The 144,179-nt window shown below is 34.9% G+C and overlaps 10 protein-coding genes, 1 long non-coding RNA gene and 1 pseudogene across 16 annotated transcripts in view; 7 read left to right on the plus strand and 5 right to left on the minus strand.

The window, feature by feature from the left end:
* The window catches only part of LOC105158840 (protein LURP-one-related 3-like), a 1,403-nt gene extending 1,114 nt beyond the window's left edge, over positions 1-289 (minus strand). Inside the window, exon 1 of the mRNA XM_011075733.2 lies at positions 7-289. Within this exon, the coding sequence (XP_011074035.1) occupies positions 7-246 (240 nt within the window). The 5' untranslated portion in view covers positions 247-289. The remainder of the gene's footprint in view (positions 1-6) is intronic.
* Positions 290-24,435: 24,146 nt separating this feature from the next.
* On the plus strand, positions 24,436-29,776 carry LOC105157683 (putative LRR receptor-like serine/threonine-protein kinase At1g63430). Its single transcript, XM_011074127.3, has 13 exons — positions 24,436-25,277; positions 25,585-25,723; positions 25,889-25,960; positions 26,060-26,203; positions 26,309-26,458; positions 27,043-27,159; positions 27,247-27,311; positions 27,605-27,862; positions 28,005-28,210; positions 28,329-28,461; positions 28,572-28,729; positions 28,964-29,179; positions 29,316-29,776. The coding sequence occupies exons 1-13, from the start codon at positions 25,193-25,195 to the stop codon at positions 29,559-29,561; spliced, it is 1,989 nt and encodes a 662-aa protein (XP_011072429.1). The 5' UTR covers positions 24,436-25,192; the 3' UTR covers positions 29,562-29,776.
* A 167-nt stretch (positions 29,777-29,943) lies between these two features.
* On the minus strand, positions 29,944-33,563 carry LOC105157699 (RNA-binding NOB1-like protein). Its single transcript, XM_011074146.3, has 5 exons — positions 33,130-33,563; positions 31,251-32,361; positions 30,921-31,089; positions 30,443-30,559; positions 29,944-30,317 (listed from the first exon to the last, which is right to left on the minus strand). Exons 1-5 carry the CDS (start codon positions 33,476-33,478, stop codon positions 30,171-30,173), a joined length of 1,893 nt encoding a protein of 630 aa, XP_011072448.1. The 5' UTR covers positions 33,479-33,563; the 3' UTR covers positions 29,944-30,170.
* A 21,947-nt stretch (positions 33,564-55,510) lies between these two features.
* On the plus strand, positions 55,511-58,628 carry LOC105157707 (tubulin beta-2 chain). The gene is made up of 3 exons (XM_011074158.3): positions 55,511-56,010; positions 56,790-57,059; positions 57,748-58,628. The coding sequence occupies exons 1-3, from the start codon at positions 55,617-55,619 to the stop codon at positions 58,419-58,421; spliced, it is 1,338 nt and encodes a 445-aa protein (XP_011072460.1). The 5' UTR covers positions 55,511-55,616; the 3' UTR covers positions 58,422-58,628.
* A 500-nt stretch (positions 58,629-59,128) lies between these two features.
* Positions 59,129-62,122, minus strand: GSTT1 (glutathione S-transferase THETA 1). 2 transcript variants are annotated; one of them, XM_088878314.1, is made up of 7 exons: positions 61,882-62,122; positions 61,671-61,744; positions 61,523-61,583; positions 61,065-61,118; positions 60,419-60,519; positions 59,831-60,036; positions 59,129-59,509 (listed from the first exon to the last, which is right to left on the minus strand). In XM_088878314.1, the coding sequence occupies exons 1-7, from the start codon at positions 61,944-61,946 to the stop codon at positions 59,297-59,299; spliced, it is 774 nt and encodes a 257-aa protein (XP_088734440.1). In that variant the 5' UTR covers positions 61,947-62,122; the 3' UTR covers positions 59,129-59,296. The 2 variants fall into 2 exon arrangements, with proteins under 2 accessions (XP_088734440.1, XP_011072471.1); XM_011074169.3 differs by having other exon boundaries at positions 60,419-60,498; positions 61,882-62,113.
* A 14,862-nt stretch (positions 62,123-76,984) lies between these two features.
* Positions 76,985-80,164, plus strand: LOC105157726 (tubulin beta-2 chain). Its single transcript, XM_011074181.3, has 3 exons — positions 76,985-77,490; positions 78,319-78,588; positions 79,264-80,164. Exons 1-3 carry the CDS (start codon positions 77,097-77,099, stop codon positions 79,935-79,937), a joined length of 1,338 nt encoding a protein of 445 aa, XP_011072483.1. The 5' UTR covers positions 76,985-77,096; the 3' UTR covers positions 79,938-80,164.
* Positions 80,165-81,394: 1,230 nt separating this feature from the next.
* On the minus strand, positions 81,395-85,822 carry LOC105157733 (glutathione S-transferase T1). Of its 2 annotated transcripts, none has more exons than XM_011074194.3 (7): positions 85,689-85,819; positions 84,892-84,965; positions 84,390-84,450; positions 83,475-83,528; positions 83,274-83,353; positions 82,304-82,509; positions 81,395-81,810 (listed from the first exon to the last, which is right to left on the minus strand). In XM_011074194.3, exons 2-7 carry the CDS (start codon positions 84,917-84,919, stop codon positions 81,631-81,633), a joined length of 609 nt encoding a protein of 202 aa, XP_011072496.2. In that variant the 5' UTR covers positions 84,920-84,965; positions 85,689-85,819; the 3' UTR covers positions 81,395-81,630. The 2 variants fall into 2 exon arrangements, with proteins under 2 accessions (XP_011072496.2, XP_088734519.1); XM_088878393.1 differs by having other exon boundaries at positions 81,668-81,810; positions 82,438-82,509; positions 85,689-85,822.
* Positions 85,823-96,382: 10,560 nt separating this feature from the next.
* Positions 96,383-100,131, minus strand: LOC105157740 (glutathione S-transferase T1). Of its 2 annotated transcripts, none has more exons than XM_020697224.2 (7): positions 99,951-100,131; positions 99,286-99,359; positions 99,117-99,177; positions 98,442-98,495; positions 98,241-98,320; positions 97,576-97,781; positions 96,383-96,769 (listed from the first exon to the last, which is right to left on the minus strand). In XM_020697224.2, the coding sequence occupies exons 1-7, from the start codon at positions 100,013-100,015 to the stop codon at positions 96,692-96,694; spliced, it is 618 nt and encodes a 205-aa protein (XP_020552883.1). In that variant the 5' UTR covers positions 100,016-100,131; the 3' UTR covers positions 96,383-96,691. The 2 variants fall into 2 exon arrangements, with proteins under 2 accessions (XP_020552883.1, XP_011072506.1); XM_011074204.3 differs by having other exon boundaries at positions 96,383-96,746; positions 99,951-100,120.
* Positions 100,132-104,054: 3,923 nt separating this feature from the next.
* LOC105158849 (uncharacterized) lies at positions 104,055-108,209 on the plus strand (annotated as a pseudogene).
* A 5,107-nt stretch (positions 108,210-113,316) lies between these two features.
* Positions 113,317-116,098, plus strand: LOC148789457 (uncharacterized). The gene is made up of 2 exons (XR_016065356.1): positions 113,317-115,182; positions 115,249-116,098. It is a non-coding gene; the product is annotated as an uncharacterized LOC148789457 (long non-coding RNA).
* Positions 116,099-118,039: 1,941 nt separating this feature from the next.
* LOC105157750 (putative phospholipid hydroperoxide glutathione peroxidase) lies at positions 118,040-121,091 on the plus strand. The gene is made up of 6 exons (XM_011074216.3): positions 118,040-118,358; positions 118,872-118,948; positions 119,648-119,709; positions 119,991-120,109; positions 120,594-120,761; positions 120,848-121,091. The coding sequence occupies exons 1-6, from the start codon at positions 118,098-118,100 to the stop codon at positions 120,878-120,880; spliced, it is 720 nt and encodes a 239-aa protein (XP_011072518.1). The 5' UTR covers positions 118,040-118,097; the 3' UTR covers positions 120,881-121,091.
* Positions 121,092-138,650: 17,559 nt separating this feature from the next.
* On the plus strand, positions 138,651-141,844 carry LOC105157765 (putative glutathione peroxidase 8). 3 transcript variants are annotated; one of them, XM_020691611.2, is made up of 7 exons: positions 138,651-138,812; positions 138,924-138,953; positions 139,747-139,823; positions 140,187-140,248; positions 140,777-140,895; positions 141,196-141,363; positions 141,445-141,844. In XM_020691611.2, the coding sequence occupies exons 1-7, from the start codon at positions 138,774-138,776 to the stop codon at positions 141,454-141,456; spliced, it is 507 nt and encodes a 168-aa protein (XP_020547270.1). In that variant the 5' UTR covers positions 138,651-138,773; the 3' UTR covers positions 141,457-141,844. The 3 variants fall into 3 exon arrangements, with proteins under 3 accessions (XP_020547270.1, XP_020547255.1, XP_011072538.1); XM_020691596.2 differs by having other exon boundaries at positions 138,655-138,812; positions 141,468-141,844; XM_011074236.3 differs by lacking the exon at positions 138,924-138,953 and having other exon boundaries at positions 138,655-138,812; positions 141,468-141,844.
* The last annotated feature ends 2,335 nt before the right edge of the window (positions 141,845-144,179 follow it).

Here is a 144,179-nt window from a genome sequence, read left to right on the forward strand (position 1 = left end):
AAGTACCTTTCGTTTGATGGAGAAAAGCACTTGACCATTATAGTCCATGAGCAAGACTTCAGTGCTGCGCTTTGTTTGGTAGTTATCAACCCGGAAAACAATATCACCTTTGGAGTTGAAGACGGTGCAGCCGTTGCTACTGATCACTAGGGATTTCATCCAAACGGTGAATACTTCTCGCTCCGATGATGAATATTCAGGACAAGAACTACAGATCATGGATGTTTTAGGATGTACCTTAGCCATCAAAACACCCAAAATTATAATTATGTTTTAGGATGTTTTATACAAAAAGACACAGACACACAAACACAAACACACACACATGTATATATATGTGTGTATAGAAGTAGGCTCAAATGAGAAAAGGTGGGGTGGGAAGAAAGTAAGTGATGTATTTGACTTATATTAATATATTTAAGAGCATTTATGCACGTTGGATTCCAAGTTCTTGTAACCTTAATTATTGCCGGACATTGTCACAACCCTAATTCTTTTAAATTTCACTTTCTTTCTTCTTTATCTTTAATTTCACTCTTATTATGTGTGACCACATGGTTGGGGGACACTACTCATGGCTGTGTACACATAGAGAAACAAAAAATGTCTTTCTTAACTTAATATATATGTATGAAAATGTAATTTTAGTCCCATAATGTATGAGGTAGTATTTTTTTTACTACATAAATTGATTTTTGTTATTTAGTCCTTAATTTTAAATTTTGGTAATTTTCATTCTTTTCTGTTAAATTGGTTGAAAATTTGAAAACGACTCGCATATGACCCAATTAAATTGTAATTTTAATCATTTAACTTAGGAGACTTGGCATTTTTGGTCCGACGTGAGTTGAATTACAGGACTAAAGTTGCAATTTAATCGGGGATAAAATTGCAAATTTATTCTTGTATGTGTGGAGGATGGCCAAATTGGTCCGATAACTATGAGACTGTCAATTTTAGCCTTTTTGTTTTAAATTTATAGCAATTTTGATCCTTCCAACCAAAAGTGGCTGAAAATTAACAAATCAAATTAGGACTTAAGGTTTCGATGACAAATAGACTTCACTTACATAATCAGCCTCGTATATAGATGCTGAAGTGGCAAACAAAGAAGAAACATAAGAAGTCAATTGATAAGGAGTCCCTGGTGTGGACGGGGTCGTTGAAGGAAATTGATGGGAGGTATGTGTGCTCCACGGGGAGGCAAACTCAAGGTTGGTGCTCTGCCAACGAAATGATCGATGATGGCGGAGATACGACAGAAAAACAGTGGCAGGGCGGCAAAAAAGTAAAAAAAAAAATAGAGCAAACCGATTGGATAGTGGACGAAAATGGATGGGTCTCAGTGTAATCGAGTCGTTGGAGGATGGGGAGTCGATTGGTGGTGATCTCAAACAGCGGATAGGTCGAACGGCGGCGAATCAAGAAGAGAGAGAAAATAGATCTAGGCTTTTGGGCAAGACTATAGTTCGTTGTTGTGCACGTCTGAACTCCGATTGGAGCATATGCTTTACGGCTGGAATCAATGTCAGACTGTGAGTTCAATGATGGTGCACGTGATTGGAGACTTGTCAGGCAAAAATTTCGGCAACCAGGTGGTGGTGGTGGTGGTGGTGGATGGTGGCTAACTGTCCTTTGCCACATCAACATCCACGTAGGATGTTGACTGTGTAAGTGATGTCTATTTGAAAGTTGAAACCCTAAGCCCCCCATTTAATTTTTTCGATCATTTTAGATTGGAAGAACCAAAATTGCTACAAATTTAATATATAAAGATCTAAAATTGTCAGTTCTTTAACTAAGGGATCAATTTTGCCGCCCTGCCCTCCCCCCATACATACAAAACTAATTTTGCAACTTTATCTTAACTAGGTCATGTGCAAGTAACATACAATTTTTCAATAAAATTAGAAAAAAATGGACTAAAATTATCAAAATTATACAGTTACAAGACTAAGTTGAAAAAATCAATTTATACAAGATAACAAAATATTATTTTCGTAAGTTACATGACTAAAATTATAATTTTTCATATAATATATATATATATATATATGTATATGTATCTTACACCAATAAAGTTTCATTTAGTTGATGAAATTAAAACCTAATCATGCTAGTATAAAAAAAAAATATTTTTATCCTACATTATAAATAAATACATCTTTACAATAATAGTAAAAAATAATATTTCCAATCACGGCCAAGTAAAACCAATAAAAAAACTAAAATTTTGACCACACCCAATTAACATTTTTCCATGGTTAACTATGGCGAGAACATTTGGCATAATTGTTTTTTAACTATTACTAATATTTCGACTCATTTACGAAAACAACAACTAGTAACCACTGATAGTCGTGACTAATTAGTAATCATATTTTTTTTTATTTTTAACCATAATTAGCACACATTAAAGTTATATTTCTTTTAGTGTGACTATAAGATAATGAGTTCAGACCCCACTCATAAATAATTGTTTTTATATTTAATAGTAGTTATTATCTACCGTAAATAGAAATTGTTGATTAATTATTAACATATATATGGATGTGGCACATTTTCGACATAATGATGTGGCAATAAGTTAATTATTGGAGGACACATATTAATTATTAAAAACAACGAATATTATCTAATTTTTTAATTGGCCAATATCCTCAATCCTTGCTTTTTTAGGGGAAAAAAGGTCAAAGTATGTGGATCACAACCGTTGATCGACTACCCTACATGTATAATAACAAGTTCATACTAAGCTGCAAACTATATATTCAGTCCAAATTTTAAGAAATATAAAAGTATTACTATAATTTTTGAAATGATATAATAATAAATACTAAGTTAGTTATTTCATTTATTACAGTAATTTATCGCGCGCAAAAAATCATATTTTCGGTTTCATATGTTAAACTTTTTTAATTTAATTTCATTTATTACGATTTTCTTATATTGTATTCTATCAGTTAAATAATTTACAAAAAATGTACGGAGATGCACATGAGACTCTTAACGGGAGTTTGAATTATTGGTCAAAAAGTACAGGTGAGAACTAAAAATAAGAAAAATTTTAACTTATGGGATGCAATGTAAATGATGTAATAAATGATGTGATCAAAATGTTATTTTTCTTTTCTCGCACTATAAAAAATTGAGTATTTGCTACACTATATACGACCACGGCCTAAAAATCATGGTAAATTAATACTATTAACTATATTAAATAAAATCAAAATAAAAACTTAAATTTTTACCACGATTAATCGATATTCGCCTTGGGTTTTAGCCATAGCCAAGATATTTGCTATGGTTTTGATCATGGCTAATGTTTTGGCTACACTTGCAGAAAAAACGGTCAATGGCCGTTTCGAAATTATGATTGATTTGTATTTACTACAATATTTTTCTTTTAACTATAGTGACTAACTGTAGCGAAAAATTATTTTTTTTTTCTAGTGTCGCTATTGTGGTCGTAAAACGTTAATTAATTAAGCACTGTCAATATAGTAAAATTTGATCAACTTAAATTCCATTACATTTCAACTATATATGAGGAATAATAGAGTTTATGTTGGTGGGGTATTATACGAAGCTTCTTCTCCATCCAATAAACTTTTAAATTATTTCAAAAAATTCAACATCTGATGCATTTTTCCACGATATTTTTTTTATATATATGCAATATAAAAAGTTATATCGAGAAACACATGCATGGTCGTGTCGAAGAATATCGGCCAAAACCTATGTGCCCATGTCTTCGAAATTAAGTCACTCATTTAAGTTTTTAAATTTCAAAATCATATATATATATATATATATATATTGCATAGTATTTTTCATATGCATATTAATGAATAGGGAGAAGTATTATTTGAGTCCGCTAAGTATGCCTAATTTTAAATTTACACCGATAACTATGTCTATTTTTGTTTAGGTCCAGTAACTTATGAAATTGTTTACTTTTAGTCCTCTGGCAGATTTTCGGATAATTTTACACCTATGCAACTTTTGAAAGGCAGTTTTAGTCCATATGCACTCATAGGGGTAAAATTGTCCGAAAATCTGCCAGAGGACTAAAAGTAAGCAATTTCGTAAGTTACTGGACCTAAACAAAAATGGACATAGTTATCGGATTAAAATTAAAATTAGGCATACTTAGCGGACTAAAATAGTACTTTTCTCTAATGAATAATTAGTTCATTTGCATTTAAATATTATTGATCCAGTGGTAAGCGAATTGATAAATTTACCTTTACGTGCAGGGTAGGGATTTCTTTGTCTTATCCGTCCTAATTATAGTTTAGTTTTATATCGACTATAATTTAATTTTATATCCATCGTGAAATATTTATTACAATTTTAATCATGATTAATTCATATTTGCTATGGTTTTAGCTGTATTAATATTTTGGCCTCACTTGCAAAAACAATGGTTGTTTGTGGTTAATTAGTATCCGCCATACTTTTTTACTTTTATTTATAGTAATCCATACTAATATATAAGAGAAGGCCTTTTTCTCTGTTGCTTTTTTTTTTTTTCTGTGTTGCTTTCTTTTTTTTCTTTCTTTCTTTTTTTTTTGAAAAATATGATATGTTGGTTTATATATATATATTTTTATTCATAATATATTGTAAAACATAAAATATTATTTATTAGTAGAATTATATCTTTGGTCCTATAGCTTTAAGTCATTAGTATTTTTATCCTACAACTTACTCTATTACACATTTAATCATATTTTTCACCAATTTAGTTCTGAAAATTTTACACCTTTTTGATGAATTTAGTCGTAAATTTACAATTTTGGTCATAGGATTAAAAATAAGATCTATTACAGTGTAAAGGGGATCAAAATTATCAACATATGACAAAAATGACCAAATGTGAAATGTTCATGACTAATTTCGTCAAAAGGACTAAATATGTACATAGAATACAGACAAAAACACCGACAACCTAAAATTACAGGACCAAAAATATAATTTTATTTTATCCATTGTATGCATGCAGGGATGACGTACTACGAAAACTAATTATTTATAATGAAAAGTTATATTTCTTCTAATAATTGAATAGACCAATCCATAAAAACAATATATATATATATATATATATGGGCTGCAATAATTTCTGCAATTGAATATAAGTGCACCTTTATCTTGTGACAATTTTCTAATATGTACATATCTTGAACCGTCAGCCCTAACGCCATACGTACTATAAGACATAAATATTTATATGATGAGAAAAATAATAATATTATTACTGATTGTTTTCTGATAATTATTGCTGCATGTCAACTCCTCCTCCAATATTTACTTCATTCAACGTACACGAGGATAATTGCATAATATATATATATATATATATACATTTATAAAAGATGCTTGACATGTCAGCAACAGTCTTAAATATCCTCTAAATTACGAAATGAATTCATTTAATGTATTAAATTACAAATATAAAAAAAGTACTAATTAATAATTAAAAAGCATTGACCAACTTATTATTCATTAATTAATTAATGGGCTCTTACGCACGAAGACAACCTCAACAAACTTGTTCATAAACAGGAATTAGTCTTAAAAGTAATTATTTACTACAGTCCTTATCTTTTATTTAGATATATTAAATATTGGTTCGGATCGAGGTCGTGGACTATAAGACAATCTCGAATAGGTGGGGTCCTCATTCTTAAGAGCTAGAGTTTAGGGGTCCACGCAAATTACGATTTTTGATCTGAAATATAAGCTTGCCTGTAATACATTCTTAATGAGATGTCTTTCAGCTAAACCCTACCAAATAATTAAGTCAGTTCATACGGAAGAAATATGAGATTTAAAAACTAAATCTCACAATCATAAATGCATACCTCGGTAATGGTGCCTCAACTATTTAATAGGAGTTCATACCACGTATACCACATGCTGACTTGAGAATTAATGATTTTTTCCTTTTTACCCACACTCTCTCAGCCAACACACATGCACACACTCAAGGTTTGAACACAATAGGGCTCTTGTACACTATAAAGAAGACGAAAGCAATATAGTGGGCATGTAACAAGAAACAGTTTCATTCCATTCTTGAAGAATTTGCAGCAGTTCACAGAGTGTAATGTTAAGCTAAAGCTTGGTCTTACCTTTACCAGAAGAGCTGCTGCCACTTACAGAAGAAGATGGAAATGGAGCTTCGGTGAAGAGGAAGAAGGAAGCCTGCGTCAGAGTTGCTATTTACAGTTGCTCGTGTTTTGTTTTTACATTTTATAGTATTAGTGGTTATGCGCTTTATAATACCCGTTAGTGCTTGTACCTTCACTTATAAAAGCGTTTCACATTTTCTTTCTAGTTAGCACTTTGTTAGTTGTTTAAATTCAAGAATTAGTTAGCCTCATTAAACTGACAGATTCTGCTGTATAAAAGAGCAAACTCTGCCTTCCATTGTGCAACTTTCTTATGAAATTTGAGCGATAACAAACTGAATTCTTCCTTCTTGAATCCCTGGCTTCCGTGCATTTTTATACTCAAACTTTTACATGGTATCAGAGCCATCATTGATGGTCTCTGATTACTTCATCCTACTTCAAAATCCTTCTTATTATCCCTATTGAATTCAAGAAAATCATGGCAGAAGAATCAGAAAACTTTAAACTTCATCCAAGCGAAAATCCAGGTTTATGCCTGGTAACAACCCCTCTAGATGGCTCCAATAGCCTTAGTGGCTAAAGTGAAATTAGGATTCATCAATGGAGAAACCACCAAACCAGTTGACAATGGAAAAGAACTCGAGCAATGGGTGAAGGCAGACTCCATGGTTACTTGTTGGATATTGAATTCAATACCCAAGGATATTGTTGAGAGTTTCATGTACACTAACACTGCAAGGAATTTATAGATTGACCTGGAAACAAGATTTGGACAAAGCAATGGTCCAATGATATATCGGTTGAAAAGAGAAGTGGCTTCAATCACACAAGGTACATTGTCTGTCCCTGCATATTTTCCAAGATTGAAGAAGATTTGGGATGAATTGGCATGTGTCACACCAAGCCCAAAATGCAGTTGTGGTGCAATAAAACAATGCAATTGTGGTATGTCGAAAGAAATTGCAGAAATAAAGGAATCTGACCAACTAATGCAGTTCCTAATGGGACTGAATGAAGTATATGATTCAAAATGAAATCAGATCTTGTTGGTGGATCCTCTTCCAAGCACTAGCAAGGCCTATTCTATGGTTATGAGAGTAGAAAGTCAGAAAGAAACTAGTCAAAGCAATACTTGTCAACCTAAGAACAAGGCAATGCAAGTTACAAAACCATATGAAAGATCAAAGGGATTTCAAAAGAAGAAGAACTACCCTGACAAGAAGTCACAAATCTGCAAAGAATGTGGCAAAAGTGAACATACAAAGGATGTGTTTTGAAATTTATGGCTTTCCTGAGTGGTACAAAACCCTCATTGAACAAAGAAAGAACAACAACAAAGCCTTAATGGCCACAGAATCTACAGAACTTGCACATAGTGCAGCAAGTTAAGGCTCTATGGCAGAAATTGTCAGAATTGAACTTTAAAAATATTTTGGAGGCTTAGAGACTGGAGCATCTAGCACTAGCTATGTAAGTGTTGAATATTTAAGTAAATGTTTCGTGCCTCCTGTTTTGAATAAATTCCGCTCCAATATATGGATTATTGACGGTGGTGCTACCACACACATGTCCAATAATCCTACATTGTTCAAGAAATTTACTGATTATAGAACTAATCATTCTATTCCTCTTGCAGATGGCACAAAACATTCTATTATCAATTCTGAAAATATGTTATTGTTTGACAAGATTGTCTTGCATGATGTTATTTGTGTTCCCAAACTAAAATTTAATCTATTATCTGTTAGCAAGTTATCAAACATTAGTTTTAAATTTTTCCCTACTCATTGTATCATGCAGGACCTGAAGACTAGAGAAGTTATTGCAGTAGGAAGCCTAATAGGGAAGTTGTACATTCTTGACCACCAATCTGTTCAACAGCATCACATAGATAGGATTCTAGCTTCCTATGCAGAATTTAGCTTAAATGTATCTAGCATTAATTCTGAAATTTGGCATAGAAGATTGGGACATATATCAAATACTGTAATGCTACACACTGGATTAATAAAACACAATAAAATTCCTACTCTTCACTGTGAAATTTGCCCACAGGCCAAGCAACAAAGGTCGCCATTCCCTGTAAGTAATTCCTGTTCTAAGGATGTTTTTGAATTAATGCATATAGACCTATGGGGACCATATAATCAACTTTTCATCTCTAGATGTTCTTATTTCCTTACTATTGTGGTTGATCTAAGTAGATGTACATGGACTTTTGTAATAAAATATAAATCCCAAACTACAAACATTCTCATTGATTTTCATAAAATAGTTTTAACTCAGTTCAATAAGAAGATAAGAACTATAAGAACTGACAATGACACTGAATTCCTAAACACATAATGTCAAGAATTCTTTAAAAAGGAAGGTATTATTCACCAAACTATATGTACTTACACACCACAACAAAACGGTATAGTAGAAAGGAAACATAAACACCTTTTACAAGTAGCTAGAGCACTTATGTTTCAATCTAATTTGCCTAAAATATTTTGGACTGATGCCATTTTAATTGCCACTTATATTATTAACAGGCTTCCTACACCTATTTTAAAAAGGAAAACACCTTATGAAGTGTTATATAAAAGGCCTGCCAACTATAGTCATCTTAGGACTTTTGGATGTTTATGCTTTGCTACAAACACTTTTCCTAATAAATCAAAGTTTGATCCTAGAGCATCCAAATGTGTTTTGTTAGGATATGTCAATAATCAAAGGGGCTACAAACTCTATGGCTTGAATAAAGGAGAAGTACTAATATCTAGAGATGTCACCTTTCAGGAGCATACCTTCCCATATATAGGGCAACAAACTGATCCCTTGACATGCTCAAGACCTGCCTTAGGATTTGAAATAGACCAAATAAATAGTGATGAGGAAATACCTGAGGATGAGCATAATGCAGATAGTCTACATTAAAACCAAAATCTTAACACTGAACCTGAACAAAACATCCAGGTTAGAAGATCTTCTAGAAGGCCTATCAGGTTTCAAGATTTCATTTGTTCACAATCTGCACAAACAGACATATTATCAGTTGTTTACATTCAAGAAATGCATAGTTGTTTTCTTACTGCTACCTCTCATGAGCAGGAACCTAGATCATATAGTCAAGCCATCAAAAGAAAGGAATGGAAGGATGCTATGAATACTGAATTAGATGCACTAGAAAGAAATGAGACCTGGGACATTGTAAAACTTTCAGAAAATAAAAGAACAATAGGTTGCAAGTGGGTTTATAAACTCAAACTTAACTCTGATGGTACTATTGAAAGATAAAAAGCAAAATTAGTAGCCAAAGGCTACAATCAAATACCAGGAATTGACTTCATTGATAGCTTTTCACTTGTAGCCAAAACAGTTACAGTTAAAATTCTATTAGTTGTAGCAACAAAGCTCAATTGGCATGTCCATCAAATAGATATTAATAATGCTTTCTTACATGGTTTTATAGATGAGGAATTATACATGCAGGCACCAGAAGGGTATAACATTCCAGAAAGACATGTGTGCAAACTTAAGAAGTCTGTGTATGGTATAAAACAAGCTTCAAGGCAATGGAACCATGAGTTCACTTCAGAGTTAGAAGCTTATGGTTTTGTTCAATCTAAGTATGATTATTGCTTGTTTACTAAAACCACTTCAGCTGGTCTTTTTTTGTCTACTTGTATATGTGGATGATGTATTAGTCACAGAGCCCTTAAAAGATGAAATTACAGAAATTAAAGGATATCTTCACAGGGCTTTTACAATTAGAGACTTGTGAACAGCCAGATACTTCCTACGTCTTGAAATCTCAAAATCTAAAACAGGTATGTCCATTACACAAACCAAATACATCACTGACGTCATAAACGATGCAGGAATGGAACATGCAAAGGCAGCAGCCACACTATTACCTTGTGGAATCAAACTCAGTCAATATGAGCAGGAACAACTTGAAAAATCCAGAAGATTACTGGGGAGGTTACTGTATTTGGGGTTTAGCAGACCTGATATATGTTTTGCTAAACCCAACAATTAAGTCAATTCATGCAACATCCAAGCAAACAACACTGGAATGTTGCAGTTCACCTTGTCAAATATTTAAAAGGGACAATGCACAGAGGATTATATTTCCCAGCAAATGAGAACTTTGAGCTAAAATTCTACTGTGATGCTGATTGGGCTGGATGTAAAGATACAAGAAGATCTTTGACTAGTTTCTACATATATTTGGGAGGACGATTGATTTCTTGGAAAACCAAGAAACAGACAACAGTGTCTAGATCAACTACAGAGGCTGAATACAGGAGTATGGCCTCTGCAACTTGTGAATTAATTTGGATATATAATATCCTTGGTGAATTTCAGGTCAAGATTCCAATTCCCACTCCCTTCCTATGTGACAATCAATATGCACCATATATCAGCAAATCCTGTTTTTCATGAAAGAACAAAACATTGGGAGATTGATTGTCATATAGTTCGAGACAAATACAAGGAAGGATTTCTAGCACCTACACATGTGACATCAAAAGGTCAATTTGTAGATATCTTCACAAAATCACTTCCAGGACCAAGCTTCACTACACTTGTTTCCAAGTTAGGACTCATCAATGTATTGACAAGTACAACTTGAGGAGGGGATGTAAAATTGAGCTAAAGCTTGGTCTTACCTTTACTAGAAGAGCTGCTGCCACTTACAGAAGAAGATGGAAATGGAGCTTCAGTGAAGAGGAAGAAGAAAGCCTGCGTCAGAGTTGCTATTTATAGTTGCTCGTGTTTTGTTTTACGTTTTATAGTATTAGTGGTTATGCGCTTTATAATACTCGTTAGTGCTTGTATCTTCACTTATAAAAGCGCTTTCACGTTTTTTTTCTAGTTAACACTTTGTTAGTTGTTTAAATTCAAGAATTGGTTAGCCTCATTAAACTGACGGATTCTGCTGTATAAAAAAGCAGACTCTGCCTTCCACTGTGTAACTTTCTTCTGAAATTTGAGCAATAACAAACTGAATTCTTCCTTCTTGAATCCATGGCTTCCGTGCATTTTCATACTCAAACTTTTACACAGGGACCCCTTTTTCGTTGGGGAAGAAACAGGCCTTCAGTATATCTATATATATATATATATAGCCTGTAACTAATTAACATGTCACCAATTACTAAAATTGCTATCACGACTACAATAAGAGACGCACGCTTAAAGACTCTAAGTTGCATTTCCTAACTCGCACTTTATACTAACAAAAACATATTTCTCTTTTGCTGCGATGATGAACGCGTGTAAGGAAAAACGCAACTTCTACTCTTTTTTCATGCGAGCTGGAAAATTTCTGCAATTCCTTCTTCACTGAAGCTGCTTATTTTGAGCTGACTTTGTTCCCTGATTTATGCGATTCTTTATATCCCCTCCTCAAGTTAAAGCTCTTACAACGTTGATGAGATTCAACTTGGAGAGAAGGTTCATAAATCTTGGACCTGGCAATACCTTAGTGAATATATCTGGCGGTTGCTCATGAGAGGCTATATGCTTGGGTGCAATGAATCCTGCTTTATATTTGTCTCTGACCAAGTGACAATCTATCTCCAAGTGCTTTGTTCTTTCATGAAAAATTGGGTGGATTGTAATTTATAAGGCCGTTTGGTTGTCACAATAAAAGGGATTGGAGTTGGTACCTTGATTTGAAGGTCATCAAGCAGATTTTACAGCCAAATGATTTCACAAGTAGTTGTTACCATGCTCCTTTACTCAGCCTCTACTGTAGACCGTGAAACTGTTGTCTGCTTCTTAGTTTTCCATGAGATCAAACTTTTTCCCAAAAATATACAGTAGCCTGTTATAGATCTTCTTATATCTTTGCATGTAGTCCAATCTGCCTCACAATATGCAGACATATTGAAATCTTCTTTAGCTGTGAAGTGCAGTCCTCTGTTTAGTGTTCCTTTAAGGTATCTAACCAACTGTAGTGCTGCCTCCCAATTTTTCTTCTAAGGATGTTGCATGAATTGGCTTAATTGTTGTGTTACGTGGCATATGTCAGGCCTTGTAAATCCAATATATAAAAGCATGCCCAATAATCTTCTATAAGATTTAGGTTTGTCAAAATGTTCCTTCTCTTGTGAAGTAAGCTTTATCCCAACAGGTAAAGGGGTAGTAGTGGCTTTGCCTTGTTCCAAACATGTGTCTGCAATTATGTCTTTGATATATTTGCTTTGGATTATAGTAAGACCTGCATCACATCTAGCAATTTCCAAGCCAAGAAAAATTCTTGTTGGATCAAGATCCTTATAGTGAAAAGGTTATGTACATAACTTTTAATTTCTATGATTGTATCTTCACATGGCCCTGCAAGTAGAACATCATCTACATACACAAGTAAATAATAAAAACCAGATGCATCAACTTTAGTAAACAAGCAGTGATCAAACTTTGACTGTATAAAGCCATATTTTTCCAATTGTGTTGTAAATTTTTTATTCCATTATCTAGATGCTTGTTTTAAACCATATAATGACCTCTTTAGCTTACATACATGACCTTTAGGCACATCATAACCTTGAGGGGCTTGCATATATATTTTCTTGATCTAGATATCCATGTAAGAATGCTTTATTTATATCTAATTGATGTAGAAACCAGTTTTATTTGGCTGATATAGCTAATAAAGTTCTAACAGTAACAGCTTTAGCCACAGGTGAAAAGCTATCTACATAGTCTATGTCTTCTATTTGGTTGTACTCCTTTGCAAGAAACCTAGCTTTATACCTATCTATGGTGTCATCTGATCTAAGCTTAAGTTTAAAAATCCAGTTACAACCTATTGCTTTCTTGTCTTATGGGAGTTATGTGATTTCCCATGTTTGATTAGTTTCTAAGGCCTGTAATTCATTTAACATTGCCTCTTTCCATTCCTTTGTTTTTATGGTTTGATCAAATGTCTTTGGTTCCTGAGGCAATGATCCAGCCGCCAACATATAAGAATGCATAGAAGGTGAATGTGTTACAACAAGTATATCTGAATTTTCTAAAGTGTTGGAGCATATGTAATCTTGGAATCTAATAGGTTTTGAAATGTTTCTAGTAGATCTTCTTAAGCTCTCATCTTGTCTTGCTTGAATTTCTTGATTTTCATTTTCATGTAAGTCTTCGATAGTTTCTATGTTAATCTGATTTGTTTCCATGATCTGTTCAGGGCTGTTAGGTCTGTCTAAGTCAATTTCAGACATCATTTGTGGCAAGGTACATGAGATAGTCACCCCCCCCCCCCAAATCCCATCTTCATGTGCACTTACTAACGGCCACGTGACTTTTCCCTTCAATTTGTAATGAAAAATTCACGTGGGACTAATATTGAGAATTTTTTTTAATATATTTAATGCAATATGATAAAAGTGTAACATATAGGACAAAATTGAAAATGAGCTTATTATACAAAAATAGGATTTTCCCCTTCTCCATTGTTTTTCTCAAAAGTTTTCATATTATAATAGATTCACAATTACAGTTTATTTTTTCTTTCTCACATCACTCCATATTTATTTTTTCTCATGATTTTTTGTCTTTTTCATCTCCTTACACTAAGATTTTATAATTTTTTTCTTCTCATCTCACACTACTATTTTTTTTGTGGGGACAACATACAGCGACGACCAATAAAAGTGAAACCCCAACATGTTAACTACTACTATTTAAATCACAATAATTACTATTTTCATTGAATTACATTGTCCACCTTACACAACAAAAAAAAAAAAAAAATGGTTGCCAGCTTTTTTCCTTTGTAAATTTATCTATACTATTATCAAAAAAAAATCTTATTGTCGTATTAATTTTGAAAAATCCAATTTTTATTTATTTCAATACATTCAATAAAATTTAATCATAACAGTAATTTTGATATTTTTTTAGAATTTTTTTCTCTCTCACCTCTTTCCACATTCCCCCCTCCCTTCTAATAGACTTTTGTCTTTTTATATTTCTTTTTTTCTCCTGCACTCATACCCCATGTTTATTTCTTTTCACGAATTTTTTTTTCTCTTTATTTCACACCATAATTCTTTTTTAATATGTTCGTGAGTATCGCGTGCGATAGTACTAAAAAAAACACTCAACAAAGATCTTTAGATCAAATGGTACAAAGAAACATCTTGTATTGATTTGTGGACATGTTTATACAGCTGAAACTGAAGTTGTGTGCATGGGCTGAGTAGGCCCAGAGCCCATTTGTTTAGCCCATAGAGTTGGGAGCAGAGAAACCAAGTTCTAGTTCTTGGACTTGGAGATGGGCTAAAGCTTTATAGTTGAACTCAAGAGCTTGTTGAATCATACTTCTTTTAAATTGTTGTAAAAAGTAAATTACATTAACACCCTTCAAAATTAATTCTAATTACATAAATATTTTCTATCCTTTGTAAAATTAAAATTATATTTATTGAGGTTGTAATTGTAATTATAAATATATTTTCTATTTAATGATAAAATTTTACATAAATACCCCTTATAAACGTACTTGTAATTTTACAAAGGATACGAAATGTTCAAATAATTTACCCTTAAAATTTATTGAAATACCGCTCCTCTTTATCTATAAATGAAATAGTGTAGTATGTTCATTTGATCATATGATTGGCAGAAATATGGCTCTTTATTTTGATTGATTATCATCGTTAAAAATAAAAAAAAATCATTAAGGATGTTAATTAAAACATACGGAAACCCTTTCTATAACAAACGTGTCTTGCCTCTCGGCCAATTGCTCTCTACCTTCTTCGCCGTCGTGGCTGTAGTCTCCGACGACCGTTGCCTAATTCTCTGTGGTCGCCTTTCCGCTTTCACCACCGGCACCATCGCTAAATGCACTATAATTTTTGACAATTCAGTGCGACAAAATTAAAATTCTTGTCACTTAAAACATAGGGAAAAATGCAAGCAATCCCCTTGTGATATCGCAAATGAGCAAATTATTTCTTATGAAAAAACAAATAGTGATTTACCTCCTTATATTTTTTAAAATACAACAATTTACATCCCTATATTTTTTAAAATGGAGCAATTTACCTCCCTGTATAAGGAGGTAAATTGCTTTATTTTAAAAAGTACAAGGGGCTAAATTGCTATATTTTTTTCATATGGGGATAACATGCTCATTTTCAATATCGCACGGGCTAAATTGTTATTCACCCCTTAAAGCATATAATTAGTGATATTATTAAAAATTTTATTTAATTCTCGTTCCAATACTATTTTTATTTTTGTTTTTATTTTGGGTAATATTCAATTACCCAAAAACAAGAAAAATTAACAGTAATATATATATGCTTTACTTAATTAATTCTTGGCAATAATTTGTAAATACTTTTCGAAAAGGGTGAAATGTCAATGCTCTATGATTATGGTCCGGTAGCTTAAATAGTTCTAAAATAGGTATTATTAAGCCCTCTTTTCCTGCCTTATAATGCACGTTTGCTTCTATTTCTAATAATGCTCTTCCCTTCTACTTTCTCCTTTCTTTCTTTTTCTTGGTTTTTTGCTAGTAACAATTAGAATATGGGAATAATTATGTTTACGCCACAGTAGTTTATATAATTACAAAAACTGCTCTTAACAGCCAAAGCACATGAGTAGTTTATGCAACATATTAACAATTTTGGAGTGTATACGTAATTTTTCAAAATAAAATGAATGATTTGTGTAGTTCATGTTGACGTTTCTGAAGGATATATGTATAAAGTTTTGAAATATAGTGGTGATTTGTATAAATAGAGCATAAATTAAGGGTGGGAATGTGATTATTCCTAAAGTTAATGATTCTCATGTATGTGGGCATTTATATTTTTATAGTATTGTTCGTGTACTCGTTGTCATATCTGGATTTCGATGTATTCTTTTAATTTATAATTTATTTTGTCAAATTGGATTATTTGGTGCATAATTGGATTTGTTATTGATTGGATATTTCAGCTTATATTTATGAATTTTAACTCCATAAATAATAACATTAAGTCTCAATCAGGTTCGATTTAAATAGTAAAATTGAGATTTCATAAATACGAGGATCATGAATTCAGATCTCATCAATGTGTCGGTCTTAATTTTACTTACTCTAGTGATAGTTATTTATGATTAATTATAAATTAATATTAAATAATGATAATTGACCTATTATTTTTATGAATGTTAGTAATTAAAATTAATAATGTAATTTAAAAATAATAAATTCGAACAAAAATTCCTATAAATTTATTGTGTACAACCATGCAATTAACCAAATCCAAAAAAAAAAACATGCAATTGCTTAAATTGTTCATGAATGTCAATAGTTGATCAAATCACAAAATGTCCACAACCTAATTAGTATATAGATGGAGAGGTGAAATGCATTTAAGACTCACAGGGTTAGGTCTCTATCTATAGGGAAGGAAAGGACGCAGCTCCGTCCTACGAGTTATCGTGCCTACGGTAAACATTAAGTAGTCAAGTGTCTAAGAAACGAGATTTCAATCGTCAATGAGACCTAGCTTAATTAGTGAAGTTGAGGTCCGTGATCTTAGAGATCGTGGGTTTAAATTTCACCAATGTATGGGATGTTGTTCTACTTCATAGTAAGTGTTGTCTTTATATTGCAATAGTAGGTATTGGTTAGATATAATTTATCTGATGTTGTTGACCAGAGTATATTGATGTAATTGTCTTTGTTAGATACAGATATTCGACACTAATGATTGTAATCGATTAATTTTAAATAATAATAATTCATGACTTTCACCTCAAAAATGAAAATGAGGTCCCGGTACCTTCTCCGTGAGCTACGACTTCATTTCTCTAATTTGAGTGGTTCGACTGAGTAGCCGAGCGCCTGCTGAAAATGTGAGACGTCAGAAAGCGCTCTTCCTTAATAATAAATTATAGATATATATTTATGTCAGTAGATAAAAGAAGAAAAGGATTCTGTGTCTTAAAAAAATACTAGTTGTGGAAGTACATTCGAGACTTGCATATTCTATTTTTATTATATTTATTTAATTTAACAAAAGGAAAGAAAAAACAAAATAAATAACTGTTCGGAAATGCGAAACTTCGAAATACATCAATAAAATTTTATTGATAGTTTTTGTGATAGAAATAAAAATATTTAAGGGCATTTTAGTCCATACATATTTTGCCAACCAAAGTAGTCACCCCTAAGGGTCTTTCCCTTAATGAGTCGCATACATAGATTACACCACATATAGTTAAATGGATTATTTATATTTTACCCCATGTAAAAATATTAATAGACGCAAAACCCTCTGAACAAGAAAAGGAAAAAGTGGACGTGGCTCCCAGAACTTCTGAACAAAAATAAGCTCATTATTTCCCTGCAGCAAAGGGTAGCATTGTCATTTCTTCGAAACTTCAGAGGTCGTTATGAGTATTTTCACAAGAGGGCTCACGGCTCGTTGCATTTGACCCCATACTTAAATGGTGATAAAAAATATATATAAATTGTTAATACTACATACTTACTGGTGAATATCTCGTCATGCACATATGCAATTCTATTTTCTTTTTCATGACTAAAAGTTAACTCGTTGATATATTATCCAATTTGACCATCCCAGCATCGCCAACATACTAACAAATCAAGTCTAATTTTTATTGAATCAAGTCTTATAGGCCGACCATCCACCCAACATTTACTAGAACAAAGCATTATGGACAGACCATCGTCATTCCATAATATCCTTACATAAAGAGACGAAGTCTACGGCTTCAATAAAATTCAAATTCATAATACTAAAACAAAAATTTGGACCTTGATACTGTCCGTCTGCAGTTCATATGTCCTATAAGATTGCAATAAAAGGACGAATAAGAAAGAGAGTAGAAGAACAACAACAAAATCTTAAACCATACTTAAAAAAATCAGTATAAATTATTACTACTAAAAAGCAGGCGAATGTGATATTTTTCATAATTTTTATTTTATTAATTAATTCTTGAGCCAATCAGTGTGTCGGACGCGGAGGATTAAGACAACTTGAATATATATATATATATATATATATATATATATATATATGTAATAAAAAATGATGAATCTTGTAATGTCTTGCTTGGAATTATGAAGCCCATGTTTGAACAATTTTCCTTGTCTTCTCCTGCTTTTGCTACTTGCCATATTTTATTCCCTTTTTTTCATTAAATTCAAAAAGGGACTATCCAAAGTTTGTATTATGTATAAATTATTAATCTTGTGAGGAGATATAATATACACATTACACACACCTATGATTTATTAAACTGCATGTTTTTTAAATAATTTCTTATAGATTGAAATCTCACCAGACGTGTGACTGTTTGTCTCACTTTATATTAATTTATTGTAACTAATTTCATTGTTCTTAGTATATTAATGTATTGCTCGAACAGACGACGTATTTTTTTAGTTTATTAAGATATTACACATTAATACTTGTGCAACATTAGGTGACGATTGGGGCTGATATAGTCGGTGTGCTGGAGGGAATTATAGCGATCAAATTAAATAATGTCGCGGTAAAAAAAATATTTGTAGCAATTAGATTCTTATAATTAGAGTAATCACAATGAATTTTAATTTGATCTAATTAACATTTAAATGATCAAAAAATAATTCTTACTACCAAATAAATAAATAAGGAGTCATATTTAAGTATATATGTTTGAGAATATGTGTTGATGGAGAACAACTGTGTTATGTGGAATTATGAGGGAATTTAGCACTTTTTCTAAAGTAAGACTTTTGCTCAAGAAACTAAAAACAACCCTACGCTCCCACATGACCCCACAATTCATTCAAACAATTATTCAAATTTTAGTTGTCCGAATTAAATAATTGATTTTTGTCCAATTGTGACTGTGTGCAAAAAGTGTATATATATATATATATATATATAATTGGGGTGAATAACAATTTACCCCTATGATATTGAAAATGAGCACATTACCTCTTTATGAAAAACATATAGCAATTTATCGCTCTGTATTTTTTAAAATGAAGCAATTTACATCCTTATACAGGGAGGTAAATTGCTCCGTTTTAAACAATATGTTGAGGTAAATTGATGTGTTTTAAAAAATACAAGCAGGTAAATCGCTATTTATTTTTTCATAAGGGGGTAATTTGCTCATTTATGATATTATAAGGGGGTTGCTTGTATTTTTCCCTATATAATTGTAAGATACAAAATTTATGTGATTCACAAAAATATGCTACATCCACAATCACTCGACGCTAATTTTTACTACGATTATTTTGAATAATTTATAATAAAAAGTCACATATTAGCCGTTTATAATACAGGATACTTATAAAGTATTGTAAAATTACAATTTACCTTAATAAAATTTCTTTTTTGGGATCAGTCCCTTGCAAACCCCGCCAATTCTGCGCTAACCTGGATTTGTGGTTGCTGAGATTGGATTAAATATCGGGTGAAATTTTACTTTTATTTAGTAAATAAGTCTTTTCATCATTTGAATTTTACCAAGTTTGCTGATATTAACAAAAAAAATTAAAAAAAAACCTGTACTTATACCTGATTGACTTATTATTGATTTATTCCAAAGCAAATAATTTTTTTTATGATCAAATTATTCGCATACATCTTCACATGTGAGTACATGTGAAGGTGTATATTTTCACCGTTATAAGAATAATTTAGTTCGAAAAAAATTATTTGACCTAATAATGAGTCAATCGAGGGTAAATACTAATTTTCATTCAGTTCTTTTGTTAATTTCAACAAATTCAGTAAATTTTGACTAATAGAAATTTATTTGTTAGACGGAAGCAAACCTCATGAATGTTAGATGTAATTTTGCAACCAGGACGTTTACATCTAATTACACAAAATCTTATAAGAGGATTTAGGACATGCTTGAAATGTCAAATTAAATATATATATATATATATTAATTATATATTATATATCCTAATATCTAATATATGATTTAAATTTCTATTGAGAAGTAGTCGTGCTTTATAAATTCAAACGTAAATAGCATTTTTCTTTTATTTTGAACTGAGATATCTCAATTTTGTCTATGCAACTTTAAACTATGTCATTTTTCTTTTCTTTTCTTTTTTAGGAATGGAATAAATATAAATTTCTATAATGAAAATAGAGAGATTCTGAAAAACAAAATTAAGAATCATTATCTTAATCATGTTACAAAAATGTTTAAATAGACCTAAAAAACAATCAAACTATTCAATAGTTAATTGAAAGTGATCGATAAAAGCTCGTCTGAACTCGATTTGTTAAATTTAACAAATTAAATTTAAATAAAATTTTTTGTTTGGTCAACTTTTGAGTTCGAAATATTAAATTACTCGAGTTCGACTTATGTTTGATCCCATTTGAGCTCGATCGATTATATCGATAATCAAACCAAATTCAAATACACCTCTTAAAACTCAATAATAATTTAATTAAATTTAAATAATAATATAATCGACTCGGCTCGATTAATAATATTCTTATGTATTAATTCTACATAGTTTATTTGGTTCAACCCATCTTCTTTTATAAGATTTTCTTAAATTATTTAAATCTAACATCGAACAGATAAAAATACTCTCATAATTTTGTTCGTATTATATTTTTATATTTCATATAATTGACGTCTCCCTCCTCCCAAAGCCAAAAATTTGTTTATATAATTTGATGGTTTTTCGATCGGTCATCATTACAAGACGAAGAGCTTATTATCATGACAAACACACTCTAACATTTTATAAACTCCGATATTTCGATTATTCAAAGACTTTAAGAGTTATTTTTTTAAAATAAGATTCAATATTTTTTAAAAAAAAATAATTTTTTTTTTGACGTTGTAATAGTTTATAAAATATTTTCAATAAATTTATCCAACCACCCTCTTAGCCTAAGCTTGAAAAAACCCTAATCTAGCTAGGGTTAGAGAGTCGCCTATTTCATTATTACTTGAATAATGACATTTTTTTCTTGCATATTTTAAATAATTATTCTTTATTTCTATAAACAACTCATAAATTCTTTATTAATTTTTTTTTTTTTATCATCCTCTACAATTTTGGGCTTAACTAATACTTAATTCTAGTGATGGCAACGATGCAGGTTTGGCGCGGATTAATTTGGATTCAAGACCCACCCTACTTCATAAACCCCGCCAAACCCGTCCCCTTTCGTCCGATTTAAATTTTTACTTATTTAATTAAATAATATCAATTTAAATTTAGTAATTTAACATAGTTTTTTTTTTTCTAAAATGAATTATATGATACAAAGAAATACATTCAACTAATGTTTTATTTTTTCTAATTTTTAGACTTAAATACTTTAATATAGTTTTCAATATCAAATTAATTGTATAAAACAGAGTATACATTCATCTAAGTTTTTATCTTTTTATTAAGTAATATTATTTTAAATTTAGTAATTTAACATAGATCTTAATCTAAAATGAATTATACAATACAAAAAATACAATCAAGTAATATTTTATTATTTCAATAACTAATTTAGATTTAGGTACTTTAACATAATTTTTCTTATACAATGAATTATATAATATAAACAAAACATTAATCTAATCTTTTAATTTCACAATAAGTAATATCCCATTTAAATGAACACGATTTTATCCAAAATAAATTATATAATACAAATAATACATCCAATTAATGTTTTCTATAAGTAATACTAAATATCATTGTAAAATTAGGTAATTTAATATAATTTTTTCTATCTAAAGTAAATTATATTATACAAATAACACATCCAACTATTTTATTTTTGTTATTTTATATATAGAGTTGGATACACGCAAATCTATTTAAAAGTTTACCAAAAACATCACAATTTTCTATTAATAATATATTACATATGAAAAATAATTAATAAAAAATATTAAAAAAAATAGATCGAGGCAGGTTCAAGTCGGGTCCCATACAAAATCCGTAACCTGACCAAAATTCTACCGAATCCAATATTTTATGACCCGAACCCGCCTCATTCGAAGCAGGGCCCCGAAAAATCAGGTCCAATTACCATCCCTGCTTAATTCATAGGGTTTGAATTTTAGATCATGTCTCGACCAACTTTTATGACATTACCATTTTGTAATGGGTACATTTCATAATTCAGATAGACCCAATTTGATCCCATTGTCGCATAATTCAACAAATATAATTAATTTTGAATAATTAATTTTTTAAAAAAATTAATAATTATCGTGTTTAAATTCACACTTTATATATTGATCATACAAATACAGTTTGTAGCTAAATTCTAAAACGAACCTTCTTCTTAAAGTGAATTAATAATTTAAAAAAATATATCTAATGCGCGTAGCGAGTAATTAGACGAAAAAAATATTGGGATCATAAAGAAAATATACCAAAATATGTTTTAATAAAATTTAATTTCAAAATGGTTAACGAAAAATGGGTCAAACAGTTCAAGAAAATATAAATGCAAGTCTGGTCTGCTCAATCCCAAAGTCAAACGGGCGCATAATCGCGACAAATTTAACTCGATCTAATTTTTTATATAGAAATTAAAAAAAAAAAATTTGGGGGGCTAAACTCTAAAGTAATGCAAAAAAAAAATATAAAATTAATTTATTTGCAATAGCAATAGAGAAAAAAATTACCAACCTAATTGATGGCTAAGTATGTGGTTAACAGCTGTGTCAAGACTTGAAGCCCTTTTCATACTTATGCTTAATCATCATTAATTAGGTCTTGCTGATCAAAAATTAATTAATAAATAATTAATTTTTTGTTAATGAAATTATCGCGGTATTTTGATGAGATGAGAGAAAGTGTTAAAATATCGTAATTACTCGATGTCAGTGACGCCGTCCAATTATTAACGGTGTGCTTCTAATGTGCGCTGAGAATGAGGCATCATGATTATGCTTACTGGGCGCAGGATTCAGAGGTCATTGAGCGGCGTTTTATCCCTCTTCCGAATTTGCCCCTGCCTAGAGGTCAATTTGAAGTCTAGAACCTAGGGGCATAATTGACAAACACAATATAAAGAATTTAGTGATTTGTGAAACACTGTATAATGTGTGCGAAACTTTTTGAAACTATTGGAAAATATTTATATTTTTTTAATATTTAATTATAGATAAAAATATTATATTAGATTTATAAGAAAATAAAAAAGAAAATCTTGTAAGAAAAAAAATATTAAAAGGTAGTTAATTCATCTAAACTTTTTTTTGTATCAACTTATCATTTTCAACTTTGCAAAATTTATAAATTACCATAAAAAACAACTTTGCAGTCGATTTTTTTATGTCGAAAAAAAACATAACATATAGTATACATCTCGAAGGACCAACTTGCCGTTAAATAATATGATTAGTATTATCAAAATGACATATGAATTTCTAAAAATGTTGTAACATATCTACGATTTTTTTCATAAATATTAAATGAATACATATGATCTCTATCTAAAATATTTTATAATAATAAAATTGACCTATTTAATTCTTAGTTTCATCATCGATTTTATCTTAACGTGATATATTCATATAAAGATAATTCTTCAATATTTACAAATATTTACATTTCTTATTATACGTCTTTACTATTACATACTTTTATATTATTATTGTTGTACAGTAGAGATTATGATAGTCTAATATTTCTCCAACGTACATTTTTTAAATAATAATTTAAAAGTATTATCTTGTATGTTTTTTTATTTTCAAACTCGTAGTAATTAAAATTATATGTCTTGTATGAAAGTTTGAGTTAGGCCAAACTTCTGCCCAAAAATCTAAATACTAATTTCTTCATATGGTATTCTCCATCGTCCATTCCTTGTTAATGATTCTTGCATGGTCGAACCTATGCAGCCTTAAAATTTAACACAGCTCGAGCTTTTTCTGTTAAAAAGAACAAAACAGTTTATAATAATTTAAACAATAGGAGGATGTAACTGTCGTCATTAAATTATTTCTCATGTTGTTCTATTATTAACAAATTAAAGTATCCCTTCGATAAGATTAGAACAGAATTTCGACCCGAATCAACTATATTTTTGCTATAACAAAATAATAGCAAAAATGATATCAAAAAACAAGAAAAGGAGTGCTGATCAATAAAAAAAAAAAAAAAGAAAATAAAGAATGGAGTAAGAGGGGAAGAAGCCAAGAAGAAAATACAAAGCTAAAAATAAACTATCATATCATCATATCACGATACGTCTCTCCATCTTCTCAAATGCTGTTCTTCTTCACTACCCATAATTACAATCATTAGCTTAAGCAGCAGCTCTTAATCCCACGAAACCATTACTTCCTAGTTCCTATTTTCCTGCTTCAACTTTCACAGAAGCTAAACTTATATACACAACCGCCAGATTTTACTGCATTTTTCCTCCCCACAAAAAAAAAAAAGAGGAAGAACAAATAAAAACATTCCAGAGGTGTTCTACCTCACACTTTCTGAAGTGCAGCTGTTGTAAAGAATTTATTAAAATTCTGTGTTTCTTTGTTTCTCATTCTATCCATTTCTCTTTCTCTTCTTCTTCTTCTTCTTCTTCTTCTTCTTTTACTCTCACTTTCTTGTCTGTCTCTTTCTCTTGGTTTCTTTCTGGCACCAAACCTCTCTTTGAATCCAAGTCTTCCTCATTTATGGGCTCATTTTGAACTTAAACTCTTTTGTTTGCCGGTGGATTTGCTTTCATGAGTTGTTGCTGATTTTGGTTCCAGATTTGCTGTTGAACTTGCTTTCTTTGGGTTGTTTCATGCTGTTTATTCCTTGTGCAAAGAAAGAGAGAATCTTTGGTTTCCTCTTATGGATTCTTTTTTAAGTCTTTAAATTCTGTGTTTGATGCAGAGTTTTTAACACCTCTAATTTGAGTTGGCTTTTATTCTTTTCTGTTTCTTGATAAACTCACCTCTTTAGCTCTTCCGGGTCCTTTTTCTCTTTACTTCTTTTTTTATTTAATTGTTGGTTCCTTTGAGAATGTGGCTGTGGATGGCTTCTTCAAGCTGTTGAGTGAGTGTTTGTGTGGAGAATTTTTGAAGAAAAGATGAGATCTTTTACTTCATTTCTAGTTCTTCTGCTCAGCTTAGAACTCTTGCTCGCGGACTGCGCCTCATTTCCAAAGAACGAAGGTGAGTTTTACCCTTACGGGCTTAGTCTTAGTGGATTTCACAGATCTTGATTCTTGATTGGGTTAGGCTTTGAGAATTATGTTTCGCACCCTTTACAGTAATTGATCGGTAGTTACTCAATTGATTGCAATGTGGGATATTGTTTGATTTTATCACCAAGATCTTCCATTGTAGTTGTTCATAGAAATTGTGAAGTAAATGTAAGAATGTGGGTTAGCAGAATTGTAGTTTTGAGATCTTGGTGCAGTCTTTCTTGCAGAATAACTCTTATTTCTTTATGGTTTTTTTTCCCCTCTTTTTTCTCTAGTTGAAGCTCTAACTTCCTTCAAAAGAGCTATTATTGAGGACCCGATGCTGGTTTTGTCAAATTGGAATACGGTGGACTCAGATCCTTGTGGTTGGTCTGGCATCTCTTGTTCCGTGGCTGGAGATCATGTCATAAAGCTGTAAGATCTTCTCTCATTGTTAGTTTAATAGGAAAGCAAAATCACAAACAAATTTACATGATTTTGATATACAGCATTCTTGGTGAGAATTTGGAAGTGGTAGCAAATAGAAATATGCTTTTGCCTAATCTAACTTCCCATTTATGATGCTGCTGTGGCTTGCAGTAATATTTCCGGGGTAGCTTTGAAGGGTTTTATTGCACCAGAATTACACCAACTCTCAACTTTGCGAGAACTGTAAGCTTTTGCTTTAGGCAATGTACAATAATTTTAATTTTGTATCTAGTTTTCTTTGTGAAGTAATATAGGCTGATTGTGGATATGGTTGATGGGCAGAATTTTACATGGGAATTTGTTGATTGGTGCAATACCCAAGGAAATTGGCATGCTGAAAAACCTCACGGTATTGGATTTGGGCTCAAACCGGCTAACAGGAACGATTCCTCCCGAGATTGGAAACTTAAGCAGCATTGTGAAAATGTTAGTGAAAATTGGTGTTAATGTCATAGTACATTGGTAGACTTTTGCTTGTCCACTGCTTTCCTTTTTTTTCCCCTCACTAGTTGTTAGCTTCTGATTCTACAGAAATCTTCAATCCAATGGGTTGACTGGGAAGTTGCCTCCTGAACTTGGTAACTTGAAATACCTTCAGGAACTTCGTGTAGATAGGAATAGGCTTCTGGGAACTTTACCTGGTAGTAATGGCACAGATTATCCTTCCAGTGCACATGGAATGTAAGTATGTAACTCTGGAATTATCTTGAGTAGTTTCCTTGCTAAACCTGAAATTTTCTCTCTCAGTTAGCTGGTAGTCTTCTTGTTGTTCTTTATTTCGGGGTGGGGTGATAGTGATATCTTGGCCTCGTCAATCCAAAATTATTTTTTTTTTTTTTGGGAGTACTCTTGCTACAGCACATACGAAATTTGAAAAATAACAACATTATTGGTCTCTATATTTTTCTCATGGGATTTGTTCTCTTATTTAATAAACTAATTCCAAGTGTAGGTCTTGTTTGCCTTAATTATTTGCTGGAAATCTTATGTACCTAGGGTAGGGAGTCTATGCATATTTATCTTATTCGAAAAAAAGAATCTTCAAATTGTAACTCTGAGGAATTTGTAGTTGTTCAGGTTCTTAGAACTGTGTGAGCGATGAATTTACTAGGTCAATAGACTGATACCAAACCGATAACTACTGTTCAAATTGTGGGCTTCAATTCTATATGATTGCTCCACTGAGTTTTACTTTCAAGAATACTTGGCAACTGTCTATATAAGAACTTGTTCCTAAATGTTATTTCTTCATACAATGACATTAGGTATGCTTCAAATGGCAGCCCTACGGGTTTTTGTCGATCCTCCCAACTAAAAGTAGCCGACTTTTCATACAACTTTTTGGTTGGAAGCATACCCAAGTGCTTAGGGTATCTTCCTAGGTACGTTTCATATTTTGTTCTTGCTCTCTTCTTGATGATTTCTTCTTGCCTTTACCTTTTATTTGAAACAATTCATTTTGGGTATAGGTCAAGTTTTCAGGGTAATTGCCTTCAAGACAAAGATCCCAAGCAGCGTTCTGCTGCACAATGTGGTACGTTACCCTCTTATGCCCATGGTAATTTGTCACTGGAAGCTGGAACACATAAATAATATTGCAATTTTCATCATTTCATGAAAACAATGATCAAATGCCTATACAACTGCATGTTCTTGTTCCCATTGATGTTCCCTAATATTGCATCTTAAGTATTGAACTGGAATTGATCCTCTCAGAATTTACTGTACAAATCCTTCCAAGACTGAAGCGATTTTGAATATTTGTTGGAACCATTGTAAAAATAATTCAATTTTTGCTACTGGTAAATGATGATACTTTTATATCAGGTGGTGGTGCTCCACCCGCAAAAGCCCATTCAGAAGGTAACACGAAGCACATGCCAGCTACAGACGAATCCAAGCATGAAGCTAATTCATCAAAACCAGCATGGCTCTTGGCTCTTGAGATAGCCACTGGAACTATGGTGGGTGTGTTCTTTGTCATTGCCATTTTGACTGCCACCCAGAAGTGGAAGAAAAAACCTTCCATCATTATCCCGTGGAAGAAATCGTCAAGTGCAAAGGACCACATGACAGTTTACATAGGTTAGCTGGCTTATAAAATTCTTTTAGCCTTTGTATCCAGTAACAATTACAACCTAGTCTTCCATTGCACATGTGTATATATATATATCTATATTCGATTTCTATGTTCTATAGTGCTCAACTAAGTGAAAGGCTTCTGCAGACTCTGAAGTGCTGAAGGATGTAATGAGATACAGCAGACAAGAACTTGAGGTAGCATGTGAAGATTTCAGCAACATTATAGGATCCTCTCCCGATAGCCTTGTGTACAAAGGCACCATGAAAGGTGGCCCTGAAATTGCTGTGATATCTCTTTGCATCAAGGAAGAGCAATGGAGTGGCTACCTTGAGCTTTATTTTCAGAAAGAGGTATCTTTTTCTTTCTTCATAAAATTTGCTTACTCCTTTTTAAGGATTATATGATGGTATGCATGAAATTTTTACTGCATATGGACATTCCTTAGGCATTATGTTATTCATGGTTCAGGTGGCAGATTTGGCGAGATTAAATCATGAAAATGTGGGAAAATTGCTAGGCTATTGCAGAGAAAACAGTCCATTTACAAGGATGCTGGTGTTTGAATATGCATCAAATGGAACACTCTACGAACATCTTCATTGTATGTTAAATTTCTGTTACTTTTCTCCTTCCTATCTTTCTTTAGGAACTTCATGGTGTAGTTGTAAAGCTTCAACAATCTGAAAGCAGAAGCTTTCCGGTTAACTGCAGATGGGGAAGCATGCCAATTCTCTTGGACACGGCGCATGAAAATTATCGTTGGGATTGCCCGGGGATTGACGTATCTTCACACAGAACTTGATCCACCATTTACTATATCTGAACTGAACTCCAGTTCCATTTATCTGACTGATGATTTTTCTCCCAAGGTGAGATGAAATCACCTGTCAATCATTTGAAACCAGCTCAACCGACGTTTTTTATGGTCTATGCTTTTTGGTCTTTTCTTGAGTGTAGCGAGGGAGAAATGTTGGTTGGCTTTCCTTTTCCTCACCCTTTACGTCATGTGGTTGTTTATACCTATATATATTCACATACAGAAGCATGAATTTCCAGCCCTTGAAATTGACGAAGTTCTTAGATACTTTTGATTTCTTCTACAGCTGGTTGATTTCGAGTGCTGGAAGACAGTTCTTGCCCGATCAGAGAAGAGCTCAGGCACCATAAGCAACGAAGGTGCAGTCTGCATCCTTCCAAATTCTTTGGAAGGACGTCATCTTCACATCCAGGGTAACATCTATGCGTTTGGGGTTATTTTACTTGAAATTGTTAGCGGCAGACCCCCATACTGCAAAGATAAAGGGTGCTTGGTGGACTGGGTAAGGCGTTATGAATTTTTCGAACTTTTTCCTCCAAATTTAACTGACTCTTTCCAAATATCAGTTCTAACAGAAGGGCTATTTTGAAACTTATACTTGGAAATCCGACCACCTTAGTTTATCAACTTTGTTGCAGGCCAAGGAATTCTTGGATTTGCCCGAAGTTATGTCTTATGTGGTGGATCCTGAATTGAAACATTTCAGATACGAGGATCTGAAGGTGATATGTGAGGTGGTAAGTCTATGCATCTATCCTAATACCAGCACAAGGATGTCCATGCGGGACTTGTGCTCCATGTTGGAAAGTGGTATCGACACTTCCGTATCTGCCGAGATTAAGGCGTCTTCTCTGGCTTGGGCTGAGCTCGCACTTTCGTCGTAGTGACTCGGCTGACACTGTAAATCAGAGATATACAGTAGCAATACTTTTTTTTACCTTTTCCATCGATCTGCTTGATGCCTGAGCTCTTGTAAATGTCGCGTGGCATGAAAATGTAGAATTTCTTGTTGGCAAATGTCTCAATCTTTTTTTTTTTTTTGTGTAAGCATTGCCTGACAATTTGAGGTCATGAAATAGTGATGAAGGTCTTGCTTCAATGTTGTCTCATGTTTATGTTCCTAGTTTAGCTGCATCTCTTTGGAATAGTAATATCTGACTTGTTAAAAGCAATTTCTATACTTTCATCGCTGGTTGTATTGAACTCTACTCGGGTAAGAACTACATTGACTAGTCGTCCACTAATGAAGAGTAACATCGATCACACTTTATAAGCAAAATTTCCAAATCACATTGATTTAAAGTGTTCGTAATACACAAACCCTCTGCTATAATGGAAAACAAATAAGGTAAAAAGCCTCTGCCGAGCTACACTTGAGAAAAAAAGGGATCACTCAGGATTTAGCACTCTATGCTATAAGAATTAAGCAATACGAATTCCTGGACAGAAACTTAGCAGAAGGTGAATAAACTAATTTAGTAGAATGGCATTGTTTAATGTTTAGTACGCGCAAAATGATTGTCGTTAGGATTCCGTTTTCCACTGAAAACAGCCAGTGCTTTCCTGACTGGAGGCTGGTGAGGAGCTTTCTTATCGGTGTGATGGCGGAAAATGTTATCTGGAACAAAGAAGTCATCTTCCTGGAAAACAAATCATTCAGATCATTAGGTCATGGACAGGAAAATATGGATGGTTTCCAAACGAAAAACAAAAGAATATCTCGGTGATGCAGGAAAATGAGACGATGGGGGAAATTGAAATCAACCTGCTTATTTTTTTTCTTTATTTTCGGGTACAGATACTTCTGGGGAAGCTGATCTTCACGTAAAATAGGGTTCTTGGTAACTGCATCCCTACCCCCTTGAGGTAAAGGCAGTGAGAACTGCAAAGAGAATCATGCACCATATTTAAGTCAATTTCTGGAAAAAGCAGATACTTGTATGTCAACTTCCACAATCTCACAGCAGAGACATCGACAAAGCGGCATAGGCCACATATATACAAGTATTAGGATAAAGCAAGTTACTTAAGCTAATTCAACATATTGTTAATCTAAAGGAGGCATGTGCAGTACTGGATATACATCTTTCGTCCGTGGTGTTTTCTAAGTTTAGACTGGTGCAGTTCTTTTTATAGATAAAGAATGTCAAAATGGAAGGACAGGAATTACAACATCAGCAAATCAGTTACAGAACAAAGAACCAAAAATCTTCCCGTAGTTGCTTCTCTAAATGGATTAATACCTTTGTTCCACGCACGGATATGCGAGGTCGACGCCCAGCCAACACAACACCATTTTCATTAACTGTAACAGCAACCTTACGTAGTGTGCCCCCATTCCCACATTTGGGACAGAAAATTCTGCTGGTCTCTGTAGTCACCTTAGAGCAAGCATGGCATTTCAGCACCCACCTGCACAGAGAAATGCTACCAAGTAATGAAACTACTACCCTGAGCTATGAATCATTTATAGGCTAAGAGATGTGCAAGAACATTCAGAAGCAACTGAACTATACTGCTGAAAGGTTCAAGAACAGCAAAATGAAGATGCTGCTACAAAGTTTACACCATACCTGTGAAGCTCACGAATCTGCATTCCTCCAGGAGCCAGAAGTCGTAAACCCATCTGAAGAAGCACATTTTGCATGGCAAAGTCACTAGTCACACAAGCCACACTAGATTCAGACAAGGATCTAAGTGTCCAGCTCTGTTCACTACTCATTTCATCCATATGTGATGCATCTATATCTTCATCAGTTTGGCCCATGATTTCCGTGTTCCCCAGTTCATGATCAGTGAATTCAACTTTATTTGGAGCATCATAAGCAGAATCTGTCACCTTGACACCATTGGATTCGTTTTCCTCGATAGGAACATTTAGCTCATCAATATCCTGAGAAGGCATCATAGGTCCTCCTTCCAGTTTCATCTTATCCAGAACTGCAGAGATATCTTCATTCCTATTCTTCTCGTTACTGATCTCACCACCCTCAAGTTTACCATTTGTCCCGTCTTCAAAGTTTTCATCTAACACCAGCTCCGGACATTGATCATCATCCAGGTTTTCATTTTCCACATTAGCAATTGTGCCCTCTTGATCACCTAATTCAGATGATGCCTCATTCATTTCACGTCTAGCTTTCCTCCTGAGATATCTTCTATGAGTACTTCGACTCACCGCAGGTCGCCAATCACCAGCATTATCATCAAATGCGCCTTGCGATGCATCAATACCATCAGCCACCATCTTTTTTCCCTCAATTTTTACTTCTGTCTTCTTTGGCAAGTATTTCCTGGGCTTCCTAAAAGCAAAATCACCATCCTCCTGATTCTGAATTTGCGTGCCATCTCGACTTGAACCATTATCTACACTTTGCTCATCTGTTGAATTAATACCGAAGCTCAAATCTTTGATGGGTAAAATTCTCGATTTAGGATTTGGTCTACTGTCAACTGCTTGATCCAGTGCTTCCCACTCCTCAAGATTAGGGACATTAGAACCCCAACCAGGCAAGTCCTTTTCAGGAAGCCTTTTAACATTAACTGTGTGAATAGGAGGTGGGCTCTCTCTGATATGCTGAGTCCCATGGATCTGAGCCTCCAATGTATAAGTCAAAGCAATAAGCTTGAGATCCACATCTGAAAGTGTTTGCAAGTCACCAGTAGCTTTTGCAAAGCTGATCACTGTAAAACCACATACCCGAAACTCAAATAAGACCATTTCCTTAGCTCAAAATATGTTCTTGTTCAACAACTCTAATATTACTAGTTGTACTGGATGACTTGAAAGTTGCATAAGTATAACAATATGAAAACCTAGCAGAATAGCCTACTCTTCTTTTAGACAAGCTGAAAGCTTACTCGATCCAGAATTTTTCAGCTAAGTAAAATAGCACCATGAACAAACATCAACAAATAGCTATTGCAAGTGCAAGAACACTGATATCATACCTGCACACCACAGCCTCTCAATAAGACTTAATCACTCTAAGGAGATTGTAGTTGCAAGCCCTTCAATGCCTCTATTTAATAAAACATTTAGGGAAGTAACGAGACAAGGGTACTCGGACAAAATCTTTTCTTCATGAAAAAAGAAAAGTTGCCAAGGGAAAGCACACACATAGTTTATCCTGCGGTTAACTAAGAACCTCAATTAAAATTGGGGAGAAAATAAAGACGTCCCTTATGTCTATCATCTTTGATTCCATACGGATAATAAGAATGAAACTTCAATTGATGCACACATAGTACTAGCTCATATAGTATATGAATACCGTACAAAGTCATACATGACGACATGCAATTAACATGGTATAAACCGGAAACAAGACTAACGGACATATTCTCGTAAAGCAAAATACGAAATAAGGTACAATCTACATATAGCTAATACCCAGACACAGCTCACAACACGAGATTGCGATAATTAAATCGAGAAATCAAGAAACATACCTTTGTTGAGGGCATCAGGAGAGGGCTCCAGAGTATCAACAGTGAAGGGCAGGAAGTTGAGGGAGTGTCGGGAAGCAGGATCACGAATTTCGCTGATGACCTCCGCGATAGAGACGAAGCGGTCAGCGGAATGGGCGAGCCTTTCCCCGCCCTGGATTATGGCGTTGGCGTCGACCACCGCCACCGCAATGCCCTTTGACGAGTTGCAGCTCCCGACCAGTACCCCAACATATTGGGCGTTGTTTGCGACGGCGGCAGGGAGGTCCTGGTGGGGCGGCTTGTGTTCCCTTTGCTGTTTCAGTAAGCTGCTCCAACACGGCGGAGCAGGGGGCGGGGGTTGTACCTCCATGGCGGAAGGAAGGAAGGAAGAAAGGCGAGAGTACAAAACCCTACTAGAGGTAGAACGAGTTATGTGGGAGAAATCAAACGACCGAGTTTTATTTGGCAAAGCACTTTTCTGGACTGTGTTTGGTTTTATGTTTTCGTAATTCCCAAAACAAATAAAACACGTGTTGTTTTTGTGTTTTTACACTTTATTTGTGTATATTTTTTTTTAATTTTTTATATATAATATATATAAAAATAAATTTATATATATAATATAAAAAAGACATGATTTGACAATAAACAGTGATTTTTATCTTAAAAAAATACAACATTAAACATACAATATTTATATATATACACATTTATATATAAAAAGATATGATTTGACAATGAATATTGATTTTTTTCTCCCAAATTTCAAAATCGAACGTACACCACTTATTTTAAAATATTTTAAATTACCTCAAAACACAAATCCAAACATATCATCTATTTTCAACACACACTTATTTATCTCTATTTTTCTCTCTCAATCTCTAAAATATAAAACAAAGCACTCAAACCACAAATCCAAACACTATGCCTATTTCTCTTTCCCTTTTTTCCTCTTCTTCTTTTTGTGTCAAGGTTGAGAACATATTTAATTAAAGCGTAAATCACAACGAACTCCTTTTATATTTAGTATAATCATAAATATTTTTTATTATTTAAAAAATTATTGATACTTTTGATATTTAATAAAATTATGTATTTTTTAGATAAAATTTAAAATTATTAACTTTACCTTTATTATATTTTTTAAAAAACAAAAAATAAATGTAAAAAAAGAACAAAATGGATGGAAACTTTTGAAACATTGTAAAAAAACTGTCTACTTAGTCTATAAAAATTCTTCCAAAAATTAAAATATAAGTAATATTATAAATCGTAGTACACAAGGATATTTTGATCAATTTATTATAAAAATAGATATAAATCTAATAAAGCCTAACGAATTAAATTAATTATTGGACGACTGTTAAAATTAGGGATATTAGTAATTTCTCAAACAACAAAAATTTTTTATAATTAAATCTAATTTTATAGAGGCTCATTGTAATGTATCCTTAATTAAAATCTCAACAAAATAAAAGTACCTCTAATATTTTTATTTGGTTTCTCTTTTCGTTTAAATTATAAAACGCCTAGTACTTTTATAAAAATTATCCCTAAATGTTAGAAAAAGCCTCCCCAAGTATCAAGGGTTGCTCGTGCACTCGGCACCCTTGACGCATATTCAGCCATGCAACCGCTCAACCCGACTAACCAACAGCCTTCGCCAACAGAGCAAATATCTTTTCAGATCGGTCTACTCTAACGTGCAGTGAGTAATGACCCTGTTGTTGCTCATAATCCTGGTGTTAGGCTTCGAATTCTTGAACCGAAGACTTGTGATGGTGCTCGTGACGCGAAGGAGGTCGAGAACTTTCTTTTCGACATAGAGCAATACTTCCTTGCTGCAAATGTGGAAGACGAAGCGAGGAAGGTGTCGACTACTACAATATATCTGATGGGTGATGCTAAGCTATGGAGGCGCACCAAATATGCTGAAATCCAGGCCAACCAGGTGCGAATGGATAGCTGGGTCCTTCTTTGGGAAGCAATTCGAGAGCACTTCTTCCAGGAGAACGTCGAGTATAATGCTAGGCCGACATTGTGGAAGTTGGAGCATATAGGTTCCATGCAAGATTATGTGAAAACCTTCTTGGCGCTAATGCTGGATATCCGAGACATATTGGAGAAGGTTGAGCTCTTCACTTTCATGGAGGGCCTAAAACTGTGGGTACGTCTTGAGCTACAGCGTCAACCGGTGACTGATTTGGGGTCGGCAATGGCAGAGGTCGAATGCTTGACAGATTTTAACTCGGAGAACTAGAGGGATAGGCACACGACGTCTAGCCCCATACAAAATAAGCCGGGCAGAGCAAACTCGTTCAGAAGTACCTCCAACAGAGGTGGGGGAGATCGAAAGCCCCACGCTCAGAGTAGTTTGTAAGGCAGTTCGAGCAGGAACAAGCCCTAGAAAAATAAGCAGGAAGCGCCCCAAAAAGCAATGGATGCTTCCTATGCGACGGCCTGCATAGATATCGAGACTGCTCGAAGAAATAATTGTTGAATGCGCTGGCCACCTTTAACGACAAGGCGTCGCCTATAAAGCCTGTGGAGCCACAAACATCTGCGAGCGGAGGGAATGATTCGGAAGATGACGAGGACAACTTGGGTGCCTTCTCTCAATGGTGCAACACGTTGTCCTAGGTGGTGGCAAAGAAGACTGTGCCACCCCAAGCGGGGAAAACTCCCCCTACTCTAACTGGGAGCCATCCTGGAGAAGAAGCACAACCCAAAATCTAGGAAGAAAGGGTTGATGTTCATTGATGTGAAGATTCATGTCAAGCCCATCCATGCCATGATTGATATTGGAGCTACTCACAACTACCTTACAAGCGCTGAAGTAGAGAGACTTGGGATCATGCTGGAAAAGGGAGTTGGGCGAGTCAAAGTGATTAACTTGGCCGCACAACCTATTGCTGGTGTGGCCAAATCTGTGCTGATTAAGGTTGGTCCTTTTGAGGGCAAGACCAACCTTTCTATCGTAGTGATGGACGACTTCAAACTCATCATCGGGCTTGAATTTTTGTGAGACACACGTACTGCAGTTTTGCCGCATGTTGATTCACTGATGATGCTGGGGGCCAAACCCTGTATCATCCCTACACTGACTAGGCAGACTGGAGAGAAAAACCTATCAGCCATGCAGTTTGGAAGGGGCGCAAGCAAAATGAGTCATCCTACTTGTTCACTCTTCATTTTGAGGAGATTGAGGAGGCGTTAAGGCCCATCCCTAGCGTAGTAAAGAAGTTGCTGAAAGAGTTTGAGGACGTGATGCCTCGGAAGCTACTGCCAAAGAGGCCAGTGGATCACGAAATCAAGTTGGTGCCTGGCACAAAACCTCCCGCTAGGACACCGTATAGAATGTCGCAACTTGAGCTTGTGGAGCTTAGAAAGCAATTGAAGGACATGTTGGAGAGCGGCATCATTAAGCCTGCTAAGTTGCCGAATGGGGTGCTGGTCCTATTCCAAAAGAAGGCCGACGACTCCCTACATATGTGCTGTGACTATTGGGTGTTGAACAAAATCACTGTGAAGAACAAGTATCCCATACCATTGGGGGCGGACTGCTTCAACCGTCTAAGTCAGGCAAAATACTTTACGAAGATAGACTTGAGATCGGGTTACTGGCAGGTCTGAATCAAGGAGGGCGATGAGGCGAATACGATAGTGGTCACGAGGTATGGAACTTTCGAGTTTCTTGTCATGCCTTTCAGCCTGATGAATGCTCCCACAACCTTCAGTACTCTGATGAACCAGGTACTCCACGATTTTCTTGATGAATTTGTGGTGGTATACTTGGATTTACAATGGAACCTTGGCCAAGCAAGTAGAACATCTGCCACAGGTTCTAACGAGACTCCGCGAGCACAAGCTATATATGAAGGTGTCGAAATGCTCGTTTGCTCAGGAGACTATCAGTTTCTTGGGACACATTATGGAGACAGGACGTTTCGGAAGGGTCCCAAGAAAGTTCAGGCTATCGAGGAGTCATAGCCACCAAATTCATAACTTACATTTGTTTCTCGATTTGGCGAATTGTTATCGGTATTTTGTGAAGGGCTACTCCGAGATAGCACGACCTATGACGGACTTATTGAAAAGACGAAGACTTGTAATTGGACACCCCAATGCCAAGTCGCCTTCGACAACTTGAAGAGAGCAATGGTGACAGATATTATGTTAGCCTATAGATATATCGAAACCATTCATAGAGGAGACCGATGCTTGAGATTTCACGTTAGGAGGGGTCCTAATGCAAGATAGCCACCTAGTAGCCTTTGAGAGCAAGAAGCTTAAATATGTGGAGCGGCGCTATTCAGTGCACGATAAGGAATTGCTAGCTGTAGTTCATTGCCTTAGGCTATGGCAACATTATTTGTTGGGCTCTCCTTTCGTGGTGAAGGCAAACAACACTGCAATGGGCCATTTCATGATGCAGTCGAAGTTCACTAGTAGGCTGGCACGCTGGCAGGAATTGCTGTCGGAGTTTCATTTTGTGCTGGAATACTATGCCGATTCCAACAATCATGCGACAAACGCCTTGAGCCACAGAGCTGATTTAGCAACGTTGGGGTGGGTAGCAGCGCTTTCCTCTAGTGTAATGGCCACCTCCATAAGGATCGAGCGCCCTAGTTACTACCAAAAGATCTACCAGTGCAGGGCCTGGTCCACCTCGTCGAACAGGGTAAAGCTCGAAAATTTTGGCTTGAAGATGGACTACTAATGACCAAGGAGAACCGCTTATATATGTCAAAAGGCGGGAACCTAAGGATATGACTCATTTTGGAATGCCATGACACTTCTTGGGCGAGACATCCAGGAGAAGAGTACACCTATGCGTTGGTGCAGAGGGCCTACTATTGACCACATATGTGGGATGATGTAGAGACATATGTCCACACCTGCTTAATTTGCTAGTGGGATAAGGCATACTATCAAAAGAAGGCTGTTTTGCTGCAACCACTTCCCATCCCAAAGAGACTCTAGGAGAGCGTCTCCATGTATATTTCGGGATTTCCTAAGGTGGGAGACTTAGGCTCCATCATTGTCGTGGTAGACCGATTATCAAAATGTGCCACTTTTATCGCAGCACCAAAACACATTATGGCGGAAGGGACGACTCATCTTTTCTTCAAGAATATTGTCAAATATTGGGGCATGCAAAAGGACATCGTTAGTGATCGGGATTCCCATTTCACTAGCATTTTCTAGATCGAGTTATTCAAACTCCTTGAATCCAAACTTTCTATGAATTTTAGCTATCACCCACAATTTGACGGCCAGATTGAACGCTTCAATTCCATGTTGGAGGAATACCTTCGGCACTTTGTGCACGGTACTCTGAAGGATTAGGTGATGCTCCTGGATGTCGCTTAGTTGTGTTTCAATGTCAAAAAGAACTCTTCCACCATCAAGAGCGCTTTTAAAATTGTTATTGGTCAACAACTGCTCCTCCCTCACACCCTCGACTCCCCACAAGATGTGAGATTCCCTCTCTCTCGAAGTTTTTCTCAGGAATGGTAGCAAAACGTTGACATCGTCAGAAGTTGCCTGGAGAAAGCTCAGAAGTGGATGAAAAAGTATGTAGATAAAAACCACCATTTCATCGAGTTCAATGCTGAAGACCTAGTGATGGTGAAGGTCCCAGACCCGAGATTATCGAAGTCATCAAGGGAGAGAGATCCTTGTTTTATGCAAAAGTATGTCGGCTCTTTTACCTATCATCAAGCATATTAGAATGGCAGCCTACAAAGTAGAGTTGTCTTCTTGGTGGAGGACGTCGCCCGCAATCAGCCTAGTCGCTTACAACTTGAACTAACAAAGACGAAGGAAAAGATGGCTGAAGCGATCCTGAATCATCGAGTTATAAGTACCGCAAAGCACAATCATATGGAGTACTTGGTGAAATGGAAGGGATGCAACAACTAGGAGAATACTTGGGAGCATATGACGAACCTTAAAGCGTTTCTACCTCTTGTTGAAGCTTACCATGCTTCCCATGCACCGAGGACGTCGCCATCTCAGGTGGGGGAGAATGTCAAAGGTCGCCCGTGCACTCGGCAGCCTTGGCGTACATTTGGCCATGCAACTGATCAACCCAGCCGACCAACAACCTTTGCCGATAGATGCTGGACTTTCATAATCTTAGAGTTTTAGGCATAGGTCTTTTGTCTTGTATATGTTGTACGCTTGTAATTACTTTTGTTTGCTCAACGGGACGTTATGCCTCCTGAGGTACAATGTTCAACCTTTTTTGTATCTACTGCTGTCAATAGAAAAATCTTTTTAAAACTATTATAGGGGGAATGAGTTCTTGAAGCTTGGTGTAGTGTTTTGTGCTAATGTCCCCCTCAAGGCGATCCCCTTGCGCTATCATCGTTTGTACAATGTATATTCAATTTGCTATTTAGTAAAATCCACATTCTGAATCCTGCGTTTAATTTACTGCCTTCCTACTGTTGTTGTTTTTGCAATTTGTGTTGCTATTCCTGTTTGCACATTGTCCTAGTGTCGGCGGGAGTGCTATTGTTGTGTTGTTTTTTGCAGAAGTGGTTGTTTACTGCGAACTGCTAGCCACACAATGCCCCTTTTCTCGCATTGCGGAAGGCGCCTCGTGAGACCCAGAAAGAGAAGTTGGGTTATTTATTTTATTAATTCACAATTAAAAAATAACGTAATTAATTTTTTTTCTTTTACCTAACAAAACTAAAGCAAGTCGTGGACCTAATACACGACTTGCCAATTTATTTTTTAAATTTTATATTGGAGTCGTAGATGTCATCCATGACTCCTAGCACTTTTTTTAATTGTATTTTATTATTATTTTTTATAATTATTAATAATTATAAATTTAAGTATTTTGTTAATTATAATTTATAATAAATTTAAAATTTTATTAATTAAAAAATTACAATTAATTTTTACAAATATTATTTATGGTCAATGACCCCGAACTACATTATATATGTTGTTGTTTAACATTATATTACTTATTGTCATCCTCTCACAAAATAATAAACAGAATAGGTAAACGTTATTTTCACTGTTGCAGTCACAAGCAAACGGCGAGCCCCTTCTAAAACTCCATTGATGCATTCTGACATGTTGGTTGGCAAAGTACCGCATCGCTATCCGCCATCATGAGAAGCTATCTATTTTTTCTTTTCAACCTGGTCTAAGTATGCAAATGCAGCCATTTATCTCCTCCATAGTTAAATTAAACTTCCTGATTTGATATTCAGCCAACTCTCTACGAAGATCTTTCAACTACATATTCTTGTAATGATTGTTGAAATTAGAACACACGTGATGCAAGTAATATCGATGCACCTCACAGGATGGTACAAAGTCTAACATTTCGGCTACTACTCTAACAAGATAAGAATGACGGTCAGATCTAAAGCACATCCCAAACTGCCCCCTGGTAATATGTTTGCTTAACATTTGAAGAAACCATTTTCAAGATAAATAGGATTTTTCATCAACAATTGTAAAAGCAAGAGGGAGTACATGTTGATTCCCATCCATGGCAGCTACAATGAGCATTTTATGCTTGTACTTTGTGTATAAATAAATTACACTTGTATTGATGAATTTGAGACCGAATTAGAACCCTTCAATACATAATTTGAGCACCTAGAAAACATATTTGATCACATATGCATCACTTAACTGCTGGAAGGTTTTGTGCTCTCATTCAACAATCATTCCCTCATTCCATTTTTTGAGATCTCACATGTAACTTGGCAGCTTTGAACTGAGCTCTCCCATGTGTCATAATAATTTCACGAGTCATCATTAAATTGTACCGTACCTTTTGGTATGGTATCTTGAACCCTATCTAATCCTTCACAATTTATATGACATGCTTTATTTCATGTGGGATTATATTTTACATGTCCTAATAACAAGGGAAACAATAAAACTTCTGTCTAAATTGCAATGTTCAAAAAACATATCATTAATAACACATGTGTGGTCTTTCCTGTATTTTGTTATCATCCAACACCCTATTTTTGGTTTTATTATATCTTGAAGCTCCCATCTACACACATATCTAGATAGAAAAAAAAATTTAAACAATCAATTTATGGGGTTTGCTTATACAATAACTTATATCTATGTATATATGTATGTATACATACCTGGGGTCCTATGCTTCTAAAGGATCTTCCATTTGCCTTTGGTGCTCTCAACTGCAACATACTCGCGACATACATGTTGTATGAAGTGAACTTTCACACTCCAATTAAATGAGCTTTATTTTTTAAAATCATCCCCATATCAAGCCTTCCTTCATTAGCATCATCAAATTTCACATACAGTACCTTGAAGTTGGAACATCAATAGAGTCAGCAGGTATCTCAAGGGATTGTTTGATCAAAGAATGATATAGAATGATAAAATGTTTGCTCAGTAGTTGTATCAGGCATAGCCTGGTCCATTGACGATGACATACCTTGTGCATTGGTTGCCAATGTTTCAGCTATGACATTTTGTCAACATCATTTTCGGCATCCTCGGGTGGTATTGGAACTTCAGTTAAGGCAGTCTTATCGTTGCTTTTCTATACTATGAATTATGCAATGTCAGCACCAAGGAAATGAAGCAATTGGTGGCACATTGCAGTTGGATAATATCAACTTATTATATTTGCAAACAGATCTTTTTTAAAAAAATATTTAAGTAGTAGCACAAGTTTACATCATTTTGAAAATTGGGCTTGGCCACATATCATTCCACTTTGCATAGTCTTGGTGCAAAAACGTCTGCATATGGACCAAGTCCAAACAAATAATAATTATTTGCTCTAAGTAGCACCATATGATGCAACGTTGAACTATGAGCACAGCTTCACCCAAACAGTACGAACAACTGTTTGGATCATAAGAGATATGTTGGATGGATGCAGGCTTATCAGGTATTTGTGCTAAGAACATTACGTACATTTATAAAATATTAAATGCATAATAATTTATGTGGATTAAATTAATCTGATCTCTCTTATGTGGCAATGGAGATATATTGAAATAAAATATATCACCACTGCCACTTTACCATGCCTGCCAAATCACCATTTTATTTTTATTTTATTTTATTTCTATTTCCTCCCCCTGATCGCCTCCCCCCCTTCCCACTCCCACCACTAGATCTCACCATCCCCCACCACCAACCCCTCTTCATCTCTCCAATTTGGGCGACGCAATCCAGAAACTGGGGACGACGGCATCAGTGGTGTCACCGCCGCCTTTCTCTCTTTTAATTTATTTTTTAATTAATTTAATTTAAATAATTAAAATAATGTAAAAAAGTTAATTTTTAAAAGTTTAAGAAAAAATTACAAGAAAATTAAGAAATTTGGTTTAAGTTTTTTAAATAAAAAAGTATTAAAAATTTTTATTTTAAATACATATATTGAAACTTTAGTTAAATTTTTTTTATTGTAAATAATATTATTTATTAAAAATATATTCAGACTAAACTAAATTAATCTTTATATTGTCATTTTAATTTAATATCAATTTACAAAAAATATTTTTTTTTTATATATAGATATTTAAATGATTTTATTTTTTATTATATAAATCAAGTATTTGGGAGGTGGCAGGGGTGGCGTGATTTTTTTTACCATGTCATCCTTTCCACGTAAGATGTTTTTTTAAAAAAAATCAATAACCACATCAGTAAAGTTAGTTGGACAAGTGTGAAACACCCCATTGCCGCACGTGAGGAATTCCAGCCAAATTAGGCAAATTGGACTAACATTGATAGTTTTGAAAATTATTGTCTTTAGTCTCTATTTTGGAATGATTTTGGACCAAGTCATCACCCCTAAGAAACTGGACCAAAATTATATTTTTCATTTAATCATATGAAGAATTCTAGTATATTATTGTTCTTCTTATTATTATCATCATCATCCTCATCATCAAGGTTGAATGCAGTTTATGCTATCTACGTAAACAAAAAATCAAACTCAATTACTAAAATGAGATCTTTTTTTACTAGGTTAAGACCAACCTAGCTCACTCTTAATTCGCTAATTACAGTATAATTTGGGTTGGACCGATCGATCAGGATGGGCCGACAATTTTGTTGGACATCCCTAGTTGGACCTAGTATAACAAATTATCATCAACACACTGCGACAAGATCTTAAAGAAATTCAAGATACATGGGATGCATTTACTACAGCAAAAAGGGCCGGCTTAGTGGCTCAATCCATCCTATTCCTATGTTCACTATCATTTGGGGCAGTTCAGGATTGAATTTGCAGCCCGATACCTATGAGAATTAAATTGGTTTAATTAACACATCTTTAGGGGTGGAATTTTTAGTCCTGACACAAACTAAGCAAGACCACTGATTATAAGAAAACATGAATGTCCCTGAAATGCTGATGCCAATTATATTTTATAAGGTCATTTTAGGTAATTTGATCTCTGTCCCAGATTCAATACAAGATAGTAAACGCTGTATATAGAGTGTTTATTTTGTGGGATTAATTATGCAAATGGGTAAATAACGATCTTTCAAACTCAAATCCACCTCAAGAGATGGATGGAGTAATCTAGATTCTATAGTAAAGTAGCGGCAGTCCTGATTCGGAACTTGGGTCCCATATCGCAATGTAAACAGTCTATTATCTTGTATAAAAATCTTATCCAACCTTATAAATCCAAGCAATTCTAACTCATACTTAATTCCGAATTATCCTACTCTACATCTATTCTATCCCATACACCACAAAAACAAGGAATGGGCATGGCAATGACCAACAAAATTTGAGAGCGTTTTGTTGCAAATAAGTTTGAAAATTTTCTACATTGTCAAATTATTTCCAACACTTTATTTGATCTTAATGTGCCAGTTTAATTTGATATTCAGTTGAGGTTTACCGTCCCATTATAATTGTGAATTTATAAGGTTTGATAAGTATTTGACCGTTATATTTTATATATTTATGTGACCTCTTTATAATTAGATTTATTATAATATTATGAGTTTTAATTAGGCCACTTAATATTTTATAACGGTCAAATTTTTACAACTATTTAAAGGGCCATTAGCCTTTTTCATTTGGCACATTGAGAGAGATATAGATTTTGTATAGCTTATGAGTTGAGAAATATTTTATACTCCCACAAGTATTTGTAAAGTTTTTGCAACGTGACTGTGGACTGGTTCCTAATCTCCTCGTGGTCGTGCACATGGGATGAGAGACTGCAGAGAACTAATGGGTTTTATCCTGGAGTCATGGTCAACCGTTAAAACCTGCACGTAGGGAGGCAGTTATGGCTTTAGGTCAGCGACAAGTGTCGTGACTCTGCATCGATGCAGCTTTTCTAAATCCTAAGTTTATTTCATTCATTTTCGTACTACATGTAATTGTGATACTTTATATATAATAATATATATAAAGTTATTTTGAGATATGATTATAAACACAATTCACACATTTTTTCACAACAATCTAAAGCCATGAATATGATTGTGATTTGTGTTGATTAAGTGCATGATTGTACTAACTCTTGATTTTATATTTATGCGAGGAATGTTTTGAGAAAATGTACATCAGATTTTCGGGGCAAAGAAGCAACCGAGTTACGAGAAAACTGTAAGAATTTCAATTCTTCTATTCTTGAATTCGAGGTACATTTCAAATAACAGTTTGATAAAATTAAAAGTGAAAGAATTACATGTTAAATCTATTGCATTCTTTATGTGTTTTTTATTGTTGATTGGAGAATTTAGAAGAAATGGTGATTCAAACATTGGATAATAGCATATGAAGGGATATTATATGAATTTAGCATGTGATATTGCTATTAGTTACATTACTATTGTTTTCTAATTGTAACACACTATAAATAGTTGGGGTGAATAGCAATTTATCCCCCTGTGATATTAAAAATGAGCACATTACCCCCTTATGAAAAAAATATAGCAATTTACCTCCCTATACTTTTTAAAATGAAGCAATTTACCTCCTTATATAGGGAGGTAGATTGCTTCATTTTAAAAATCATAGGGGGGTAAATTGTTGTATTTTAAAAAATATAGGGAGGTAAATCGCTATTTATTTTTTCACAAGGGGGTAATTTGCTCATTTGCGATATCACAAGGGGGTTGCTTGCATTTTTCCCTAAATAGTTGTTAATAGAGTAATTACTATATAATACAGTTCCATGTCGATCATAAGTGGTTTTATTTGAGTAATCACCAAATTAAGATTTCAATACAATTAACTATAATAATAAGAGGAAAAAAGGTGGGACATATAATAACTTTCAATATGCAAATAGTAGGAAAAAGTATTATTTAGTCCGTTAAGTATGCCTAATTTTAATTTTAATCCGATAACTATATTCATTTTTGTATAGGTCCAGTAACTTACGAAATTGCTTACTTTTAGTCCTCTGTCAGATTTTCGGACAATTTTATCCCTATGAATGCATATGGACTAAAACTACCTTTCAAAAGTTGCATAGGGGTAAAATTATCCGAAAATCTGCCAGAGGACTAAAAATAAGCAATTTCGTAAGGTACTGGATCTAAACAACAATGGACATAGTTATCATACTAAAATTAAAATTAGGCATACTTAGCGGACTAAAATAATACTTTTCCCTGCAAAGTATAATTATACAAATTGGCCAACCTTCATATTCTGTTAAAGTTTTGAAGTGATGGAAATTTTCTTGATATAAATTTTATCAATTAATTCCAGCATATATTTGCCTTGCAATACATGTTATTTAGCAAATTTAGATATTCATTATCCTGAATTTATCATCAGTGGGAGTTACATGCCAATGGCTATATTGTATATGAAATGAGATTAAAATATTTATTAATGATAATATATGAATACAATTTTGTACGGTTAATTCATACCTTATAATTGTAACAACGTGATGCTAAAATTATTTTACAAGTATGATATTTAACCTTGTGGTTTCATGTGATAAGCCATTATATGATATTTAATATTTTAATTTGTCCTTACTAGTGTTTATGTTTCCAACGGCTAATTGATTTTAAGGATCACTAGAAAATGAGATCATCATGCTAAATACATGTTAATTAAAATGAGCATAATATGTTTGAAAGTTTTAGGAAAAAGTATTATTTTAGTCCGCTAAGTATGCCTAATTTTAATTTTAGTATGATAACTATGTCCATTGTTGTTTAGGTCCAGTAACTTACGAAATTGCTTACTTTTAGTCCTCTGGCAAATTTTCGAACAATTTTACCCCTATAGTGCATATGGACTAAAACTGCCTTTCAAGAGTTGCATAGGGGAAAAATTGTCTGAAAATCAGTCAGAGGACTAAAAGTAAGCAATTTTGTAAGTTACTGGACCTAAACAAAAAATGGACATAGTTATCGAACTAAAATTAAAATTAGGCATACTTAGAGTACTAAAATAATACTTTTCCCAAAGTTTTATTTGCTTCTAGCACTAATTTTAAGACATGAATGTGCATTTATCTTTTGCAACGGTATTATTCATATTGAATTCATAAATTGGTATTCAATGCATCATTTATAATTAAAAATTTTAATTGATACCACATAAGTTACATGTGTTCTCATGCATGACATATAATTGTGATATTATTGTCACAACGTATTGTGTAACTACCATACATATAGGATATGCATTTCTTGTCCACCCACAAGGAATTTATAAAATGAGATTAGCATTTGATAAGCTTGTGTAATTTTTTATAAAATTGAATGGCTAGAAAATGCATGAGATACCCAAAGGTATTGAGCCCGTACACAATCTTATATATTATTTTTATATGAGTTCACGTATTAAATAGTAGAGTCCAAATCTCTATGCTCCACAAGTATTTACATATACAATAATTTTGGAGGTTACATTTTAATAACATTCTAATAATGCAATTATTATTGTGTTTATTTTGGGTGATTAATGATACCCATATTGTACAATTAAATTCTTGAAAATCTTATGAAGTGTGGGGGTTGAAATATGATAGAATGTGATATTGTGATAATCCTTGTGTGGCATTTATATTGTGTTTAATTAGAATTGATGGACCTAGTAAAATATGGGGATTTTAATTGATATAATCATAAATTTTGATAATAATTATTTTGAAATGTGAATGTGCAAGAGTTACATATTAAAATATTATTTTATGGAGTTCTTATTTTAATATGCAGGCCATGCGCTTGACGTGATAATGAGAAAATAGACAAAAAAAAAATGATAGAAAAAAAAAAAAAAGAGCATGTGATATAATATTTCATGTGATGGAAAAGTGCTTCGAGGGACTAGCGCAGAGGCAAGATCCTTTATTATTGAGGGGGATAGGCTAAGCCCGTAAGGAAGTCACCTTCGGGAGTAACCCAACCTTTGTGATTGGAGACCCCATGGAGAAGGTTCAATTGGTAGAAATAACCCCGCACTGCGTGACTTATATATAGCACATTATTTTAAGGAGAGAGTATTAAAAAAAAAAAAAATACAATAATCTTCTTCCCATCCCTAAGGTGAAGTGCTATAAAAAAGTGTGATGTTTGGTTGGGCTTTGACTCTTAATGAGACCAAATGCGGGATTTTCACGAGATATGGGTCACACATACCTTTGGAGGGTACACCTAAGTGAGAGTTGCCATGGGCCGTGGCTATGGGTTTGGGCTAACCCTAAAGACCTCACGAGAATCAGGATCAGAGCGTAGGGCTATTAACGCGCTCACCGCTATAACCATATCCTAAAGTCAATATCGTGTGTGTGGTAATTAAAGTTTGGGTTAAGAGGCATAATCCAAGGCAAAGTCCATTATTGCTCCTTCAAATGAATTTCCCAACACTAAGTGTATGTTCAGGCCAAAAGGCACATGCACCGATTGCACGGTATAAGTTGCCAACTATTTTATTTCATATTTAATTTCGAAAATTTTAAACCTTGTGGGGGATTGTTGGAAATAAGGTTTAAAATTTTCTATATTGTCAAATTATTTCCAACACTTTATTTGATCTTAATGTGCCAGTTTAATTTGATATTCAGTTGAGGTTTATCGTCCCATTATTATGATGATTTAATTGTGAATTTATAAGGTTTAATAAGTATTTGACCATTATATTTTATATATTTATGTGACCTATTTATAATTAGATTTATTATAATATTATGAGTTTTAATTAGGCCACTTAATATTTTATAACGGTCAAATTTTTACAACTATTTAAAGGGCCATTAGCCTTTTTCATTTGGCACATTGAGAGAGATATAGATTTTGTATAGCTTATGAGTTGAGAAACGTTTTATACTCCCACAAGTAATTGTAGAGTTTTTGCAACGTGACTGTGGGCTGGTTCCTAATCTCCTCGTGGTCATGCACATGGGATGAAAGACTGCTGAGAGCTAATGGGGTTTTATCCTGGAGTCATAGTCAACCATTAAAACCTGCACGTAGGGAGGCAATTATGGCTTTAGGTTAGCGACAAGTGTCTTGACTCTCCATCGGTGCAGTTTTTCTAATTTCTAAGGTTATTTCATTTATTTCCGTACTACATGTAATTGTGATACTTTATATATAATAATATATATAAAGTTATTTTGAGATATGATTATAAACACAATTCACACCATTTTCCACAACACGTTTGAAAATAAAAAATACTTGAAATTGTAATTTTGCAAAAAAAACATAGTATTTGCAATTTAACTAATAAGTTGTGAAAACTTGTAGGAAGAAGTTTGTAATTTTTTATTTAAAATTCAAGCAGCTCAAATGTATAAATTATAAATCAAAGACACTTTTTATTTATTTATTTTCAACACTCTTGTTGTGACAAACTATTGCAAACGCCCCTGTTGTGGCAAACCATGTGATGCTGCTACCCGGAACCCACTATGGATCATGGAAATATCAAAATAAGATCAGGTATATCACTCTAATTTTTATTTTTTTAAGTGATAATTATATATATATATATATATGAATCAAAATTTAATAAATTGAATAATATATCAATTCAATCAATATATCCATATATTTATAAACAATAAACAAATTACAAAGACTCACGTAAAGTATGGAATTCAAATTAATGACTTCGAATTCATAATACCGCGGTCTTAATTAGGGGTGTAAACGAGTTAAGCTCACCAAAAGTGATCGAGCTCGAGCTTGATGAGCTCGAATCACGTTAGCTCAATCAGTTTTCATTGAGCTCGAGCTCCAAAGCTCGAATTTTCAACTAATTATATTATTATAAATAAATAATGCTTAATATTGTCATATTAATTATAAAAAAAATATTAAACATATGGTACAATATTTTTAATTTATTATTATAAATATAAACTATATTAATTAGTTAAATGTAATACAATAAGTAAAAATATAGAAAATATATATACATCAAATTATTAAAATATTGACACATAATTTTGTATAGTTATTAATATTAATAAAAAAAATAAACATAAGTTATTTTTTAAAAATGGTTGATCTCATTCATTTAAAAAAAAAAGAAAATCAATGACGAATTTTTTAAACCAAAATACAAAAATTGTGATTGATCTAATTATATATATAAATAATAAAATAACAATAAAGATAATTAAAATTGTTCAGCCATCATCATTATTGTTATTATTGTTGTTGTTGTTGTTATTATTATTATAATCTTTAGATTAATTCATGAGGATAACCAAATTTTGACGAGTTTATAAGTAATAAAATAAGTTGCATGTTTCTTGATATAAATATATACTCATAAAATAGATATAAAAAATTATAAATTAATTATTAGGACTTGTTAATTTAAAAAAAGTATAAGAGAGTACAAATGAATATTGAAATCTAACATAAAATTTTGTATGCTCATATTAATTTTAATAAAAAATAATAAAACTTACTAAATTATTGATTAAACTTGTTTTGAATAGAGATAAAATATATAAATAAAAATACCATAATGTATTATTATCTAAAAAATTAAAACTATATGATATTGGCTAATAATAATAACATATGATTAAATAAAGTTGATATGTATTAAATATGGAGTTAAATATATAAAAAAACAATGAAAAAGCTCACGAGCTTATGAATAGTACATTTTGAGCTCAAGCTTGAGCTCATTAGAAGCACGAGCTCGGGTCGAGTATTAAATCGAGCTGGTTCACGAAGCTCGTGAGGGGGGAGATGAGTCATGAGCTGGCTCGACTCATCTACCACCTCTAGTCTAACCATTAAGCTAAGATATCATTGGTCACTCTAATCAATACTGGTTGCATTTACACCCATTGGTCTATTAAGACAAGCTATCGTTACTTTTTGCATAATTACAGAAATCACTAATGACAATAAAATGTATAGATAGTTTGTGTAATATTTTTTATATTTCTGAAGAATGTATGTGTAATTTTTCAAAAGACATTGATGGTTTATATAAATAGACCATATTTCAGGGGTGTAGGAGTAATTATCCCTATAAAATATTTTATATGTGTTTGAACTAAGAAGCAATTTTGGCCAATGAGAAAAGGAACAGCTATGAATGGATGAAAGTTAGCTCCAACCACATGGAAACTATGGATTAGGAGTATTAATTTCCAGGGAAAAATGCAAGTAATCCCTTTTGATATCGCAAATGAGCAAATTATTCCTTTATAAAAAAAAATAAATAGCGATTTATCTCTCTATATTTTTTAAAATACAAAAATTTATCCCCCTATGATTTTTAAAATGAAGCAATTTACCTCCATGTATAAGGAGGTAAATTGCTTCATTTTAAAAAGTACAGGGGGTAAATTGCTATATTTTTTTTTCATAAGGGGGTAATGTGTTTATTTTCAATATCACAAGTGGATAAATTGCTATTCACCCTTATCCATAATATTATTATTATTCAAAACATAATCAAGATCAGTGCAGATAGGCAAGACCGTAAGAGCTCTTTAAGCTTGTAAGTTGAAACAACTCCGCTCATTAATGGTCCGTTGGATTTTGTTTTCATTTTTATTTACAGTTTTCAGCATTTTCGATTAAATGAAAATATTTTAGGGATAATTATGCTCTCTTCTTTAAAAATTTGATATAATTATATACAAACTTATGTAGTTTAAGAAATTACATTAATAGTACCCCTGAGATTTGCTATCGTCTAACAAATAGGTCACTCCATTAACTGAAATTCATTTTGAATTTGTTTATATTAACAAAAAAAAAAAACAACAACCAAATAAAAATTAATATTTACCTTCGATTGATTTATTACTGACTTATTGATGGTCAAACAAATCTTTTGTGACTAAACTACCTTTACAACAATAAAAATATACCTTTTCACACACATTAACATGTGAAGATATATAAGGGTAATTTGGTCATAAAAAGATTTATTCGATCCACAATAAATCAATAATAACAAATATGAATGTTTATCCAATTTTTTGTTAATATCATCAAATTCGATGAATTCTGACTAACATAGTGACTTATTTGTTAGACAGAAGCAAATTTCAAGAGCATTAGATATAATTTTTCAAGCCACATGGGGTCTATATGTAATTACACCAAACCTCATGGAGGAGAGTGTTATTATCCCAATATTTTTATTGATTTTTGTGTCAGATATGAAAATATATTTGGATTGTATGCTTCCAAATCTAAGTTTACAGGTGTGATAAATGAGAATATATTTAAATTTTATTTGTTATATAGGTATTTTGTAAATGTTGATTTTGAATATATACTAAATATTATTTTTGTTTTTTAAAAAGCTAACATGACATAACAACATAATGTAATGTCCTATTAGTAACGAAAGATGTGGAAAATGACGAGGTTTAGAAGAGTGGTTTGAGAAGTGTATTTTTAACCGACATAGGCTGCAAACCTTCAGTAGAAACAAGACTCTTCAATGAAATTAGATTAGACAAACAAACTTTAAAAATACTGAAATAGCGTAAAACTGAAAACTGACTTTTAAAAATAAAGTCAAATAACCCACATACGAGTTGTGTGGATAATATTCGTGTGAAAAGCTGAGCAATTCCCATCATCACATTGAGAAGAAATAAAATGAAAAAGAAAATAAGCAAGCAACCCATGTGATATTGTAAATAAACAAATTAATTTCTTATGAGGAAAAAAATAGCAATTTACCTCTCTACATTTTTTTTTTAAAATAAACTCTTCCAAAGTGGTATCTCACTGATGGCTCGGGCCCCACATAAAGAGGCCTTCTTCGCCTTCCACCTAAGCTGCGTAGGAAAGGCCCAAACCCAATCCCATTCCCAATATCAGGGAACAGTCAAGCTTCATAGGGTCTTTCTGTCTAGGTGCAGGTAATCCGCATCTTTACAGACATATCTATTTCACCGAGCCTCTCTCCAAGACAGTGCCCAGATCGTTACGTCTTTGATATGGGTCGGAACTTACCCGACAAGGAATTTCGCTACCTTAGGAGCAATTTTCCTTCTTATATCTTTTAAAAAATAAAATAATATGCCTCTTTAAATAAAAAAGATAAATTATTATTTTTTTTATAAAAAAATAATTTACTCGTTTATAATATCACATGAACTAAAATACTATTCATCCAAATGAAAAAAAAGGGTGGCATTGCGAGTGAAGGTGAAGTTTGAGCTGAGTTGATAAACACTCTCTCTCTCTCTCTCCATCTCTTAGCTTGGAACATCAGAAAATTCAGGTGTCATATCACGTGACATGTCAGAGTTTTTGTCAGTCATCAAAGTGACGTGCTAATCCCTCCTCCTCATTTCCTTTTCCTTTTCTTGTTCCTCCACTTAATAATGTGGTGCACGTTAGGCCCTTTGTTATTACAAGTTTATTTCAATGTGTAATTTGATGATTTCACATCATCACCAACACTACGATGGTCTAGTGATTACCTCATTAATTGTGTCCCAATTTTAGAATTAAAATTACGTTTGGATGAAATTATTTGAATTTATGAATTTTAAATTTTTATTAACAATTTTTTTTAAAATATATTTGGATAATTTCAAATCATTTTATTCTAATTTCGAACTATATTTTGATGAATATGAATGAATTTCAAATTCTTTTCAAATGAAAACGTTTAAATTCCTTTCTTCAGATTCAAATCCAAATGAAATTCATACTTAACCCTTGCCCTTGGCTCGATTTTTATTTGCATACTATTTTTGGGCTCGTACTATTCATTTAAGGTCTTTATGATTTAGTATTGGCCAACGGGGCAAACTTACATTAGTGACTATATTTGAGAACAAAAAAATGTATTTATCCTACAATATTGATATATAATTAATTAATAATGTTTTTTAAAAATAAAATTCGAAAGCTTGACATCTTATGCGATGATGATGCGATGGAAACACATATACACCTATTTTTCCATTGTAGATATTCTCGGAGGTGCTTAAGAGTGATCCGACAGACTCTTAGATTTGACTGGCCTAACTGGGATTGGGCAACGAATGTTTTGTAGACAACAACAAAAGGTGAGGATTCCATCTCTACGTCCTACTGCACCCTTGTGGCTACAGTTGTCTACCACATTTGGCACAAACTACCTTCGCCGGTTTGACAGAGAGGAGCGTGATGCATCAAGCCTTGCTGCTATCATTATAGGAGACGTACGATAGAGGATTCTTAGTGCTGACTTACGCTATTCTTGGGGCGGCTCTTCACGAGCCGGCTCGATTTTGAGCTTGAATTTAGTCGAGCCAGCTCGAGCTCCTATAGTATGACATATTATGGTACTTTTATTTATACATTTAATCTTTCTACAAAAATAAATTTAATCAACAACTTAGTAAATTATAATATTTTTTGTAATTAAAATTATTATTTAATATGACATATATAAATTTTATATTATATTTTACTATATATTTGTATTAGGTTATACATTTTTAAATTGACAAGTAATTCACTTATGATTTTTTTTTTATCTATTTTTGAGTTTTATATTTATATCATGATATATACTATGCATTATGTAATCTATTTTATTATTTATAAATTTATGTCAAAATTTAGTGATTCCTATGAATTAATCTAAAAATAATGATAATGATAATAATAGTGATGGTTGAATATTTTTTTAATTATTTTAATTATTATTTATTATATATACAATGAGATCAAAAAGGTTAATCAACAATTACGATATCTTAAAATTTGGGCACCCGATTCACACCAAATTTAAATATATATAAGACCGTGTCCATTAGATCATATCATACAGTCTGATTTAAAAATCACATGGCCTGTTCTACGATACACTGACTTGAATTATTATTTTTATGTTCCGAGTACGATATCATGACATCCGTATATTCAATAAGTCTAAAACTTTACCATATATATTTTTCTGCAAGTTTGATCATATCTAACAGTCTGATTTGAATTTTAATGGTCCGATTAACCCATGTTGTTCTACAATGTAAGATGATAGTTATATCAATGTAATACTAACATTTATAAAATATATAAATTTACTACAGATTGTGAATATATATTAATCTGAACTATAAAATATTTTTATGTATTTCAATTGCATTATTTCAGATAATTGATATTTTTTTATAATTTTAAACTGTTCAGTATGATTTTTTTTGTACATTTTACTAATTATATTATATCTAAACTAATCAGTAGTTTATATTTATAATAATAAATTAAAATTTGATACTATATTTTGGTATATTTATAATATAGTTTACATTATACAATCTATTTTATTACTTATAACTTTATATAAAAAATTGGTGATTCTCATTATTTAATCTAATAATAATAATAATAATAATAATAATAATAATATAGTATGCATTATACAATCTATTTTTTACTTATAAATTTATGTAAAAATTTGGTAATTCTCATTATTTAATAAAAAAAATAAAATAGTATGCATTATACAATCTATTTTATTACTTATAGATTTATGTAAAAAAAATGATGATTTGTATAATTTAATATAATAATAATAAAAAAAAAATAATAAACAAAAAATAAAAAAAAAATAAGCTTGAGCTCGAGCTCGAGACAAAAATAGTCGAGCTCGACTCACTGCCACCCCTACTCTATTCTATTAGCTCATGTAAGTTTATCGTTTACGGCGTATCTCTGACTTGTTGAGGGGGATGCCTAGCTTTGAAATATATTGTATAGTACCTCTATACTTCGTTTGCTTAATGAAATTTATATTTAGCGGAAAAAAAAAAAAAAGAGAAAGTTCCAACTTCATAAACTTTTGTAATGTCTCTTCCATACATCATTGGTCACATATCCAGTCGCAAACGTAGAAGCCAGTGACTGTTGCAGGTAATTACAACCCAAATTCAAAATTTTCCCTTTTTCCCTCCCCCATATATCTCTCCCTCTTACCCTTTCCCTTCTCCATTCTCACTCTTCACTTCCCCCAAACACAAAACCAAAAACCTTACCCCCCCCCCCTCTCTCATACAAACACCACACACACACACACATCTGGGACAATGCGTGAAATCCTCCATATTCAGGGAGGCCAGTGCGGCAACCAGATCGGAGCCAAGTTCTGGGAAGTAGTCTGCACCGAGCACGGCATCGACTCCACCGGCCGCTACCAAGGCGACTCCGATCTCCAGCTCGAGCGCGTCAACGTCTACTATAATGAAGCCAGCTGTGGCCGATTTGTTCCCCGAGCAGTCCTCATGGACCTCGAGCCGGGGACCATGGACAGCGTACGGTCCGGGCCCTTCGGTCAGATCTTTCGCCCCGACAACTTCGTCTTCGGGCAGTCCGGGGCTGGAAATAACTGGGCTAAGGGTCATTATACGGAGGGAGCTGAGCTCATTGACTCTGTGCTTGATGTAGTTAGGAAGGAAGCTGAGAACTGCGACTGTCTCCAGGGTGAATATTACCATTTTGCCCTTCGCCTGTTCTGTGTTACTACACTTTGGCGTGCTTTCTTGGATTGATCCGTTCATGTCTATGTGGTGTTTTGCAATAATACGTGTAATTAAACTGCCAGCTTTGTTAATTTAACCTTTTATCTTAATTGTGTTTGTGCTTTCTGTCTGCTGCATTTGCTGTGACCTTTTTGGTGCTTGGGGGTCCCTGTATATAATCTCTTATGGCAGACTTAGACGCCCCTCTTTTCGAATCAGGGTTGTGTTTTTTGGGTGGTCTGGAGCATCTAGGAGAAGCTCCACTTAAAATGAATTTACATTATTTGATTTTATGAACCAAATGCTACAATAATGAATTTGCGTTAGATTGGAATTACGATGTATGTTTTAAGTTATTTGACATTTTAAAGGTTTCATGGACTCTTCTTTTACTGTATATATAATTGGTGGTATACTATCTTCCTTGTTATGTTCGTTAAGCATGCTACTTATCCCATTTTTCTTATCTCCTATGGAGTGTCATATGTATGCTTGTTTTCTGTTGATCTGTTGCCTGTGCAAGGTTTGCTTTGCTAAGCATAGTGATATATGACTAGTTACTTGAAGCTTTGTGAATTGTGATGGTTCTTTTTTCTGAATTTATTCATACCAGCTGTGATTAGCCTATAACTAATTTTGTTAAAATTACTTTGCATCTTTTATATGGATCATTGACATAATTCTTGAACTTTAGATCTCTTTGTTGGTTTCACTGATGAGATTATCTCTTGTGTTCTCCAGGATTTCAAGTATGTCACTCTTTGGGAGGTGGCACAGGATCTGGGATGGGAACCCTGCTGATATCGAAGATAAGGGAGGAATACCCTGATCGAATGATGTTGACATTCTCTGTTTTCCCATCTCCAAAGGTGTCTGACACCGTGGTGGAGCCCTACAATGCGACACTTTCAGTACACCAGCTTGTTGAGAATGCTGATGAGTGTATGGTCCTTGACAATGAGGCTCTTTATGACATCTGTTTCAGAACACTCAAGCTCACAACTCCCAGTTGTAAGTCTCAGGTTTTCTCTTTATTATATTGCTCTATGAAGTTTATGACAATCTATACTGTCACTTGAATAGTGTGCTTTTGGCATTGTTCTCTCATCTTCATAGAAATTAATAATTAAAAGGGGGGTGGGGAATGGGGGGGAGACAAAAAAGTTTATATGATTATCCTGAATAAAATGACTATTTACATATCCTGAATAAAATGACTACTTACATATTTAAAATTGTCCCAGCACTGTGACACTGTCACTTACTAATTGCAGTTGTCACTGGCATGCTTGAAATTGTATTCCTCATACGTTCTGTGGTACTGAGTTTGTGGTTTAATCTTTGCTATAATGGATTTAGTGTCCAGGACTGTTCTAAGCCGACTTTTATTTAATAAAAGACTTTTCTAATTGACAATGAGAAACTTTGATTGTTGAAGAAATTATGTGTGCTTCATTTCTATGGACATGCCATAGTTTTTCAAACTTTTGCTTCTAGGAGTGTATGTAAAACATATCCAGCACCTACTATCTGTTGCTTTACGGAGTGTTTTCTCTTTTTGCCAGTGCAGCATTTACCATTCTGTTCTCTGTCACATCCTACCAATTCTTGTGTAGATGTTAATGCTGTTCCTTTGAGAATGATGTTTTACTTGTTACTTCTAATAATTTTATTTATTTATCCTTCTTTTGCGCTTTAGTTGGAGACCTGAATCATTTGATATCGGCCACCATGAGTGGTGTCACTTGCTGCCTTCGCTTCCCTGGGCAACTCAACTCCGACCTTCGAAAGTTGGCAGTCAATCTTATACCATTTCCACGACTTCATTTCTTCATGGTTGGCTTTGCCCCACTTACTTCTCGTGGATCACAACAATATCGTGCTCTCACTGTCCCTGAACTCACCCAGCAAATGTGGGATGCTAAGAACATGATGTGCGCTGCTGATCCTCGTCATGGACGGTACCTCACCGCATCAGCTGTTTTCCGTGGAAAGATGAGCACCAAGGAGGTGGACGAGCAGATGATCAACGTCCAGAATAAGAACTCATCATACTTTGTTGAGTGGATCCCAAACAATGTGAAATCTACAGTCTGTGATATCCCACCCACTGGCCTGAAAATGGCTTCGACCTTTATTGGTAACTCGACATCAATCCAAGAGATGTTTAGAAGGGTCAGTGAGCAATTCACTGCCATGTTCCGGAGGAAGGCTTTCTTGCATTGGTACACTGGAGAGGGTATGGATGAAATGGAGTTCACAGAAGCTGAAAGCAACATGAACGATTTAGTTGCAGAGTACCAGCAGTATCAAGATGCCACTGCTGATGAGGAATATGAAGACGATGAAGAGTATCAAGAAGAGGAGGCGTGAGCGAACACTAGATCAATCTCTGCGCGACATTCAATACTTCTACATGGTGCTTGTGTGTATGTTTGGATAGTCTTTATTTTGGGATTCTTTACTTGGCCTTGATGAATCGTTAACCATCAATTCTCTTGTAGTAGTATCTACTGTAATATTTGTGAAATTTCTGGTTTTCCAACTTATTAGTCATTGTTTTGTGTTAGCACTTCCTCAGTTATGTTTTCTTTGTGACCGTGCCCAAGCTGCTAAATTGAAATTAGGGATCCTGGTGAACTCAGGCTGGAGCAAGTTCTGCTTGCTAATTGTCAATTAGAGCCTGATACTAGCATGGACCAGTTATTTGTGGAGCTGTTAATGCTGATTAATCATTTCCAGTTTCTTTCCTGGAGGTGGTTGCTTGTTAATTTAGTCGATCCAATCAGTGATTTTCCTAACATGGGCTTCACGAAGCTCCTGAGGTTAACAATAAAAGGAAGCTTGAGGCTGTACGCCTAAAGATATAGATTTCCAGTGGGAAACTGAGACTGTCGGGGCCTTGAGCAAGAACAGCATGCCTGAATGTGTACAATCCTTAAGCCGGAACACTAATCTAATTGTTAACGGACAGAAATGATAGACTCTGAAATTTCTCATCATAAATGCATAACTAATCAACAAAATCATTCAGGACAAGAACGGTAGAATTTCCTCATGAGTGTAATAGTTATGAAAAATTTGCAGAAAGGATCTTTTATTGAATTCATATACGACAACAAAACTATCAGCAGGGTATTTATACACGCAAGATGATCCGTCTTTACTCTTGGATTCAGCTAACAGACAACATAAAGAGCAGCTACTTAACCACTTTGATATTACAGCCATTTTTTGCCAGGGTGCATTCACATTTTAGAGTGCAAAGTAGTTCTTCCTATAGACTCATTTGCACTTACTCCTCGTTCAGCTTGCAGCTTCTTCAGTTTCTCTTTAACTTTGGAAAGGATTGAATGCACTTCATCAAAATATGGTTGTGTTGCATTCTTTGTATCATCAATCCATTTCAAAACTCTTTGGTGGGGACCTAATATTCTTTCACGATCCTTCTCATCTACAACCTGTATTAAAGTATAAGAAACAGAACAGGATAAAACAAAGTATTCTTCAAGAAAGTAAGAGTAGCAATTCTATCATCAGTTAACAATATAAGAGGACGTAAGGGTTTTCTTGATCAGGGATGTCGACATTAAGCACCCCATTCCGAGAAAGTAGATAGTCGGGAGTTGGATATGGTAAGAGCACCTCATAGAGATTATTGAACAGCAAGAACACCTTGTGAAGCCAACTTATCAAGGACAATGAATACCCTGCTCGACTGTCATTCCGCAATAACTTATTTCCTTGATCATATAGAAAGAATAAGCAACATATATCTTTACCTCAAGCTGCATGATCTCACACACCAAACTAAGATCCGCAATAGAAGGTTGTAAGCTTCCCAGCAAAAAGCGTCCCTTTCCCTTGAGCCAGACAGATTCAATCTTTGCAAGAGAGGCTGAAAGGAGTTTCTCGCCTTCAGCTGCCACTTCTGGGTTCAAAGGCATCCCAAGTGCAGGTGCAAGAGCGGAATTGAATACATATGTAGCTGGAAGTGGAAACAAAGGAATATGTAAAAAGCCAAAGCCCCATCAGATATACACAAGGAACATGAACCAAAATGTCATCTTTTTCTTGTGTAAAAGATTATTCAGATTTCTAGGAGTACAGAGCCTTGGGACACCAAAAAAGTTTTATCTCTGAATGATAACAACCAGAAATGCCATGTAAACAGTTAATTAACAATCTATATTAATTTTTGTTCCCTGAATGGGATAATATTATATGATTTAATATGAGTTTCATCCCGATATTTCTGCGAGCCACTTAACTAAAAGGTCTTACACCATTATTATGCATGGAAAATAACGAAAATACAGATCAACTTAGATATTACCCAATCCAAAAAAAAGTACTGATCAAATGAACACCTGCACCACGACGTAAGTTTGAGTGATGCCAATCCAACACCGAGTGAATTTTTGCTCTTTTGAAAAGGTCAGCTGGATACCTAGAAGCAAAAACAATTAGGCTGCAGAATATGAACTGTGATATAGAATTTCTGAGAGATAATAAGAATTTTTCGAGTATCTTGAATTAAAAAACATTTTATACAGAGGAGACCATTTTATTGATCCATTCACAGAAAAACAAGGACACTTTGAGTAATCGGGGTTCAGTAATTGTCTAATATCCATATCAAGAATAAAGCAGTCAGTTCAGTTAGACTAATGTATTCCATAAAACAGCACACATGTATAATCATTTCCAAACATTACTCACGGGTAGCTAACGTATTTATCGTGAATAAGGCCAAACAATACTAGCAAATTACCAGCTACGAATATTTCTATAAAATTAGCAATTGATAACACACATGAATATATATGGTCCGTTTATCACAATGACTGTATTTTATCGAGAGACATAAGAACAGAGCCTTCAAAACTGAGCCACGGAAAATATAAGTCTAAATAAACTCATATTTCAAATTTCAACTCTAGAGCTCTAGATGCCATATTATTCAGGCAGGAAACCTTCTATTGGAGACTTATAGAATAATCCAACGGAACTCACCAATGATCAGCAACTCCAGGAAAAACACAAGCCAAGTAGATCAGAATCGCATGACTGCAAAACATTCCATAAAAAAGGTGAAATAGGTTGAATACTGATATCTGGTCATGACCTCTTAAAAAGGTCGCGTGAAGAAAGCATACGTAGATGAGTTCCAAGCCATAACTACACTGTAAGGCAATGTTGCACACTTTATATACACACAATCCAGTTCAAATGATTCTAATCTAACACACACAAAGAAAACTCTGCACTCCTTATGGCAGCATAGGATCAAAATGTTTCAAATACTCTCTACTCGAGCATATTTTCAGACAAATGTCCCTAGCATGAAATTAGACAGTTAGAACTCCAATAAAATTTCATTTTCTCATGCAACATACAAATATTTATTAACCTCCCAAACAATCAAATAACCCCAGAACAAATTAAAATTGGGGTCTAGAATATGAGGATACCTCTCAAAAAGCTTAAACCTTCCATCCACTATAGCAGGCAGTTTCTTCATGGGATTGATTTCTGCACGAAATTGAAAAACCAAAAAAGGAGAAGGATTTATAAGTTGAAATTACTGCAGGTAACTGAGTAGTACAAGATAATATATACCTCGAAATTCAGGAGTTAAATGCTGGCGTTTGGAAAGATCGACTCTCACTTCTTCAAAGTCTATCCCATTCAATCTTAAAAATAACCCACATCAAATTATAATTCTTTTCCATCTGCAGATGTACTTGCAACTTGCCCAGCAACATAATTTGAAGGAAATCAAGATTTCATTTGTTAAAGAAGATGAAAAGTGAGTAGTAAGAGAAATTACTTGCAGAAAATGATAACTGCGCGCGACGGTTGGGACATTCGATCTGCATACACTTTCAGAGTCATTTTCTTCGCTCTCTCTCTATCTCTCTCTGTCTTGTTTCTACACCACGAGCATCAATGACGGGCAGAGTAAGGGCGCTAGATGGCCTTTCGCTGAGCTTGTACTTTTGGTTGTTGTCCGGCTGGAGCAGAGTGGGTAAGGTAGGGGTAATATAGTAAATGTACGCAAGTCTTCCCAGATTGGATTTCTTTGGATCAAGCCCACCTCTAATTTGAACGATTAGTCATGATTCATGGTACAAAGTGGATTAGGTGAGCTCAAATCTGCATGATTCAGTCTGAAAAGACTCAGTCCAATACCAGTCTATTATTATTTATGGCTGATCTTGGAGCAGTCCTGAGCCTCTAAGTGGGTCCCAATTGAATTCATTTTTAAACTTATGTTCAGTCCATGGATTGGCCCGAGTTGAGGCCTGGACCAGGCGAACATCAGATACGAATGTACTTGTTTTATTATTATTTTTTAAATTATATTGAGGTCTTCTTATAAATAATTATTTAAATTTATAATTTTTTTATAAAATAAATGAATAATAAATTAAATCACACAAAAATTTATGTATGGAAAAATAATACTTAAGAATATTGGGGTAGAACCAATATTTAAAAAGAAAAAAGAACCAACAGGCCCAGCCCCTGTCTAGGACCAAGTGGTCCTAGGCTATTGGGGTTGGCTGGGCTGGTCCCAAATATTGATTTCTAGGATCGATCGAAGACTAGTCTGATCCCAAGCAGACCTGGATCAAACCAGCTCAACTTTTTATTGGTTTTGGTCTTGGGTTGATTAGCCCAGCCCTGCCCACTGTGCATCTTGAGCCATGAAATGATACAATGTCAGAAACTTTATGAAAAGTTAAACTTTCTTCTATGTGATTTCAGCATCTTCACTCCCTCTTGACCCTTGAGCAACGCCCCTTCTTCCTAGCGGTTTTCCTCTTCTCCCATGGCTCATATTTTTTTTAGTTCGAATATTGTTCATGTAGTTTATTTATCTATAAAAATATAGTTTGATTTTTTGCTTCTTTCTTTCTTACATTTTGTAATACATCAACCATTTTCTCCACATTTTCAGGAGAGTTGCGAGAGTACTAGATTTCTAAGAATTATGAAGGATACCTAGGTTGCTTGATTGTCTACGATCTGCCTCAAGAAACCTCAAGTTCAATTAATTGCTTTATCTACTTTGAGGTATAGATTATTATTTATCATTGATTTGTTTAGTTGTTGAAGATGCAACCCCATACTAATTTTTAGAGTTGTAAAATTAGGCATGAATTTTTAAAATACTTATTTTACATTGCCTGTTGGGTTTGTTTGTTGTCTAGTGGGTAATTTTACGCATTAGCTTAGTTCCCGTAATTTAGATTAAAAATCTTGTATTGTATTTTCAGACTTGAAAAAAGTTTTTATTTTAATTGTTAGGTAATTAGCAATTACGCAATTTGTTACTGCTAAATTGGAAAGGTAAAAGTTGTGACTTTAATCGTTTCGTATTGCTATATTTTATACTCTTTTACATCCATATATGTATGCCCTTTATGTTAATTAAAAATATTAAAAATGTGCTGAATCCAGGATAAATGCTAGTTATGTATGAAATTTTCGACATAATTGCTTGTGTAGACAACTCAGTGGTGAATTGCTCTTGATGTTGTTCTTCTCTATAGATGAATATAGCTCAACGTGTAAAGATATTCGTGACTATCCAACTGATTATAATTGAAATAATATTTGGTTTGTACTTATTTTGCAATATTCAAGGTCGTCGCAAAAATAAATGTCTGGGGGCCAATTCCATTGGTCCATGTCGTTACAAAATGCATTATAGGATACCCGATCAGGTGAAATATCTAAGCCAAATAATTGATATTAATTATGTGAAACGTGTTATAATCTACTCATGTCTTGAAATGCATTTGGGCATCTATGTCAACTGTTAGAATGCTTTTGGTGGTCTACAAACAACCAAACACATTTCAGTAATTGAACAAGTTGCAATATTCTTGAGTTTAATTGCCCACCATAAGAAAAATTGCGTCATGAATCATGACTTTACACGTAGCGACTGCATGATAAGTAAGCATGTTAACTAAGTTTTGAAGGCTGTTCTACGCTTAAATTCGATATTGTTGGCACGACCAATTCTAGTTGGCAACGATTGCCAAGATTCACGATGGTGATGGTTTAAGGTATTATTTTTTTTTTTTACATAAAACCTATTTTAGAATTGTATTCAATTACAATCAGCACTATGTCGAGTTAACCATTAGTCATTGAATCTTAATTTATTGATTTGAATAACAGGGATGTTTGGGTGCTCTAGACGGAACATATACTGAGGTTTGTGTTCTCGACTAGGATAAGGGACGTTGTAGAAATTAAAAGTGGCAAGTTTCTGTTAATGTGCTTGATGTATATAATATGAAAGACAAATTTATATACATTTTGAGTGAGTGGGAAGGTAGTGCTGCCGATAGTCGTGTTTTGCATGAGTTATACACCGACCTATTGGTTTAAAAGTGCCAGCAGATATATCACCATCATTCACATAATTTTTGTACATTTCATATCAAATTAAATAAAATAATTTTTTATGATTTTTATTTTATTTGCTTCTTATGTTGTTTTTTAGGTAATTACTATCTTTACGATAATGGATACTGTAACGTGAAATGTTTTCTTACACTATATCAGGGCGTTAGGTATCATTTGAAGGAATGAGAATGAGGTATTGGTGGATTCCAATCTCCAGGTGAGCTGTTTAATTTGAAACACAATCTGGCCCGGAACATGATGGAGCAAACATTTGGATGGACTCGAATTCAGCGATCCATCGGGTGGCGACATTGGGGTCGTGGGTGACGATTGTGAGGATGGAGTCGCCGAAGAAGAAGAAGTCATAAGTGTTGTGGGTACCGTTGTTCAACATGTGGTCTACAACGCGGTCGTCCTTGGCGTTTGATTGTTCGCCATCCCTGCTGTTGTCTAACTCTTGGGGGTGGGGGTGAGGGTGTTATATACTGAAAAGAAGCGCAGATGATTGAAAAGAATTCCATAGGATGGAGGGAACTAGGAATGTAAGTGGGGTTGGGCCAGTTTAATTAATTCTTTTGGCCAAATTTAATTGTTGTTCGTGTTTAAAAAGTATTGTCTAAGCTTAACTCAATAACTGAGACCTAATTAGGTTGGGGTGATTTTTGCAATATTTAGTATAAAGCTAATCATCTGTATGATCATATTAATATTTTATAACAAATTATGCTATTATTACAATTATTTTATCATAATAAATGCATTTACCTATAATGCTAATTAAAAAAAAGCCCATTGTACTACCCTATCAAAGCGGAAAATCGTATTATTATTGCATACTATCTGTTCCATGATTTTGTTTGAATGGAGATGGTCAATGATCCACTAAAACTTGAACTATCCAGAACGCACTTGATAACACACTAGATCCTGGAGTGGAGTTTGTGTTACAATAGATACGACTCTTGCATGGACTTTTTGACGTGATGAATTGTCTACTAATATGTACACTGAGTGGTTACAACATTGATGAATCTTTTTATTGGATTATAATGTTGTTATGTCGTGGTAATATCATAGCCTTCAAACACTCTATTATAGTGTATTATGCTATTTTATTATGTTTCTAACAATGATTTATCCGCACAGTCACTTTGGACAATTTATTTATAAACGTATTTGAGTTTACCCTATTTTTATAAACCCAATTTATATTCTACCTGTCTTGCATGACTGAAAAACAATGTAACTAGATGTCTAAAATAATAAAGTTCTTACATTATTCTTTTCTTGCACAAATGCATCTGTACAATGTGGAACAGACTAACAATCGCCCGGATGCAGGGGCAAGTTAAAAGAGGATAACACTAGGCGAACGTGGACCCAATGTGAAGAAGAAGTCCTCGTGAATGCATCGCATACCATTATCACTATCGGTTGGAAGTCTGAAAATGAGTTCCGCTCTGGGTATTTGGCGCAGTTGGAGCCCCTAATGTGCAAGCATTTTCCAAACATAGATTTTTTGACCAAACCACACATCAACTCAAAGATACATATTTAGAAGAAATATTATGGAATCTTGTCTGACATGATCAAGAAGAGTGGTTTGGGATGGTATGATAATAGATGCATGGTAACAATTGACTCTCAAGATATTTGGGATGATTATTGCAAGGCATTTTTTTGTGGTATTGTTAGCAATGATATTATCAATTAATGTAAGGGCATATTAAAACCTAACATTCTATATTAATCTTTATAACAGATTGATCCAATTGTAAGGACAATACAGTACAAGTCATGGCCCTTTTATTTAACATGGCATGAGATTTTTGATTAAGATCGAGCTACTGACATGGTAACCATTGATGTGAATGAAACATCCAATCTTTTCGATACTATCGTAGAGAATGAAGGGTAGGACTGCTATGTCCCTACGGCTGAATGGTGCCCTGATGTTGGCTATGTTGGAAATAATAATGGTGTTGCAGGGGATGATTAGGTAAACTTTGATTCAAACATTAATACAACCATGATAAATAAAAAGAGTACTAGCTCCATGAAAAAACGTAGGCATATGCTATTGTGCAAGATGATGGTTTGGCTAATGCCATGACCACATTCTGCGAGTCTGTGAATGAACAACTTGGTGAGTTAAATAAGAAATCTCTTGTGGATTTCGATGAAGTGGAGAAACGATCAGCCGTGTATGAGGCAGTTGGAAAAGTTTTTAGAATCGACTTGGATTAGTTCACTTGTATAAATAAAAAATTATCCATTCATTTTATTTACTTATTTAGCCGCTTTATTATTTGAAATTGATGATTTATGTAAGAGATGAGATATGAACGTGTTATAGTTAAAAAATATATTCTAGTATATAATTGATCGAAGATAATTAGTTAAAATTATATTTAGCAACAATTGTTATCATGTAATAATTCATCTAGAAATTCTTATAAGATATTGAAAATAAGCAAGAATCAAATTCATTGTTGCAAGTAAATATAAATCGACCATAGAGGACATGAATGGATGGTAATAGACACTACATTATATAAGCAAACATTTACATCATTTCATAGTATTTCTAGTAAATTGGAATAAACATACTTAACATATCTTGGTTTACAGGTCCTGATGGACCTGACAAAACACAACAAACACTACTATTAACAAATTTTAAGTTTGATATTAACTCAAATAGTGGCCTAAATGATACAATACCTAATACTTGGTCCAAATATACCCGGCTAAGATAAAATACACAAACGACATGTTCAAATAACAAGTTTTTCCGTAAACCTGAATGGAATGCAAAATATTATAATATCATAAGATAATTTTCATGACAAAATATCCAAGACAGGAAACAAACACATCACATCTTGCAATAAGCCTCAAACATCCATAATGCTACCAGTCAATCCCTCATCATCACTGAGAACTGTGACGTAATTTGCCACTCGTTCCTCTAGTTGGTTCGAATATTGCTGTTAGCTCTATCCAGACTGGTTCTCCTTCAAACTAATAAGCATAAGCGAAATCAATCTCCTAAAGAATGAGAATAAAGTTAGTTATAATGTCATGCATTATATTTGCTAAGAAAAATACGACTGGAAATTAAAATGACAAATCATTATTGAAGCGGATGAAGAGCTTAACGTTGCAAATGTGTTCATAATCCTCGTCGGAGGCATGAACGACCTTCGCCTCGGAGTCCCACCAGAAGCCCGGAGTTCGGACAATGAGCTGGAAGGTAGTATATCGCAAGCGAAAACATTCTAGCCCATTCTTGATACGTTGTAGTGAAACTTTCAACCAAATCTATTATTGACAATGTCTCGAGCATACATAAGTGAGTGCATGTTTGGGGTACGGGAGACTTTCTTGTGATTACGACGAGCTTGGTAATACAAAGTTTGCATAAAAGCATAATCATGCTTTCTCGACCAACAATATGTATAGAAATACCGCCGTTGAAGACGGGGTAAGGCAGGAGGTGGTGGTGGATTTCGATTTTGCTCTTTTTTTTGGGAGGTAAGATGTAGGATTCTTTATTAGTACGGGCTTTAGAGAGAAGGTGAAAAGGAAGTTGTATAAACAAGGTAAAATGGCAGACGCATAAAGTCGTATTAATATAAGCAATTGAATTTGAGAACGCTTCGTTTCACAAAACCCTTTCAAATCTCCAATCATGTCTTATCAAGGCAGATGTGTTTGTTTAATGCTAGGATTCTGAAGGATTATTTATGCAACCACTTCCCCTGCACATGAAAACCCCTATTGATGGGCATCTACACCACAATGGCATTTTTTTTTTGCAGCATTTTTGAAAAGTGATTGGATAGAAAATATTATATTTTTGCAGCTTATCATGTTTAATTCTTGTTGATTGAATTTTTCTTCATTGGCATGATTGTTCTTGAGTAGATTTTTTGGACAAGTTGTATATACAATTACCAAGAAAGTGCATTTCTTTTTCTAAAAAAAAGAAAGAGTAAAGTTGTGTACCCAATTACTTTATAAAAATAGTAAAAATGCGACACCCCCACCATAGGCACATTCAATTCATACAAACCCGTATTTATCCCGCTAAGATAACTGATATAATTAATATTTTATATACACCTAAAGCAATTAAATACTTCATCAAAATCTTGGTTTAATATTCTTCACTATAACATGTGAAAAGGAAAAAAGTGGAGTTTCTAGCCATTACAAAATTTAAGATACCAATTTAGTCACAATTAAATATTCTTGTAAATAAGTAGTTAGAGGTTCCTATTCAAGACGATGCTGCTGACCCACCTAATAAAACTGACAATGGCTTACGTTTTAGTTAGATGAGTCATTGCAATTTATCTCTTGAAAAAGTACGTGACAAAGGATGAGTTGCCAACTCAATAAGCATAGTTAATTAACCTATATATTTATGTACACACATATGTGCATGTACAACAAAAGTTCAATTTCGTTCAACACCAATCAATCGATATTTGTTACACAGTTTCTATGGAATCATGAAGTAATAATACCAATCATGCAAAATCGATACCAAAGTTAAGCACCATCTACAACATAATACACATGTCATTATAGTTAAATTTTCTCAAGTATAGTGGAATTTTCTTAAGGCCCCCCTTAGCCTAGCTGCAGTATATTCAATGGTTTTGCTGGCTCTCCTCATTTCAATCAATATCATATAATCGTCGGCACTGAGTACCCATCGTATGTGATATCCTCAAACTGGCCAAGTGTGTAGCAATCTTAGTATAGGATATCACACCGAACCTGGCACCTTTACACCACCCAGTGTGTAGCCGTTAGTATAAGATATTTCCCGCTATCCGAAATATTTCGGTACCCTTTGCGCCATGGTACCCAGCAGTATGTTATTACATATCACATCATCATGATAGCTCACAACTCGTCCTCAATCACATCAACTTATTATCTGCACATTGGCAACTTCATAATTTAAACCTAGTCAATCATCGAATAGAAACGTGTCACAATCATTCACAACAAACCATCATTCATCTTTATTCAACAACCAAATCGAAGTATATCACAATTATTCACCATGTATTACACTTAACCATAAACATAACATATAACAACCATTTAACAAGACAACCATATAAACGAATTAAACAAATGTCAATTCTTGATCAAATTTACAGATAAACAAGTACATACATATATATAGATCTAATTAACTATCTTACATCACTTTCCCAACTATTTAAATCGTGGAATGATTTGTTCAGTCTTGAACGTTGTTCTCGTGTTCAAATTAGTTGTAGAAATTTCTTTAGTGTTGATGGTAATTGAGGAACTTTCAAGCTCTCCCTATTCTCTTCTCTTCTCGTCTCCCTCTCTCTCTCTCCCTCTCTCTCCAAACCGCCTCTCTATTTCTCTTTTTTTTTTGTGTGTTTCTACACTATTTTAGTATACCTATTATATATGTATATATATGCGTAATGTATAAGTTAGTAGGTGTATATATGTATATATATAATATTAGATATATGTTGATAAGGATGTAAGGAGGTGATTACTCCTTTTTTGTCTTTATTCCACCACCTCATTCCCCTTTTTCATCCTTATTTTTATTTTGTTTTACTAACTTTAGTGTATAGGATGTATATATATATATATATATATTAAAAGAAGATTGTATTTGTCTCCCTTATCTTTACAATTTTCATTCACTACAAGAAAACAGGATTTTAGAGACGGATTTTCCGTCTCTGAAACCTATATTTTCGTTGCTAATAGCATTAGAGATGGAAAGTTTCCATTAAAAAAACTGCTGAAGGTCGCATGACTAATTCCGTTGCTGAATCTGTCACTGAACTTTAAGACAGAAAGTAATCCATCTTAAAGTCTGTCTCAATTATCAAACAATTTTAGCCAAATCCGTCTTTAAGTCCATCTTACATGTGTCTCAAAATCCGTCTTTAATATTATCCAAGGTTGTTTTGCATTATTCTTTATTTCATCTCTGTTCCGACTTTGAATCCATCTCTAATTTTGTTGTTGAAGACAAAACTCATTTTGAATAAATTCCTAATTTACAACAAATTAAAGCTAGAATAAAATAAGATACCACACCTAATAACAAAAGCAACACGCATCAGATGTTCCTATAGAATCTTAAAAAAATAAGAAAACCAATTAATATACTTAAAATGAAAGTGAAGAAATACTATCATCGTCTACCAAAAAGAAATACAACTCTTCGTGTTCACAAGTACTATACCAAATTCAAGCATAGAAATGTTTGATAAACCATAGTCCAAGAACTTGCACTCTTTACTTAAATCCTAGGATAATCACTATTAAGTTTCACTCCTCCTTAAAATTGATCGAGACTCAAGAGTGTAATGACTTGGTCACAGTAGGCTGAAAATGCAATAAACAGAATACTAGTCAATCCAAATATATTTTTGATGTAATAGAAATCAATACTACAAATAGAAAAACAAAAGTGATAGTACAATATATTAATACTAACCATTACATGTAATATCCCAAAAAAAGAAGGTACAAGCTCTATCTAATGTCACATACGCAATAAAAATCCAGTAGAGAATATGAAAATATACATGATAAGTAAACAAATTCTTCAAAATAAATAAAAAAATTTCTAAATTAGTGAAATTCAAATGGCTAATGCAGTAAAAACAAATTAACAATATGCACTAGTTTAAAATAAGATTTCTAAACTTTATCGAAGAACACCTTAACTCACATCAAATGAGTATTACGAGGAAATCAAGTAAGAATTTATGAATAAGAATGGTATCGAATTACTATCCACATTTAATTTTCAATCTTAGCCTAGAGCAGGGCTTATGTCTTAGAGGATCTAACCATAATTTTCTAATCACTAAAGCATGCACAAAAAACTAGATGAAACTAAACTACTATGTGAACTTTTTAGAATCTTTTCACTAGCCTGTTACTAAGTTCACAACTTAGGCACAATGCAAATGTATTTTCTCCCAAATCCAAATAATTCCCAACTAATAGTAAAAAAGATTAAACGAATAGCTGCATAGCAATCCCTTTTTGGTACATGCTAACGCTGTGTGATTTGCCTTCAAGCTAAGCACCAAGATCCTTCAATATTCCTAACAGAAATAGATTATAAGGAAAAATATTCCTAACAGAAATAGATTATAAGGAAAAGATTAAAACACACTTCAATCAGGAACAATTAAAGCAATAACTATTCCCTTTTACCATTTAAGTACAATTAGCTAGAAATTATAAGTATGAGGTGTGTTCTTGTTTAGTTGTTGCAACGCCGTCATGTTTGAAGACTGACCACTGGTTTCTTAAGATTTAGAATGAAGTTTACTTCCCTTAAATCTCAATGCAACACTACAATAGTAAAGCAGTAATGCTAATGCAGCACATTCATAACCATCTACAATCGTAAACTGCTAGCTGCTGCCCTAACATAGTCGGTAGCAAAATGCTACTGCAGATTTGCTGCAGTGTAGCTTCTTCATATTGCAATGCTAAACCCCTTGCTGCACCACCCTCCTAATTCAGACTCCGGCCATCAGTCATCAAGCCCTTCGCTTCCCCATGCTCTCTTGCACAATTGAATACCAATGCAATTTGTTCAATTCAAAATTGATTAACCAAGTCCCAATTTGAAATCCAAACGCAACTAATGCCTCAGTTAGTAGATCTATATATTATTATGTATATTTATATGCAACATTAAACAGCTAAAGAGCACAATTAACAAAGAATACTAAAAAATACTCCCTGATGTTGTGTAAAAGTTGTCATTGGTCCTCTCCTCCAATCCCTCTATGGTTCTACATCCTTAACTCAATCCACAATTGCTTAGAGTACAAGCAGTAGCATACTCCCCTTTGCAAGTTGTCTTAAGAACAACACTAATTAATGTTGTAGGTTGCTCAACATTTATATAATAAAAGCAACACAATTAGAGATACTAAAAATACTCCCTGTTGTTGCATGACGTCATTGCGTATCATCTGCTTTCGTGGTCAACATCTCTGCACTCACCCAAACCCACAACCTGCACGCTGCAGTGCTTATTGAGAGAACACTGATTAGTGTTGTATCACTTCCTCCTATGTGCTGCTTCTCCAGACTCCTAATTGACTCTCTATTTACTTTTGTGATTCAAAATTCTAATCTAGACTTCTAATTGACTCCTAATTGAGAGATCACGCTGCTAGCATCAAGTTATGATCTTTCCATTTTTCTAGTGTCATCAAAGCTAGCAGCCGAAACATTTTCTCAAGATCAATTAAATAAAATAGGATGTAGGTGAATTTATAGATTTCCTTAAGTAACAACCTTTATTAATTATCAAGAACTGCTATCCAGCAAAAAAGAGAGATGATTTGCAGGAGCCTCGACATAAACATAAAGACAGAAAATTAATTGAAATTTAAGCTTTGGGAATTTTATTGCTACATTGTAGAGATGCTGTAAAGATGGTCATGGAGAAAACTAAATGTAGAATAGAAGTCAATTGAACATCCCATCGACTAATTAGGTGTATGAACAAAATCATCTTCCTCACCCAAAATAACAAAGCAGCAGGAATTGGAATTGGGAATAAGCAAATACCAACCTCTGAAGGAGTTCGAGGATTGTTGCAGTCGGCGTGAGAGTCCAAGCAAGATAGGGTGATGGCCTACTCGATCTGCTTTCACGGCTACGACCTTTGGCACTCCAAGGAGAGAAATGCAGTTGCCGGAGCAAGAAACGACCTGAGAGACGAAGCGACAACCTTTGTCCCTGGAGCAAGCAATGGCGTGAGAGTCAAAGCGATGACCTATGTCGCCAGAGTAAGCAACGACATAATCATCTTCTTTGAATTAAAATGAGAGATATTAGACATTGGAGGAAAATAACATAAATACGATCTTCTTTCGGGAAGAACAATTTTTTATTTATCTATAAATATTTTATTAGCATCTCTAATATATATTTTAAAAAAATTAATAAAAAATTTATTAAATCTGTCTTTGGTTCTGTCAGAATTTTTAAATTCTGAAACAAAAATAAAGATAGAAATTTAAAAAATATATATTTCAAAATCGATCTCTAATTTCATCTTAGAATTTGGAATTGAAGACGGAATTTTTTATTTAATTAATTTCATATAAAAAATGGAATCAAAGACAAACTAAAATATCTTTTTTGAAATGCCCAATACGTCAAAATATTTGTGAATATATTATAATCTTAAGATAGAATCATTTTCCGTCTTTGAATCCATCTCTGAAGAGCAAAAAATATTAACGGATTTTTTTCCATCTCTGATTTCTGTCAATGAAAGCCTGTTCTATTGTAGTGATTTTTATCCCCATAAATTTCTATTGTTCAAATTTTCACTCACCTTGAAGGAAACATTGGAGGAAATGATAAGAGATATATATGTATACGTATGCTTGGTACTTGCTTGTGCTTAACATGAAATTTTCACTCACCTCCAAGAATTTATCATGTCCAATAATGCTTAAATGCTTACACTCTACAGAGACTGGACCATCAAATGTTTACGCTCTACAGCTCCATCAGATGCTTACACTCCGGTAGGTCCATCAAATGCTTACACTCTGGCAATTCCATCAAATGTTTACACTTCGGTAGGTCTATCTGGTAACACTTCATCAAATGCTAACACTCCGGCTGGTAATATTCTTGTTTTGCAAGTCGAACAGAAAAATCTTGTACACTTGCTTTCAAGTGGTTCCTACTCTTGAAAATCCATTCCGATGGAGAGCACTCTAGTGTTTGAGTCATAAAAATTACCTCAATAACCAGTAGGGATATCGATCAAGTTGGCAGGTACCTCTGGATGTATTGTGCAGAAAAATGGAACAACCCGATATAGGTTAGTTGGTTCGAAAACGGCGGGCATGTTCAAATCAAAATGATCTTGTACTTGGCTTGGTCGACCCATTTGCATTATTATCGAGCACATCCATCATAATTAGAATGCTGACCTCGTCATCATCATTATTTTCAGGATTATTATAAATTTGGCTCTCTACTTCACCTAATCTAGTTTTAAGTCCATTGCTCATTGTTTAAGAAACTGTCGGCTTCAGGCTCGTCGTTTTGTTGCTTGTATGTAGATGGCCCTGCATATAAAGATGGACTTGCATATGGAGATGGACCTGCATAATCTTGATTAATTCCAAACTTGCCCATTGCTTGAGTTACTACTGGCAAACTCGGCAAATCTTGCGTTAATATAGACATATATGTTCCCTACTCACAACAGCCGGGGTATCTAATACAATATTTTCACGAATTTTCTCTGCTTCGACAAAAAATATCAATAGACATATATTCATTAACTAAATTAAAAAAAAATTACATATCATGATCCTTCTTAATCGGCAACACCATATCCCTCCTTTGTTTAAAATTAAATGTTATTTATTTAAAATATATATATAACTTAAAATCATTCCTACAGAATTCAAGTTCTTCATATAAAATTAATTCTAGCTCAGCAAATGGAGTAGTACGAGATATTTTCATAAATTCTATCAGATGATGATCATAACTTACAAAACCATTTGAATTAATTCGTTGACCTCCAAAATTTATAACTATATCACAATATTATGCTCTGCCATATCTTCACAACAAAATAAAATACATATCAACATTTCAGTTTTTAACAATATTATAATAAGAATATTCAAATGCATATATAACAGAAAACTTTAATAAAAAAACTTACTATAAGCATTTTTAACAATAATCTTCAACTTGTTCCAACAATAATAGAAAGAAGATTTTTTTTTTACTGGAGAAGAAAACGTAATTGTGAGACAAGCTTAATGAGAATGGAGCTCGGACATTTTATACACAAAGAATTGCGATAAAATATAGCGGTTTTATTCAAATGGGACAAATGCATGCATCCCATCCGAAATGACCCATGCATGCAAAATTGCATGCATGGGTTAGTGTGTGATCAAAGCTGAGTTTAGTCAACACGAGATTCATACTAGACCACCACCAATGTAAGATTACTAGGTCTTATGCCTGACGAGCTCTTTATAGGGATCCAGGATAGTATCGATTGAGGCATTTAGATAGGGTAGGTTGGCTAAAAGCTTTTTCTTGAATCCAAGTGAGTGCGAATATCCTTGCTTGAAAGCATGACGGCTTCACATAACACATTGATGGCACATAAATATATATATATATATATATTAATTTCTCATCTGGCCTGCAAGGGTCAGGCACCAAAGTTCCATTACTAGTATGAATAACTAGCTAAGTAACCCGTACTGGACATCTGGAAAGAAAAAAGATTTCTCTTGCTATGGGAAAGAATAAAAAAAGGAAGGGCAAGCAAAAGAATAGGATCTGCAAGAAAGCTAGTCTTGTATTAGTTTACTACCTCAGCTTTGTGAAATTTACACTTTTGCCATATATAACATTCTTTTAAAAAAGAATGGTGTAATTCATTAACTTTTCCTAGTAATGCCCTTGGAGAAATTTATTTATCAAATTTGATTTAGCTGAATTAAATCAATCAAATAATAAAAATTATTTTTTAAAAAATTATACATTACTTATGCAATAAATATATTATGTTAGTCATTGTACCATGTTGTTCTTACATGTATATAACAAAAAACTTTTTATATTTTAAAATATAATATAAATAAGAGCAAAATATATAAATCAATACATTCCATTAAAAAAAAGAAAAAAAAATAATAAGTTACTTAGTTATTTTATATGAAAGGCATTTTTACTTTCTAAAAAATTGGTGCAACGACGTCGTTAACTGCCATTTGTGAGTTTGTTGGCTTTCCTTTTTATATTAGTACTAGCCGTTGTGGCATGCTTTTTCTGCGTACATATAATAAATAATTATTTATGTTTTAAGTATATTATAAATAAGAATAAAATATATAAACCAACACAACATATTTAAAAAAAAATAGATAAATGTAAACTAATTTAGCGATATTATCAGCACAAAAAATTGGTTATCGATGTTTTACAAACTGTAGTTTGTGAGTGAATTTTTCATATTAGTATTAATATAGAGATAGTATAAATATATAGATGAAGGAAGAATTTGAATAGGAGTGGTTGAAAATACATAAAGATATTTTTGATAATTTAAAAAATTGATGTTGCGGTATAAGTAACTGATATTTATGAGTGAAAATATATTTTTTTTATATAATATAAATATTGATAAATTTACTTTATAATTGATTCAAATTTAAATAAATTTAAAATTTAGTTTAAAATTTTCCGGCTGATCAGGTGTAGTATTTATTGGACAGCTAGTATTGTTACTACTATGATGTCTGTTCCACTCATCATCCTCCACGTACCCAATTGCAAACATACAGCCCATTTTCTGGGGCAGGGAATCAGAACCCAAATTTGAAATTTCACCTTTTCCCTCCCCCCCATGCCGTATATCTTCCCTTTTCCCTTTCCCTTTCCCTCTCCATTTCCACACACAGAAACAAAACCCTCTCTCTCTCTCTCTCTCTCTCTCTCTCTCACACACACACACACACACAAAACCCTCGTTCCCTTTCTCTCTCTCCGTCAGGAAAAATGCGTGAAATCCTACATATTCAGGGAGGCCAATGCGGCAACCAGATCGGAGCCAAGTTCTGGGAAGTAGTCTGCACCGAGCACGGCATCGATTCCACCGGCCGCTACCAAGGCGACTCCGATCTCCAGCTCGAGCGTGTCAACGTCTACTATAATGAAGCCAGCTGTGGCCGATTTGTTCCCCGAGCCGTTCTCATGGACCTCGAGCCGGGAACCATGGACAGTGTCCGTTCCGGGCCCTTCGGTCAGATCTTCCGACCCGACAACTTCGTCTTCGGCCAATCTGGGGCTGGAAATAACTGGGCTAAGGGTCATTATACGGAGGGAGCTGAGCTCATTGACTCTGTACTTGATGTGGTTAGGAAGGAGGCTGAGAACTGCGACTGCCTCCAGGGTGAATATTCACTTTTAACCTTTCGCCTGCTCAATGTTACTAAAGTTTTTATATTTGCCTGGTTTCTCTACTCTCGATCTATGTGGTTTCTGCAACATTTAGTAGGTTTTTTTCTTTTAAATAATTTAACTGATTTTGTTCAATATTTTTGTGCTTTCATCTGTCTGATGCATTTTTGCTATCTTTTCCGTATTTCTGCATATAATTTCTTAAAACAAACTTACACTGTTATTTCCAAAAACAAATTTCGTGGGGGTTGTTTCGTATTATGAGAAGCTTCGCAAAAATGATTCTCTAAAGTTTTTGAGTTTATGAGCTAAACAGTTAAAAACCCCAGTGCTTACCAATTTTATGCTACACTACCAAATGCGTCTTTTACGTTAGTTGGACGTTTTAAAGATTTTACTGGCACGTCTTTTACCCTATTTATAATTTCTGGGATCCTATCTTCCTTATTGTGTACATTTGTTAGCAGTGTTTGCTATCTTGTTGTCTACAAATGTATGTTTGGCATACTCAGAACTATTTAACTTGCTTGGAATACTCTCAAGTTTCCCTTATTTCCTGGATTTTCATGTGTAGGCTTGTTCTGTTGATTGGTTATCTGTATAAGGCCTATTTTGATAAGCATAGTAGTATTGCCCTAGTTACTTGCAGCTCTCTGAATCTGGTGGTTCTTGTCTGTATTTATTTCATAAAAGCTGTGCATAGCCTATAATTGAGTTTGACTGAGTTGAATTCCTTTGCACTGTTTGTATGGAAGACTGATATAATTCCAGAACGATAATGCTGTCCTCGTTTCACTGATGAACCTCTTGTGTTCTCCAGGATTTCAAGTATGTCACTCTTTGGGAGGTGGCACAGGATCTGGGATGGGAACCCTGCTGATATCCAAGATAAGGGAGGAATATCCCGACCGGATGATGTTGACATTCTCTGTTTTCCCATCTCCAAAGGTATCTGACACTGTGGTGGAGCCATACAATGCGACACTTTCAGTACACCAGCTTGTTGAGAATGCTGATGAGTGTATGGTCCTGGACAACGAGGCTCTTTATGACATCTGTTTCAGAACTCTCAAGCTCACAACTCCCAGTTGTAAGTCTCAGGTTTCTTTTTTATTATATTTGCTCTATTAAGTTATAACAATCTTGAACTATCAGTTGAGCAGTATGCTTTTGGAACTGTTTTCTCATCTTCATTGAAAATTTAGAATTAAAGGAAACAAAAGCAGACACTCTGAGAAGATAATCCCAAATAAAATGACTTAGTATATACATAAATTGTACCAGCAGTATGAAATTGTCACTGTGATAATTACAGTCATAACTGGCATGCTTGGAATTGTATAATTTAGGCATCCAGTAGTATTTTATGTTTGTGGTTGATGTTTTTTTCTTCTGAATTTGATATTCATAACTTTCTAAGTGATGTTTGTTGATATAGGCCGTCTTTAATTGACAAAAACAAATTTGACCATCAGAAAAATTATTTTGTGCTCCATTCAAGGATAATGCCATACATTTCAAGATTTTGCTTCTAGCAATATATTTAAACCAGATCCTGCTAGCATATATCAGCTCATGTTTTGTTGAGTAGCTATTTTGTATGCTAAAAGAAATAATTATTACCAGTGGAGCCATATGCCATTCTGTTCTGTGTCACATCCTGCGTATTCTGAGAGTAAATTTTAATTCTATTCCATTGAGAATGATGGTTTACCTTGTTACTTCTAATAATTTTATTTATTTATCCTTTCTTTTTCACCTTCAGTTGGAGACCTGAACCATTTGATATCTGCCACCATGAGTGGTGTAACTTGCTGTCTTCGGTTCCCTGGTCAACTCAACTCCGATCTCCGAAAGTTGGCAGTCAATCTTATACCATTTCCACGACTCCACTTCTTCATGGTTGGCTTTGCCCCACTTACCTCTCGTGGATCCCAGCAATATCGTGCTCTCTCTGTTCCTGAACTCACCCAGCAAATGTGGGATGCTAAGAACATGATGTGCGCTGCTGATCCTCGTCATGGACGGTACCTCACCGCATCAGCTGTTTTCCGTGGCAAGATGAGCACCAAGGAGGTGGACGAGCAGATGATAAATGTCCAGAACAAGAACTCATCATACTTTGTTGAGTGGATCCCGAACAATGTGAAGTCCACAGTTTGTGACATTCCCCCCACTGGCCTTAAAATGGCATCCACATTTATTGGTAACTCGACATCAATCCAAGAGATGTTTAGAAGGGTCAGTGAGCAATTCACTGCCATGTTCCGGAGGAAGGCTTTCTTGCATTGGTACACTGGAGAGGGTATGGATGAAATGGAGTTCACAGAAGCTGAGAGCAACATGAACGATTTAGTTGCAGAGTACCAACAATACCAAGATGCCACTGCTGATGAGGAATATGAAGACGATGAGGAGTATCAAGAAGAGGAGGCCTGAGAAAATACTAGATCCGTCTCTGCACGCATACAATACTTTTGTATGGCGCTTATGTGTATGTTTGGGTAGTCTTTATTTTGAGGATTTGGCTTACAGAACCTTTAAGCATTGAGCAACTCTTGAAGTAGCATCTGCCGTAGTATTTGTTGAAATTTCTGGTTTTCATCCATTTGTGTAGCACTTTCTTATGTTTTTGCTGAAACAGAATGGTTACTTTGTGACTTCAACCAGCTAAAGTTAAATGTAGGAATCCCAATGAGCAAGTTCTGTTTGCGAATTTTCAAATCGTGCTTTTCTTTAGATTGAGTTCATACATTACGTTGAAATTAGTGCACATTGACAATTTTCCAATGAAAAATACACACAACTCGTATGTAATTTCATCGAGGATAATCATTTATGTACAGCAAAAGGAATATAATTTATTGCAGTTATACTGGTTAAAAAGTAGTACTATAAATCAATAATTTGATAACTTGAAGTCCATAATGCATCATAAATTCCAACATACTACTAGATCAAAATGGTAGAATGCTCTTAAGAATATCATAAAGAAAAAAAAAAGGGTAAATTATACTAGACTCTTCTTAAATTTATCAGAATTGCAAATATTCTCTTTGTGAATTTAATGGCCATCTAACAAATATCTTTTTATGATAGTCTATTGTAGGGGTACTTGTTAGTCGACCGTTAATTTTAAAGGTATTTATAATTTTTAAATAACAATGAATATTTGTATTTATCGTAAATTTTTAAAAAGGTATTTATTTTATTTTATTTTTTATAAGAGACATTTATAATTTACCCAAGACGAAAACTTAGAAGCTTATATAATTCATGTATTAACATGTGCGCATGGGGTTTTACCGACTGCAAGAGTTACTGCAGACTAATTATGAGTCTAAAGTTGTTTAATTGACATACTCATTTCCATAGCAGTTGATGAATATTAATTGTTACTAGTAAGGTTTATATATAACTAATACATAAATTATTATATTTGTTGATGTACATTTATGATATAATAATTTGATCGAGAATGATTTGATTGAAATTCACATACAATAATATAATAAATTTCTTAATCAAAATAAGAATTAATTATATTTATACTCCCTCTAAAAATATTAAGTTACATTTTTTTCTTAAATAAGTTTTAAAACTACATTTAAATCCAGTTCAACAAAATATGCCAATATTAACAAAAAAAGTTACATAAATTTTTAATTTTACCCCTTATTCAATATTTTCATGTAATAATTTTATACTTATAATGATGTTTCTCTCATTTCATAATATATATATATATATATATATATATGATATTTATCCCCATATAAGTATAAATATATATATGAAAATATTAAATAAATAGTAAAATTAAAAATTTATGTAGTTTTTTTGGTTGATGTCAGCATTTTCTATCCAACCCCTAACGAAAGAGACTTAGATGTAAATGGAGAATTTTCAAAAGGGACACAAGTGTAATTTTGAATTGTTTTTTAGAAAACTGTATTTCAACATTTTTAAAAGAGGTCTAAGTGTGATTAATATTAAAAATAAATAAAAAAAAGCACACTGAAAATACATCTTTTAGCAAACCAAAGATGAACAAACACAAACTACAACAAATTTGTAGTAAGCAAGTAAATCCAGAGCATGCACGCTTCGACAATTTCCCCATCTATGTGAGCTACTTGCCCTCATTGTTTGCTTGCTTGGCCTTAAGTTCTGCGAGGTTCTCTTTGATAAGCGGCATGACGGAATGAATTTCATCAAAATAAGGTGCCGTTACATTCTTTGTGTCTTCAATCCACTTCAAAATTCTCGTGTGTCCGACTAAAATACGATCACGGTCCTTCTCATCTGCAACCTAAACCAATGGGGGAAGGGGAAATTGAACAACATATCATATATTATTTCATTTGATAACAGTGTTAAATTCACTAGAACAAAAAACCATTGTTGTGAATTATGAAATAAAAACGAGAATTACAATTAGGCCATTTACAGATTTGTTCAGGAAGGTTGTGTTATTAGTGTTTTCACTGAGGTTATAAACTCTTATAACTATTTTCGTAAAAGGTTTACATAATATTTTGTAACATCTTATAAAATATTTTAAAAAGCTTATAAGCTCATCCAAATACTGTCCAAGCAGAATGGGTAAACACAAAATACAGCACAAGATTCGAACAACATTTGTTATTGCTAAATAGTCAGAAACACATATAGGATAAAAAATATGATTCTCCCTTTAAGTAGAATGCAGACAAAACGCAAAATTAGAGCGAAAGATTTGAACTGCATTTATCCATTCCCAATAGTCAGAAACACATATATATAAGTTGGTGGGTGTTTGTAACCTCAAGTTGCATGATTTCACAAACTAAAGCAAGATCTGCAATGGAAGGTTGAGAATTCCCCAGCAAAAATGGCCCATCTCCCTCAAGCCAATACGATTCAATCATTGCAAGAGATGCCGACAGAAGTTTCTCACCTACGTCTGCGGCTTTTTGGTCCAACGGCAGACCAAACTCCGGTGCGACAAGGGTGTTGAAGAGATATTCAACTGAGACAGACAAAGCAATTTAAAAGAGATAGGCCTCTTAATTAGACAAAAAGGTGCAACATCGGATAGCATTATCTACAAAATTTCTAACATCATAATTTCAAATAATTGTGTAGTTAAACAACAGATATACTATAGGCAATATACTCAAATTCTAGAGCAGCCATGATCAAAGTACACCGGCGGATATGTATAAAGGAGAACACATTCGCTCATACTTACTAATCTCCGGTTATATATATAACCAAAAATATCTGATAATATCATATTTTATCACTGATATCATGATATTATCAACCACACCAAGATAATCGGTGATAATATCTAATAACATCGTGTAGTTGCAAATATTGTATACCTTAATGAATTTGCATATATGTTTTTTTCAAGATATTGCGATCTAATTTAGTTACAATATTATTATCTATACAATATATTTTTTTTATTGCCGCTGCTATTCAAGTTCAACATATGTTTATTTGATTTTATTTTAAAACTTCTTGACATATATATTACTGCGTTTTTTTTTTTTTTTGAAAGGATATATTAATGAGTGTAATTTATGTTATCTGCATTTTATTTTATAATTCTGCTATAGTTTTTTTCAAAAATTAACATCTCATAATACATTTATTTGATATCGCCTTATAGATCTCAATACACAACATATTCAGTGTGAAATAACACCTCATCAATAGTATCATGACACTGCAAGTTTAAACTATATCATAATCCACTAAGAAGCAATGGCATTTGTATGTAACCTGAACCGCGCCGAAGATTAGAGTGATGCCAGTCCAGCACTGAATGGATCTTTGCTCTTTTGTGTACATCAGCCGGATACCTAAACCCATCAAAAACATATAGTTGATGCATAACATCACGAGTATTAGATATATACTGCAAAAGGCATTTCGTCGAACACGTAGGGTGCGGCTTTTTCCGCAACAACCAACACGACGTACCAGTGATCGGCGACTCCAGGAAATGCAGAAGCCAGATAAACAAGAATGGCATGACTGCCAAAACACACCAAATCAGTCAGAATGTGAATTGTCTTTTGTAATCAACAGCTTGGAATTTTGGGAAAGGTTTTATATGGAAGAAGTGAAGTTGGATATGCATTATGGCTTAATTACAATAACTTCCCAAATATTAGTACAATCTACCCCTATAAAAATTAAAATAGGCACAAAATACCCCTAAAGTTTTAAAAATATCAAAAAGCCCCCTAACATATTTTCATATTTTGATCTATATATTGCTCTCATTTAGCAATTAATTTTGTTTTTATCTCAAATCAATGAGTACTAAATCATTAGAATATACCATTAATTACACTTATATCTCCTCTAAAATATAAATATTATACTTTCTCTCAAAGAATTTTAAAATTATATTTACATCCCTTTTGAAAATCCACTGTTTACGCCTTACCTACTATTTCGTCATGATTTAGATAAAGCTGATTACGGTAACATTAAAATTATATAATTTCCATTTCACACCCCATTTAATATTTTTGTAATAATTTTGCACTTACAAGGAAAAAAATGATGTGATGTTAACTTCACTACGTATATATATAAATATTATTACATTTATCCCTTTATAAGTACAGAAGTGTATATAAGAATATTAAACGAGGGACATAATTAAAAAAATTATATAATTTTTTTTAACTAATATTAGTATTTTTCGTTTAAACTCAAATAAAAAAAGGTGAAGTGTAACCAGAGAATTTTTAAAAGGGGCGTAAATTAACCCTAGAATTTAACTTCAATTACTGGGCTATACCTAATTTTATTTCTTTTAAATTTTCTTAGAATTTACAGTTGCTGGCTATCAAACCAAAAAAGTAAAACTTTAAGCAAAAGTACCTCTCAAAAAGCTTGAAATCAGCATGCATAATTGCTGGAACTTTTCTCATGGGGTTTATTTCTGAAGTGTTTAAAGCAAAAGGGTAAAAGATAGGGAAAAATATTATTTTAGTCCGTTAAGTATGCCTAATTTTAATTTTAGTCCGATAATCATGTCCATTTTTGTTTAGGTCCAGTAACTTACGAAATTGCTTACTTTTAGTCCTCTAGCAACTTTTTGGACAATTTTACCCCTATGCAACTTTTGAAAGGCAGTTTTAGACCATATGCACTTATAGGGTAAAATTATCCGAAAATTTGCTAGAGGACTAAAAGTAAGCAATTTCGTAAGTTACTGAACCTAAACAAAAATGGACATAGTTATCGGACTAAAATTAAAATTAGGCGTACTTAATGGACGAAAATAATACTTTTCCCAAAAAAATATTCTTCAGTAAAAAAGCACCTTTTTATCTAAAATTTACAGCAGAAGAATGTGGAAAGAAAAATTCATTACTGTTACCTGCAAATTCAGGGGATCGGTGTTGCATCTTCCCCAGCTGAATATTCACTTCCTCGAATTCTATCCCATTTGCCCTTTAACCAATAAAAGATCAGAATCAAACACAATTTTTTAGTTTTATTTTACCCTTCTATTAAAAATATTAATAGAAGCTGGTTGCCTCCGTCGTCGTCGTCGTTTGGAAGTTTTGCGTTGTCGTTTTGTTTTAAGAGTTCAAGGAATGACATCGCTATTTTCTCTAAAAGAAAATGAATGATGTGGCTATTGATGTGGTATTTTTAATTTTTTTTTTTTAAGTATAAGAACGTGCATTTGAGATGGGAACAACAGTTGAAAACGATTGCTAATACCCAAAGGATGAGGAACAAAAGGAGGAATCCATCCGAGGAGGAGTTTGCGTCTGATTAATTAGTTGGTGAGGCAATAGTTTATCAAGACGATGATCAATAGCTGTTCTGAGAGGATAGTCGGTCACACATGGGCTGGGACACGGCCTAGACTCCTAAGGGAAGCAGTAGTCGGGAATTTTCCTTAGTGGGCGAAAGTCTGACGGAGCAATGCCGTGTGGATGCGAAGTGAAAACATCTTGTATATTTTATTTGTATTTTGAAAAACAATATTTAATTTATCTTTATTTATTTTATACCAATATTAATACAAAATCAAAACGTACTAAAATTCCGAATAATACCCATATATATATATTTATCTACTCATTTTGTCTCCCAAAATAAAAAAGAAAATAGAAATGAAACTGAATAAATTAAGGGTGTAATGGAAGAAGAGAAATTTCTTACTTGCAGAAGATAAGAACAGCACGTGAAGGTTGGGACAGCCGATCGACATACAATTTCTTTTCACACACACTACACACAGTAGCTTTTTTAGTTGAATGACTTTGAGAATCTTCACATTACTGTACATATATACTGCTAAATTCAATTATTCATTAAATGTTGAACAGTCAGATATGAGATAGGGTGGACCACTGGACCTTGAATATAATGAATGGTATTCTGACAAGCAATGTGAATGCTCTGAAGAAAGATGAACTCCAAAACAAGTATTGATGTTGATATTTCTTTCATTTATATGAGTTTTATCATAATATTATTTTTATGGTTTTCTTTGTTGATGTGTATTGGGGATCAACTGCACCACAATGGTTGAAGAACTTCCATAAAAATTTTAAAATTATTGGGTTACTAACATGCAAAATAGAGATTAACACATCGATGCTTAAGTCGATAATGTATTGATTGAATAAATGAAAGGAAAACTTGAATCAAAGTGAGAATAATAGTTTGAAATAGTGTGAAAGTGATATAACTCATGAGTGCAAAAAGTATGCTGAATATAGTCTAACAATCGAGAGAGAATGAAAGTATGAGTCTGATAGTTCGTGTTACCAAAATGAATGCATAAAGGGCCCCATTTATAGGCGACGTGAATCATATACCATTAGAAAGCTGTATGTGTTAGATACTCAACAAAAAAATCTGTTCGTGATTTGGACTTATCTAGACTAAGATATGATCATTTTACCCAGTCTTGCCAGTCTGCCAAATAATCTGAAAAACTAGTACATGCTGGTTAAAGAGTTAATACCACCCAAATTACTTGGAGTACCTTGGAGATGTCACTGACCCGTGTGACGTGTCATCCCTACTGTATGCTGATTCATCTTGATGAATTGGATCAATTTCTTGGGCTTGCCCAGGTTAGTGAGGATAACATAAGTTATAGGCTTAATATCTTACTCATGGGCCAGCCAAGCCCAACCTGCTGGGTTGTTTGGTGGGGACCTACCTCCTTGTCTTTGGTCTTTAAGAAAAATATTTGAAGGGGAATCATAACTCACAGTCCTCACCCACTCCAAAAGTGTGAGACTTGGTATCAGACTATTGTAGTAGGACGAAATCGACTTGCCAAAAAGATGAAGATTTTTTCTGTCGTGCTTATTTAGTAGAGAAATTCTGCATGATTGTTCAAGCTTTGCCTTGCTTTGCTGATAAAAGAAGAGTCCCGTTGGTTAAGAACAACTCGTACATGCATGTAGATTTGGGGGGGTTTTGTGCATATTTGGTGGCGCAAGGTATTACCTGTTTATGGCGCAAGGCTAGAGCCCGTCAACAAGAGCATAGGCCATAAGCCTGTTAGCAGTGTTAGAGCTAGGAGCACAAGCTAGAGCTCCTTAGCGAGAGCAAATTTACAGGCGGTAGCCGTTAATAGCTAAACAATTCATCTTTAGTTTTTGGAGAACATAACTATGAAGTTCATCATAAAAGAAATACAATAACATTCATCATAAGCATAGTTCTAGAACATAGGATAACAATATTATCATAGCATGGGAGGTCTTTCGAGTGTTCTTCTAGCATCAACCTTTCTATTTCATACCCCAATATTAGCCTGAAGAGGCATAAATCGTCTTTCAATATTTCTTGATTGATGCATAAATAAATCTTACAAAAGAGTGTATGTAAATCAGACGAATGTTGGTCGAACCAACGATGGACAAAAATTGGATTACTGTAAAAGATACAACATTTCACACCATCAGTATAGTTGTGCAATAGTGCGGGATTTTCAAATTCATGAATGTGTTCAATAGGATGAGTAGTAATGTTATAAGGTGATAGGAGTGATGGTGCTAACAAAGAGTTATTTAATTTTTTATTATTAAAAAAATTATATTAACATAATTTTATTTAATAGTATAATAAAAACATGACGAATCACGACTTGTCAACAAATAAACCAAGAAAAATTAAAAAACTGGCCAAGTCGCGATCCAGAATCACGACTTGGCATTTTTCCTTTTTTCTTTTCGTTTAAATAATTTTGTATAATTTCATTATATATAATTAACTTTTAACAACATATTAAAATCTAAAAAATTATAAAATTGATATTGCATTAATTTAAAAAATTACAATTAAGGGTACAAATGTAATAGTGTATTTATTTTGTACAATTGTAAAAAATTACAATGAACTATATAATTACAAATGTAAAAAATGTCCACCCGTTCCACAATTCCGTCTGTGGCGTTGACGCCTAGGTTTTCTTAATTCCTCGCCCACATATTGAACTGGCTTATTTTGTGCCTCATTTTCATCACCACCGAACCGACTTGATGTTGTTGCGGAACTTGACTCCACATTGTCACGATATGCACCAAATGATGAAAATAGAATTGGTGAAATATTATATCCTTGTGTATATGGTTGATTAATACCAAGACCAAGGTCAAGAGAATAATTTTGTATTTGGTTTGGCATATATTGAGTCGATTGAAACCATTCGTCTTGAGACGGTTGAAGCATGTAATAATCTTGAGGTGGTTGATGCACGTAATAATCTTGAGGTGGATATACTATAGAAGGACCAGCTATATCCATCCCAATATCATGACGTTCAACTGAACCAGTTGACATTCTACCAGAACTTCTTCTTTGCCTGTGGGATATTGTGGGAGCATCATCGAATGGAGAAGCAATTTGTTGTGGCTGTTGGGTTGTAGCTTCCTTGATAATATGTACCCATGGTCAAATTTATCCATCAATTGATTATACCCTTCAATATTTGGTGGTCTAGATTGACATAAAGTTTCAAGGGCATTCACCTCATTTGCCTGAAAAGTGTAGAAAAATAATGAGCCTTGTGGGTTAAAAAAAATCTAAAATAAAATATGTAATATTATATAACAACGTACCACAACTTGCAACATAGATGCTTCTCCAGGTTGGTACCCGCTTTCCACACGTCTATCAGTAGATGACAACACGAAATTTCTTGTTATGTTGTAGTACCATTCCTAATAACCTCGTTCTGTTTCCCTTCTATTGAAAATGGGTGGCCGAAAATTTTGCACAAGGTACGTCAACATCCTCTCAACCAGCTATGCCACATCGAATTACTCAGCAAATATTTTACCACTCTATACCATTTTTCGAACAAACATTCCTGGAGGTACCAGTGGATTCCATTTATGTACCGAACTTGAAATATGCAAAATTTTATGACAAAAACGAAGGCAGACTTGATTGGGGAATGCTTTTCAAAAATAAAGAAGCTTTAATCGAGGCAGTGAAAGATCACTCGATACGATATGCCCGACGCGAGTATTGGGAAGCTGAGAGTTCGAAGGCCAAGTAGAAAGTATTATGTAAGAACAACAGCGAAGGTATATATATATATTTTCCGTATATGTATAAGAATGGGCAAAAAATATTCGACTGATTCGTGTTTATTTTTTTCTGATATGTGGTGTAGATGGGAGCTGCGAGGCATTTTCAAATAAAAAATTGGAAGGTGGACAATAACAAAATATGGAGGGGACCATACATGTATATTGAATCAAATGTCCCTCGAACATGGTAATTCAGATAGAGTCTATGTTGCATCTTTACTGTTAGGACAGGTAAAATGCAACTCATCGTATGGAATAAAGCATGTCATCCAAACTGTGAAAGACCATACCGGATACGATATACCATACCAAAAGGCATGGTACAGTTTGAATATGGCACGTGAGATGGTTTATGGAACATGGAAGAGCTCCGTTCAAAAGCTACCCAAATACTTGAGAGCTCTCCAAAAATATAATCCAGGAACGATTGTTGACTGGCAACACAAAGTCCGCGACACATCAACCGGTGCATATATGATATGATACGTATTCTGGGCGTTCAAGCCGTGTATTGAAGGGGTCCAACATTTTCGCAAATTTATCAGTGTAGATGGGATCCATCTATACACAAAGTACAAGCACAAGATGCTGATTGTTGCTGCCATGGATGAAAATCAACAGGTACTCCCTCTTGCTTTTGTAGGTGTTAAAGAGCCAGAAACTAGAGGCGTTTCAGTGGTTAGATAGGATCGACAAGAAAAAATGGACAACATCTCATGATGGTGGATGACGATGCCGAATTCTGACGATAAATATGTCGGAATGCATAAATGGAGTATTGGAAGGCGCTCGCCGCCTACCGTTAACAGCAATTGCTGAGATGACGTTTCAGCGAAGCGTCCATTATTTTCGTGAGAGGTTAGCGAGAAGTTCTGTAATGTTGGCCAACAACCAATTGTGGACGGATTTTGCACATAAAATGTTCCAAGATTGGCATCAAAATTTTGTTGAACATACCGTCACCAAATACCATCAGTTCCAACAGTCTGCCTCGGTTGTTACAAGACGTCACAGTGGACATGGAGTCAACACCCATATTGTCAAAATTGCAAACCGAGAATGTTCTTGTGGCAAATGGACTCAATTTGGTAATCCTTGCAGTCACGCTCAAAAGGTATGCGCTGCATACATGATTAATGCTGCATCAATGGTGAAGGATTATTACGATATAATGGCTTATAAGAATATATATTCTAAGTCATTTGAACCTATGCATTTCGAAGATTATTGGGATGTACTGAAATTTGAGTTGGTCCACGATCCTACTATTCGCATTTCTTCCGCACTGGTCGAAGTCAAACAACACGTATTCACAACGAGATGGATTGGGCGCAAACGCGTGCACGACAACAAGCCCAACAAAGAAATTCTTCAACACAATCAGATGTGCCAGTACAGGGTTGTCGGACTAATTGTATACTTTTTGTATTTTTTACAATTATACAAAAATATACACTTTTACATTTGATACATTTAATTATAATTTTTTAAATTAATACAATGTTAATTTTTAAATATTTAGATTTTAATATATTGTTAATTATATAACATTAACAAATTATATGTAATTAAATTAAATATATTGTTCACATTGTAAATTAAAAATTAAAAATATATTATTAAATTAAATATATTGTTTATCGGTCATCATCTCCTTGTTGGAGGGGATTCCTTGCTTTAGGTGAAGGGCTTCTCCACTCACTTGTTAGCGAAGCTCCAACACTCGCGGCAAAGGGCTTGCCATGCACTCATGCACTGGTGTGACCAGCAGGGATAAGCTTGTCTTCCTGGTAGGATCAGCGGATTAAGGTCATCCTGTTCGGGCATAGCAAATACTAGTTGTTTTTGTCCTCGTCGGAGAGAGAGATATATAAAGACAAAGTCTTTGAACTAAATATATATATATATATATGTTATATATATATAATATAAGGACAATATTATCCAAAAATTTAATTGTAGGGGATAAGTGTTATATTTATTAGTTTAAACGGGTAAATGTTACATCAAGAATAGCTCAGGGGCAACATGTCCTTTATCCTAATTTTTAAGCTAATGCAGATTAAGATAATTATTGTCAATGAGTTTATTTGCGAGGATGATTATAATAAGGTCATGGGTTTGAATTCGCTAGCATGTCAATTTTTACGATAAATTACAACGAGTTCTTCTAAAATTTGGCATAATTATAAATACCTCCTCATTATTTAAAAATTACCTATACCCTACGAGGTTTGATGAAATTATGTGAACCTTGGATGGAGGCTTGGAATTGTCAATTTGAAATTGTGGGTACTTTTAAAAAAAAATTAAAAATTTGTATTAAAATAAAAGACCAGGTGAATCAAATTTTTTGAAAAACTATAAAAAATTTGTTCACTTAGTCAATTGAAAAAATGGAGAGATTTTTTAGAAAAAAATAAAATTATGATTTATAATTTACAATGCCATTTTGATCAGTTCACCATAAAAAATGATCAAAACCTACCCGTCCCGTTCCTGCCCTAATAAGAACATGTCCAAGACGAATTTTGTTGGATCCGAGTCCGACTACCACCCCTATTGATGCTATTATATTCCAATAATGCACCAAAAATACTTGATAGGTGGTTTTGGTAGGTGCCCATAGAAAGTAGACAGACAGGTAGCCTTGGTGGGGTACCCCTTAAAAATTAGATAGACGAGCGACCTTGGCAAGCACCCCATTAAAAAATAGACAAGCAAGTATTTTTTTGTAGGTGTCCCTAAAAACTAGATAGATCAGCGCCTTTATGCATTCAAACAGTGGAATCAATCACCAAATGTATTCCAATGTTCACGACGCGTTAAAGGCGGAGTTGGTACACAAATAAAATCTTGTTTAATATTTTAGTCAATATATATATATATATATCTTTTTTACTTTAGACTTGTTTGGTTGGTGTGATTAATTTATATCATTTATATTTGATTTATTAATTTAATTGGCATTAGGTATAAATTGTGGGTTTGGCCATGTAATTTTAATAATACGACGTGGAGGATAAATTTCACTCGACACGCTTGATGTGCCCCAATTTTTTTCGATCAAATAATAATTTTTGATAATTTTGAATTTTTTAATTATTAAGAAAAAATCTCACTGGTCAGAAATCTCATCCATTTTAAATTAAAAATTAAATTTGTATCTATTTAAATCCAGTTTGTTTTTATTTTAAACATATTCAAATTTTTTGATTATCATAAAAAATATTTATCTTATTACTAGCTATTTATTTCATTTGACTCATGTACTTTTTAGACACTGATCTAATATCAATTATTGGTATATCTCATACAATATTTTTTTAATTTTAATTCATTAGGTAGAGTTATTTTTTTAAAAATTTATATCTTTTATTAACAATTGTTACATTAATATTGTTAAAGTAAGCTTTTAATTTCATCCCAATTAATATTTTCTTTTATTTTTTCTCAGCCTTTTCTGATTGGATTTGATTCTTAATTCTGTTGTTATTCAAGTTTGAAAAATCATATGCTTAGTGAAATAATTTTTGACATCTTATATCCCATATATATATATATATATATATATTTTATCCTTAGTGAAATAATTTTGTGAATATATGAATTGTTCAATTTCAATATTTTTTATAATTATTTTTAGAAAATTAAAAGGCTTCTCAATGTATAACATGATAATATATTTTTTTATTTGTACTATTATAAAAAAAAAAACTTTTATCGTACCAATTTTTGAATGCTCAAATTTACTCTTTATTTCTTTAAATTTTTTTTGGTCAAATTAGTCATTTCAATGTTTTTTAATAATCTCATAATTATATATTTTTTCTTCTTACTTCTCCATATTTATTACAAATTTATAATTATAATTTATTTATTTTCACATTTTTTTTTTCATTATCCAAGATTATGAGTTTTTTTATTACAAGGTCATTTTTTTTTCATTATCACAATTTAGATATTTACCTTTAGCTACAATAATCTATTCATATTATTTTATTTTTAATTTCGTAATTTGCTTAAATTATTTTATATATTTTTATTTGTATTAAAGTTCTCCAATTATTTATTTATTTATTTAAAACTCCTATTGAATTATATGTATAGACTAAAAATATTAGTAATATTTTCTCCACCAAATTTCTTTGGTCCATTTTAGTATTTAGTTATGTTTACGTGTCGTTTCATATTAATTTTTCAATCTTAGGTTATGTTATTTTCTTTTTCATATTTGTCACTGTCTACTTAATATCTAATTTGGAAGTGATATCTAATTATGATTCAATAAATAATAATTTGCAGCATGAACATTAATTTCAAATTCTAGAATTGCCCTTCACGAGGGTAATTTTCAAAAGACCAAATTGTCCTTATTTTTTAAAGGAATTTGCAGTAAAGGACAGGATTCGAGCATGAAGGCAACCCCACCCACCTGACCCGGACCAATGGACCCGCCCGCTTTGATAGTCGTTGATCACCTGACACTAGGACGCTCAGATGATGCCACGTGGTCTCCCAATCAATGGTGAGCACATTGCAATTAAATATTGAAAAGGGAAAAAAAAAAATTCAAGTGCAAAAATCCCTTAATGAAAGAAAAAGAAATTAAGTCAAATCTACACTGTTGATGGACTAGTAATACCAATAAATACTAGTATTTATGGAAATTTTTTAGCCAAATTAAGATTGGTGGAATCAAATAAATCACAAAGTAAGTGTGATACATTTGTCATGTGATTGGTCACTTTTCCTGAATTATTTATCAATCACACTGCAAGTGTATCACTTATTATATTATCGATTCAAATCCAACCAAACTCGATTCGTATTGGTGTTTTGAGTTTGGTAAAAGGAAAAGAAATTATCAAACTAATTTCTCTCTCTCTCTCTCTCTCTATATATATATATATAGAGAGAGAGAGAGAGAGAGAATTTGAAAAAAAATTTTGCTTTTAGAAAAGTGATATTTTTATTAAAAAAAAAAGTTAAAGTTGTAGCAGAATAAAAAATGGGTAGTGTTTGGACAAAAAATAAAAAAACAGAGAAGACTAAATTGGGTAGTGTTTGGAAAAAAAAAAAAAAAATCACTTCTAAAATAAACTTAATTGATTAAAGACCATTTTGTCACTATTTGTTAAAATTGATACTATTTTTGCTTATATTTGCATTTGTTGTTTGTCAATAATAATTATTTTTTTATAGAAAATAATAAATTTTATTTTGATTAGATTATTTCATATTTAATGGTTTTGAAATATCAACAAACAAAGTGAATATTTAATTTAATAATACTCCTACTAATTAAGTAATATAATTGTTGATGTATACACAATAATTAAACTTGTACAGATGCAAAAGAAAATATATTTTTATTAATTAATTATAGCCAATTAATTTATATTTTTTAATGATAAAGGAATACCATAATTAAATAATATAGTAAATAAAATTATAAAATATTTAAATGTGAAAGTGTAAATTTGATTATTGTTAAATTATTCAATTATTTAAAAAATTCAATATCAACTTTAAATATGAAACTTTAAAAACAAATAAAAAATGATAAAGTTAAATTAAAATTATTATAATGCGGGTAAAGTAGTAAAAGATAAAGTTGAATTTATTTACAAAGAAGCCAAAACAGCTAGACCTATCTTTTAGCCTAAAAACGCTTCTTTTAGCAGTTTTAGAAGTACAAGTCGGCATCCCAAGCGCCTCAAAAGTACTTCTTTAAAGACTGAAGTTCAAAGTACTTTTTTGAAATTTGTGCAGATACTCCCCATATATATGTATATATAATATATATAGCTAAATGATACTTGATCACAATTAAGTCAATTTTGACCAAAAGCTAATATCAAATAATTTTGAATTTTTTAATTATTAAGTAAAAATCTTATTGGTTAGAAATTCCATCTATTTTTAAGTTAAAAATTAAATTTGTATTTATCTAAGAAAATTCTATAATCAAGATTAGTATTTATCTATAGTAGATTCCACCTTAAAAATTAGAATACTAATTCAATTGGTATTTATTTTAAAAAATATTCAAAATTTTGGATTAAATTTTTATCACAAAAAAATATGTTTCTTATCACTAATCATTTATTTTTATTCTAATATCTCTTGGCCTATCTCATGCAGTAAATTTTTAAATTTAATTAATCAGATAAAATCATTTTGAATTTATTGCAATACAAAAGGGTAGTCATACTTGATAAATAAATATATATATATATATATATATTTCAATGATAAATATAATTGTTTTTTTGCTTTTTGATGTCCATTTTCACATCATTTATTTAGTTAGACTTCTGTTCTTCAAATTTTAAATATTATTTTTTACTTTTTTAATGAAGTATTCTCGTATTTACAACTTAAAAGTTTTGTATTTTTATAATTTATTAATTTTTGGGTATTGACTTAAAATTTTTTCAATTTTTATTGTTGAATTATCTTTTTTTCCTTCATACTTTTATTTGTTCCATTGATGATTTTTCTATTTGAATATTTACCTTTAGCTACATTAATAAACCATTCAAATTGAATTTTTTAAGCTTTGTTCATTAAATTTCATATTAATTTTGCATACTTAGGTGACCGTGATTTTCTTTTCATAATTCTCATTAATGTCTACTTATTTTCTAATTTAGAAATTCAGGGTAGAAAATATTTAATTTGATAGAATTGAATTATTTATTAAAAATTAATTCGATTATTTTATAGTATCTATGATAATTAATGGGCACAAATCCAAGTATCAGAATTTTTTTCATTGTATACATTACTATTATATCTTCATTTATTGTGTTTCGAATTTCTTAGAGTATATCCGTAATCGTAGCATATATTTTAAAAGGGTGAACAACAATTTATCCCTTATAATATTAAAAATGAGCATATTATCCCCTTATGAAAAAATATAGCAATTTATCTCTCTATACTTTTTAAAATGAAGCAATTTAGTAAATTGCTTCATTTTAAAAAACATTGGGAGGTAAATTGTTGTATTTTGAAAAATATAAAGCGATAAATCGCTATTTATTTTTTCATAAGGTTGTGATTTACTCATTTGCGATATAACAAGAGGGTTGCTTGCATTTTTCCCTATTTTAAAATGTAAATATCTTTACTTTTTATTGATGCATTTTAATTTAGAAAAAAAAGTCACTTTATATTATTGATCTCATTCAAAACAAATTCTTAACTAAGTTTTACATAATTTAAAATTTTTGTAAGATACAATTTTATTATAATGAATTAAATTAAATCAGTGCATAGCACGGGACATACGCTAATTTACGTATAATTAATGTTCATGGTATATTAATGATTACAAAAGATTTCTGAATAGAAATAAATGAAAAGAAAACACAACAAAAATAAATCTTTTTACAACCACCACAAACAAACAACATGAACTAGACCAACATAACATACACAAAATTTGCTTCAACACCTTCCCCATCTGAGTGAGTTGCCCTCATTGTTTGCTTGCTTGGGCCTTCAGTTCCTTGAGCTTCTCTTTGGCGAACGGCATGAGGGAGTGAAATTCATCAAAATAAGGTGCCGTTGCGTTCTTTGTGTCCTCAATCCACTTCAAAACTCTCTTGTGTCCGGCCAAAATACGGTCACGATCCTTCTCATCCGCAACCTAAACCAGTAGGGCAGGGGGAACTGAATGAGAAAAATTTCGTCTCAAATTATTGAAATCCGTCTGAAAGTTTTCATAAAAAAAGTCGTATATCGCTTTATTTGATAATGAGATTGAATTTACCGGGACATAGGTTTTGTTATAAAATTAATAGAATAAGAATTACGATTGAGTTACAAGAATCCTGTTTCAAGTCGGACAATTACTAAGGATTAGTTGGAAAGCGATTACATTTTCTATAACATCATCGCTCTAGTTCGAAACACTAACGAAAGGGAGTTTAGTGTAAACACTGATAAACCTAAAGGAAGATTTATATGAGCTTCAAGTATATTATGTGCTCTTAAGAGTATATTTTAAAGAATGTTTTATAAACTTAGCTTTCATAGGTTAAGTAAAGGGAAATCGCATTTTGGTTTCTATGTGTTATGGCCTTTTTCAGTTTAGTCTCCTTTATTACGATTTTTTTATATTGCATCCCATACGTTGAAATTTTTCTCAATTTAGTTTTCATGTGCATTTTTTGTCCAATAATTAATGAAAAATGTATGGAAATGCACATGGGACTGCTAACGGCTCAATTAATTACAGAACAGAAAAGATGAACGTGAAGACTAAAATTAAGAATGTCAACAACTTATGGGATGTAATGTGAGAAAATAATAACAAATGGGACTCAATCAAAAAAGCATATAGCATATAGGACCAAAAATACGATTCTCCCTTTAAGTAGATGCAGACAAAACACAAAATTATAGCAAAAGATTCGAACTGCATTTATCCATTCCTAATAGCCACAAACACATATGTATAAGTTGGTGGGTGTTACCTCAAGTTGCATGATTTCACAAACTAAAGCAATATCTGCAATGGAAGGTTGAGAATTCCCCAGCAAAAATGGCCCATCTCCCTCAAGCCATAACGACTCGATCGTTGCAAGAGATGCCGACAGAAGTTTCTCACCTTCGGCTGCAGCTTTTGGGTCCAACGGCAGACCAAATGCCAGTGCAATACCGGTGTTAAAATGATATCCAACTGACAGAAACAAAGCAGTATAAGGAAGACAGGCCTGTTCAGATATATAGAAAGCTAACTGTTCCATTCAATATTGTCCATAAGTTCCAACATCATAATTTCAAATACATATGTAGTTAACAACAACAAACATATACATGCAAAATAATCAAATTTTGGAGCAGATCAGTTCATACTATCAGCCGATACGTATCTCAATCAGCTAGAATCTATCCACTATGTCAATTATTCTTTGAGCATACATGTACTACCGAATAATATCCAAGAATGTCGAACTATTTATCATCAACATATATATATCAATAATACTACCGTCCACATCAGGACATTGAAAGAAGTTAGCATCTTATAATGCATTTCTCTTGTATCGCCTAATAATATTTTGATATATTGCAAATAACACCCCATCAATATTATAGACTGCAAGTTTGAACTATGATGGCATTTGCATGTAATTACGTGAACCACGGCGCAGATTAGAGTGATGCCAGTCCAGCACTGAATGGATCTTTGCTCTTTTGTGTACGTCAGCTGGATACCTGAACCCATCAAAAACATATAGTTGATGCATAAGATCATGAGAATTAGATACATACTGATACAGGCATTTCGTCGAACACGTAGGGTGCGACGCTTTCCGGAATAAGCAACACAACGTACCAGTGATCGGCAACTCCAGGAAATGCAGAAGCCAGATAAATAAGAATCGCGTGACTGGGAGAACACCAAATTTGTCAAAACTGTTAATTATTCCGAGATTGTCTCATTCTGTTACTTAAAAATTTTACCTAAGTGCGTTCTTAAATTATTGTGTATTTAACTTTAATTATTCCAACGGAGAAATACTACTTTTTGTCAATGAAAGAGTTTCAATTCGAGAAATTATTCTATAAAACTGTCAATGACAATTCAACTTGAAAATAACACTAGAAAAATCAAAATCACACCGTGATCACCATGAAACCTCAACTATTGGCTATACCCTTGTTTTTCAATCTTTCAAACTTTAAATTGTTCTCAGAATTCAGGAAAAAATGCAAGTAACCCTTGTCATATATCGTAAATGAGCATATTACCCCTTTATGAAAAAACAAATAACGATTTACCTTCCTATATTTTTTGAAACACAACAATTTATCACCCTATGATTTTAAAACGGAGCAATTTACCTTCCCGTATAAGGAGATAAATTACTTTATTTTAAAAAAGTACAGATGGGCAAATTGCTATAATTTTTTCACAGGGATAATGTGCTCATTTTCAATATCACTTGGGATAACTTGTTATTCATAATTACAGGCTATGAAATAAAAAAGAAGATATAAGCAGAAGTACCTCTCAGAAAGCTTGAAATCACCATGCACTATTGCTGGAACTTGTTTCATGGGGTTTATTTCTGAAGTGTTTAAAATAGAAGGGTAAAAATAAATAAATATATTTTTCAGTAAAATACACTTTTGATCGATCTAAATAACACAGAAATCCGAGGTAGAAACATTGATACCTGCATATTCAGGGGATCGGTGCTGCAACTTGCCCAGCTTAATGCTCACTTCCTCAAATTCTATCTCATTTGCCCTTTAACCAATAAAAATTCAGAATCAACACAATTTTTAATTTCATTTTATCCTTCCATTAAAATATAATTAATAGAAGCTGGTTGCCTCCGTCGTCGGGAATTACATCGTTGTTGATGGGGTATTTTTGTCTTTTAATATAAGTATCTGTCCTTAAAAGAGAACAATAACTGGAAACGATTGCTAATACCCTGCAGGCCGGCTGAGAAACAAAAAGAGGAATCTGCCCTAGGAGGAGCTTGCATCTGACTAGCTAGTTGGTGCGGCAATCAAAGCGATGTCCATGAGGATTATTAGCCACACGTGGAGTGAGACACGGCCCAGGCTTTTACGAGAGGCAGCAGAATTTTCCGCAATGGGTGAAAGCCCTGGCCGAGCAACGCCACATGGATGCGAGGGGAAAACGTCTTGTATATTTTATTTATCTTATACTAATATTGAATATAGAACTAAAAAAGTACTAAAAATCCCGAATGAGGCCCATATATATTTATTAATTTATTTAGTTCCTTTTGGCTCTCAAAATAAAAAATTAAAATAGAAATGAAAGCTAATAAATTAAGGGTGTGATGGAAGAAGAGAGTTTTCTTACTTGCAGAAGATAAGAACAGCGCGGGAAGGTTGGGACAGCCGATCCACATACAATTTCAGCTCCATCTTTCTACACACACAGTAGCAATCGGATTGAGATTATTACACAGCTTCTCTGTCTCAATGTTTTTGTGATTCTCTCTCTCTCTCTCTCTATATATATATATATACACACACACACACACTGCAAATTAATCCAAAACGTTGAACAGTCAAAAGTAAGACATGATGGAGCTTGAAAATTATGATTGAAATAAATGATAGTATGCAGCATGAACATTTCAAATTCTAGAATTGCACTCCCATAAATCAACGGTCAGCGGACAAGTTGGACATGCAACTAAACATTAAAAAGAACAAATAAAATCCAAATTGAAAAAAAAAATCCCTCTTATGAAAGAAAAAGAAAATAAAATTGATACCGTTGATCGACCAATAAAATACCAATCAATACTAAAGTAAAATTTACACGGTCGATCGTCTAGTATTGATTGGAATTTTTGGAAAAAGAAAAAGTAATTGACAAACAAATAATATTTCAATATCCCATAATCATATTCATCTAGAATCACCAAGTGCACCCTTGATGTGCCATGTTCACACGCTAAAATGGGAGTTGGTATACAAGTCAAACCTTGTTTAATATTTTAATCAATATATATATATATATCCTTTTAACTCGATGCTTGTTTGCTTGGTTTACTATAAAAAGAAATTAGTTTGAATTATGAGTTTAGTCTAAATTAATTCATTATTTACAGCCCGATATTAAATGCAAGACCCTTTAGAAGATTGGAGTAGATTATTTTAATCAATCAGGCCAAAGGGTGAGACAATAATTTGTCCTAAGTTTAATTCAAATTAGTAAACACAATATAAACTAATTTCTTTAATTCCCCTAAACAATGTATGATAAGTATTGTGTTAATATAAATATTGTGTTATTGAATGATTTTCATGTCAAGGGGTAAATGTATAAAATGGCATGCAATCCACCTCAAGTGGAACTGATGGGATATAAATAATCTTTTTATCATTATTATCGCAGGCCCGAGCTGATATCATTTTTATCATTAAGATTGGGTGGAATATCTTAAAAGTTTGTTTGCTTGATGTGTCCCAAGTTGTTTTAGAGAGAGATTTCTTATGGTTTTCGAGAGAATAATCAAATGTGTCCAGAATAATGTCTGAATTTCTCATATGTTAAAGACTTGAGAATTACCAGCAAATCAGAAACAGTATTCAAGTGATAAGAAGAAAAGGGTTTATAGTTTATTTTGAAGTCAAAATTCCAACCGTACTTGCAAAAAAATAATGCATGCAAACGGAACAGCTCTTCTTCTACTGTTCTTGCTCAAATTTAGGGTTAGGTAAGTGATACACCTAAATTCCTGCTAGTTCCTTTGCTGCTGACGTGTCAAGTTGGTAGGCTTTGTTCTTCCGGGGTTGGGCCTACTTTTTTTTAGCTTATCTTCAGTTGGGGTTTTTTAGAAATCTTCTTGTAGATTAAATTTCTAATATATAATAGCAAGGTTTATTGATAACTTTGCAATTGTCATGATTTTATAGCGATTTAATCTTTCTTTTTAAGTCAAAACATCCCTAATTATGTGATTTTATTGCATATTCAATAAAAAGGAAGATATGAGGCAAATATGGCAAAAATCAAGCTAAAATCGAAATTGAAGGCATCAAAAAGGAAAAAAAAGGAGATTACAAGGAAATTTCTGCAGAATTGACTAAGCGTGCCCACGCTTAGTGGAGTGGTCAACTCGGGATAAGGAGGAATACGAGTAATTTCCGCAAAAGATAAAGGAATGAAGTGTTTAGGTTTAGAAAGGATTCTTTAAAACTTATCTCTTGTGATTTATTTACCTTTTTAGAGTTAATCACGTATTTATCTCCCCCTACGTCTAGATTTGTAGGAGATTTATAAATAGGGGGGTCTCTTCATTTGAAGGGAGTTATTGATTGGAACTCTATAGAATTCTTTGTTCATTCATTCTCTTTTATTTTATTTTATAACCGAAATTAATGGAATTCCACTTTTTAGTGTGTTCTTCCATTAACATGTCCGGCTAAATTTCTTATTTTTTGGTTAAGGTATGGTGATTGCTTGATTCATAATCGTTGTGAGATCTAATCTGCCCTTTACACTTGTTAAATGAATATTCATGCTATTCTCTGTGCTTTAATTACAAACGTCTGATTTATTAATGATTCGACCGGTTGTTCATTATCAAGAAGGTTTGCTTAGCTAATTGAGCTTTATAAATCCGTGTAATTGTTTATTTAGTTCAATGCTTAGTAGCAACGTAGCATGATTAATTATGTCATAGTAATTAGTTATGTTATGGGGAATGCATGATCTAGTTTAAACGAATTATCCTCGTAGGAGTTTGTTGATTAGAATCAGATCTTTCTAATTCTTAATGTTGTTAATAGATTAAATCTTGTGGACGTTCCTAGGGTTGTCTGTTAATTAGGGATCTAGCCAACGGTCGTACCTTGACTGACGAAAAGGTAAGGAAAGGTGAGGTTGTTAGGTCGTACCAACAACCATAACTGGTTTATTTGTCTATACATGTGTTATTCTTGCATCAATGATCAACTCACAAGAATCAAGCATAATCCTAGCCTTAACCAGAAAATCTCCCTTTCGTATCTTCACCAGGTATTTTTAATTATTTATTCAGTTTTCGATTATTTTTTTTTATCATCAATCTTCCCCCATTATTTTCTTTTTTCTGAAAGAAATCAACTTAAAACCAATCTCCGTGGATCGACCCTACTCCCACTTTCACAAGTGTAGTAGGAATTATTTTTGGTGATCTCGACACCTACCAAGTTTTGGCGCCGTTGCCGGGGATTGGCATTTTTAAGTATATTTCTTTATTTTTAATTACTTGATTTTTATCACCATTGATGCCAAGGTCTTCTCGTACAGGTAAATTGGTATACGACCCCGAAATCGAAAAGACCACACAAAGACTTCGATGGGAGACTAAGCAACAATCGGAAGGAACATCCGCTCCCTACGAAGATGAAAAAGACATAACTTTGGAGTTTGAGGAATCCCTAAGCGAATCCGAAGAAGAGATAATGGCTTTGATTCCTGAAAGATCGATTAATGACGTCGGCAGATCTGAACCAGCAGCCACTGTGCATTGAGTACCCAAATTTGGAGGTAAACTTTGAACTGAAATCTGGATTAATTCATTTACTTCCCACTTTCCGTGGCCTTGCAGGTGAAGATCCACACAAGCATCTGAAGGAATTCCATGTTGTATGCTCTGGAATGTGACCACAAGGCATAAGCGAGGAACAAGTCAAACTGAGAGCGTTCCCCTTCTCGCTTGCCGATCAAGCGAAATATTGGTTGTATTTTCTACCTTCAGGATCCATTACAAGATGGAATGATCTCAAGAGGCAGTTTCTTGAGAAATATTTCCCTGTCTAAAGAGCCACAACAATCCGGAAGGAGATCAGCGGGATTCGTCAATTCGCAGGAGAGCGTCTTTTTGAATATTGGGGAAGATTCAACCAACTAGTGGGAACTTGCCCCCATCATCAGATCCCGGACCACCTGTTGATCCAGTATTTCTACGAAGGTCTATCAAGTATGGATAAGAAACTGATAGACGCGGCAAGTGGAGGAGCACTGTTCAATAAAACCCCCACCGAAGTGCGTAACCTGATCTCGATTATGGAGTCCAACGCGCAATAGTTTGGGATTAGATACGATGATCCACCAAGGAAAAGCAACGAGGTAAGTAATATTGAAGATCGTTTAAATCAACTCACATATATTGTTGAAAAAGTTGTTGCAGATAATCATCAACAAGTCAAAGCGTGTGGTATTTGCACTTTAACGGGGCACGCTACCGATATGTGCCCAACTCTTCAAGAGTCAACTACCGAGCATGCCGACGCCATAGGAGGATTCGCTGGACAACAACAAAGAAGATATGATCCTTTCTCCAACACATACAACCCCGGATGGGGGGATCATCCGAATCTGAATTACGGTAACCAACACTTCCAAAAACCCTAATACAGACCACCTCCGCAGCCTAATCCCACGCCTAGCCCATCTCTCGAAGATATGATGAAAGCACTAGTGACCAATACACAGCAATTCCAGCAGCAGACCCAAACGAGCATTCAAAACCTAGAATCTCAAATCAGTCAACTGGCGTCGTCTGTTGGTAAGCTAGAGTCTCAAGGTAAGCTAACTTCTCAATCTGTCATTAACCTTAGACAAAATGCTAGTGCTATTGTGCTTCGTAGTGGAAAAGAATTGCAGGAAAATGTGAACGAAGATGGCACTAAACGTGGGCACGGTGTGAAAAGGAAGCCGGAAAAAGAAATTGAGGTCCAACAAGAACAAGCCGAACCCAAAGCGGACCATCCGAAGTCTTTGGTAACCAGACCACCCTTCCCAGAAAGATTCACCAAAGCAAAGAAGGAAGAGGAGGAAAAAGAGATTTTTGAGACGTTCCGCAAAGTGGAGGTAAACATCCCTTTACTCGATGCCATCAAGCAAATACCCCGATACGCGAAATTTCTCAAAGAACTGTGTACTAGCAAGGGTAAACTCAAGGGAAACGAACGGGTAAGTATGGGGGAGAACGTCTCTGCAATTCTCCAACGAAAATTATCCCCAAAATGTAAGGATCCAGGTACGTTCTCTATACCTTGTAAAATTGGTATGATCGGAATAAAGAGGGCTATGTGCGACCTTGGAGCGTCTATAAATGTTATGCCCCTAACTATTTTTGAGTCCTTAAATGTTGGTCCTTTAAAGAAAACAGGGGTAGTCATCCAACTTGCAGACCACTCTGTAGTCTACCCGGAAGGAGTCTTGGAAGATGTTCTTATACAGGTAAATGAATTGGTGTTTCCCGCTGATTTCTACCTGTTGGATATGAGGGAAGACAACTCCCCCAATTCCACATCAATCCTGCTAGGAAGACCGTTCCTCAAGACAGCTAGAACAAAAATCGATGTGCACAGTGGAAGTCTCACTATGAAATTCGATGGTGAAATCATAATACTCAACATCTATGAATCCATGAGGTATCCAACTGATTTACCTACCGCTTATCTTGTAGATATCTTTGACCCTCTCGTGTAGGATTCCATCGCAATTGGCAGCGAGGACCATGTGAAGTATGCATTGGAAGAAAGCCTCACGTTAGAGAAAGCAAAAATTTTGGAGGAAAAAATGATCATAGACCCAAGCATCGGTGACACCGTTTTTGAACTCGAAGCCGTTCGAATTTTACCTACTAACGCTGCTTTCATCGAATTACCGCATTCTCACACTAAAATTGTTCCCTCTATATTGCAGGCACCCACATTGGAATTAAAGGAGTTACCAGAACACCTTAAGTACGCATTCTTGGGAGAGAACAAAACATTACCGGTGATCATTTCAAGCAAGCTCATTGATCTTGAGGAGGAAAAACTGATCCGAGTGCTTTGCGAGTTTCGAGAAGCCATTGGATGGACTATTGCCGACATTAAAGGTTTAAGTCCTTCAATTTGCATGCACAGAATACTCCTAGAGGAAGGCACAAAACTCTCAAGGGAAGCACAACGCCGGTTGAATCCTTTGATGATGGAAGTGGTAACGAAAGAGATTTTGAAACTCCTCGATGCAGGTATGATCTTTCCAATTTCTGATAGCGAATGGGTAAGTCCGACTCAAGTAGTACCTAAGAAAACAGGTATTACTGTAGTCGAAAATTCTGTTGGAAATTTAGTACCCACACGTGTTCAAAATGGGTGGAGAGTTTGTATTGACTATAGAAAACTTAATGCCGCCACTAGGAAAGATCATTTTCCACTTTCATTTATAGATCAAATGTTAGAAAGGTTAGCCGATCGATCTCATTTTTGTTGTCTTGATGGATATTCAGTTTTCCATCAAATTCCAGGCGCCGGAAGATCAAGAGAAAAACAACATTCACATGCCCAATCGGAACTTTCACCTATAGAAGAATGCCCTTTGGTCTATGCAACGCACCCGCTACCTTCCAAAGATGTATGGTTAGTATTTTTTCTGACTTTGTTGAACACTTTATTGAAGTTTTCATGGATGATTTTACTGTCTACGGAAACTCATTTGAAGATTGTTTGGAAAAATTGACTAAAGTACTTGAAAGGTGCATAGAAAAAAACCTCGTTCTAAATTATGAAAAATGCCATTTCATGGTAGATCAATGTTTAATTCTAGGACATATCGTGTCTTCTAGGGGGATAGAAGTAGATAGGTCTAAAATAGACGTCATAAAATTATTACCTTACCCCGCTAGTGTGCGGGAGATTTGTTCTTTTCTTGGACATGCAGGATTCTATCGACGATTTATGAAGGATTTCTCGAAAATCGCCCAACCATTGTGTGCGCTGCTGTAGAAAGACGTAACTTTTGCATTTGATGAAGATTGCATGAAAGCCTTTGACAAGTTAAAGGATTCCCTAACATCAGCACCGGTGATTCATCCCCCTGACTGGAATCACCCATTTGAGATAATGTGTGACGCTAGTAATCACGCCATCGGGGCTGTCCTAGGCCAAAAGATTGGAAAAAATCCCCACATGATATACTATGCCTCACGGATTTTGGACAACGCTCAAAGCAATTACACAACAACGGAAAAAGAACTTTTTGGCTATTGTTTTTGCTTTATAAAAATTTCGCCATTATTTACTTGGAACTAGAGTTGTTGTGTATTCTGATCATGCAGCGTTGAGATACCTGTTGTCAAAGAAAGAGGCAAAACCATGATTGATAAGATGGATACTGCTGCTGCAAGAATTTAATCTAACGATTAAAGACAAGAAAGGAGCGGAGAACCTCGTAGCTGACCATCTTAGCCGATTGGTCACCGACGAAAACCCACCACCTCTAAATGACGAGTTTCCAGACGAACATCTTCACACCATTCAAGGAGTCACCCCATGGTACGTTGATACAGTTAATTTCTTAGTCACTGGTGTTCTACCATGAGATTTGACTAGAGCAAGCAAAGATAAGATCAAAAGTGATGCCAAACACTATGTGTGGGATGAGCCTTACTTATGAAAATTTTGTTCGGATCAAATCATTCGAAGGTGCGTTTCTGAAACTGAAATCCCCTCTATTCTTGAGTTTTGCCATTCATATGCATGTGGAGGTCACTTTGGACCAAAAAGGACAGCACGAAAAGTGCTAGAATGCGGCTTGTTTTGGCCAAGTATGTTTAAAGATGCATATCTATTTTGTAAATCTTGTGAAAATTGCCAAAAAGTAGGGAATCTTGGCTATCGTAATCAAATGCCCCTTTCTCCAATACTTGTGCGCGAAGTATTTGATGTGTGGGGAATCGACTTTATGGGACCCTTCCCATCTTCTTTTGGCAAGACTTACATCATTTTAGGAGTAGATTATGTGTCTAAATGGGTAGGGGCAAAGGCCACTCGTGCCGATGATGCTAAAACTGTTGTGGAATCTGTCAAGGCTAACATTTTCTCTAGGTTTGGTATGCCAAGAGCAATTATAAGCGATCGAGGGACACATTTTTGCAACAAGGTGATCGAGGCATTGTTCAAGAAATACAACATCACGTATCGAATCTCGACAGCGTACCAACCCCAAACGAATGGCCAAGCGGAAATCTCCAATCGAGAGATCAAATCCATACTCGAGAAAACGGTGAATCCTAACCGAAAAGATTGGAGTACACGCTTGGATGACGCACTTTGGGCTTATCGTACGGCGTACAAAACACCCATAGGTATGTCCCCAGATCGTTTGGTTTATGGTAAATCTTGTCACCTTCCTGTCGAACTTGAGCATAGGGCATATTGGGCAATCAAGCAATTCAATTTGGCAATGGATGAAGCAGGAGGGCAAAGGAAGTTGCAAATACAAGAGCTTGAAGAGTTACGAAATGATGCTTATGAGAATTCAAAAATCTACAAGGAAAGAACCAAAGCATTCCATGATCGCACCATATCTTGGAAAGAATTCGTTGTTTGGCAAAAAGTTCTCCTCTTTCATTTTAAGCTCAAGTTGTTCCCGGGTAAGTTGCGTTCTCGATGGATTGGACCTTTTATCATTACTAATGTTTTCTCTCATGGTGCAGTCGAAATCGAGAGTCCCACGACTCATAAGGTGTTCAAGGTGAATGGACATCGGTTCAAGCCTTTCTACGAGGACTTTCAAGCATCAATAATTGAGAAAATTCAACTTGTGGAGCCCACCTTCACCTAAACGAGCCTCTCTCAGTCTAGCCAAATACGTTAAAGAAAGGCGCTGCATGGGAGGCAACCCATGAAATCTCTATGTTCTCCTTTCCTCTTTCGTTTGATTTTAGTTTTTGCAATTTTATTCAAGTTTTGCGATGCGTACCACGCTTAATGAAGCATCCTAATCTGTTTGGATGGCTAAATTGGACAGATTTGAAGTTTCCACTAAACGTGCCCACGCTTAGTCGATCTTTCAAAATCGTTTTAACTCATTTCACCAAAACAGATTTGGAGTTTCCACTAAGCGTGCCCACGCTTAGTCGCATTTTGTAGGCTGTTATTCGCTTCATTTACCTTCATTTATTTATTTATTTTATTTATTTATATTTATGATAAAAAAAATCGAAAATTCGAAAAATCAAAAGAAATAAGGAAATCAGTCAAATCTTTCCATCACACTTCGAAATCTTTGACCGATATTTTCCTTTTATCTCTCTCAGCTCACCCACAGCAACTCTCCATCTCTGTCAACAAAGCCATATCACCGAAAAAAGCTCTCCGCGCCGTTTGCCGTCGTCACTCACGAAGTTCTGCTGCTGTTTTGTCGTCGAAGAAAACCCAGTTCCATCATCGCCCAATCCCGCCGTCGACGTCCGCCTCTCGCTGTTGAAACACCCGTTCACCACAACAAGAAGCCGTTGTTCACCAACGTCATTACCGTTTGTCTCTCACCGTCGCATCATCATCAGTCGTCACCGTTCTTGAAGCCACTTGCCGTCTCGCCTCCGACATCGAAAACCGACAACTCAGTTCAGTCACCATTCGCCGATTCACCTTTCGCCGCTGCTCTGATGAAGGAAACCCAGATCCACCGTTCCCGTTTGTGACCTTTTTGTGACATGCACTCAGGGACGCTTCCTTAAACTCTCTCCTTTTAATTTTTCTTTGAAATGCATGTCATAGTCCACATTGAGGGCAATGTGGATTTTAAGTGTGGGGTTATTATTGTTGAGCATGTTTCTTGAATTGGGTGTTGTTGATTGCGTGTTGAAAATGATTGTTGCTCTTGTTGATTGTTGAAACTGCTTGAAAAGATATTTTTGTGCTTGATTTTCTTGATTTTTGATAAAATTAGCTTGATCAAAACTTTTGAAGATTGAGTCTTGTGGAAATTTCTTAGCCTTATGAATTTTTTTTTTGCTTGGTTTTGAAAAATTTTGGCATGATAAAACCCTTTCAATTTTAGACTAATCTTGACTTGATGATGTTATGTGTAAAAAGAATACATATTTTATGTTTGAGGATAATTCACTAGTTGAAAGCTTGTTTTTACCAAAATGACTTGAGTTAAAATCTTCTGATGTAGGATTAGTGGACTAAAACATACCTCGTGAGATTTTAAGCTTGATATGTCCATAAAAAAATCTTCATTCTTTCTTGAGAAAATAACACTTCTATGGTTTTGTCTTCCTAGAACTTGCCTTGAACCACATCAAGACCACACAAATGTGCATTTATCTGGATATGATAAAGGCATTAGAAATCACTTTCGGCCTTCTTTAACCACCCAACACATTTTAACTTTAGAGAACCCCTTTGAGCCTTTTGACCTATTTTGTTGAATAACCCGTCATATACGAACCTATCCCGTCGTTTGTTTAAAACCTTGATTTTGATCCCTCTAAGAACTATTAGAGTATCAAGGGAAATGGGTTTATGTTCAAAATCACAAGTTCTCAAAATAGGGGATTTTCAAAACCTTTGTGATTTACATGCTTAAAAGATGTATCTCAAAATGAGTGTGGGGGTTCCAAAAATTGTGGTCCTCTTTACTTTGTGAAAGCCGACATCAATTTTTTTGTTCTATGCCTATCACAAAAGAAAAAAATGAAGAAGAGAAAAAGAAAAAGGGAAAACCCAAGTGGCAAAAAAAAAAAAAAAACAAAAGCAATTTTCTTGCCACAAAAAAAAACGAGAAAAAGAAATGTATGAACTCTCCAAAAGAAAGAAGAAAGGCATAGTTCAAGAAATTTTCGAAAAGAAAAATCTTGAAGGTAGATGAGTAAACTTTGAGAGCTTCGAATTATTGCTCACTCAAAATTTTTGGTGCTCTAATTAGTTCCTTGGACTTTAACCTCATTGTCCTTTTATCCTACCCCAAACCAAAGCCCCGTTACAACCAAAATTAAAGACCTTTTGATCCATATATGTGCATATTTTAAAAGTGGTGGAAATGTGGTGTATAGGCAAGCCTATGGTGAAGCATTGTCGTAGTAAGTGTCGAGAGATACACTTGAGCCATATATACACTTGAGAGAATGGAAAGCGGAGAGAAAATAGTCCACTAGTTTTATGCGATTGATTTTGGTAATAGTTATCACGTGGAAACTTGTTTGGTACATGTTGAATTATCTCCTTCATCAAGTATGTCATTTACTTACACATGATTACAAATTGCCTTGAATAGTTAAAAATTTGGAAGGAATTTTTGAATGCATCTTGATTTTACTTGAGGACAAGCAAACAACTAAGTGTGGGGGTATTTGATAACTCTGCAATTGTCATGATTTTATAGCGATTTAATCTTTCTTTTTAAACCAAAACATCCCTAATTATGTGATTTTATTGCATATTCAGCAAAAAAGGAAGATATGAGGCAAAGATGGCAAAAATCAAGCTAAAATCGAAGTTGAAGGCATCAAAAAGAAAAAAAAAGGAGATTACAAGAAAATTTCTGCAGAATTGACTAAGCGTGCCCACGCTTAGTGGAGTGGTCAACTCGGGATAAGGAGGAATACGAGTAATTTCAGCAAAAGATAAAGGAATGAAGTATTTAGGTTTAGAAAGGATTCTTTAAAACTTATCTCTTATGATTTATTTACCTTTTTAGAGTTAATCACGTATTTATCTCCCTCCTACGTCCAGATTCGTAGGAGACTTTTATTATAAATTGGGGGGTCTCTTCATTCGAAGGGAGTTATTGATTGGAACTCTATAGAATTCTTTGTTCATTCTTTCTCTTTTATTTTTATTTTGTAACCGGAATTAATGGAATTTCACTTTTTAGTGTGTTCTTCCATTAACATGTCCGGCTAAATTCCTTATTTTCTGGTTAAGGTATGGTGATTGCTTGATTCGTAATCGTTGTGAGATCTAATTTGCCCTTTACACTTATTAAATGAATATTCATGCTATTCTCTGTGCTTTAATTACAAACGTCTGATTTATGAATGATTCGGCCAGTTGTTCATTATCAAGAAGGTTTTCTTAGCTAATTGACTTTTATAAATCCGTGTAATTGTTTATTTAGTTCAATGCTTAGTAGCAACGTAGCATGATTAATTATGTCATAGTAATTAGTTATGTTATGGGGAATGCATGATATAGTTTAAACGAATTATCCTCGTAGGAGTTTTTTTATTAGAATTAGACCTTTCTAATTCTTAATGTTGTTAATAGATTAAATCTTGTGGACGTTTCCAGGGTTGTCTGTTAATTAGGGATCTAGCCAACGGTCGTACCTTGGGTGACGAAAAGGTAAGGAAATGTGAGGTTGTTAGGTCGTACCAACAACCATAACTGGTTTATTTGTCTATACATGTGTTATTCTTGCATCAATGATCAACTCACAAGAATCAAGCATGATCCTAGCCTTAACCGAAAAATCTCCCTTTCGTATCTTCACTAGGTATTTTTAATTATTTATTTAGTTTTTGATTACTTCTTTTTATCATCAATCTTCCCCCATTATTTTCTTTTTTCTGGAAGAAATCAAGTTAAAACCAATCTCTGTGGATCGATCCTACTCCCACTTTCACAAGTGTAGTAGGAATTATTTTTGGTGATCTCGACACCCACCATTTATTGACCCCATTACCAACATATTGAACTTGATATGTCCTTTGGGCTGATTGGATTGCGATCTCTTAACATTTGTCGGAGAAATTCATATAGGGATCCAAGAATTTTCAAAGAAATTTAAGATCAACAGGGATTAATTGTGCAAAACAAATGTTAGCGCTTCGATATTTAATTTAGTAACGATTTATTAAAAAAAATGAAAGAAAATGTTGAATCAAAATAAGAATAATGGTGAAATATAGTGTTGAAGTGATATATATTCGTGTGGAGTGTAAAATATAAGTTTAGAACAATCTAAAAATGAGAGAGAATGGAGAGAATAAGTGAGAGTTTAAGAATGAGAATCAATGTTAACAAATGACAGTATAAGACTTTTATTTATTGATGTATATAGAGCAGAATACGGGAATGACCTCCCAACTGATGGGCCAGCCAGACTTGAGACCAGCTGGGGTGATGTGCATTTTTTTGTGCGTTTAGCTCATGGGAGGTTTTAAGGGGCATCATCACTCCCCCCCTCCAAATGTGCGTATCGTAAGCTGGATTGCTAGCGTATGTAGAATATCCTGAAAATAATAAAAGGACTTTTGTGTTCATCAATAGGAAAAATCTCTCTGTGCCCCTGAGCAATGCTAACCAGCTCAAGAATTCAACTATAGAGTTCTTTCATATTTTGCATTCATTAATGATTGCAAGAGATAAGGGAGGAGAAAGGTCCCTGTCTGACTCAAATTTTCACACACAATGTGGTTGGTGGGTTTCGTGCCAGCTAGAAGTAGGGTGATAAAAAAAATTAAAATCGCCCTAAACTTTTTGAATTAAATAATTTTCAATGATTTATTTTCAAATTGTAATTCTAAATTTAGAGTAAAATCGCACCGCATATTGATTTGATTTTAATTAAAAACTTAAAAAATTAGCCAAAGATCGAACCGGGCCACTAAATATATAATTAGTTTTTTAAATTATATATATAATAATTTGATAAATAATTAATTTTTAGAAGAATTTCATACTCTTATTATATAATCCTTAAAAATTCATGTATTATTAAAGGTTCATAGTACAAAACCCATTTTCGTAAAACTTATATTTGGATTTTATACCAAAAAGAAAAAATTAATTCTTTAAGCCCATTTGATAATTACACCAATTTTTTATTCATTTTTTCTTCCCTGTTTTTTTTACTCTTCTCTCTTTTGTCTCTTACCTCCTTCTTTATTCTAGCTTTGCTTTTTATCTCTGTTCTCTCTAAAACTGCCCCTTGGTTTTGTTGGATTAAGTATTTACTTGTTAGATTATTATATATGTTCTTATATTTTAATCTACTTATAGATGTGGAGAGTGTTGGTGGTCCGTAGTGCATAAAATTGGTCTTCTTGCTTGCTACATACAAACACTTATTTCGCTCTTGATTTTTTGTTAGTCTCAATGCTTTATTTTATTATAAGTATTAAAATGGCAATTCGATTTGAAAATAACTTTAGAAAAATCAAAATCACACTGTGAGCACCTCTAGCTGGAAGCCCGAGTCTTATGTTGATGGGACGTCTGTCCAATAAGTTGAGATATATAAGGCATTTTTCATTTTCAAAATTATCACACTTATGCAAATCAATATAATTTTCCTCTCTTTTTCCTCTTCTTCCTTCCGCCATCATAAGGGTTTCTAACATTTTCTCAAACAATTCTGCAGGCACCTCGTGAATTCGAGCTTTCACCCTATTAAATCCTGTTGTTTTTTAAGTCTTCTTACTCCCCAGGTAAGTTTTTCTTTTTCTTTTCCTTCTTTCTTTGCATACTAGTAGATGAGCTGTTGATAGTCTTGATAAGCTCGTCAAGCGATGGGGATGAGAAACCTGCTGCCTCTAACTCTGGCCCTTGTTAGGGGGAGGGTGAGGAAGGCGCAGATAGTAAGAAAAAGGTTAGTAAGGAGGAGGTAGAGAGAAGAATTATTGAGGATAGGATAGTAGACTCGGGATAGAGTCGTTTAGGGTTTTCCCTTCTTGTATGAAGGAGGTTGATGTGGATGAGCTTAGGACTAATTATGGGATATTCAGTAAATTCTTGGCCTAGTAAATTTTCCACCGGCGGGTTTCGCCTGCTTTCATGTGGCCCAACTGGAAGCTGGGCCGTGTCTTCCTATTCATCCCTTCCTTGTTGAGGTTTCTAGCTTGTTCAAGGTTCCCCTGAGTCAGCTAGTCCCCAAATCTTTCAGTTTGCTAGTTGCTTTCTTTATGTTAGTAATCTAGGCGATATCCCATCTGTCGCCTAATTTTATTAATTTTTTATGTTGAAGGAATCCAATGTTGGGTTGTCCTATTTCACCTCTAGGGGAGATGCCTACTTTATGCTTTCTGATACTACTGTGAAAGAGTGTAAACGCCACTGCTTTATTTCTTCCTCTATTCCTCAGCATTCCCCATAGTATGGATCATCACCCGTTTCTCAGCTTCCTGGATATTCCGTCCATACTCGTCCAGTTGCCTTCCAGCTCTCTTGCTGGATCGCTTAAACAGTTCTTTACGATCATCACAAGCTAGTTCATCCAACCCTTCTCCATCATTTCAAGCTAAGTTCTAAATATGTCAACATGGATGGTGTTGCTGGTATAATTTTAGTGTGCTTCTCATTGTAATTTTTTCTGCTTGTCTAGCTAGTTTGTCTAACTTGCTAGGATATCTATTCTTGTTGCATCCGAAATTTTTAACGAACTGCTGCAGGACAAGGTCTTTAAGGAGGAGAAATCCTCTGGTGTGGGTTCTTTTGCCCAGCGTTCTTTGCTGAAGATTCCGCCCTCCGCTTCGGCTAGTTGTCCCTCAATGGGGTCCTAAATGGCAAATGTAATCGAACCCCCTCCCAATGCTTTCTAAGCGGGCTAAGGGGTCAGCTGGCTCTTTGGCTCCTCCAGTTCCTTAGCTAGTTACACGAGCTGGAACTCCCAGATCTACTAAGGAAGAAACTACAAAGAAGAATTAGGTTATGGGTAAAGGCTACTCCTTGTTGCAAGAGGAAGGTGACAACAGCAGGGCTGTAAAATTTTTTAGAAGAACCCATTTTGGATAGGACCTATATGGAGGCCTCGCCTCGCCTGCGGGCCTTGAGCTTATTTGCTTCTCATCTAAACAAGGCAAGCGGTAAGTGATATTTATAATGTTTTTCACAATGTAATTATACATAGCTAACTTGTTTGATCATTTCAGGCGATCATGCTAGCTGGTAACCTGTTCAACTGGCTGGAGCAAGAAGGGTCAATAGTAGAGGAGACTAAGAAGAAGGTGGAAGAGCTGTAAAGGGCAGCCCAGGAGAAAGATTGTACTCATAAAACGAGCCTTGCCCACCTGCCATATGAAATTAACAGCCTCCATAAGCGTTAGGAACAAGTTATGCTGAAGCAAAAAGAGATAATCCGTAAATATGATTCGTTTGAGGGGGGAAAGAAAGTACTAGATAGCATGTGGTCCAGCAATGTTGCATTTTCAAACTTAGGGATGTGCTTAACTGGGTCGACAATGCCATTGTAAGTGGACAAGTGCGAGGGTGCCCTAAAATGAGTAGGGAGCTCTTTTACCATGATGTTGCCACTAAAAGGAATACCACGCTCTAGGAGCGGAACTTCCCTCTTTACTCGTTGGTTGAACTTCGTCATCCTCTACACAAGGTAGTGCCAGCTTTCAGGGGGTCCTTGGGGAACTTCTTCCTTGCTGATAAGCTTGAGGGGGTATAGAGCTATCCTGCTGGAGACTAGCAATAACTTGCTTGCTAGTTCCTTGCTCATCAGGTGTTTCGCTTTTCTCCTGTTGGGAAGATTGTCCTGCTCTATTGGCTTGGGATATTCAGAGAGCTACCTAGATAGTCTTTATTATGAATTGTCGGAGTTGCTTAGGTAGCAGCGGATTGAGGCAGTAGACATAGCTACTGTATCAGGGGTATGGATTCCCCCTTTGACTTGTTGTGGAGGTGGAATGGTGGAACGAGCTGTAGTAGCTAAGGAAGTGTTTCCTTCAAAGAATCCATTGCCACCTCTCTTGTCAAAATTGGCCATTTCTCACATCTTACGCTCAAAGTTCCCACAAACGGCACAATCCGTACTAGGTTTTAGCCAACACATAATGATTGAAGGATCTTTAGAAAAATCTTAGGATCAACGGGGACTAACCTTGCAAAACAAATGTTAGCACTTTGATGCTTAAGTCAATAATGGTTTATTAAAAAAGATAAAAGAAACTGGAATCAAAATGGGAATAATGGTGAAATATAATGTTGAAGTGATATATATTCATGTTGAATGAAAATATAAGCTTAGAACAATCTAAAAAAAGCTAGAGAATTTTGAGAATAAATGAGGGTTTGAGAGTGAGGATTGATGTTACCAAATAATTGCACAAAGCCTCTATTTGTAGGCATGTACAGAGCGAATACAGGAGTTAGTTATAGAGAATCCTTTACCATTTGAAACCTATTTGAATCAGTTAACTAATCAAAAATTCTGCGTACAATTTGGACTTGAATTAATTGAGATACACCAAGTTAACTAAGTCTTACTAAATTTGCCTGAAAATTCAAAAATCTGTTATTTTTAGATTACGAACTAGTTTGCCATCGATCTACAAGGAGCCACCTGGAGGTATTTTACATTGTCGTGTCTTAATATGTTGGAAAACTATATGATGTGTCAGTCTAGCTGTATGATGACGTGTCTGGTTAGAATGTGCTCGATTCTTGAACCTGCCAATTCATTAAAGGTAAAAGTGAAGATAAAGTGAGATTTTGCCTATTAACTACATGCTAATATTAAACTTAAACCCAGTCGAAATGATATGTCAAATACCAAAGATCAGTTAAATCCTTTTCAAGGAAAGTTGCACTAACCCCTCAAGAATTTCCAACTACTGGGAGTTTCTTGCAGATTAACAAAAGTTCAGGAGATCGTAATATAATTTTTCCATTTTTAAGGACATAGGGAGATATCTTGTGACTAAAAATTTGGTGTGACATATGAGTCGAGTCAGCTCGCAAGCTCGGCGAGCTAGCTTGTCTAACGCTCAACTCGAGCTCGAGTCAATATATTTTTGTTTAAAAGTTCATGAGTCGGCTCACGAGATTTTTTTTATTTTTAATATTTTTTTAATTTTAAGTATTTTTATATATTTATTACATATGTAATAGTATATCAAGTTAATTAACAAAATATTATAATATATTAGACTTTTATTCAATCAATATCTCATATGTTAATTTTACATCTCTGAAAGTATGATATTTCAATACCTATCTAAAAATAAGCATAATCAACAATTTAATATTTTTTAATTATATTATTGTAATCCATTTTTTAATATATATATATATAATGTATCTTAATTTTATTAGTATACTTCAATATCAATTTGTAATTTTCTATAATTCAAAATATTTTATATAATTATTTTGAGTATATATTTGTACGAAGATTATGATTTATTTGTAAGTACTTGAACAAATTTATATATATTTTTATACGTTTACTAATTAATCATGTCACATTAAATTAATATCACACATATGTTTTCCTAATATTAGATTAATGTAATGTAAACATATGCTTTTTAATTTTATTAAAAAAAATTAAGAATATATTTTTGTTAAAAATAATTTATGCTTGTCATTCTAATATAACAAATAAATATTCTAAACAAATAAATTTTTATTTTAATTATTAATAAAAATTTAAAGAAGCTCGAGTTTAAAACTACACGCTCGAGTTCGAGCTCAAAATCAAAAGTTTGAATTCGAGCTTCAACTTAAATTTTTTGTAAAGTGAGTTCAATTCGTTTACACTCCTAGATTATCCGACTTATTTCCTTCTAGAAAAAGTCAATTCACGGAAACATGGTTGGACACCGTACAGCCACGCGTCAAATGCATGCTTCGCCACGTGTAAATTGGCATCTTCACATCCCCGCGCCGACCAGCTTGCACCGAAAGAAACATACAACAATTGCCACTTCCCTTTCACATTTGACTCTTTTTGATTTGGGCCAAAATATCTATATATTCTCATTCGTTGCCAATGACCCATTTGCCAACTCGCTTTCTGATAAACAGAAATCTCATCAGACTCGCAAGTTTTTCGTCGATTCTGAGACGAGGCCGTTTGAATTCGCTGATTCTTGCATCGAGTTCTTCGCTTTCTCATCCGGTCAAGACTCCAGTTTTGTGCTCTGCAGTTGGTGTTAGTTCAAGAAAGTCTGTGTTTGTGGGCTTCAGAGCCAGTCATACAATGGCCAGCCAGTCAAACCAGCCTCAATCTGTCCATGATTTCACTGTTAAGGTACTCTTGGTCACTTTTCATTCGTAATCCAAAGACGGATGAAATAGTTCTTTATGCTTGGTCTTCATTTCTTGATTCTTCAGGGCATGAGCAGTAGAAATTTGATCACTTGGGAATGTTTTCCAACTCTTTCTTTTAGTTTGGATGTTTAATTTTGTGGTTTCTGTAGTTGTTGGTTTTCGGAAAATGGTGAAACTTTGCTGTTCTTTTTAATAAATGGTGTTGCTTTTTTGTGGAAGTAGGAAAAGAACTGAGTATATGATATTGGAACACTATTGCAACTGAACATTGAACCCTTGATTTAGGCACAATGGAAATTGTTATTTTGTAGTGCTGATGTTCCATTTTCTTTCTTGATTACGTTGGTTCCTGCTTACATATTGGTAGCTTCTGAACATAATTCCTAATTAGTCCGTGGATGATAATATTGCGATTTTCGATATTCTTATTCTTGATGAAAACATGGATTCGTTATTTATGTTGCTATTGCGTTCTCAAACTATACAAATGTAGGATGCTAAGGGGAATGACGTTGATCTGAGCATTTATAAGGGAAAAGTCCTTCTGATTGTCAATGTTGCGTCACAGTGGTATGTAGCTTCTATCTTTACTTTGTTTCCTTCCATGTAAGATCAAATATAAGCTTATATTCCATTTGATGTTTGCATAAATTATCATACTGGGATGAACGTCGTTTGCCTCAGAATTCGGATTGCTTCATTTTCTGTCTTTTTGGATGTTGAGTTGTAAAATTGGGGTCACGTAGAGGCCAAGTTTGCTAAGTTAATGATGTGATTGCATGCCTATGTAAAAACACGACCATCTGTATTAGGCATTAATGTACTTGGGATCAATTTATTTGTGTGTTCTGATGGTTTTTGATCACAAGACTCTTTTTGCCTGGAAACAACTATGTTGAGATGGCAATGGACGTCCTTAGAGGTGATAAGACATGTCTAGGGTTTGTCAATGGCAACTCATTCATTCTCTTTAGGGCATATTTGTATCTCATCCTGTGTTTTCTCCTCTCTAATGCTTGCTAAATGAATTGATGTGAAATCTCTTTGTAACTATATAATTCAATCAACCAAACAAAGCCTTGGTCATACATTTTTGGTTGATATAGACAGCTGTATTGTGGTGAAAATTTTCAATTTCTACCATTCGAAATTCTTAAAGATGTGATGGCATCATATATTATCTTTCTGGTTTACTTCAATATATGTTATCATTTGTTTCCTACGGTTGAAGAAAGTTATTGATTACTTTTTCTTGTCTGTCTGCTGTAGTGGCTTGACCAATTCAAATTACACCGAGCTAACAAAATTATATGAGAAGTACAAGGATCAAGGTTCGATCTTGTTTACTTTCAATTGTTTCATGAGTGCCCTTCTGTTCAACATGGTTTTTGACAGTTATTATTGTTTCTTCTTTCATCTCATTTGATGCTTGAGAACCTATTAGCAGGTTTGGAATTTTTATTTATTTTTAATTCTTGCGACCACAGTAATCATGGACACATTGTACTTTTCGGTTTCTTTTTTCTTGGGAGTGGGCATTAGGTTTGGAATGTTCAAATTTCTATTGTTGCAGAATCTCTTTATAATTTACAGTTGTTTGGTTATTGCTCAGGTTTGGAGATATTGGCATTTCCTTGCAATCAGTTTGGCTCACAAGAGCCTGGTAGCAATGAACAGATCCTGGAGTTTGCTTGCACTCGTTTTAAAGCCGAGTATCCCATATTTGATAAGGTGGGTATTATAGGATCTGTTCTTCTGATTCCGAACAAGTTAAGAAGACAAAATTTCTGATTGATGAGCAATTTCCTAATGTGTACCTTTTTGGAAATGAGGGTGAAGAGCAGTTATGTGTTTTCACAAAAGACTCGAAAGATAAGGGGAAGTTTTTCATACTATGGCATTTCTGCTGGCTGAAAACTAGAAGTATTCCTAATACTAATATAAACACAGTGATAGCTTCTTCCTATGATCTTTCAGCAAACTGTTTATTAAAGAAATAACCCTAACCATGATGTGGGATTGCTTCCATTTTCACCTTTTAGTAGTTTGTTGGCTAAAACTATGATTGCTTAGCTCCAGTTAAACCAGGCCATAAGCATCGGCTAAGTCTGTCCTTTGATTGCCCATGGGGATTTAAGTTGTTATCAGTTGTGCTACACAATTTCAGTTTCTGTTGAGTAATACATAGACTAAACATTTTCTTTTGTGAACTCAGGTTGAGGTTAACGGCTCGAATGCTGCTCCACTATACAAGTACCTGAAATCAGCCAAAGGTGGTCTTTTTGGGGACAGCATCAAATGGAACTTCTCCAAATTCCTCGTTGACAAGGAGGGTCGTGTTGTTGATCGTTATGCCCCCACTACTTCCCCTCTCAGCATAGAGGTAAAGGTTGCTGCTTGATGCTCCCAACTATGTGAATTTATTTGCATATGATTTACGAGGGATCTTTCAATTCTGTATCTATGCAGAAGGATATAAAGAAGCTCCTGGAGAAAGCTTAAGCGTTTACATTGGTCTAGTTCGTTGTACAACTCAAATAATCTCCCGCGTCAATGGTTAAGTGAATAAAGCGATACACCTTTGTTCGCCGTGTTTAAGATCTTTACTGGGTTTTACTATTTCAAAAGTACTTAACATTCAAATCCCCACACTGCTGTACATTATGCCAACTGAGTCTGTTGATTGTTGGGAAATGCTGTTATTATATTCTTCTGTCTGGTGTCTGGTTCATTTTGACTACTATCAGTTTGTCCCTCTGCCGTTGTAATCTCTGTGAACTGAATATACTGTCTACTCTTCTGGCAATTTTCCTTTAATGCTTTTGGCATCTGGAAAATTTGTTACTAAAGTCAGTATAGGTTTTCTTCCTGATGTACACGCTTGAGCGTTGTTGGGCTACAGCTCTGCAAGCAAAAATGTCAATTATCAACATGACATGGTGCACCGTTCTCCTTGTTCCTCTTCTGCTGGGGGAGAACAGGGTTGTGATTGCGTCTGTACCATGTGCTGGTTATAGTTCTTGTAGCTGGTTTGTTGTTGTGCATCGTCCTTCACGATGCAACTATAGCACTCTCCATTGTTTCGGTTAGATGTATCATGCAAGTCGACTCAATTTACGTGAAATTTTTGGAGCCTCGTTCCGTTCTTGGCCAGAGGAGAGGTGGTCCGAAAACAATGGTAACTAGTTGCGTATAATTTGATTTTTTTTTTTGTTATATATATTAAAATAAATAAAATAGTAAGCCAAAGACTACAGTCGCGTATAATTTGATTTTTTTTAATTATATATATTAAACTAAATAAAATAGGCAACTGATCAAAAATGATACTGTAAATGGATTTCAGATGTATACAAATATAGAACTGCTGATATCATTGATTGTTTACAAAGTTGGTTTATTTATGAAAGAAGTAAACAGAGATTTGACTATTTTAATCATTTTATATTTATCATAAGTGTGGATTACACTTAGACTTCCTTTGAATTTGGAATTATATTTATTCTTCAAAAAGTTTTTAGAATTTCTCTTACCCTCGGTTTTGAAGATTTATTACTTATGTTTGACCAGATGAAAAATATTAATCTTACTAAAAAGGTTGCATGAATTTACAAAATTTATTCCTTGTCTGACATTTTCATCATTGATTAACAAAATACAAATATTTAGTGTGTTTTTAAGGTATTCTATGAAGTCAAAGTAAGTCCTATCTAAACGATCAAGACTTGGGAAACGAGATCACATTTTGGCCAAAAAGGAGTTTCGGCGAACGCCCTTCAATGCTCAAGTCAGTTTGGATATAAGGTCTCAAAAAGAATAAGAGCCCAAATAGAATGGTAAAAGTTATACTTGATGGGGGATTACCAAAATTTAGAAATGGTGGTGGATTGTACAAGTCACGGGCACCTTAGGTCAAGAAAATTATAAATGGCGAGCAGTGGGGCACATATATCTACAATAACAGTAATAGGTAGTGGTCCTGATGGACAAAAGTCGCACCACTACTGCCCAAAGTAGCGGGTTTACTAATGGTGCTAGATGTTTGTCCTTTTCATTAGGTATGAAGGTTATTCACACACTTTGGTACTTACGCATTTTCCTGTACTCTTCTTGTGATCCAGACTTTGAATACAAGTGTGAGATACCGTACTCTAATTCTTTTACAGAGAAATGATTACGTTAAGGTCTCGGATATTACTTGAAGGTCTCTTGGTGGCTTTGAAGATGTTAAGGTGATGTCATAAATATCCCACGTCACTTGAACTTAAATATTAAATATGCTAGCGGGGCGATTATAGTGTTTCCGGACATGGAGGCTTTTGGCTGTTGTATGTCCAATGGTAGCCACGTTTTCTTTATTCCCATGTTCTCCTTACCGGTTAAATACCCATGTTTTATGAGATAACCCTTGGTCTTCTTCTCCAAGTCTCCCCTTTCCTGTTGTGGAGTTGTGTCTGTCTCGAATCCCCAACATGTTAGTGATTTCTTTGTCCCTTGTGTTGCATTTCGGTATCCTTTGCTTTCCATATCTTAAGTGATTCTACATGGAGAAGTGTAAGTGGTACCCCCACGAAAATTATGTGAGATCTCGAGGATACTTTATTTGTTCCCCGTCAATCTAATAGTTCACTAGTGTTGGTATGTGAAACTTTTGAATTGATAAACATTATTTTTTCGAAGAAACCCTAGATTTTGATTGTCCCTGGTTGCGTCTCTCCTTCATTTTATTTGCTGAGGACCTAGTGGCCCTCCAGTCCAAGTACTCAATTTTCGGTGATTATGAATTTCGTTCATCTCCCTCCCCTCCCCGCGCAAGCAGTTAGAACCCTATTTTTGGCGGACTTTGAACTGAGATTAAGGTTACCTCTGCATCCTTTAATTACTGAGATTCTCAACCATCTTGGTTTGTGTATCTTGAGGAGATCTTTTCCATTGTTGATTTGTCTCCTATTCTATGTGAGCTTGATGATTCCCATTTGGGTACTACAATTGTCCTTACCTTGTTCAACTCAATTAATATAAAAAAAAGAAAAGAAAAATAGAGCTGAGGCTGCTTTGACGAGCGACACTTGGTGCTTGACGACAGGTAATCTTGAGTGAGTTGCGAAAGTTGAAGTTATGGGCGTTGTCGGGGGAGAAGAAGGGAAAGGGGATGAAGGAGTTGAGAGAACCATGTGGGAGATAAAAGTGTAGTATTTGGTGTAGATGGGACACATGGAGTGAAGATGGAAAGGTGTCTTGGGGAGAGTCGATGATAAATGAGACAACTAGTGCGCCCAAAATAAAGAATCGTTTATTTTAAAATTTATTAGTTTATAATTTAATTTTTTTTGTTGATTGTTAGTTTTTAAGTATACTTAAAATCTTAATTTATTCTTTTTATAAATTATGAAAAATAATTTATAACATTTTATATACAATTGTGATAAATTGTATTCATTTTATAAATTATTGAATATTTTGTGTGTTTCTTGTTAAATTTTATTGAAAATTATTGTTGTTAATTGAATAAAATTTATCTGATAATTTTTAAACTTTCTTATTTAAATATATTTTGTCTTTTAACTTAATCAATTAGTATATAATGTGTATGAATATGCTATATATATAATATATATGTATGTAGTATAGTCAAGTCGAACTAGTGATCCAATAATTTGTTTGGTTCGATTACTGGTCCAGTTTTCGAAACATTGGTAATAAGTTGGAGTCCCATCTTGATCCTCTAAAATTAGCTGAACTCGAAGACAATTTTGTGTCTATCCTCCTGGACAAATATTCTGCAATGAAGAAGCAGCTGTGGACAAGAGATGAGATGGCCACTTGGTTGGCCACTCGGGAGCCCTTCCCTAAGGCTGAAAATGTTGGTATGTGAAACTTAATCAATCTAATAGTTCACTAGTGTTGGTATGTGAAACTTTTGAATTGATAAACATTATTTTTTCGAAGAAACCCTAGATTTTGATTGTCCCTGTGATGGGGATATTGTCAAAGCACGAAGGTCAAAGTGTATGGTCGCATGCTTAATCGCAAATCGGGGTGAACAGAAGACATTTAGAAGGTCGCACGGTGAGGTCGCTGGGTCGTTAGTGATCCATTGTGGCTTGATGGTGTCTCTATCGGGTTGGGGTGACCCGGATCCGACCCGTAGATTAGCCCGGACAGGTGTCATCCCTTTAAGCTGCTTAGTCATTGCATGCGTGACCACGGGAACGACACCTATCCCGTGGTGGGCCCCAGCCCTTCTCCTATAAATACTCTGACTTTCGAAGAGAGAAGGTACGAATTACACACATATCTTGATCGCATATTTAGATCGCATGGTTTTTCTTCGACCTTAGCCTGACTTAAGCATCGGAGTGTCGTCGTCGGGACGAACCCGACTAGTTTTGTTTTATTTTCAGATCACAGGTTCGGATCGGTGAGGTGGGGAGTCGTGGTCGTAGATCGTGACCAAACGTGGGAGGTCGTGGTTGTAGATCGTGGCCAAACGTGGGAGGTCGTGGTCGTAGATCGTGGCCAAACGTGGGAGGTAGTGGTCGAAGATCGTGACCAAACGTGGTCGAGCCGGATCAGTTTGGCACCGTCTGTGGGAACGATTTTGGAGATAAAACATAAACCCTAAAATATGGAAAGATCGGAAGGTGGTAGGCGGGCTATTGAGGAGACCCCGAGGGCGGGGAATGAAAGGATAGTCCAATTGACACAAGGAGAATTACAACGAATGATGGAGGAAGCTAGCAGAAATGCCATTTTGGCATACGAAAGAAGAACACAACCTGCTGAAAATGAAACTGCCCGACGAAGAGTATTACGAGAAAGAGAGACCGAGCGGGTTTCTGAGGGGATGAGTAAGAAAGCTCCCAAGAAGAGACGCGCGGTCGCCCCTTCTGAAGTGGGGTCTAGTTCACAAGGTGGATGGCGGAGACGAGAACCCGCGATCTCGAGAGCGGATGTTGACAGTGTAGGCAGACAGATCCATTTACTGGGGAAACAGATTGATGAATTGAAGCGAAGAGGAGAATTAGTCACTCAGAACAAGCACTCACCGTTCTGTAATAGAATTCTGAGTGAAGTAGTGAGTGCAACTTTTAAAATGCCAGATTTACCAAAATATGACGGTTTGAAGGGCCCGCAAGAGCATGTGTCTGTGTTTGATTTAGTGATGAATCTTTACGGACAAACGGACCCTATCAAAGCAAAACTATTTGTGACAACATTAACGGGGAAGGCACAGGAGTGGTTCACAAGTTTGCCCGCTGAGAGCATTAAATCGCACGAACAGTTGGTACAAAAATTTGTTTTTCATTTTGCTAGCAAGAGGAAACGAAAAAGATCAGCAACATATTTATTCACCATCAGGCAAAGGGATAATGAGACCTTGAAGAATTTCATGGGGAGATTCAATAATGAGACTTTAGAGGTTCAAGATTTGAGAATTGACATGATGGTGAGTATCTTGATTCACGGGCTGAAAAAAGGACCTTTTGCTTCCGCTCTAGCTAGAGACCCACCCACTAATGTAGAGCAGTTAATGCGCCTGGCGCAGAAATACATAAATGAGGAAGAAATGAACGCTATGAAAGATGGTGAATGGTTGGGAGGAGGTAGAGGTCGTGATCACGACCAAGGAAAAGAAGGGAGCAGGCAGAAGCTGGATCGAGGTCGAGATATGCGAGGACGCGAAGAGGAAAGACCTGCCCAACCAAAGTACCACAAGTACAGGCCGTTGATCACCTCTAGAGAACAAGCGATGAAGATGATCGAGGATAGCGGTCTGCTACAGTGGCCTAGTAGAGCTAGAACATCAGGCAAAAGGGATTCCAGGGAATATTGCAAGTTCCACAGAGATAGAGGACACGACACGGAACATTGTCACCAATTGAAGGATGAGATCGAAAGATTAATCCGAAAAGGGTACTTCAGAGAGATCGTGTTCGAGGCAAGAGATCATGGTCAAATATCTCCAAGCAGGTCGCATGGCAGGTCATCGAGCAAGGAGAGATAAGAGCTCAACAGCATAAAAGGAGATAGACGCTGTCGATAAAAAGGATGACTCGGGAAAGTGGGTACGCAAGTATTTTTCTTATTTTCATAAGTGGATGTTAACTCTTGCAGGAAAAGTATTACTTTGCTTACATTGCAAATTATGGATTACGTATATAATTGCAATGTTTGAGAATATCTGCATCTATATGACTGTTTGTATGAAATAAATAGCTCATTTTTGAGTAACTTGCATTGCAATAAAATAATACGCTAGCTGCAAATGGTCTAACTGTGAAAAAGCCCTCCAAATACGTGACCTGAAAAAGGCGCGACCCATATGTCTGAAAAAGACCGCCAATTCATGCGACCTAAGAAAGGTGATCGTGTGTGAAAAAGACCATCAACTACGCGACCTAAAAAAGGTGCGACCAGGCGTTTGAAGACCACTAATATGCAGCCTGAAAAAGGTGCGACTTGGTGTCTGAGAAAGACCATTCGATCTGAGAAAGATTGCAGGATCTGCAAAAGATCACAAGATCTGAGAAAGATCGCAGGATCTGCAAAAGATCACAAGATCTGAGAAAGATCATTTGATCTGGGAAACATCGCAGGATCTGCAAAAGATCACAGGATCTGGTGTCTGAAAAAGACCCAGCAAATGCAACCTGAAAAAGGTGATCATGCGTCTGAAAAAGACCAACAATGTGCGATTTGGTGTTTGAAAAAGGCCCAACAAATACGACGTTCAGATTACAAGAGGTGACGTTTTGATTACCAAGAGACCGTTAGAACTTCAAACCTAAGTGACGTAAGAAGATGGGAGAGGCGACCCAGTGATCTATCATCGGACCTTCGTTAAAGAGATTTTAAACTTCTCCCAATGCAATAATTTGGAAGAAGTGGGGGAATTGTGATGGGGATATTGTCAAAGCACGAAGGTCGAAGCGTATGGTCGCATGCTTAATCGCAAATTGGGGTGAACAGAAGACATTTAGGAGGTCGCACGGTGAGGTCGGTGGGTCGTTAGTGACCCATTGTGGCTTGATGATGTCTCTATCGGGTTGGGGTGACCCGGATCCGACCCGCAGATTAGCCCGGACAGGTGTCATCCCTTTAAGCTGCTTAGTCATTGCATGCGTGACCACGGGAACGACACCTATCCCATGGTGGGCCCCAACCCTTCTCCTATAAATACTCTGACTTTCGAAGAGAGAAGGTACGAATTACACACATATCTTGATCGCATATTTAGATCGCATGGTTTTCCTTCGACCTTAGCCTGACTTAAGCATCGGAGTGTCGTCGTCGGGACGAACCCGACTAGCTTTGTTTTATTTCCAGATCATAGGTTCGGATCGGTGACGTGGGGAGTCGTGGTCGTAGATCGTGGCCAAACGTGGGAGGTCGTGGTCGTAGATCGTGGCCAAACGTGGGAGGTAGTGGTCGAAGATCGTGACCAAACGTGGGAGGTCGTGGTCGAAGATCGTGACCAAACGTGGTCGAGCCGGATCACCCTGGTTGCGTCTCTCCTTCATTTTATCTGCTGAGGACCTAGTGGCCCTCCAGTCCAAGTACTCAATTTTCGGTGATTATGAATTCCTACTACCTGCCCCTAGTGACAGGGTTCATCTCCCTCCCCTCCCCGCGCAAGCAGTTAGAACCCTAGTTTTGGCGAACTTTGAACTGAGATTAAGGTAACCTCTGCATCCTTTAATTACTGAGATTCTCAACCATCTTGGTTTGTGTATCTTGAGGAGATCTTTTCCATTGTTGATTTGTCTCCTATTCTATGTGAGCTTGATGATTCCCATTTGGGTACTACAATTGTCCTTACCTTGTTCAACTCAATTAATATAAAAAAAAGAAAAGAAAAATAGAGCTGAGGCTGCTTTGACGAGCGACACTTGGTGCTTGACGACAGGTAATCTTGAGTGAGTTGCGAAAGTTGAAGTTATGGGCGTTGTCGGGGGAGAAGAAGGGAAAGGGGATGAAGGAGTTGAGAGAACCATGTGGGAGATAAAAGTGTAGTATTTGGTGTAGATGGGACACATGGAGTGAAGATGGAAAGGTGTCTTGGGGAGAGTCGATGATAAATGAGACAACTAGTGCGCCCAAAATAAAGAATCGTTTATTTTAAAATTTATTAGTTTATAATTTAATTTTTTTTGTTGATTGTTAGTTTTTAAGTATACTTAAAATCTTAATTTATTCTTTTTATAAATTATGAAAAATAATTTATAACATTTTATATACAATTGTGATAAATTGTATTCATTTTATAAATTATTGAATGTATTTTGTGTGTTTCTTGTTAAATTTTATTGAAAAATATTGTTGTTAATTGAATAAAATTATCTTATAATTTTTAAACTTTCTTATTTAAATATATTTTGTCTTTTAACTTAATCAATTAGTATATAATGTGTATGAATATGCTATATATATAATATATATGTATGTAGTATAGTCAAGTCGAACTAGTGATCCAATAATTTGTTTGGTTCGATTACTGGTCCAGTTTTCGAAACATTGGTAATAAGTTGGAGTCCCATCTTGATCCTCTAAAATTAGCTGAACTCGAAGACAATTTTGTGTCTATCCTCCTGGACAAATATTCTGCAATGAAGAAGCAGCTGTGGACAAGAGATGAGAAGATGAGGGCCACTTGGTTGGCCACTCGGGAGCCCTTCCTTAAGGCTGAAAACACTGGTCCCATTCTTCGTCCTAGGTAGGATGTTTGTGAAATTCCTCCATTCTCAATTTTGTGACTGGTGGGGTCTCCTTCAAGGAACTCTTCTGCCTTAGGACCAAATACAATCGTCCATGAGTTCAGTCCCTCAATTGGAATCCCACGTGGCCAACCATCTTAGTTGCGTGAGTATGCTACCTTGAGTGATCCTGTTATGACTTATATGCCAGTTTTTCATTTCTAACATTCAAGCACTTTATTTTAGTTGAATCAGATTGTTCATGGGTTATTTCTCAATTTGCTAATTTATGTGACCAAACCACGCGTTTCGAGGAGAAGGCGGAGGCTGCTTTGGCAAAGTTCTTGAGCTTCAGGAAAAATGGGAGGTGTTGGCAGTCCAAGATCAAAGCTAGGGAATCTATTGCTAAAGAAATGCAGGAGCAGGAGGAGCAACTAAAGCTATATACGAAAACTAAAGACAAATAATCCCGTGAATTAACCTCGGTCCAACTCAAATACGACAACCTTCTAGCCACCCACGAGCAAAAGTGTCAGTCCAAGACGGAGGGGTGTCCAGCAAGGTCTGAAGCAGTTCTATACCACCGAGGACTACAAAAAGGTTATCGCCCAGAGCAGGATGCAAGGTGCGAGGGCCATTTTGCAATCTTCCATGTTCAGAGCTATAGTGGTTGGCGAGGTATTTGAGGAGCTAACATTACCTACAATAAATGCATCTCCCAGACTCGAGTTGAGGACAAGTATAAGAAGGGCTTTAAGACATCCCTTTTGGGTTTAACCGAGGATGAATACTGCAATTTCTACCTAGAAGACGCTTGGGAAGTTGAAGTTCCCTTGGATAATGGGTTCTACGCCTTACTTCCTCCCTCCAATCCTCCATTATTAGACGAACCTATCAACAAAGAGGTGAAGATTGTTGTTGAAACCTTGATGGAAACAACACACGTGGAGATGTCTCCTAATGCCCCTGCCACCTAGGAGATCGCTGCACAGACTTGAATCATGACAAAGGTGAACAAGAGTCCTAAGGGTCTAAAGTGCCTGCAAATATTAATGACTCTATTGGTAAGGACATCTTTAATCTGGAGACTTTGCCTGGTAGCGAGGGCATGGAGGGGGATGTTCCTTCGTCTATCTATTAGTGATTTACTTTTAAGTTTTTTATTTGGGTGCGTGTTCCCTCGAACATTTTCAAACTAAGCGTTTTGTATCGTTTGAATATTTCCTTAACTGACCTTGGATGGTCTTTGCTCTTATGCATGTATTATGTTTTTGTTCATGTTCTTGCCACATGTATCTTGTAGGAAAAAAATGATGTCTAAAAGTTTTCTCTTACCTTAGTATGCCTTGGGAAATCTTTACCACATGTCTCCCTTTTCGGGTGGACTCAAGAGTCTTTTTTAGGCCTTGGTTTGTTTCTTACGTTGCCTTTATTTATTGCCAAATTTAAGAATTTTGGGCAGGCATTCATCTTTTCAAACAACAAGTTGAAGATCTTTCTCAAACCTTTGCCTTCTAGATCCTGAGTTGTGAAGGTCCTTTTCAAACAATAAGTTTTGGATATGATTCTCATACCTTAATCTTTTTCACAGAATGTCTCTTTTAGACACTAAGTTTGAAGGTCATTTTTAGGCCTTTATATTTTTTAGACATTGCCTTTTTTTTCGATATTAAGGTTGGAGGTCTTTTAGACAATGGCATTTTCAGATATTAAGTTTGAATGTCTTTTTCAGACTTGTCTTTTTAATACATTAAGTTTGGAGGTCTTTCTCAGACCTTTGGCCCGTGGTAAACAAAGTATGGATAAAAAATGTCTTTCTTCCTTGTTGCCATATACAATCTTTCAAACTGGTAGACATTTTAAGGATAAAATCTCCTAATATTCTGAGCATTTCAAGGTTGTGGGAGATCTCTTTCTGACAACTCTTGGAGGTGACAGACTCCATTTTTTGCCAATTCAACTACCTCAAAGGGACCCTCCCAATTTGGGTCTAATTTTTCAATATTTTTGGAATCTTGAAGTTTTTCAACTATAAATCTCTAGCCTAAAAAACTCTGGTCTTTCCTTTCTTATTGACATCTTCTCCATCTGCCTTTTGTATATAAAGATCACAACTTTTGTAGCCTCTATTTTTTCGAGTAACAAGATCAAATTTATCTCAAACTGTTTTTCATTTTTTATAGTGTCATACATCTGTATTCTTGCTAATTCTACTCAACCCTCAATAGGACAATACCTCTTCTGAACCACAAATCATACGAAATGGGGTTTCACTCGTAGCATTCTTCGGAGTAGTGCATTAAGCCCACAATACTCCTAGTGAATCATCTACATAGTTTCTTTTAAGTCCATCAAGGTGAGTTTTCTAGTAGTGGAATATAATTATATTTACAACCTCATCATGCCCATTAGCTTGTGGTAAGCCACTAAAGTAAAATTCTGTTGAATTCCCATCTCCTTACGCCAGTCTTGTACTCTCTTCTCCTAAAATTGGGTTCCATTACAAAATATCAGAACCCTTGGAATTGCAAACTGGCAAATTATGTTCTTCCACAGGAACTTCATGACTTCATTCTCATTTATCTTTACTACAACATTTGTTTTTCCACCCATTTAATGAAATGCTCGAACTACCGCAATTGCACATATCTTTTGACCTGAAGCCAAAGAGAATGGTCCTAAGATATCAATTTCCCATTCATCGAAAGGGTACATGACTTGAACTCACCAAGTCTCTTGGGGGTGCAAAAGGTATGCTGGAGTTGAACTGAAATCTTGCACCTCTTAGAAAACTCTAAAGCATCTTTTGCTAATATCGGCCAAAAATACCCTTGTTGTTGTATTTTCTATGCTAAAGCTCATCTCCCATAATGGTTTCTGCAACTACCTTCATGTACTTCTCTCATCATGTAGTTAGCTTCGTCTAATTCAGACATCTCAATGGAATTTCAGAGTATGTTCTCTTGTACAATTCACCTTCCATCATTACAAATCTTGATGACCAAATTCTCATCTTTCTCTATAATTTTCATCCTTCGATCTCTCCCCTTGAAAAATTTTTATCATTCATTACTTCTATTCATTAGTAGAAACTATTAAGGGCCTTTTGCAAACCTTTGGATCTGAATGTCTCCTACAAACCTTGGTACTCAGAGGCCTTTTTTGACCCACTTGCTTGAAGCTCTTTTTTCAACCCGTCTATCTTTGAATTTTTTTAATATCAATAGAGTAATCTTTTTAGATTTTCTTCCAAATGTTGCGCTTGCAAACTTAGATAAGGCGTCAACCTTTTCATTTTCTTCCTTGGGAACTTGATGCAATTCAAAACCTAAAAAGTTAGGTTGGAGTTCTCGTAACTTTTCAAGGTACTTGACCATGCTTGTCTCTTTGGCTTCATAAGCTCCGTGAATTGTTGTGCCACCAATTGCGAGTTTATATAAGCAATCAGACACTTTGCTCCCAATTGAGATGCTAACCTCATTCCTGGTGTAAGTGCTTCATACTTGGCCTTGTTATTGATCATCGTGAAATTCAATTTTATTGCCACTTCAGCTTCTAAACTTTCAGGGTTTCTCAAAACTATTCGTGTTCCCACTTGGGTTGAAATTGAGGGTCCACGCACTAAGAGAAGCCATTTCCCATGATTTTCCTCTCCTTCCTAGCTATTCATTTCCACCAGAAAATCTTCTAGAATATGAGCTTTGACAGTTGTTCTTGGTTGGAATTCAACATGATACTCTCTCAAGCTCCAAGCATTAGGTTTCAAAAGTACTTGTTTCAGTGGCTGATCAATTAGTACAATGACAATGTGGGATTAAAAATAAGGTCTCAAATTTTTTGCAGTAATCACAAGTGCTAGAGTTTACTTCTCAATCATCATATAATTCTTTTCGGCACCTTGCAGCATGGAACTCACATAATAAACTAGTCGGAGTTCATGATCAAGAGCTCTTATTAATACTGAGCTTGCAACTGATTAAAACATAACGAAGTACAAATATAATAGTTCCCTCTCTATAGGTTTTGCAAATATGGGAGAGGAAGATAGGTAATTTTCAACTCATTGAAAGCATTTTCACACTCATCAGACCACCCAAAGGTTTTCATATTAAACAGAATTTTAAAAAAATGCAAACCTTTGTCTGTCGCTTTTAAGATGAACCTGGTGAGGGCCGTCATTCATCCTGTCAAATGTTGGATATCTTTCATGGACTTGGGCGTAGGCATATGTAAGATAGCTTCAAGTTTCTCAGGATTAGCTATAATTTCTCTTTCAGTGACTAAATATCCCAAAAATGTGCCACTACGGACTCCAAAAGTGCACTTTGTCAGGTCCAACTTCACTCCATACCTTCGCATAACCTGTAACGACTCCCCCAAGTAGGTCAAGTGGTCGGATTCTTCACCAACATATCGTCGACATAAATTGCCATAGTTTTGCCAATTTGTTCTTTAAACAGTCCGTTCACTATCCTTTGATAGATTGCCCCGATTTTGTTTAAGCCGTGGGCATGACTACATAGCACTAGATTTTGCTCTCTGTGATACATGATGTCTTTATGTGATCCTCTTCTACCATAAAGTTGATCAATAGTGCACAATCTGTAGTGGAATCTACACACTGATCAATTCGTGGTGGGGGTATGGGTTTCTCATGCAAGTCTTATTAAGGTTTGTGAAGTCTGTACACATTCTTCACTTTCCTCTAGTCTTTGGCACAAGTACAACATTTGCGAGCCAAACAACCAACAATTTTTTTACCACATTATTAATGATTTGATCCTAAAAGTTCTTTGATTCTGCCTAATAGGCTTGGTGTTTGGGTCTATATCCAATCGATGTTCAATGATCTCAAGATTGATTCCTTTAAAATTTGAAGTTGTCCATGCGAACATGTCCACATTTTCTTACAAAAACTCAACTAGCATCATTTTCATATCTGATGGAAGCTGACTCCCTATGAATTCCCTGGTATGAGTTCAACTATCCTATTGCTCAGAGGGTTCCATCAGTTTGACCTTTTTATCCTGCTCCACCTCAAACTCTAGCATTTATCTTTCACTTTTCCCTCTAGCATTTCTATTCTTTGTCATTCCTGCCTTTAATGAAGTGTGATAGCATTCTCCAGCTACCTTCTGATCGCCTCTCACTTTCCCCACATCATTCTTGGTTGGGAACTTGACCTTCAAATAGTAGGTAGATGCCATAAGTTGGAACTGAGTCAGGGCAGGGCGCCCTAATATCATGTTATAAATAAAGGGTATATCACTACCAAGTACTTAACCATCATAACACGCCTATAAGGGTCGATTCCAAGGAATATTGGTAAATCTATAGTGCCCAAAGGAGTTAGGCCTCCCCCACGAAATCTAATAAAAAGGATGGTGACCTATTTCACGTCCTCGATACGTAGGTCCATCTTGTTTAACACATTCAACAAGACAATATCTGCAAAGCTTCCATCATCCACTATTACTTTTTGAATAGTAAAGTTTGCTACATCCAATGGTGTACCGGATCATCATGTGGTAAAGTTAGACCTTCAACGTCTGTGTCATCAAACATAATATCTCCAGAGTCGGCCACAATGGATAGCACAGTCAAGTTAGGTTGACTTGCAAAGGAGTTTTATCCCGATCTTAAATATCTTCATCCTTGATTTGTGGAGTCTTTCCCAATAGGTTACCCAAAGATTGTATTGATGATACCTCGCCTAAGCTGATTATCATCAGTGGGAGTCTCTAATACTACGAGCTACCCAAGACCCTCTCGGGATACTTCTTTTCTAGGCTCCGAGACTTTTGACTCTCCTTACCAGGCTGCACTCTTCGCCTTAATTTTTTCGTATTCTTGTCTAATCAATCTCTCGAGCTTATCCTTAAACTAAAAGCAATTTTCAGTATCATGACCTTTGTCCTTATGGAACTTATAGTAGAACTTGAAATTCTTCTTGGATGGTGTTGACCACGTTTTTTATTGCCATCACAACAACTTGTTTTCTATTTGCATCAAGGGTTCTTCCCTTGGAACAACAAAGGGTGTGTACCCATGCAATCTTTTTTTCGGTGTCGGGTCTTTTTCAGGGTCGAGCTTCAACTTTTCTTTCTATCTTTTATCTTTCTTTTGTTCATCCACCTTACACAATTGGAATTTGCATTGACACGCTTTTAAAATATTCATTTCTTGTTCTTGAATGTACTTCTCAGAAATCAAATAAATCTCTTCTGTATCGACGGGGGGTCCCTAACCAATGTTGAGGCTAAGGGTTCCCTTCTTCAAACTATGAATCAGAATGGAGATCATCATATCCACCCTCAAGTCAGGGTACATCAAGTACTTTAGTACTAAAACTATCAATGAAGCTTCTCAAAGCCTCATCATCTTTCTCTCAAATGGTAAACAAATGTGCTGCAGATCTCTTTGCTCTTTTTTTGCTGGCAAAGTGGTGCAAGAACTTTCTATCAAGTTGATCATATGAAAAAACAATAGCAAGAACTAGGGAACCAAACCACTAGGCCCGTCCATACAAAATTGTGATAACACTTCGAGAGTAAAGAGCGTCTGACAATTCATATAACTGCATGACATTGTCAGAGGCTATCAAGTGCTCCTTAGGGTCCTTATTACCATCATATTTAGGTAAATCAGGGATTTTCACATTTGGGGCTAAGGTTTCTGCTAGAATTTCAGTTATGAACGGTAACCTTCTTCTCATTACAGCATTTTCAAGGACTATATTTTCATGAGGTAGCACAGTAGTGAGCTGTCTCATAACTTTAATTCTACGGCTGAGGCGATTATCATCAGTGGGAGTCTCTAATACTACGAGCTACCCAAGGCCCTCTCGAGATACCTTTTTTCTCGGCTCCGAGACTTTTGACTCTCCTTACCAGGCTGCACTCTTCGCCTTAATTTTTGCGTATTCTTGTCTAATCAATTTTCTCGAGCTCATCCTTAAACTAAAAGCAATTTTCAGTATCATGACCTTTGTCCTTATGGAACTTACAGTAGAACTTGAAATTCTTCTTGGATGGTGTTGACCACGTTTTTTATTGCCATCACAACAACTTGTTTTCTATTTGCATCAAGGGTTCTTCCCTTGGAACAACAAATGTACCCATGCAATCTTTTTTCGGTGTCGGATCTTTTTCAAGGTCGAGCTTCAACTTGTCTTTCTATCTTTTATCTTTCTTTTGTTCATCCACCTTACACAATTGGAATTTGCATTCACACGCTTTTGAAATATTCATTTCTTGTTCTTGAATGTACTTCTCAGAGATCAAATAAATCTCTTCTGTATGGACGAGGGGTCCCTAACCAATGTTGAGGCTAAGGGTTCCCTTCTTCAAACTATGAATCAGAATGGAGATCATCATATCCACCCTCAAGTCAAGGTACATCAAGTACTTTAGTACTAAAACTATCAATGAAGCTTCTCAAAGCCTCATCATCTTTCTCTCAAATGGTAAACACTTTGCTCTTTTTTTGCTGGCAAAGTGGTGCAAGAACTTTCTATCAAGTTGATCATATGAAAAAACAATAGCAAGAACTAGGGAACCAAACCACTCTAGTCCCGTCCATACAAAATTGTGATAACACTTCGAGAGTAAAGAGCGTCTGACAATTCATATAACTGCATGACATTGTCAGAGGCTATCAAGTGCTCCTTAGGGTCGTTATTACCATCATATTTAGGTAAATCAGGGATTTTCACATTTGGGGCTAAGGTTTCTGCTAGAATTTCAGTTATGAACGGTAACCCTCTTCTCATTACTGCATTTTCAAGGACTATATTTTCATGAGGTAGCACAGTAGTGAGCTGTCTCATAACTTTAATTATACGGCTGAGGTGATCAACCTACTAACTTATATCACGAATTTCACCAACCCTTGTTTGCTCTTCCTTCGAGTGGGTAATTGCTCTGCTGTTCACTTCCTCCAAAGGAACTTGACGCTCCATTTCTCTTCCCCTATTTCGAGGACGGGTTGGTGCTCGCTCCTTTCTTCGTGGGAAGAGTTCCCTCCTTAATTGCGGGTTTTCTAGAACTATACAACATACGGCTCTACGTCTACCATCTCTTCTTGACGGGGCAAAGGCGAAGGAGGTTGGGGACCGTTCCTCTCCCAACTTCCCATTCTTCAAATATTTTCCTTAAATCGTTAGGCAATATATTGATCATTTCTAGTCTTCCTAGTGGTGTTAGCAAGGTGCTTTCCAACGGGCCAGCCGCGACTTGTTTTTCATTTCTTCTATGCGGTGTCCTGTAGTCTCTTCCATCTTCTTTACACTAAAAAGAAGTTTGAGAATTTTTCCACAGACGGCGGCAAATATTGGACCAAAAAAATACAAGTGTTTAAGATATTTGGTGTATTTAAGGATGTTGTCAGCTCCCAATGCTCAAGTAAACTCCTATTTAAATGTGCAAAGCCTGCAAAACAAGATCGGGTTAGGGCCAAGGTAGAAGGGATTCCAGCGAAGACACTCTGACGCTTGAATCAATCAGAGTTCAAGGTCGCATAAAGAATAAGAGCAATAGTTGTACTTGATGGTGGAGTGCCCAAATTTATAAGTGGTGGTGGATTATACGAGGTCACGAGTACCTTAAATCAAAGATATGATCAATGGTGTGTAGTGGCTGCATATATTCATAGTAACAGTGATAGGTGGTGATCTTGACACACAAAAGCTGCGCCACTGCCAAAAGTAGTTAGTACACTGACAGTGCTGGACATTTGTCATTTTCACTAAATATGAAGGTCACTCATATACCTAGGTACTTAGGCATTTCCCTGAGAGTTTGCATCTTGTGATCCAAACCTTGAACACAAGTGTGAGAGGCCTACTGTAATCCTTTTATAGTAACACAGCTACATTAAGGTCTCAGCTTCCTTTTAAAGGTCACTTCGTGGCTTTGAAGGTCTAAGGGGATGCCATAAATATCCCCACATCACTCATGTAATAAGTTTGCATTTCAAATGAAAAAAATATAATGATGTTAACTCTACTCCAGATATATATACTATTTTTATCCCTTTACAAGTATAAAAATATATATAAAAATGTAAAATGGAAGACGAAATTGAAAATAAACTTTGTTTTTGCTAATGCCATTATTTTTTATTCGAACCTTTTCAAAAAAATATAAATTCGAATTTTGATTGACACCCCTCCTTAATCACATTTCATTATTCTAACAAACTCATATTTATCCTGATAAAATAGTTGATAAAGTCAAAGTTTGACAAACACCTCAAGCGAATTACATGCTTCCTCATAGTTTCAACCTATGACAAAATATAAGACACAAATTCAGTCACAATTTAATATTCTTGTGTCGTATGCTAGAATTTCGAACTTAAGATGGCACTGTTGACCCACCTACAAGGCTGAACTAATTATAATCTTATTAGATAAATCACTGCTTTCTGTCTTTTGAAAAAAAAAATATGACAAATTTGATAAATTATAGATTCAATAAGTATTAACTAATTAACCAATATGTATAAATAAAGTGTAAGTTTAATTGACCCTTATAATATTAATATATAATCAATAAAGTCTGTAATAGCAGCTAAAATACATGATCCACTTTAGTCAGCGTATCGCATTTTTTCTTTATTACCACTAAACAAAGGTAGGCCGAGCATCCATCTGGTCCGTCAACGGCGTGCTTATTCACTTGTAATCAAGAATTCAAATGGAGTCGCCGCAATCTGTATTCGATTTCAGCGTCAAGGTCAGTGGATTTGCTTTCCCCAACCCCCCTTTCTCTCGTGATGCTTCAAATTTGTTAGCTTATGTGAAACCCCGTCCTCCATCTTCATTCCAGCACTCGATTATTATGCAGAAGTTGCTGATCTGTTACACTCGTGTGCTTGTGGGTGATTGCTTCAGTTCTGACCTCAGGCTGTAATCTGCTGTTTTCAATGTAGTTTGGGTTTTTGTTGACGTTTTAGCTGTAATAGAGTTGGTTGGTGTTCTTCTTAGGATGCCCAGAGTTATGCACTGTGGAGTTACGGGTTCTTGCTAGATTTCTCGTTTGGATGCTCAGAGTTATCCAATGTAGAGTTATGGGTTCTTCATAGGTTTCCGTCAATGGGTTCTTGATGGATTTCTCGTTAAGGGTTGTGAGTTGTGGATTCTTGATAGATTTCGTTAAGGTTGTAGTTATGGGTTCTGGATAGATTTCTTGTTATGGGTCGGAGGTCACTGGACAGCCACAGGGGGTTATTTGCTAGGTGTCAATCTGAACATACTCATGAGTCATTAGCATTGTTTATAGATAAGTGCCAGCGAAGTCCTGGGTAAAACTTTCTCACGAGCAGTTAACTAGGAGTTGATTATTAATTGTATGCATGCTGCTGTGGTGTCTGATGTTAACGGGATCCCTCATGTTTTTTTTATCCAACAAGATAGAAAAGGCCAACTATAATGAGCTCATGTTGTTCCCAACTAACCTTAGCCCATAGGCCTGAGCTTGAGCGTCTTATTTTGTTATGAATCATTTGAAGTTACATCAAGAACTTAAAATTCGGAAAAAAGAGCTTCTCAACACTGCAAACCACAGGGGACATGCTATGATGCTGCTTTATATGAGCTGTAGATGTAATAAAGTGGAATGAAAATGACAAATAACTTCTAATGGGAGATCTATTGTTCACTGCTTTCAGGATGCTAAAGGAAATGATGTGGGGCTAAGTATTTACAGAGGCAAAGTATTGCTAATCGTCAATGTTGCCTCGAAATGGTAGCAATTGTTTGGTTATCTTTTCAGTGTTACTCTCCTCTGATTAGCTTGCAATACTGCTACTTTTTGACAAAGAGCACTCATTCAGCCGTTACAAGTTTGTTTATCCTAAATGTTTCAGTTTGGCCATTGAGATATATAACGAAATAATTTTTGTTGAAGTCTATATTTTGCATACTCTCCTCCTTGTATAGCATGGTAGATGAGCATCAATGTATTGTTTATTAGCCTTAAGTAACTAGCTTATACAACAGCGTGCACTATAAAATTTTATAGACAAATCAATATGCAGAATGTTTTCTCAGGTCATGTTTTTCTGTCATTAATTGTTTCCATTTCTCTCTCCTGAATTAATTCTTGCAGTGGAATGACCAATTCAAACTACACTGAGTTAAATCAGCTGTATGAAAAATACAGAGATCAAGGTATGCTTTCCACATGTTGACTCATTCTGGTCTCTATGTACACAATTATTTTCTAGTATGGTTACGAATGCGAGAAGAAGATACCGAGCTGGCTGTCTGCCTTTGCATGGCATTGTTTCAGTTCAATTCTTTTGTTCTTTTGGTGGTCGTGAAGTTGGGGAAGGGGATGCAAGCAAATATTAATCTTATAAGAGGGCCAGAAAGGAGGATATCTGTAGAAATTTGCTTTGCTCGACTATTTTATTACGTGTTTCCTTGATTATTTGAGTACCTTGTCCCCTTTACTGTGCAAAATGACTTGCATTCACAAACTATTCAGAGTAGATTATCCATTTAAGATTTGTTACCCATACGGACCGTAATAAGCTTTCAACATGAATGCAATGCTCAAGAAATCATTCTTTGGTGCATGCTTGTGTTGGTGGAAGACCGTAATTATTGGGCTCATCACATCATGTATATTCCATTTGTTTTTCTCCTTTTCCTTTCAAAATGATAAAATCGAGTTTGATTTTGTATTCACAATAGGCCTTGAGATTTTGGCTTTTCCATGCAATCAGTTTGGTGAAGAAGAACCTGGAAGCAATGACCAAATTCTAGACTTTGTCTGCACTCGATTCAAGTCAGATTTTCCCATCTTTGGTAAGGTAAATTCAGACTTCCTCCCTAAGACAACTCAATTCTTTGGCGGCGTCCCTATTTCATTTGTGTATATACTTCATTTATACTCCTTCCAAGTTGTCTCTTCCTCCAGAATGAACTTAAGAAGTTGTGAGGATATACACTGTGAATCAGTGCAGCCTGTTAGAAATGTCCAGTCTGGTCAATTTTAGTTTCTCATAGCATCACATCTATTCATGTGTGTATTCTAGTTCCCATATGCAATAAGCAAACCAGTGTGAGCTAAATAAGTTGAGATGTCTTAGCTTTTCATTTTGACATATTAGATCGAAGTGAATGGCGATGCTGCTGATCCATTGTACAAGTTCTTGAAGCTTGGCAAGTGGGGAATCTTTGGGGACGACATCCAGTGGAACTTCGCAAAGTTCTTGGTTGACAGAAATGGGCAGCCCGTTGATCGCTATTACCCCACAACATCGCCTCTCACAGTCGAGGTATATAAAGACCTGAGAATACATGAGAGTTGCTACTAATCCTGTCATATTCTGGACATACTAAACTATATTGTTGATTAGTGTTCTTTATGATTTAACTCCAGAGAGATATCAGAAAGCTCTTGGGACTCTTGTAACCGATCATTGGAGAAATCAATACGGTTTGCAGGCATGTAACCTTCGATGCTCGACTACTTCGTCGATTCCAGTTTTATGTAGTTTGTGGGTTCAACTCTGGAAGTTGTAATTATATCTAACTGCTGCTTGTAATATTATTGGAAGAAAATGTGGTCCAGAACTCATTTTCATGGACCTGGGGACAGAATTTCAGTAGTGTTTTCGAGCACCAATGGTTTTCTGTTTTTTGGTTTTCATGTTGGATAAATTTATTTCTCGTGTATAAAAATTTTAAGGATGAAGATGTAAATTAGTAGTATTATTATCTTAAATATAAATTTAATAATGTATTATCTTGATAAAATACGTACTTTATATGCTTAGTTTAGACCTTGTTTTGTAATAGAAGTTTGGATTCATAAAACTATATACATTAGTTTGATCCAAGTCGCTAAAAAGGGTTGGGTCATGTGACCCACTGATGGTTGTAGGTCTGGTCGCGATGATCCAAAACTCCCTGTAATATGGATCCTGATAACAAAGAGGCACGTTGATACTTAAGTTAGAATAAGTAGGAGGGCCGAAAACGATGTGGAAGGCTTTAATGTAGTCGAAAGAGTATTAAATGAAAACATAACATAAATGATCATAATTGGCAGTATTTATAGATTTCCATACCATATTGGGTAGCTCCACGTGGCAACATTTGGAAGAATGTTCGTCAGAAGATCCAACGGCTGATAATCTAGGTCTCGGTTTTCAGGTTGGATTTAGCGGACCCAACCCGCTAATAAGCGCGCGGATCTTGTCCCTTTTTGTTATTTATCTGAAATTTAGGTGCATTTCTGTCATTCCATTCAGAGGGGGGGTTATTACCCCTATCATTACTCCCCTGCTTTTTCTAGTGTTATTAATTACACTTGGAGAAGTTGATCAATCACTTGTCAGATCATCAATCCTCAGTCGTAGATCATTGCTGACGTGTCACCATCCCTTTGCTCTTGAAAAGGCGCGCTTTTTTCCGTTTTTCCCTATATATAGGCCCTCATTTAACTCTCTTGACCACCTCTTCTATAATTTCTTTCGAGCTATCTCTGAAGATCATCCTCGTTTTCAGCCTTCTTCCTTCCTCCTAGGTACTTGCTCTATCCTTCTTTATATCTTCTTCTAGTTCAGACTCTAGCTCGAGTTTATCCTCAGGGTCTTCTGTGACCTCTCCTAGAGAGCTTGTAGGTACTTCCCATGGTCCTAATTCCCCCATAAACATCTCACGATCTCCTTCCCCTCGTCAAAGGGTCTCGACCACTGCTCAGTCTGTGGAGTTGGTTGATCCTGACGAATTCTCCTTCAAGTAAAATACCAACACATGATGGTTAAGGATCCCTAGGCTGGGATCGTTAGCACTGTTAAGACCCCAATTCACCAACTAAAAGAGAAATATTTCATTCCTCATGATTACGAGACTTTGATTCCCCGTTCTTTTGATAGGATGCATCGCCCCCCTAAGGGATTCCGTTCTATCTCAATTTTTCATTTAGAAGCAGGTCTTTGCTTCCCTTTACCTCGCACTGTAGATAACATTTTTAGTAGGTTAGATCTCTGTCCCATGCAACTATCACCAAACTCTATCAGTCATATCTTACTCTTCCTCATAGTTATGCAACATTTAGATTTGCCCCCTTCTGTTGATAATTACTCTTCCTCGATGTGATTGGCGTGTCACGAAGCCCGAGTCCGAAACGTTCGGGGAGGGGCTGGAAAGGGATCTTATAAACTATATTACCTTGTATTGGTATCAACCAAAATATCTTTTGGTAGAGAAAGTTTTGAAGCTCGTTGGCCTCTCCCTAACACCCCTTCTTGCTAGGGTTCTCTAGGTGACTAACTCTCTTCGTCTTTTCCTGCATTCAGCCTCATTCTACTGCTCATACTAACTATTTGTTACAGAGTCTGTCATCATGCCTGCTCGGATCGCAAACAAAATAAGGGCAAAGAAAGGGACCCTTGCCCCTAGTGTCTTCCAAGAGTTGGCTCAAGCTCGACCTCCTACCCCTGATAGTACTCCCTCGCGCGGCATTTCTGGTTCTGTTGTTGCCTATATTTAGATCAAGGTCGCCAGTGGAGCACCCATAACATTCAAGCTGCACCTTCCCTTATTGAAGTCCCTAAAGAACAATCGCCTGACACTCAGGTCGAAATAGTGGATGCCCTTGCTAGCCCAAGCAACAACAAGAAGAGGAAGAGGGCTAAGGGGAAGAGCAAGAGTGGGAGCTAAAGTAAAAGCCAAAGTAAAAGCTCCCACTCATCCAAATCGAGCCGACAGAAAAGACACGAGGCTCGCGAGGCAGCGGATCGATCCAACGAGGCCCAAAACTGCGACAAGTTGCCAACGCAAGAAGAAGTTTGTAGGCAGGCCAGGGAAGCCTTGTGATCCCCCAACAGTAGGGTGGATGAGATGACGGGGGACAAGTTAATTCCCAACTAGGCGATCTCCACCTCCAGTAGCGTCATTCGAACAAAGGCGGGTCAGGATTTGTGGGATTTGTATAGGGTTTCGTGCTTGGAGCGTGACCAAGTGGCTCTGGCACAGACCTTGCATACTCGGGTGGAGGCTTGGTGGAAGACTTTGAGCTTGATGGAGGACTTAGTCAAAATGGGTCTCTTGAATTTGTGAAACTAAGTTAGAAGGAATTGATCCA

This window comes from Sesamum indicum, linkage group LG1 (genome assembly GCF_026168435.1).
Source record: "Sesamum indicum cultivar Baizhima isolate 11 linkage group LG1, ASM2616843v1, whole genome shotgun sequence".
Lineage (NCBI taxonomy): Eukaryota > Viridiplantae > Streptophyta > Magnoliopsida > Lamiales > Pedaliaceae > Sesamum > Sesamum indicum.

Excerpts from the sequence above, each read along its gene's own strand:
- LOC105157750 (XM_011074216.3), top strand. The coding sequence starts at position 118,098 with ATGACCCATTTGCCAACTCGCTTTCTGATAAACAGAAATCTCATCAGA. Across the intron at positions 118,359-118,871 it reads TCCATGATTTCACTGTTAAG|GATGCTAAGGGGAATGACGT; the intron begins GTACTCTTGGTC and ends ATACAAATGTAG. Across the intron at positions 119,710-119,990 it reads TGAGAAGTACAAGGATCAAG|GTTTGGAGATATTGGCATTT; the intron begins GTTCGATCTTGT and ends GTTATTGCTCAG.
- LOC105157707 (XM_011074158.3), top strand. The coding sequence starts at position 55,617 with ATGCGTGAAATCCTCCATATTCAGGGAGGCCAGTGCGGCAACCAGATC. Across the intron at positions 56,011-56,789 it reads GAACTGCGACTGTCTCCAGG|GATTTCAAGTATGTCACTCT; the intron begins GTGAATATTACC and ends TGTGTTCTCCAG. Across the intron at positions 57,060-57,747 it reads CAAGCTCACAACTCCCAGTT|TTGGAGACCTGAATCATTTG; the intron begins GTAAGTCTCAGG and ends TTTGCGCTTTAG.
- LOC105157740 (XM_011074204.3), bottom strand. The coding sequence starts at position 100,015 with ATGGAGCTGAAATTGTATGTGGATCGGCTGTCCCAACCTTCCCGCGCT. Across the intron at positions 98,496-99,116 it reads GATTTCAAGCTTTCTGAGAG|TCACGCGATTCTTATTTATC; the intron begins GTACTTCTGCTT and ends GTGTTCTCCCAG. Across the intron at positions 98,321-98,441 it reads CCTGGAGTTGCCGATCACTG|GTATCCAGCTGACGTACACA; the intron begins GTACGTTGTGTT and ends TGATGGGTTCAG.
- LOC105157765 (XM_020691596.2), top strand. The coding sequence starts at position 138,774 with ATGGAGTCGCCGCAATCTGTATTCGATTTCAGCGTCAAG. Across the intron at positions 140,249-140,776 it reads TGAAAAATACAGAGATCAAG|GCCTTGAGATTTTGGCTTTT; the intron begins GTATGCTTTCCA and ends TATTCACAATAG. Across the intron at positions 141,364-141,467 it reads CATCGCCTCTCACAGTCGAG|AGAGATATCAGAAAGCTCTT; the intron begins GTATATAAAGAC and ends ATTTAACTCCAG.
- LOC105157726 (XM_011074181.3), top strand. The coding sequence starts at position 77,097 with ATGCGTGAAATCCTACATATTCAGGGAGGCCAATGCGGCAACCAGATC. Across the intron at positions 77,491-78,318 it reads GAACTGCGACTGCCTCCAGG|GATTTCAAGTATGTCACTCT; the intron begins GTGAATATTCAC and ends TGTGTTCTCCAG. Across the intron at positions 78,589-79,263 it reads CAAGCTCACAACTCCCAGTT|TTGGAGACCTGAACCATTTG; the intron begins GTAAGTCTCAGG and ends TTTCACCTTCAG.
- LOC105157683 (XM_011074127.3), top strand. The coding sequence starts at position 25,193 with ATGAGATCTTTTACTTCATTTCTAGTTCTTCTGCTCAGCTTAGAACTC. Across the intron at positions 27,160-27,246 it reads TGCTTAGGGTATCTTCCTAG|GTCAAGTTTTCAGGGTAATT; the intron begins GTACGTTTCATA and ends TTTTGGGTATAG. Across the intron at positions 28,730-28,963 it reads CTGATGATTTTTCTCCCAAG|CTGGTTGATTTCGAGTGCTG; the intron begins GTGAGATGAAAT and ends TTTCTTCTACAG.
- LOC105157699 (XM_011074146.3), bottom strand. The coding sequence starts at position 33,478 with ATGGAGGTACAACCCCCGCCCCCTGCTCCGCCGTGTTGGAGCAGCTTA. Across the intron at positions 32,362-33,129 it reads TCCTGATGCCCTCAACAAAG|TGATCAGCTTTGCAAAAGCT; the intron begins GTATGTTTCTTG and ends GTGGTTTTACAG. Across the intron at positions 30,560-30,920 it reads TATCCGTGCGTGGAACAAAG|TTCTCACTGCCTTTACCTCA; the intron begins GTATTAATCCAT and ends TTCTCTTTGCAG.
- GSTT1 (XM_088878314.1), bottom strand. The coding sequence starts at position 61,946 with ATGACTCTGAAAGTGTATGCAGATCGAATGTCCCAACCGTCGCGCGCA. Across the intron at positions 61,119-61,522 it reads AGGTTTAAGCTTTTTGAGAG|TCATGCGATTCTGATCTACT; the intron begins GTATCCTCATAT and ends AATGTTTTGCAG. Across the intron at positions 60,520-61,064 it reads CCTGGAGTTGCTGATCATTG|CCTAATTGTTTTTGCTTCTA; the intron begins GTGAGTTCCGTT and ends CATATTCTGCAG.
- LOC105157733 (XM_011074194.3), bottom strand. The coding sequence starts at position 84,919 with ATGCAACACCGATCCCCTGAATTTGCAG. Across the intron at positions 82,510-83,273 it reads TAATCTTCGGCGCGGTTCAG|TTGAATATCTCTTCAACACC; the intron begins GTTACATACAAA and ends TGTCTGTCTCAG. Across the intron at positions 81,811-82,303 it reads GTGAAATCATGCAACTTGAG|GTTGCAGATGAGAAGGACCG; the intron begins GTTACAAACACC and ends CCATTGGTTTAG.